Source organism: Durio zibethinus, chromosome 10, assembly GCF_047325235.1.
Source record: "Durio zibethinus cultivar Kanyao isolate XHJ-2024 chromosome 10, ASM4732523v1, whole genome shotgun sequence".
Taxonomy (NCBI): Eukaryota; Viridiplantae; Streptophyta; class Magnoliopsida; order Malvales; family Malvaceae; genus Durio; species Durio zibethinus.
This window is the reverse complement of record NC_143171.1, coordinates 26,687,156-26,823,199: the sequence shown is the minus strand read 5'-3', so window position 1 is coordinate 26,823,199 and position 136,044 is coordinate 26,687,156. Positions and strand designations below refer to the sequence as shown.

Sequence of the window (136,044 nt, the reverse complement as noted above, 5' to 3'; positions counted from 1 at the left end):
AAGTATAAATTTTCGCTGCTAACTCAAGTTCGTTGGTGAGTTAATATTTTTCATAAGATTTCAATTTCCATAAGTATGTGCTACTACCATCATATGTTGTACAATTCATAGCATAAGCACTGGTAGAAGAATTTCTATCAAAGATAAAGCCTTCAAAACTACAGAAAAACACTATGAATTGAAATATCCACCAACATTTTATTGTGTTTTGTTTTAGAGTCAAATATAATCTCTTAAATATAAAATTCTTATGAATTCTATATACTTTAAAACGATTAAAACACATACATCTTACTATAGTTATGAAATCTGTGAAATATCAAAAATCCATATCTCTATACCATTTATACAAAAGTCTATCAGTTTGCATTTAATAATGATCATAACTTTCATAATTAATGATAGTCCAAAAATTCTTAAAATTTTCACTAATTCAAGCTTTTGCTACATATTTTGATATTTCCTTCAAATAAAACTCTAAAATAATAAATTAACTTTTGTAACGTTGTTTTATAATAAAAAAAGCATATACCAACAAAATTTCGTGTAATTTGCTTCATGCTGGGTATTCATAATCACTCACAACTTTAAGGTTGAATGACAATATCAACAAATCCTTTAGTCACCAAAAAGATATCACATACTATAATTTTCTTTTCTTTTGGATAGATAATATGAAATTTTCTATCAATTAACCATTATAAAACATATGAAATTGATGCAATAGATCACATCCATAAATTTGTACTATGTAAATTCAAACATAATTTTTTGGTTACCCAAGTTGTCTTTAATTTCAAATGTTATTCTTTCTAATTTAATAGACCAATTATCATATAACAACTGATTCTGCATAATTCCTACAAATATCATAATGTCTCAAAATTTTTTTTTGCCAAATATATTGCTATTGTCTCTAAGTTAAAGTTAAAACTTATGCATCATAACTCATAAGTAAAATTCTTTGATAGGATTTAAATATTAAAAACTCTAAATACTTGAATTCAAGCTAATTGAAAGTATAGTTATGAACAATGGCCAAATGCGTTATATTATTTCATAAGTTTCTTTAAATTTCTATAAAATTGAATACATGCTCAGCAGCACCAAGTATACAAAATCATCACTAATTATTAACCTAATCATAATATGAATAATCTTTTGTATTTGTAAGATTTCAAACAGTCATTCTTATCTAAAACATATATATATTTCGATAAATCAATTACTCTTTCAAAATCAACTTCCTTACTAAATTATCTAGATAACCACAACTTTAACTGTTATCCACAAATTTAATTCTTTGCTAAATACATAGCTTTGTACCACAATAGTTAATGTTCTCCATAAATAGAAAATTTGAAGTGATCTAATATTATACTCTAATTAGAAACTATAACCACAAATTAATCAATCTAGCCATTAAAAAAAAAATTAGTGCACCCCAAATAGGAATTTAATGATCAAACTTCAAATTAACTATACAAACTCCAACTTATGTGATCAAACCTTAAATATGTGAAGACCTACACCTAACCTGTAAGGTATTGTCCGTTTTAACTAAAAAGTCTCATGGTTTTATCCCACAAAAGACACCTTATAAGTTTGGATTTAGATCTTTACATATATATTATAGTAGAACCTCAGATTATTCTGATGTGAGATTGAAGTGTTACAAACTCTCCCCATTAAACCTTGATGTCCTCGTCAAGCCCAACACGAAGCATATATATTTACCGAATCATGACAAATATTGGGTAAGTCCAACACAAAGCATACATAAATCACAGGATCAAACTAGACATTGGGATTCTAGAGGTGGCTCTACCATGTAGTAGTTAGCTCTAATTTGACTGGTGATCGCTCTGATACAATTTATGAAGACCTGCACCCAATCTGCAAGGTATTATCCACTTTGACGCAAAAGTTTCATGGTTTTATCCTACAAAAGGTGCCTTACAAGTTTAGATTTAAGTCTCTACATATATATCATAATAAAATTTTAGATTATCTTGATAAAAAATTAGGGTATTACAAAACGTATATATCATAGCAGATCCTTGAATATCTAGATATGGGATTTGAGTGTTACAAAATACTTTTTCAATAAAAATGTAAAACCAAATCAAATGAATATCCTTCTTTACATGTATAAAATTATTTACCACAATTATAATATTTTGAACTACATCCATCAAGATAAATTCTCAAACATTATAACCTATAAATAATTACTTCAAAATTTCAAAATATCATTTCATTTCAACTCCAATATTCTATAATTTTAATTCTAGCAATGTATACAGTTATTCCAATTTTAATCTATGATTATGGGTTCAATTTACACTAATCAAATAGCTTTAAAACCTTATTAAGTCAAATGTATTTTCTCAAACCCATAGGATCTCCAATGATCAAATTATTCTCTTAAATAATCTTTTAGCTCATAATTATGTCTCATTATAAGTCACATAAAAGTTTCTTTAAACTTATAAAATTACACTATATCAAAGTAATTATATTTTCTCTTAACTATAAAATCTCAAAAGTAGTATGTAATTATCAACCAAAATAATTACTTCAAGAATTATTGAATTGTAGATTTTTTAAAATTCATTGAATCATTAACTACTCCAAAATTTACCAAAAAATGAAAAAGAAAAAAATGAAAAAAAATGAAAAGAAAAAAGAAGCAAGAAAAGAAAAAGTGAATGAAAAAGGAAGACTCAAGGCAAAAATCTTAAAAGGGCGGTTTGAGTCATAGGGGATTTATCTAAGTTGAAATCCTAAAAGGCAGCTTAGATTAGGAGAATACAACATCAAATTTGAAAATTCGTTGGCATGGAGATCAGCAAATTCGGAGGAGCTCTAAGTTGTTGAATGCGTCAGATGGTTGGGTTTTTAAAACAACCTTGAGATGTGTTATCATGATTGTTCGATTGTTCATTTTTGGGCTTTGTCTCCCCATACTTATCTTTGTAATTCTTTCTTGGCCAAAGTTTGCCAACATTTTGTTAATAAAAGATATTCTCTTTCACTTTTTGTGTGCCTCTTCTGTTGATTGTTTCTCAACCATTCTTATTCTTTTCTTCTTAATACCCTACAATGGAAGAAATGTGCAAATGCATTCTTACTTTTTGAGTTTAAAATAATGATTGATAAATGAATAATGGCATGAAAGATTTTTACATTACATTGAAGAAGTCAAGAGTGATAAAAACAGAATCAAGATGTTCAGTTCTTGATAAGGACATTGAATTTGGAAAGAGATTTTCTTATAGAAAGAATGTGAGAACTAAATGGAAGAGATGGTTTAGAGTTACACTGGCTCGATCTTGGAAGAATAGCATAACTTGGTATTTGAAGAATCAAAAAGTTTGATGCCCAAGAAAAGAGCTTGAGAAACTTGAGTACCACAATTAAATAGGAATCAATTAGCCAACATTTGCATAGCATGCATTGAATTTCACACGCATTGCATAGCACATACTACATTCAAGAAAATATAGTGCATAAATTCAAGAAGCAAGGGTATTCCAAAATCTCACATAGAGAAGGCAGATGTGAAGATATTTTTAAATTTGAGAAAAAGCTTGTCAGGTAAGTTTCTAATCTTTTAGATAGGATATCTCTCAGTATCATGGTAGATTTGTAAGACCTTTGGACATAATCTCTTGAAATTCTTTCAAACACGATTTTTAACTCCTTTGGACATGATTGTCAAGGAGCAATTTATTTTCTGAAATTGTGATGCCTCTATTTAGAGGAGCAATCTATTTTTCAAAGTTGTGATGCCTCTGATTAAAGGAGCAATTTACTTTTCAAAAGTCATTGAGCCTCTATTCGGAGGAGCAATTTACTTTTCAAAAGTCATTGAGTTTCTGATTAGAGGAGCCTTTTATTTTTAAAAGTTATTAAGCCTCTGTTTATAGGAGCTTTGTTTATCTTTTCAAAAGTCGTTGAGCCTATGTTTATAAGAGCTTTATTTATTTTTTCAAAGTCATTGAGCCTCTATTTAGAGGAGCTTTCTTTATTTTTTTAAAATTGTTGAGCCTCTATTTAGAAGAGTTATTTATTTTTTCAAAGTCGTTGAGTCTCTATTTAGAAGAGCTTTGTTTATTTTTTTTGAAATTATTGAGCCTCTACTTAGAAGAGCTTTGATCAAAATTTAAAAAAAAAAAGCAAAAAAAGCAAAAAAAAGGTGTCAAGTTGAGTTTTGAATGTTTGTTTACGTCTTTACACAAATCTTGTTTCATAAAAAATGTACAAAGAGGGGCAACTGTAGACACCCAATTTGGTCCAGGCCCAGATCAATTGAACCTGGTTTAAATGGGTAAGCCCATTTCATTGTATTTTATTTTATTTTTTATTTTGTATTTTGTATTTTGTATTTTGTATTTTTATTTATTTTATTTATTTTATATTTATTTATTTATTATTACTATTTATTAATATATATTATTATTTATCTGTTAATATATATATACTTTATTATTATTTATCTATCAATATTTTTATCTATTAATATATTATCTTTATTTTTTTTTCTTTTCTTTCTTTTTTTTTTTTCTGCTTACCCAATTGAAATTGGGATTAGGAGCAACTAAATTTTTGACGTGAATTTGGGGCTGACAGAGTTGGGATTGGATTCAAAGATTAAATCCAAATCCTAGAGAAAATTGGGATTGATCAGAAACTCTTCTGATCAATCCTTATAAATAGGTGCTAGAATAGAACAGGAAGGACACTGACAGAGAAAATAAACACTAGGAGAGAGGAAGCGCAGAAGAGAAGAAAAAAGGCGTTTAGAAAGGTCAAAAGCAATTTCAAGAGTTTTTTAAAAATTTTGAATAATTTTACATGATTTTTTTCTAAAAATTTTTGAAAAATTTTTAGATTTCGGTTGAATTTTTTAGTAAAGTTTGAATTTTTCAGTGACTTTTTGGCACTGGTTGAATTTTTCGGCTAGCTACCCAGTTTTCGGTAACTATTTTAAAAAATCGATCAACTTTTCGATGAACTTCCGATAAAAAATCCAGATTCTAACGATATTTTTTAGAATTCGATGAGATTCAATCGGAGTTCTTCATTCGGGTAGAGAGAGAGAGGTGGAAAAGAAGAGAAGAGAGAGAGAGAAAAGGGGCGATTTGCTAAAAAACAGAGATTAAAGCCTTTTATACCTTGTTGAAACGATGTCATTTTGCTCTTAAGAAAACCCCATGATCCATGTGTTCCCATTCGGGTGACCCAACCCGTAGCGCACCCGATCCAGCGATCCGTTTCTCCACCTAGGTTCGAGCCAAGCCGAGCCGCTAAGTCGAGTCGTTTCAAGGTTTTGTTTTTCATTTATCTTTTTTATTTATTATTATTATTATTATTATTTTTTGATTAGATTAGAATTATTTAGTATTTATTATTTTATTTTATTTTATTTTTATTTTATTCTATTTTTATTTTTATTTTCTTTGAATAAAGTCTTCAAAAAAATATTTTTGAGAAAAAGTTGAAAGTATCAATTTTCTTTGAAAATAAGTTTTCTAAAAAAATTTTGAGGAAAAGTTGAAAGTATCAATTTTCCTTGAAGATAAGTTTTCTAAAAAATATTTTCGAGGAAACGTTGAAGGTATTAATTTTCTTTGAAAATAATTTTCTAAAAAGGGTTTTTTTTGAGGAAAAGTTGAAAGTATCAATTTTTTTCGAAATTAATGTTTCAAAAAAATATTTAAAAAAAAAATTGAAAGTATTAATTTTTCTTGTACAAAAGCAATGAATTTTTAAAGAGAAAAGGATTTATATCTAAAGCTGAATCATTTTTTTTATTTTTTTATTTTTTCTTTTGAATTTTCTTTAATGTTAAATAATCCGATGATGGAGCCTCTGCAAGTTAAATAGTAATTTTCTTGTATACTCTTGAGGTGAGAGAATTTTTTTCAATTTTCTACTAAAAGTATTAGAGTCAATTGAGAATAATTTTCAATAGTTAATTACTTGGTAAATTTTTAAGGCTTATTGGATAACAAAAAATTAAGCTGGTACTATCTTTCGATCGACGTTGTGAATGTGCTATAACCTTCCTCACACGTAACCGAACTCTCGAACCTTGTTCTGGTTAGTAGACCTGAACCTATTCTTTTAGGGACCTTTGGGCTTAGGTGTTCCTTAAAAGGATAGATTCATTAAGTGACCAATCGCACATAAATAAAAAAGATTGGTGGTGACTCCTTAAATTAATGTCTAGTGATAGATCTCCGAATCTAGACGTTATGACACTAAAACTTTAAATCGTTTCACAATGCTAGCTATAAAACTCTATTTATATTTATGAAACCTTTATTGCTTCTGGTTAGTGTCAATCTCATCTGGAAGACCAAAAAATTTTTATGCTATAATTATTGTTAAAAGTGAAACGTGATCGCTTTATCTTTCTCTGTGAATATCTGAAGTCCAAAAACTTAATACTTTGGTATTTAATTTAATTTAATTTTTTGTTTTGCTCAAATGAGATGCATTTGTTTGATATTATTTTTTACTTTGACCTTTATGTTTTTAGTATTATATTTTTTATAGCTAGATATTTTCGCTTTACTGACATACGGGAGATTTAGGATTGAACCATTCGATTTGATTACAAATGGTCTAAACTAAAGCTTCATGCCTTAACTTTCCTTGCTAGATTGCAACTAATGGTTTGATATAGTTTTGCATCATGAGTACTTTTGTGAGAACAAAGATTTGGTTAAAAATGTTTGCTTATTTTTATATTTTTGGTGTCAAAATGATATAACAAGTTAATGTTAAAGATTTGGTTTAGTCAGTTTTTATTATAACAAGTAATGAAGAATGAAATTTATGGATTTTAGATATTAAAATTTTTATTCTTACATAAAAATAAACTCATAAAGATTTGGTGTCCACATGCAAATTAATTCCAATGTAAATATGCTGAAGGGACCCACTAAACTAAAAAAAGAGAAAAAAACCAAAAGAAAAAAGGAAATAAAAAATTGAATTCCAATTCCTTTAGCGTCAAAAAACTTACAACTTTTATTGTATAGTTTACATATTTAAAATAAATAATTCATAATATTCCATAAAAAAAAAGATAATTCATAAACTTAACTTTTGTCGTAAGGATTTACTTATTTAAGTCCTAAAAGCAAATCCTTATGTTACAAAAGCTAAAGAGGTTAGTTCATTTCTCTGGTAAAGGTTTCAATTTGCATATTGTATATTAATTTTGAAATTCTTTTCATGTTTTGAACTATTTTTTTGATTTTGATACATGTTGGTTGAGGATGTCAGATGCTTTGAACCATTTAGTAATAATGGGTTAATAATATTAGAAGCATCAGTTATGTAAGTGCAAAAAGAGTAAAAACTCTTAACAAGTATACGAGTACGTGTGTCATAGGTCGAGACTTAAGCTCTAAACTCGCACGGTTTCGGGACTCGGACATTCACCCTTCTAGCGTCCCAGATCAGCCTAACCGTCACGGTTCACACCCTTGTGAGGTATTGTCTGCTCTGGTCCCCCTGACCTCATGGTTTTGTTCTACAAAAGGCGCTTCACAAGGCAGAGGTGGTGTGAACCCTTTTATACCCCAGTGACCCTCCTATTATGTTCAATGTGGGATTCAGGACTCTCCCTTAAGTCCGTGACATTCTCCTGCACCCAACCTCGTGACGCCCACGTCATGGAGGCTGGCCACCCTGCCTACCTCCCTCGAGGCGCTTGGCGTAGATCGAACGGTTTAGGGTTGGCTCTGATACCACTTGTCATAGGTCGAGACTTAAGCTCCGAATCCGCACGGCTCCGGGACCCGGGCATTCACCCTTCTGGCGTCCCAGATTAGCCTGATCGCCACGGTTCACACCCTTGTGAGGTATTGTCCGCTTTGACCCCCCTGACCTCTGACCTCACGTTTTGTCATACAAAGGCGTCTCACAAGGCAGAAGTGGTATGAACCCTTTTATACCCAAGTGACCCTCTTATTATGTTCGATGTGAGATTCAAGACTCCCCCTTAGGTCCGTGACACGTGCATATGCCTGTATATAGCCATACATATAAAGTAATAGAAGGAAATTTATTATGAGATATCACATATGTATTGATGTCTCAAACAGTGTAAGTTTAATGTTAGTTTAAGTTTGAAAATAAAATTTTATTTGGAACTTACATATTAAGAAGTTAAAAGGGACCTTAAGTAAAAGCAAGAGATTCTGAATTTACATGCATATTCTAAATTTAAACTTTATTATTTTCTTATACAACATGTTTACTAGAGTTCCCATCTGTTTTTAGCATGGGTCGTTTTCATTGATCAACTATGACAACTTGGCTCTTTTATATATTCAAGTAGCATAAGGCATATTATTCTTTTCTACATGGAAGCTTCTTGATGTAATTATAAATATTTGACATTGCTGTCAGACGATCATATAGTTCCTTCTATGATGTTAAAGTTATGATTATGAGTATTTATAAATTTAGAAGTTTTGTCTACATATGCTTTAATTGACATTTTGATTGCACACTCATGTCATACAACAATTTTTTATTTTCATTTAGGTAAGGAATTTGACGGATGTCATTAACGAATTATGCATAATGTTACATACTTTAAATTATTCATTTTACTTATTAGCATAGTTAAAAGGGATAAAAACACATGCTTTAAAAAGTTTTTGGTCAATATTAAATTTTTAACAAATTTTTTTTAAATGAGAAAAAGACACATGATTATTTTTTGTAGACTAATTAGATTACAAACATATTATATTTGTTTTTGGAGAAGTTCCAAAAAAAAAAAAAGACTTTTGGTCAGGTAATCTTTCAATTGCTTTCCATTTTTTTTCTTCCAATATGTAGTTGCTTTGAAATGGACATGAAGGAAAATGATAGATTTAATATGCTGGCTTAGATGTGGCGTATAGGAAGTTTATTTCTAACTTTTATATCAACAAATAAATTGGTCAACAGAGACAGATTTGCAATCTGTGTTTTAAAGGTTTGTTTTTATTAGATACATTTTATCCTATAGTATTGCTTTAGAATAAGTAAATATTGAAATGATAATGATATATATTTTTTAATTATTAATAATTTATGAGTGCGCTTTGCCGCGCGGGTTCGGTGCTAGTGGCATTTAAAATTGGTTGGACAATGCAACCGGCAATAATATCACCATCAACCTTTTTATTAAAAAGAAAAAAGCAAAATGATGATGTCATTCAAAGATTTGATGCCGTAAAGAAGAAACAGGAAGAGGCCTTTATCTTCTCCATTCTCCATATTTTTTATAGCCAAGAAGACAGGAGAGCTGGGAGACTTTATTACAGGTAAAGTGATATGGGAAGAAGGTATTGGTATAACGATGTCCTACCATGCACCGCCATGGTTGCAGTAGAGTGCTCCAACGTAGTCATTAACATTCTATTCAAAGCTGCTTCTTCAAAGGGGTTGAGCTACTACACCTTCCTTGCCTACTGTAACGCTTTAGCCACCATTGTTCTCCTCCCTGTAACCTTCTTCTTAATCAGGTCTTCCCTTTCCTTCTTCTGATGATCATCTGAAATCAGATGCAAATATATTTTGCTCTAAAATCTTTTTTTTTTTGTTTATTTTGTGTATGCAGCAAATCAGGGTTTCCTCCATTTAAGTTCTCTCTCATCTCTAGACTTTGCCTTCTTGGTCTTGTTGGGTATGGAAATGGAACAATACTGAACATCAAGCTGTAATTTTTGGTTTCTAAATTGGATTCACTCTTTTCATGTAGTATCAAAGAAACAAAAAATAATATACCAAGACGTGTTTATGTTTTGGAGACAGGTTTTCAAGTCAATTATGTGTATATAAAGGTTTGGAGCTAGGCACCCCAACTCTTTCCTCTGCCATCAGCAACCTTATACCAGCTTTTACCTTCATACTTGCTGTCTTCTTCAGGTTTCTTCCTTCATACTTGATTGACTAATTCATAATGGTGAAACAATACTCATGATCTGTCGTTGACTAAAATGTCTCTGATGATTACTTATGCCTTTCCTAATTTTTTCATCAAGGGTACATGATGAATTTCAGTAAAATAAAGTACGGGAAAATAAGAACCCAAAACTTAGTACAGTTGATTCATGCCGTCGTCCTTAAAAGGTGATAACTAACACACATAGAATTGAATCCAATACGACGACTCATTTCTTTTTCTCTAGATTACGCCTCCTTTATATTAAAAAAAAGTATAGAAAATACACAATGAAAAGAAAGTTTGTGTAAAATGCTTTTCTTTTAATTTCAGTAACAGGATTCAAATCTTAATAATTTTAAATACAATATATATATATATATATATTCCCATCAATGATAACACTAAAATCAGAATTTTTTTTTAAAATTCGGAAGGGGAATGGATGACCATTTGGCAAGCATATAAGAAGTGGACAAATTTATGCAACAATTTCTGTTGTTTCGTGTTTAAGGTAGTATCCTCAGTCCAGTAATTCTTTTCTCTGATCTTTGAATGCCAATGCCATGACCAGGATGGAAAAGGTAGAATTGAGAAGCTCAAGCACTCAAGCTAAAATCATTGGCACCATAGCATCAATATCTGGTGCATCTGTGGTTGTTCTTTACAAGGGTCCCAGCGTTCTTTCTTCTCCACATTGGGACTCATCATCTGTATTAATTCAACAGCCTCTGGGATCACCACAATCAAATTGGGTGATTGGTGGGCTCCTACTTGCCATGGGATATCTGTTTTCTTCATTCTGGTATATTATTCAGGTAAAACTAGTTTCCAGCCCCTGTATCCTCTAGAAAACTGTTCAATTATGTGTATTTCTTTATTTAATACCTGTGTCACGCTCCAAAAGCTAGGATTTAGAGGTAACAACGACACATACTCGGAAAGGAGTCCCATAAGTATATAAGGCTATATATATTTTATTGAACCAAAAAACAAAATCTCTAAATTATATCTTACAAAAACCTCATGTCTCTAAGAATACAAAAGATACAACTTATATCTAAAGATTCAAAATCCCAGTAACAACTTTACAAATAATACCGAAATACTCAAGTCATAAGCTGATAAAAGTCTATTTAACTCATTTGACATGGGTCGGAATTAGAGTAAAAACCACAGGTAATGGCCCTCTTGAAGTTTTGAAAACTGTACTCTTAAGAACTTTTGGAGATTTTGTTTCTGATTTGGTATGATATATGTTATCTTGCATGCTCATATGATTCATTTCATAAATATGCAGTATTGTTATATCCTAAATCATTAGATTTGGAGCGTGACAAATTATGTAATATGCTCTGCAGTCACAAATTATGAAGATATATCCAAAAGAGATGATTGTAATTTTCGTCTACAACTTGTCCTTGGTAATTTTTTTTGTACCATTATGCTTAATAGCAGAATCAAACAAGAGTTCCTGGAGACTAGGACCTAATATAGTAGCTGCTTCTATCCTGTACTCGGTAAGGGATTAGTATCAACTACAATTTTAGATCAGATGATTTCCGATATCTAAAGGTTTTCTTTTTCTTTTCCGTACTTGTTTAGGGAATTTTTGCTTTATCCTTCAGCAGTGCTGTACATACATGGGGTGTACGCTTGAAAGGGGCTGTATATGTTACAATATTCAGGCCATTGTCAATTGTCATTGCAGCAGTTATGAGTACCATATTCCTTGGTGATGCATTGTATCTTGGAAGGTAATTAAAACTATCTATTTCAGTTTTTTTCTTTTTATATTTGGAACTATCAAGACTTGAAAAATTTTTATTATGAATCCAGTACTCTATCATTTAGACCACGTGGCTGTTGGCGTCTGTTTCAGTTTTTTTAATATTATTACCAGTTATAATAAGTAGAATCATCTCAAACATGGCTGCACATCCCTAAGCTTGGGTTGGGCAATTTCCTTGTATAATCGCAATTTGACAAGTCTGATTCAATCTTAATGTTGCAGTGTCGTTGGGGCATTGATCTTATCTGCTGGGCTATATGCTGTATTATGGGGAAAAGCAAAAGAAGAAGAAATGACTTATGATGATTCAGGGTCAAGTAGGTTTGGATCCTCGTCCAATTGTAATGTCTCTTTGTTGCAAAGCCACAATGATGAAGAAATGTAGCTCAAAATTTTCATCAGAAAAACAATTGCTGACTGTTTTCTGTTTACTACATTGTTCAATGTAATTTTCCCCTCATTTGAATGCTACAACATCGAAGAATTTGTTAAAATGCATGAAGAAAAAATGGGAACCAAAAGGTTTCTTTGATCAAACAGTAGGGAATTTAGATTGTTTCTTTAGGTCCAGCCATTTCACTTTCATATATGTATTGACAATGACAGCTTGGCCCAAACAATGTCTTCTAGTTAATTAAAGACTCAGTTGCACCCGCTAATGAGAGAAGGGCCCTCCAACAATGAACGATTAGGTAGGTTAGAAGTTGTTTATTGTATATTCCCGGGATATTTGTCCTTTCTGAATTGTTTTTCTGATAAGAGTATCACATATGTCTAATTTCGTGGCTGTAATGTTCAGTACAACTTTATATTAAAGCTAAATTTATAATTTTGTCACATCATAGTGTTAGTCTTGCCTACATTAATTGCTTATTGATTTATTTTGATGATTGAAATAAAATTATAACCAAACCAAGCATTTTGAAATGCTGAGTTCAACTATATTTTGATTTGTTCATGGGAATTACAAAATGTTACAGCAAAACCACATGCAGTCCAATAACATGATTAAGTATAACCATCCTTCCTCCACTCCTTTAATAGAGGCAATTATCACCATTCACCACCAACCTTTATCGTAATACCCGTTAAAGAAAAAAAAAAAAAAGACTATTATTAAGTATTTTCGTAAATGAAGGGACTTTTTAAGAAAGAGTTAGAAAGGCAAAGAACTTAATAATAAATAATTCAACTTTTAATAAGGTTAATTGTTTATTAAAAAAAAAGAAGACAATTTCTCCTTTGTTCCCTGTATAGAGCAAATAAATTGAAAGATTTTAGTGAAAGTCAAAAAGAAATCTACACGAAGAATTATCTTTCAAAGGTGAGTAAATAACTTTCTTCAAATTTGAAAAAATAATTTTGATTGTTAAATCTTATTGTTTAACATGTAATCGAGAAACTTTAAAATTTTAAAAAATTCATTATCCTCTTCAAGATTAGTTTGGACAAATCATTTGGGCTTTAGTTAAAGTCTAACGAAGTGTTGAGAATATTTAATAATGTGATTTTATTGCTATAAAAATAGAAAATAGAAATTGGATGGGGTTAGAAAGAAGTTTTTCTATTTCGTATGAATCATGATGTTTATAGGGGTAGATTAAAATAATATTTTGTATTAAGAGATAAAATATTGCTATGATTATTATATACTGTTGGAAAGCTTGTTGAATATACTTTTCAATGAAACAAATAAAAGTCAAGAATTTTTTAGGAATAGTTATTTAATTTTTATTTAAGGATGTGTAGACTGCCTAGTAGCAACAATATGGAAGAATTATGAAAATTATTTTAATTTTTATACAATGAATTATGAATTGATGTCATAACATATAGATCCAAAAATCTATAGCTAGACTTAACAAATAGAGTCACCACCAATCTTTTTTATTTAGGTGTGATTGGTCACCTAAGGAATCTATCCTCTTAAAGAGCTCTTAAGTTTGAATAAAGGTCCCTTAAAGGTATAGGTTCGGATATACTAACCAGAACAGGGTTTGAGGGTTCGGGAATTCGGTTACATGTGGAAAATGTTATAGCACCCCCACATGCCCATCCAAAGGATGGTTTCATATTATTTTAAATTTATCCTTAGGTCTTGAGTCTAATGGTTTTAAACTTTTATGTTAAATATTAGAAATAATTTATACGATTCTTTCATCAATCTAGTAGAATTTTTTAAAAAATACTTCCTCACCTCAAGAGTATTCAAGAATCCCATTTGATATCTTGAAGAGGTTTCATCATCAAAAAAATGTTTATTTATTATTTTTGTCAAAAATATATCTAATTATTCCACCATTAGGCCAATTAAAAATATATATTTTTTTAAATTTCTAAATTTTTCACAATTTGGCCTTATTGAGAAATTCTTTTTTTTTTCTTTGGAAAGATAATATGACAATTATTTTTATTCAAATTTCATCTAAATTATTCCACCATTTTGGTCAAATTTTAAAAAAAAATTTCACATAGAGATTTCTTAAAAATTTACCATTTGAAATTTTTAAGAATCTTATCATCGGATAATTATCACATATTTTCAACCAAAAATTTATTTGGAAAAGGATACAATTACTTGTATTGAAATTTCATCTAAATTATTCCACAATTTGAGCTAAATTTAAAGAAAATTTCTCACCTAAAGATTTCTTAAAAAATTTACCATTTGAAATTTTTAAGAATATCATCATTGTATAATTTGTATTTAATTCCAAAAATTGTATATTTTTATGTTTTTTATATTTTTATTATTTTTGTTTTTTATATTTATTATTTTTGTTGGAAAATAAATATTAATTATTATTATTAAAATTTCATCTAAATTATTCCACCATTTGGGCTAAATTTAGACAAAATCTCTTACATAGAAATTTACCATTTGAAATTTTTATAAATTCCATAATTGGATAATTAATATTTATTATCAAAATTTAATTTTTATTAAATTAAATCATGCAAAAATAAAACAAAAAAATAATAAAATAAATAGAAGAATGGCCAATTGGGCTTGATACCCTAGGCCCTATTGAGCTGGGCCTAATAGGCTTGGCTCGGACCAAGTAGGGTGTCTATAGTTGCCCTTATTTGCACATTTTCTGTGAAACAAAAATTGTGCAAAGACGTAGACACCCAATCAAGACTCAACTCGACACTTCTTTGGTTTTTTTTATATATATTTTTAAAGTAAACAAAGCTCTTCTAAACAAAGGCTCAATGACTTTGAAAAAAATAAATGCTCCTCTAAATAGAGGCATCACAACTTTTAAAACATAAATTGCTCCTTTAAACAAAGGCACCACAACTTTGAAAAAAATAAATTGTTCCTCTAAATAGATGCACCACAACTTTGGAAAAATAAAAGGCTCTTTGACAATCATGCCCAACGAAATCTAGATCAAATCTGATGAAATTTGTAATGGGAACTCAAAGATTTACAATTTGAGTTCAAAATTCAAAGGTTTAGATTTGCAAGAACTTTTCAGCTTTGCAAGAATTCACTGAAATTTGATTCTCAAAATTTCAGTTTTACCAAACCTTAAGATTCGTATTTGCAAGACTGTCACTTGAATTTTGGAGATTCGGATCCAAAAGTTCAAAGCTTCTCATTTGAGTTCAAAGGTTCACATTTGACAAATTTTAGTGTTTCACACCTCAAAATTTCTAATTTGAAATTCAAAGATTCTCATTTGAGTTCAAATATTCACATTCAAAAAATTTTGGATTTCGCACCTCAAAGATTCTTATTTGAAATTTAAAAATTCTTGTTTGAAATTCAAAGATTCTCGTTTGAGTTCGAAGATTCACATTCGGCAAATTTTAGGTTTCACACCTTAAATATTCTCATTTGAAATTCAAAGATTCTCATTTGAGGATTTTTAAAAGATTCTCATTGAAAATTCAAAGACTTTCACTTGAGAACTCAAAAATTCAAAGATTCTCATTTGAAAACTCAAAGATTCTCATTTGAAGACTTTATCCAAAGATTCAAAATTTCTTTTCTAGATGACTTTCAAACTTTTACCAAAGTCAAAATGTTGTATGTAATAAATGTCATTATCAATTATGCAAATGCTTTCTTAATGATGCAAATGCAACAATCTAGATTCTCACAATGACATATTCTCAACAATACAATATAATGCAAATGCCCATGTCATGAAATTCTAATTAATTGTGGTAATATGGTTTTTAAGACTCCACCATTTCCATTTTTTTTCAACTTTCTCAGCATAAGTTTTTTTCAATTGATACTTGACCGCAATTCACAGGCCTTTCAACAGTAGCAATTTCAAAACAAATTTCATCCATTACCCCAAATCATTTAATCACAGGCTTCTCAGCATTAGCAGTCTTAGAATAAATTCTTTCAATTGATCCATATTATGTTTATCACTTGATCACTATTTATAGGCTTCTCAGCATTAACCATTCCAAAATGAATTCTATCCTCTGATCCATATTATGTTCATCCCTTAATTACCAATCATAGGTTTTTCAGCACTAACCATTTTAGAATAAGTTTCATCCTCCATCACTTGGTCACCAATCATAGGTTTCTCAGCACTAACCATTTCAAAACAAATTTCACCCACTGATCCATATTATTTTCATCATTCGATCATAACTCACAGGTTATGTCGACCAATTTATCCCTATATTCATCACTTGGTCATGTCATCTTTTCAAATTATCTTTTCAAGTTTTTGCACTCTCTTTATTTCTTCCTTATCATCTTAGATTTCTTTTCAAAAGAATGTAAGATACTTTTATGCACATTGTCATTCATTCATTATCATTTTAAATCATGACAAATATAATGCAACCATACATTTTCTTAATTTATTCTGGGGATGTAAAAATAAAAGAGCACAAGGTGAATTAAGAGAAAGGTAATCAATGAGGAGTAATTCTGGTATAAAAACAAATAGGCAAAGGAACAAATTCATGCCCTTAGGAATGGTATTGAACAAATGGAGTAACAATATCTAAACAATGAATATTCAAACAATTATAAACATTAATCCAAGATTTTTTTTCAAAAACTTATTCTATTGACTTTCGAAGTCATTTTGAGCTTAGTGAACTTTGCCCTAGCTTTGAGAAATTTTCAGATGTCTTTGCCCTTCCTCCATATGTCGAAATCTTAACTCAAAGATTTTTTTTACCCAAATCGCCTTTTCAGATTTTCAATTTGAGTCTTCTTTTTCTCTCTTTTTCATCTTTTTTATTTTTTATTTTTTTATTTTTGTATTTTTGTATTTTTTTAATTTTTTAATTTTTTCTTTCTTTCATTCTTTCACCTATTATTGATATCTCTTTCACATCAATCTCTAAAGTAACAAAGTATGATTATGTCATTCTATCACAAGCATGCCTTAGCCTAACATATGATTATTTAATTCGAGCATTCACATTTGATCTAAAATGGACTTTTGAAGGTTGTAATAAAGCCATGGTGAGAGGTCATAAAAAATGGATAAAATAGGCTCAAAATATGTGTTTAAAGGGTTCAAAACCAAATGATCATTTGATGTAACTTGGCATTTTACCCCACATCATTTCACTGCTTTTTTCTTTTTTATTCATCTCATTCCTCACAAAAAGATTCTTATTACTTTACCCCAAATCATGTGTAGCATTCATTTTTTTTCTTTTTTTTTTCTCTTCTTTCTATTTTTAAGACTTTTTATGTTTTTTTGCCTCTTTTCTTCTTCAAAAATTGTCACCCAGTGTGGATGATGATCATTGGTTGGAGTTCGTTAAAACAAGAAATTATAATTGCTCAAAGGGGTAGTAATGAATGGTTTTTTGAATGGTAAAAGAAAGATGGTCATTCTTCATCTCAAATGTGAATGCTTTCTTTAAAGATCATCTACTGAATCAAAGCAAACTCATAGATCTTTATAAAAAATTATACATCTTCAAGATATATCTATTCCATATCTACTAGTAGTTGGCTTTTTTGCTCAAATGGTCTCCTCAAAACAATGTGAATGAGTTCCCAAAATTAAATCCCAAAATTATTGTTATCATTGTCCAAATATTCACCATTTAAAATTTGAGAATGGGAATGAAAAGTTATGAAAGGTAATAAAGCATGGAATAATGGTTGAATGAAAGAGAAAATGTAATGAAATACATCAACTTATCTTTTATTAAAACGATAACAAATGAAATCCTATTGCATAAAAGAAATCCTAACATTACCCTAAAAGAAATCCTAAAATGATAAGAAACTTTCAACCAGCCTTATCATCATTCTCTAAAATTGTACCCCTATGCAATCAGGTGAAAGATCTTTATTGACATCTTACCCCGTAATTCACTGTAACTCTCTAGGCCTTTTCAAATCAACGTATTCTTGACCCTCACTCAGAGTATTAACATTGTAATTAGGCAACAAATTGCCACTAATATTAGGTGTTGTTACTTTTCATTGATCAAAACTTATCATTCCCTCCTTAATCAACCGTCACACCTTATGCTTTAGAGTAGTGTAATTTTCAGTAGAATGACCAACAATTTTATAGTGGTAGTCATAGTGGACTGTAGGATCATATCACTTGGGATAGGGTGGCTGGAGTGGCTTTACACGGTTGAAATCAATCAAGTGGTTGTTGTAGAGCTCTAGGTATAACTTCATATAAGTCATGGGGATTGGATTAAATACGAGTTTTTCTCTAGTAATTCGTTGCTCTCGTGAACCACTTGCTGGGCTAATATGATAAATTTAAGGTCTTACGGAAGGTTGAATATTAAGGCTGTATATGAAAGCTTGGGGGCTAAAAATAGATTGGTATATGGATGAGTAAGATGGTTGTGGTATGAGCTAGTATGGGTAAGATAAGGTATTATTTACAGTAGGATAGTATAGAAAGTAACCTTGTGGATATGGTTGATATCCCTTAAACTGTCTGTCAAAACTCATAGTTTGAGCTTTGATCTCTTTCTTCTTAACACCTTTTTGGTTTCTCTTCTTTTCAACTTATCATTTTTAATGGCATTCTCAATGATTTTGTCTGAGATCACCATGTCAGCAAAATTTTTTATTGCATTCCCTATCATCTTTTCATAATAAGGAGGTTTTAGGGTGCTAATGAACAACACTGTGATTTTTTTCTTAATTAGAAGAGACTGCACTTGAGAATCAATATTTCTCCACCTCTGGGTATACTCTTTAAATGATTTAGTCACTTTTTTTTCCATATTCTATAAAAAAAGATGATCTGAGACCAAGCCTATGATATATCGATACTGACTAATGAAGTCACAAGTCATATCACTCTAAGAACGAATACGAGTTCTATCCAACTGGACATACCACCTAGTAGCAGAGCTTGTAAGGCTATCTTGAAATACATGCATTAATAGTTTTTCATTATTAGTATGGACAGTCATCTTTCGGTAGTACATAGTAATGTAGGTCTTCAGATACTTTGTACTATCATATTTCTCAAATCTCTAGCACCTTAAACTTTGGAGGAATAACCATATATGGGACTAAACAAAGCCTAATCATCTTTCGACAGTACATAATAATGTGAGTTTTCAAACATTTTGTACCATCATACTTTTTAAACTTTGGTACCTTGAATTTTGAAGGAATAACCACATCTAGGACTAAACAGAGCCCAGCAACATCCACTGAACTATAAAAACCAACTCTTGCCACTACTCGTAGCCTTTCTTCCAGCATACTAATCTTTTGGTCAGTTTTTGAATCCCTCAATGACTCACCCTTTTTTGATTTTAAGTTTTCGTTCTCTTTTGGATCGTCTAAATTAGGGACCTGAACTGATTCTATTACCTTTTCTATAAAAACAAGATTTACATAACTATGATATTGTCTAAAATTTGAAGCTGATGGCATTTTAGGGTATGTGCACCTTACAAGATAAGTAAATTGCTTTGGTGGTAGACCTTGTATGGGTTGGGCTTGATGTGGCCCAAAATTAAAAAGGTACAATAACCTCTCGTGATAGATGATCTTATTGGCTAGTATTTTTTTTCTATACCTTTTCCCTTGTTTAATTTGTTTAAAGCCTCTAAAATTCTATTCAACTCCCATTCTAGCTTTTTTTGAGCTTTCTCTATCCTTTTGAGACGATTGAATTTTCTTGTTTCAATTTTTGGCTCGAGCTCTTATGTTGTACTAGTGAGTTGATTGTGTGGGATTCTTGGTTGATAGAGCTATCCTTGAATTTTGATACCACAATTATGATCAGAAATAAGATGCTATGCTTTATGTTTAGTATGTTGATACATGAATGAAATGTATATTTTTATAAATGAAATTTAATATGAAACTGATGTAGATGCACAATGTTACATATGACAATGAAAATGATGTATGATATGATAATATAGATGCATAAAATCAAATAAACAAAATGGTTATATCACAAATTATTCCTTCTTATGTCTTATTTTTGGGTTATATCTATCATTAGGTAAGAATGGCTTTATCCTAAGGTTGACCTCTTAAAAGTGGACATATGTAGGGTTAAGTGATTTTGACCACTAAAGGTTTCCAAATTGTTCCTTACATCATGGTCCATCACAGACTAGTAAGGTAATCCAATCTTCACCCATCACAAGCTACCAATGGAAAGGATGTAATTTGAGTGGGAGTATTTAGCTAGCCATTGTGGAGATTATCATCTCATGAAAGCATAGGTACTTTACTCTCTCCTGAAAGGGACGAAGCCCGAATATAAAGCTCATGTAATACAAATGCATGTGATAGTATATGTGAAGGAACATACTAGTTTCATGCTTCAAAAATCAAATAAAAAATAAAAAAAATGTTAGTAAACAAATAATTACAATTTAAAACCATTAGATCAAAGAATAGGATAAATTCAAAAGTTTATAGCTTGACTCTCTTTGGTTGTCTCCAGTGGAGTTGCCAAATTGTCATAACATATAAATCTAAAAATCTATAACTAGACTTAACAAATGGAGTCACCACCAATCTTTTTTATCTAGGTGTGATTGGCCACCTAAGGAATCTATTCTTTTAAGAAGCTCCTAAATTTGAATAAGGGTCCCTAAAAGAATAAGTTTGGATTTACTAACCAAAATATGATTCGGGAGTTTGGTTACATGTGTGAAAGGTTATAGCACCCCCCACATGTCCATCCAAAGGATGGTACCATATTATTTTAAATTTATCCTTAGGTCTTGAGTCTAATGGTTTCAAACTTTTATGTTAAATATTGGAAATAATTTATAAGATTCTTTAATCAATCTGATAGAATTCTTAAAAAAAATACTTTCTTACCTAAAGAGTATTCAAGAATCACATTTAATATCTTGAAGAGGCTTCGTCGTCAAAAAAATGTTTATTTATTATTTTTGTCAAAAATATATCTAATTATTCTACCATTTGGGTCAAATTAAAAATATTTTTTCGTTTTGAATTTTTAAAATTTTCACCATTTGGGCCTATTTAGAAAATTGTTTTCCTTAGAAAGATAATATGACAATTATTTTTATTGAAATTTCATCTAAATTATTTCACCATTTGGGTCAAATTTAGAAAAAATTTCTCACTAAGAGATTTCTTAGAAATTTACCATTTAAAATTTCTAAAAATTGTAAATTCCTAAGAAATCTCATCCTTGGATAATTATCACATATTTTCAACCAAAATTTTATTTGTAAAAGGATACAATCACTTGTATTAAAATTTCATCTAAATTATTCCACAATTTGTGCCAAATTTAGAGGAAATTTCTCACCTAGAGATTTTTAAAAAAATTTACCATTTGAAATTTCTAAGAATCTCGTTCTTGGTAATTTGTATTTAATTCTAAAAATTTTATATTTTTATGTTTTTTATATTTTTATTATTTTTTTTTATATTTATTATTTTCTTGGAAAATAAATATTAATTATTATTATTGAAATTTCATTTAAATTATTCCATAATTTGGGTCAAATTTAGACAAAATCTCTCACCTAAAAATTTATCATTTGAAATTTCTATAAATTTTATTATTGGATAATTAATATTTATTCTCAAAATTTATTTTTTATTAAATTAAATCATGCAAAAATAAAATAATAAAATAATAAAATAAATAGAAGAATGGCCAATTAGGCCTGATACCCTAGGTCCTATTGAGCTGGGCCCAATGGGCTTGGGCCCGAACTAAGTAGGGTGTCTACAATGGAGTCATATATGTTTAGAAAGGTTATTGTGCCTACTTTCCAACAAAACAAGTGAAACTGAATTCTAAATCTCTTATGAATTATTATGTAATTTTATTTAGAATGTATACATGTTATATGGCAATAGCATATGATGTGAATTATAAAAATTATTATAATTAATTTACAAGGAATTATGAGGTAGGACATTTATGGTTAGAAAATTTGTCGAGTCTAGTTTCTAGCTCATCACAAGCCTAATCATACTTATCATTCATATCATTTGTAAAGAGAAAGTAAAAATGTAATAAGCAAACCATAGCTCAATAAGTATAGGCTTACACATCTTACTGAATCAAGCATTGTTTTTATACATACCATATATATCATTCAAAAACAACCATCAAATCATAATGTCAAATATTTCAAATATTATCATTTTGTCAAACATTTCATAAACTCATAAATTCATATCAAACATATCAATTAATAAATCATTTTAAAATATGCTATCATTTCAATATCATAATCAAACCAAATAATGGATCAATCTTTGAAATCATCACAAATCATTAGTTCATCATTAGTTATGGCCACTACTATAACCGTAACATTGGTCATATTGATAATTTTATCTTTATAATTTTTGTTAATTGTTATAACCTGCTAGTCAAGATCTTACGCTAACTACTATAACTCGTTAATAGGGCTGTATAATCATGATAATGTTAACTACTATAACCCATTATCCAAGACCGTTGAACTAGTTCTAGGGTCGATAACCCCACTTCTTAAGGATATAAATACATAACTATCATAAAACCTTTCATTAAACATAAATCAATTTTTCATTACATTTACAAGCATGATCCATCATTTATATAGCAAAATGTAAAATAATAATTTGCTCGACCTTATTTTCATATATTGAAAAAAAATAAACTTTCGCTTATTTAGAAACATAAATATATGTATAGGTTAGAAAATAAATAAAGTGTATGAAATTTTACTAACCTCGTTTTAATTCCATCACTTAGTTTTTCCCCTAATATAATTATTGGCCTAGTCAAGATCATTTTAACATAATAGAAATTAATCAACCCATTTTGAGACCATTTATACTAAAAACAACTAAAGTATACAAGGGTTAACTCAACTAACTAATACTGACAATTTGAACTCCTTTCACTAAAACGGCCATATCTCAAGATATCCAATTCAGAATTAAGATATTTTTAGTGCGTTAGAAGTTAGACTTAATAAGATTTCTAACCATATATGGCCCACCTCATAATTCCTTATAAATTAATTGTAATAATGTTTTCAATTCACATCATTTGCTGTTGTCAGATAGCATGTATACCTTCTAAGAAAATAAAACATTTATTCATAAGAGACTTGAAATTCAGTTCTGCTTGTTTTGTTGAAAAGTAGACTCAATAATCTTTTCAAATCTATTGGTTCAATTTTTCATTATGTAAAAATTAAGAGGAATTTTGAAATTTCTCCCTGTTCTGCTGCTAGGCAGCCTATATATCTTTAAATAAAAATTAGACAACTCTTCATAAAAAACTCGAAATCAACTTATGTTTATTTCATTAAAAAGTAATTTCAACAAGTTTTCCAATGGTATATAATAATCATAGCAATATTTTATCTTTTAATACATAATTTTATTTTAATCCACTATTGCAAACACTATAGTTCATAAGAAACATAAATTTTCCTTTCTAACCCTATCTAAATTATGTTTTTTGTTTTTATAGCCATATAATCACGTTACTAAACCTTCTCAATACTTAATTAGACACTACTCAAAGTCTAAATGATTTGCCCAAACCAATCTTGAAGAGGAATAATGGATTTCCTAAAATTTTAGGGTTTCTCAATTACAAATTAAACTCTAAGACTTAATAATCAACATTATTTCTTTAAAATTAAAAGAAATTATTTAGTTACCTTTGAAAGACAACTCTACTTTTATATTTTGTTCTTGACTTTCAACTGAAATCTTTCAACTTATCTACTCTGTACAAGGAAGAGAGCAGAAATAAGTCTTTCTTTTCGTTTAATCAATTGTCGGCCAAACAAATAGTTTAAATTAACCCTATAAAAAATTTGGGTAACTTATTAAAAAGTCCTTTCCTTTTTAGTTTTTTATTAAAAAGTTCCTTCACTTATAAAAATACTTAAAAATAGTCTTTTTTTTTACGAGTATCACATTTTCTCCAACTTATAAAAAGTTTCATCCTTGAAACTTGATTTACTTTCATTTTTGAATAATTGAGGATATTGTTTCTTCATATCATCTTCCATTTCCAAATTTTTTTTCTTGGTATATGATTACTCCATTGAACATTTACAAACGGAATAGCTCTATGCCTTAAAACTTGCTCTTTCCGATAAACTATTCATAGAGGATATTTCATGTATGTTAAATCCTCTTAAATTTTTAAAGATTTATACTTTACCATATAGCTCATGTTAGAGACATATTTTCTCAACATAGACACATGAAACACATTATGCACTCTAGATAGCTAAGGTGGCAAGATTTTTTTTTTATTGAACTTCTTTCACATTACATAATGTGGATTTAACCTTCCTTGCTTTCCATTCCTCATAACACTTTTAATAGGTGATACATTTAGGTACACATAATTGCCTACTTGAAGCTACAAAAGATTGTCACCATAATTCCTTTGCTTACTTTAAACCATATATAGTTGTTCTTCAATCGATTGAATTTCTATTCCCAGCTTGTTATACAATTTTAAGAATTAAAAATTCACTTTTTTTAATCACATTTCAATAAGTTGATGATCATCTTTACTTTTACTTTCAATTCTCAAATTTTCACTATTAAGAGTACAAAATTCTTTTTTTTTGTACCCTTAATCATTTCACTCAAAGTAAGACTTGAAAGTTTATTGAGTAGTTACTTTACTTTTGGTTAACTGCCTTTGAATAGATTTTCTACAATTCTCAAAAATACTTTTTTTTTGTTATAGTGATCAACTTTGTTAAATCACTTATGAATTTTTTGTACTTGTAATAACAATAACAATTCTAAATGATAGTTAATAACCAAACCATAGTCTTTCACAATTCTTAACCAAATATTTTCCTCACACTTTACACTTTTTGAATAAGGATATACTTCAGTTCCAATGATCAATGTACATCTTAAAATATTTCCCCTGCAGTTAATATCTCCAAGTCTTAAAGTACAAATTTTCATTGGTAATTCAAGTTCATGGGTGGGTTAATACTTTTCATAAGATTTCAATTTCCATAGGCATGTGCTACTACCATCATATGTTGTACAATTCACAACATAAGCTTTGTTAGAAGAATTTCTATCTAAGATAAAGCTTTCAAAACTATAAAAAAAAAAAAAAAAAAACTATGAATTGGGATATCCACCAATCTTTTCTTGAGTTCTATGTATTCTAAGACAAGTAAAACACATACATCTTAAAATAGTTCTGAAATCCATGAAATATTAAAATTCCATCTCTATACCATTTATACAAAATTCCCTCAGTCTACATTTAATAATGATCATAACTTTTACAATTAGTGATAGTCTAAAAATTCTCAAAATTTTCACTAATTCAAGCTTCCATTGCATGTTCTAATATTTCTTTCTAATAAAACTCTAAAATAGTAAATTAGCTTTTGCAACATTGTTTTATAATAAGGAAAGTATATGCCCATAAAATTTCATGTAATTTGCTTCATGCTTGGCATTCATAATCACATACAACTTTAAGGTTGAATAATGATATCAACCAATTCTTTAGTCACCAAAAAGATATCACATACTATAATTTTCTTTACTTCTGCATAGACAACATGAAATTTTTTATCAATTAACCATTATAAAATATATGAAATTGATATAATAAATTATATCCATAAATAAATTTATACTATGTAAATTCATACATAAATCTTCGATTACCCAAGTTGTCTCCAATTTCGAATATTATTCTTTTTAATTTAATAGACCAATTATCATATAACAACTAATTTTGCACAATTCCCACAAATATCATAATGTCTCAAAAAAAATTTTTTGTCGAATATATTGCTGTCATCTCTTGGTCAAAGTCAAAACTAATGTATCATAACTTATAAGTAAAATTTTCTTATTGAATTTGAACAATAAGAACTCCAAATACTTGAATTCATGCTGAAAGTATAGTTATGAACAATAGTCAAATGCATCACATTATTTTAGAAGTTTTTTCAGATTTTTATAAAACTAAATACATGCTCAGTATCACTAAGTACACAAAATCATCACTAATTATTAAGACTTGATCATAAACTAAAAAATTTTTTGCATTTGTAAGATTTCAAACAATCATTCTTAACCAAAACATATATATATATATATATTATAAATTGATTACTCATTCAAACCAACTTCCTTACTAAATTATCTAGATAACCACAATTTTAATTTTTATTTGCAAATTTAATTTCTTGCTAAGTACACAACTTTGTATCACAATAGGTAATGTTCTCTATAAATATAAAATTCGAAGTGATCCAATATTATACTTCAATTAGAAACTATAACCATAAATTAATCACTTTAGCCATTAAAAAAAATTAGTACACCCCAAATAGGAATTTAATGATCAAATTTCAAATTAACTATACAAACGTCCAACTCGTGTGATCAAATCTTAAATACTTTCTCAATAAAAATATAAAACCAAATCAAGTGAATATCCTCGTTTGCGTATATAAAATTATTTATCACAATTATAATATTTCAAACTACATCCATCAAGACAAATTCTCAAATATTATAATCCATAAATAATTACTTCAAAATTTTAAAATATCATTTCATTCCATTGCCAATATTATACAATATTATATACTTTTAATTCTCGCAATGTACACTCCTGTTCCAATCTTAATCCAAGATGAAAGATTCATTTTACACTTATCAAATAACTTCAAAACCTCATTAAGTCAAAGGTATTTTCTCAAATCCATAGAATCTCCAATGATCAAATCATTCTCTTGAATAATCTTTTAGCTCATAATTATGTCTCGTTATAAGTCACATAAAAAATCTCTTCAAACTTGTAAAATGACAATAAATCAAAGTAATTAGACTTTCTCTTAACTACAAAATCTCAAAAGCAATATGTAATTATCAACCAAAAGAATTACTTCAAGAATTTATTGAATTGTAGATTCTTTAAAATTCATTGAATCATTAACTACTCCAAAATTTATTGAACCATTTACTTATACTCAATGCCATAGTCTATTGATCAGGCTTAAGCTTTTAGAAAATCATCACATAATCCAGAAGTCATCATTTAAGTTCTTAAAAATTTTTACATAGTATATGGATCATAATTATGCTCGTAGAATATTTGTTTCAACCCAAAGACCATAAGTTAAGTTCTTAGAAAATCACTGTTAATTTAATTATCATAATTTCACCTCTTAGAAAATCTTAAAAGATCATAACCCAAGTTTTTAAAAAATCTCTAAAATCATAATATAAGGTCTTAAACATTCCATATAGTTTAAAAAAAATCTCATCACAATCTAAAAATCATAATCTAAACTCTTAAAAATCCTCCAATGATCGTAACTTAAGCTCTGATATCACTTTATGTTACATCCCAAGACCAAGACGTAACACAGGCATATTATACAGCCATATTAGCTTGAAACAAAATCTCAAAGTAATAAGAAGCCTTTGTTCTTAATCGTTTTAAAATTTTTCAATAAAATAATCTGCCCAAGTAAAATTCATAATTTTAATCCAACAAGTGATACATTTTTATAGATCTAAGTGTGAACTAATAAAAAAATATAAAACATTTTCATAAGATCTCATTGGCCAACATTGTCAAAGACTAAGTAATTTTATCCGTTTTGATCTTCTAGCTTTTCACAAGACTAAGAAAACCCATCACCTTCTCATATGTCAAAAAAAAAGAAAAAAGAAAATGAGCAAAGCACAGCTCAATAAATATAACTTCACATACCTTATTAGATCAAGCATCATTTTTATACATACCATATAGATCATTCATAAACAACCATAATCATAATGTTAAAACATTTCAAAGTTTTCATTTTGTCAAACATTTCATAAACTCATAAACTCATAAATCCATATCAAACATATCAATTCATAAATCATTTCAAAAAATGCTATCATTCAATATCGTAATCAAACCAAATCATGAATCAATCTTTAAAATCATCATAAATTATTAGTTCATCATTAACTACAGTCACTGTTACAACCTGTTACATTGATTGTAATGATAATTTCGTCATCATGATCATTGCTAACTATTATAATTTGCTAGCCAAAGTCTTATGCTTACTATTATAACCCCTTAGTAGAACCATATGATCATAGCAATACTAATTATTATAACCCATTAGCTAGGGTTATAGAACTAGTTCTGATTTCAATAATCCATTTTTCAGGATGTAAATATGTAGCTATCATAAAACCGTTCATTAAACATAAATCAATATCTCATTTATTTATAAGCATGATCCATCATTTATATAGCAAAACTCAAAATAATCATATTCTTGACCCTATTTTCATATATCGAAAACAAAAAAATAAACTTTCACTTATTTAGAAACATACATATATATAGGTTTGAAAACAAGCAATGTGTGTAAGATTCTACTTACCTCTTTTTGATTTCACCATTTAGTTTTTCCCCTAAAATAATTAATAGCCTATTCAAGATCATTTCAATTTAACAGAAATTAATCAATCCATTTTAAGACCATTTATACTAAAAACAATTAAATTATACAAAAGTTAACTCAACTAACTAATACTGACAGTCTGAGCTCCTTTCACTAAAATAGCCATATCTCAAGATATTTAACTGAAAATTAAGATCATTTTTATGCATTGAAAACTAGACTCAATAAACTTTCTAAACACATATTCCCCACCTCATAATTCCTTGCAGATTAAATGTAATAATTTTTGCAATCCACATCATTTGTTGTAGCTAGATAGCATGTATACCTTCTAGTAAAAATTAAACATTTATTCATGGGAGACACAAAATTCAGTTTCACTTATTTTGTTAGAAAGCAAACTCTATAATCTTTTCAAACATGTATGGTTCAATTTGTAATTCATTGTGTAAAAATTAAGAGGAATTTTGTAATTCCTCTCTATTGCTGCTAGGTAGCTTGCATTTCTTTAAGTAAAAATTAGACAATTATTCATAAAACGCTCGAAATAGACTTCCGTTTGTTTCATTTGAAAGAAGATTCATCAAGCTTTCCAAAGGTATATAATAATCATAACAATATTTTATTCCTTAATACAGAATATTATTTTAATCCACCACTATGAACACTATGATTCATAGGAAGCAAAAATTTTCCTTTCTAAACTGCATTCAATTTATGTTTTCTATTTTTATAGCCATAAAGTAACATTACTAAATGTTCTTAACACTTCATTAGACCTTAATCAAAGTCTAAATGATTTGCCCAAACCAATCTTAAAAGGGAATAATAGATTTCTTAAAATTTTAATATTTCTCGATTACAAGTTAAATTCCAAGAGTTAACAATCAATATTATTTATCCAAAATTAAAGGAAGTTATCTACTCATCTTTGAAAGATGACTCTTCTTATAGATTTTGTTCTTGACTTTTAATTGAAATCCTTCAACTTGTCTATTGTGTATGAGGAAGAGAAGAGAAATAAACCTTTCTTTTCTTTGAATCAATTGTCGGCCAAATGAGTAGTCTAAGTTAACCTTTTTAAAAAATTGGGTTCTTTATTATTAAGTCCTTTGTCTTTCTAACTCTTTATTTAAAAAAAAAAAAAAAAAACCCTTTACTTATAAAAATACTTAAAAATAGTATTTTTTTATTGGTATTACAAAAAAACACCTCACATGAGTTTAAATTTCTATATATACATCATAGCATATTTTGACGAGGGATTAGAGTGTTTCCAAAACAAAATGAACTCAATCACGGATGAAAAATAAAAAATAACCAAGTCATTGGAACAGAGTTTAATCAATGTGTCATAATGCAATCGCTAGAAGCAGACAACTTTAGAGTAGTGAAATTCATACTTTGAAGTGGCAAGTTTCGTGCAAAGTGTCATAAAGGTAATCATCAATTTTTTCTTGTGTTGGCCTTTTGATTATGTTCTATTATAATGTATTTGATTACATATGTATAGATCTTTTATCATGGCATGGGTTACAGCAAGGTCTGCAACTCCCAACTTGCTTTTGACCAAGCATACATGTTTTGCTTTTGCTTATGGCAGGACTTCTAATTTAATCTCTCAAAAATTTATTGACTAAAGTTATTATGGGGCCTAGATTTTAAGAGAATGTTCTGCTATTTTCTTATTAATTAGATTTTTAGGATGAACCATAATGGAAGTTTTTAGCCAGTACTAGAAAAGATATATTTTAATGAATAATCAAATTGCCTAACTTATAAATCATATGGTATAGTAATACTTTGAATAGTTTCACAATGCTAGTTATAAAACTCTATTTATTTTTATGAAACTTTTATTACTTCTAATTGGTGTCACTCTCATCTGGAATACTAGAATTTACAAGTGCAATTACGTAAAATTTTTGTGCTATAATTACTGTTAAAAGTGAAACATGATTGCTCTATCTTTCTTTGTAAATATCTGAAGTGCAAAAACTAAATACTTTGGTATTTAATTTAATTTTTAGTTTTGCTCAAATGAGATGCATTTGTTCGACATTATTTTTTACTTTGACCTTTATGTTTTTAGTATTATATTTTTATGACTAGATATTTTTGCTTTACTTACATCATGGGAGATTTAGGAATGATCCATTCGTTTGATTACAAATAGTCTAAACTAAAGCTTCATGCCCTAACTTTCCTTGCTAGATTGCAGCTAACGGTTTGAAAAAGTTTTCCATCATGAGTACTTTGTGAGAACAAAGATTTGGTTAAACATGTTTGCTTATTTTTATATTTTTGGTGTCAAAATGATATAAGAAGTTAATGTTAAAGATTTGGTTTAGTCAGTTTTCATTATATGGAAGAATGAAATTTTTGGATTTTAGACATTAAAATTTTTATTATTACATAAAAATAAACTCATAAAGATTTGGTGTCCACATGCAAATTAATTCCAATGTAAATATGCTGAAGGGATCCACTAAATTAAAAAAAGAGCAAAAAAAAACCAAAATAAAAAGGAAAAAAAATTGAACTCCAATGCCTTTATTTTCATAAAAAACTTACAACTTTTATTGTATGGATTTACGTATTTAAAATAAATAATTCATAATATTCCATAGGAAAAAAAGATAATTCATGAACTTAACTTTTGTCGTAAGGATTTACTTATTTAAGATTTTGATACCTTAATTTTTTTTGTTGTGAATTTTGCAGAAGCAAATATGGAGTTGAGTTTGTAATTTTAGGTATTTTAGATTTCTTTGCTTTATTTCTTTCTTAATTTTCATGTAAATTAATAAAATAGCATTATTATTGGTCATTATGTTTTCATAAGCTAAGTTTATTTTCTATAATAATTGTTAAGTGTCCTTGCTTTTTTTTTTTTTGGGGTTCGTTTTTGCATGGCTTTTAATTCGTCACGGAGTTGATTACCTAAAATATTTGTGTCTGTTGTTTAATGTTTTTATTCTCATGTAATCTTTGAGATGGGATTTCATGGAGAGTTGACAGCATGTTTTATTTTAATTTTATTATTTGAGTCTTCTAACTTAATGATTTTTGTAATATATCTTCGAAAAATATTGTATATACAGAGGATGATTTTCAATGTCTAGCTCTTGGATTGAAGTCATCTACTTAAGTACTTTTCAAGGCCAACACAAAAAGTTGTAAAGATAAAGCAACATGTTTGCAGTCCTATTCTGTAAGATAAAATATTTACAATTGGAAAGGTCTTACTATTTGCACTCACTTTTTATTGTTATTGTAGACATCCATTTGTGTCAATTTTATTTTTACAAATTTATTATTATTATTACTAGTATTATAGGATAGTATATCCCTATTATTATTTTATATTATATAATGATACTATTTTTTTGTTGTTTTTTCCTACCTTTTTCTTCCAATTTGTAATTGAATAAGGGAATAAAAATTTCAAATTGACCGGATCAAAATAGTCAAAGGTTTTTAATCAAGGTAATTGTTGAATTCAATGGGGATTAAATCAAAGGCTTAAGATTATGCTCAGACAGAATAAAATTTAAAGATTCAAACCTAGATTAATTCTGTATGTTTCCTAAATTTTTTCTAAGGTTACCTATAAATTACACCAACATTATAGAGAATAGACACAAGGGAGTTTAAGGTGAAGAATGGTTGATTTTGGTGCTACAAATTTTTTGGGCAGTAGGGCGCTTCTGGGACTTTGATTTTGGGAATTCTGGGTTTGTTTGAAGTTTTTGGGTTTAGATTTAGGTTTCTAGAGTTGGAATTAGGATTTTGAAGAATTTCTAAAGAAATCTAGGCAAAATTTGAAAGAATTTGGAAATTCTAAGTTTTTTGGAAAAATCTAAGTTTGGTATGAATTTTTCAATGAAGGATGAATTTTTCAGTTGAATTTTTTAGTTGAATTTTTCAACAAGGTTTGAATTTTTCGATGGGATTCTGGCAACTTTTTCAAAAACCGGTAAGTTTTTTAGTTTTCGATTGAATTTTCTAACGACTTTCTCAGAAACTGGTGGATTTTTTAATTTTTGGTTGAAGTTTTCGGTGGGGTTTTTGGGGAATTTGAAAGAGAAGGTAAAGAGAATTAGGGTAGAGAAAGAGGGAACAGAGGGTGTCTGAGGAAAAAATGCTTGGACTTGGCTTATATACTAACCCAAAATGGTATCGTTTTGAAAACATAGGATTTGCGCCTTGACCCGTCGACCCACGTGCTAACCCATGCTCTAACCTGACCCTATCACAGGTTTCATTTTTTCCATTTTCATTTTATTTTTTGATTTGATTTGATTTGATTTTTATTTTCTTAGGTTTTTATTTAATTTTACTAGTTTTCAAAAACAAAATCTTTTCAAATAAAAAAGAAAAAAAATCTTTTCAAACAAGTTTCAAAAATAAAAAAAAAATCTTTTTAAATAGTTTATGGAATCCATCAAACTATTGAAAAATTTCATAAATCAATTTAAAAAAAATAAAAAAATTAAAAAACATAATTTTTATCCTCTAAAATATTGAAGGATTACTTCAAATTAAGTCTTACCAAACTATTGAGAGACTTAATGCAATTTTTAAAAGTTTTTACAAATCTTTTTACAATAAAATCTTGTCAAACTATTAGAAGATTTGTTTCAAAGTAAATCCTACCAAACTATTGAAAGACTTATTGATTTTTTTGAATAAGATACTTTAATAAATTCGATGACATATTCTCTTCAGAGTGGGACACTAGTCTCTATAAATACTCTTGAGGTGAAAGAATTATCTTAAATTACTATCAAACTATTGGGGATAATTTTAAGACTAATTTTTAATATTTAATATTTTGGTAAAAGCATAAATATTTTTTAAGGCTTGGATAATTTGAAAACTAGTACCATCTTATGGATGGGTACTGTGAGTATGCTATAACCTTTCTCATGTGTAACCATACTCCTAAACTTAAACTCTTATTTCATAGATTAGAATCTACTATTTAAAAATACCTAAGTCAATCTTGAGATTCTACTTTAAATAGGACAGATTCAATCGGATGGTTAATCATACCTAAACAAAAAAAAAAGATTGATGGTAACTCATCTAATCTATATCTAGTGATAGGTCCACAGATTTATACGTTATGACAGTTATAGTTGTTTTATTATCTTGATAATAATAATCATAAGGCACAAAAGGAAGTCATAAACTTTTATCTAAAAATTTTACAGTAAAAGTTAGTTTATTAGAAACCCATATTTTGTAGCCAATAATCAAAATGTAGATTTGGTTCCTATAATTGGTGATGATAGTGTTCTTTTATAGGCTAGCCATTTCATGCATGACTCAATTCAAGTTCTAAAAGTAAATTCTCATTCTACCCAAGCTAAAGAGGTTAGTTCATTTCTCTGGTAAAGGTTTTAATTTGCATATTGTATATCAATTTTGAAATTCTTTTCATGTTCTGGACTATTTTCTTCATTTTGATACATGTTGATTGAGAATGCTTTAAACCATTTAGTAATAAGTTTAATGTTATTAGAAGTATCAACTATGTATGTGTAAAAAAGAGTAAAAGCTTTTAACAAGTATATGATATGTGTGTATATATACATACATATAAAGTAATATAAGAAAATTTATTATGAGATATCATATATGTATCACTACATGAAAATGGAGATTTTGTGGCATTTTTTAGCAGCATTTTAAAATAAATGCTACAAAGTTTCGTGTTTTTAAAAGGTTAGCAGTTTTTTTTTTTTTTTTTTTATAAAACACCACTAAATTCTTATATAGCAGCGTTTGGATTTAAAGATGCCACTAAAAATATATTTTTGTAGCATTTGTTGACCTAAATGCTGCTATATACTTTGGCTTTTAATTGAAGGAGATTATTCAAGGCATTTTTTATCATAAATATCTTGAATAATCCCATTTAATTTTTTATAAGGGATTATTCAAGGCATTTTTTTGGCTAAAAATGCCTTGAATAACCCTATTCAATTTTTTGTAAGGGATTATTTAAGGCATTTTCTGATCAAAAACACCTTGAATAATCCCCTCAAAAAAAATGAGACGGGATTATTAAAGGTACTTTTGACAGAAAATATCATGAACAATCATCAAAAAATGGAAAAAAATTTTTTAGGGCATTTTTTTTTATAAAAAATGCCTTCAATAACCCATTCAATTTTTTGTAAGGGATTATTCAAGGTATTTTCTGATAAAAAATGCTTTGAATAATCCTAAAAAAAAATTATAAGGGATTATTGAAGGTATTTTTAGCTAGAAACGCTTTGAATAACCCCATTAAATTTTTTTGTAAGAGATTACTCAATGCGTTTTCTAGCCAAAAATGCTTTGAATAATCCTCAAAAAAATTAAAGTTATTCAAGGCATTTTTTGTTAGAAACGCCTTAAATAACCATATTCTTTTTTTTTTTTTGGATTATTGGATGCGTTTTCTAGCTAAAATGCCTTGAATAATCCTCTTTAATTTTTAATTAAGAGGATTATTAAAGGTATTTTTGATAAAAAATGCCTTCAGTAATCATACTTTTTGCTGTTAAATTTCTTTTAAATTTCAAACCTATAACACCCCATTTCTGTTTTGTTTTCCTTACTCATTTATTTCATTTTTACCCATTTTAGGTCACTTTCTTTTCATTTTTTGTCTAAATTTCCATCATTTTGTGGTCAATTTTCATCTTCTTTCCTTTTGTTTTTGCAAATTTTAAGTTAGCATTCTTGCATTTTAGGTGAAATCTTTAAACTTCATGTCTAATTTGTTAGGTCAAATTCCTAAACTTTTTGTTTGATTTGTTGCGTTTTTACCGTCGTTCAAGCTCTAGTGTCAAGCTCCATTTCAACATTGGTAATTTTTAATGTTTGGCCATTCTTTTTTTTTTTTTATCAATTTATTTCATTATTGCAGTTTTGAGTTTGGTTTTGTTTGGTTGGTGAAAAAATTCAAGATAGAACAGAAAGTGAAAGAAATAAAGTTTTTCTCAAAAAAACTTGAAATTGAACGTTGAATTTAGTTACAAACACTAAATGAAACTTTAGGTTTAGTTTTTTTTTCAACAAAATATTTTTGAAATTACTAAAAAATTATTATTTGTTAACATGAATTTGTTGATTCATTCAAGATATCCATAGGAAACCATTCTAAAATAGTCTATTATGTTTTTTTTCATCTCATATTCGCATTTGTTTTGTTTGTTTTTTCAAATTATGATATTTGATGAAACGACTTAATCTTACTTGAAAGGATTCATTGTGCATGAAAACCATCAACAACAGAAGATAGAGAACCAAAAAAAGACATCTATAGTCATTTGTGAATACTGCAAGGTAAAGTATTCGCCACATACTTAATCTTCCTTTGTTACATTATTGGTTTCTATATGTATGAATATTATATTTAAATTTGTATAATTTTTTTTATTGATGTTATCTCTATTCATTTTAGACTTTTGGTTAATGTACTAAAATAATTTAAATGTTATTGTATGTATTAAACTTTGCGCTCCATCCATATTGGAACAAATTATGTATTTATAATATTTATTTTTATGAATTTAAGTTCATTTTTATTTTTTTACTATTTTTTATTTAATGATAACAATCAATATTAAAAGTTAATTAAAAAAATAAATTTCTTAATTTAGCAGTATTTGTGCCTAAAAACACTGGTAAATGTCAAAATGTAGCAGCATTTTCTATTATAAATACTGGTAAATTTAATGACGTTTTCTACTATAAACATCGTAAAATTTAGCGATATTTTATGATAAAAACATCACTAAGTTAGTGGTGTTTTTTTAAAATTTTGCTATTTTCCTCGACATAGGTATAAACAGCACTTTTAGCAATATTTTTGACAAACGCCACTAATTTTTTAGTGGGGTTTACAAACACCGCTAAATTTGAAAAAAAAAAAAAAAGGTCACTAAAAACTTAATCCCCTGTAATGTATTGAAATATAAAATGGTGTAAATTTAATGTTAGTTTAAGTGAGAAAATAAAATTTTATTTGGAACTTACATATTAAGAAGTTGAAAGGGACCTTAAGTAAAAGCAAGATATTCTGAATTTATATGTATATTCTAAATTTAAACTTTATCATTTTCCTATACAGCATGCTTATTAGAGTTCCTTTCTGTTTTTAGCATGTTTCATTTTCATTGGTCAACAATGACAACTTGGTTCTTTTATACATTCAACTAGCATAAGGCATATAATTCTTTTCTATATGGAAGCTTCTTGATGTAATTATAAATATTTGACCTTTTTGTCAGACGATCATATAGTTCCTTCTAAGATGTTAAAGATATGATTATGAGTATTTATAAATTTAGAAATTTTGTCTCCATATGCTTTTATTGACATTTTGATTGCACACCCATGTCGTAATGACAATTTTTTATTTTCATTCAGGTAAGGTATTTCACAAATGTCATTAACGAATTATGCATAATGTTACATACTTTAAATTATTCATTTTACATACACTACAGGATATTAGGTTTTTAGTGGCCTTTTTTTTCATGTTTAGCGGCATTAATAAATGCCCCTAAAAGATTAGAGGCATTTGCTAAAAATGTTGCTAAAAATGTCACCTATATTTGCATCTGAAAAAATAATGACGTTTTTAAAAAAACGCTGTTAACTTAGCAGTGTTTTTATCATAAAACGTTGCTAAATTTAGCGATGTTTAGAGTAGAGAACACGACTAAATTTAGTGACATTTATAATAGAAAGTGCTGCTACATTTTGGCATTTAACAACGTTTTTAGCACGAATGCCGCTAAATTAAGTTTTTTTTTTTTAATTTTCTTTTAATATTGATTACTATCATTAAATAAAAATATTAAAAGAAATAAAAATGAACTTAACTTCATAAAATATTATAAATACATAATTTGTTCTAATATGGATGCAACACAAAGTTTAATACATGCAATAACATTCATATTATTTTAATATATTAACCAAAAATCTAAAAGGAACAAAGATAACATCAACAAAAAATTTATACAAATTTTAATCCAATATTCATACATCTAAAAACCTATAGTGTAATAGAGGAAGATTAAGTATGTGGCAAATACTTTACCTTGCAGTATTCATAAATGACTATAAATGTCTTTTTTTAATTCTTTATCTTCTGTTGTTAACGGTTTTCATACAAAACGAATCTTTTCAAGCAAGACATGTCGTTTCATCAAACATCATAACCTGAAAAAATAAACAAAACAAATGCCAAGATGAGAAGAAAAAAAAACATAATAGACTATTACAAAATGTTTCCTAAAAAAACATAATCCTTTATTTTTTTTTTAAGATTATTCAATGCATTTTTTTTACCAAAAAACACCTTGAATAATCCCTTATAAAAAATTAAATAGGGTTATTTAAGATATTTTTGACAAAAAATACCTTAAATAATCTCATTCAATTAAAAGTCAAAGTATATAGCGGTATTTAGGTCAATAAACACCATAAAAATATTTTTTTAATGGTGTTTTTAAATCCTAATGCTACTATTCAAGAATTTAGTGGTATTTTATAAAAAAACACTGTTAACATTATAAAAACACGAAACTTTGTGACGTTTATTTAAAAACACCGCTAAAAAACAGTCACTAAATCTCTATTTTTATGTAGTGATATTAACATAATTAAAAGAGATAAAAACACATGCTTTAAAAAGTTTTTGGTCAATATTAAATTTTTAACAAATTTTTTTTAAATGAGATAAAGACACATGGTTATTTTTTTTAGACTAATTAGATTACAAATAGATCATATTTGTTGTTGGAGAAGTTGCAAAAAAAAAAAAATCCTTTTGGTCAGGCAACTTTTAATTGCTTTCCATTTTTTTCCAATATGTAATTGCTTTGAAATGGACATGAAGGAAAATGATAAATTTAGTGTGCTAGCTTAGATATGGTGTATAGGAAGTTTATTTCTAACTTTTATATCAACAAATAAGTTGGTCAACAGAGTGAGATTTGCGAAGCTTTCAATCTCTGTTTTAAAGGTATGTTTGTATTAGATACTTTTCATCCTATAGTATTGCTTTACAATGTATTTAGTTGATTAAGCTAAGAAATAAATTATCCTGTAATTTGCTTATCTTAAGCTGCAAGTACATAGAACTAAAATTTTGAAAATTATGCAGGAGTTCTGATGATAAAGAAGCTGCATTAATCTTCTTGAAACATAATATGAGTATCTTCCACAAGTTAACTTTGTTGTTTGTGTATTATACAAAACTAAAACTGTTAAAACAATATAAATTAATTACAAATACACCAATTTTTGATCAACTGACGTTTATTTGAGATGCAAATGAATATTGGTTTTGATCGTTTCTTTTGGTTTTGGTTCTTTATCAAGATTATTAGTGTTTCTTTAAATTATTATTATAATATATAGTTTATACCTTAAATTTTGATGTAAGAGTATTGATAATCCTTAAGAATTTGTTTTCTAAGTTGATTTTTCTTGCTTTCAGATTTTAATTTTGTTTTTAATCTTTGTTCAAAAGGAATTGAGATAAGCGATTTAGCTTATTTTGACTTTTTTTACTATTTAATTTCATTTTCATCAAGTAATCAACTATCAAAATAAATAAATGTTAAAATGATATTGATTTTTTTAATTATTAATAATTTATGATCCGCGGCAATGCGCGGGTAAGATGCTAGTGGCATTTAAATTTGGTTGGACAAAGCAACCAACAATGACATCACCACCAACTTTTTTATTAAAAAATATGCAAAATGATGATGTCATTCAAAGATTTTATGTAATAAAGAAGAAAAAGAAAGAGGCCTTTGTCTTTTCCATTCTCCATAATTTTTATAGCCAAGAAGACAGGAGAGCTGGGAGACTTTATTACAGGCAAAGTGATATGGGAAGAAGGTATTGGTATAACGATGTCCTACCATGCACCGCCACGGTCGCAGTAGAGTGCTCCAACGTTGTCATTAACATTCTATTCAAAGCTGCTTCTTCAAAGGGGTTAAGCTACTACACCTTCCTTGCCTATTGTTACGCTTTAGCCACCATTGTTCTCATCCCTGTAACCTTCTTCTTAATCAGGTCTTCCCTTTCCTTCTTCTGGTGATCATCTGAAATCAGATGCATATATATTTTGCTCTAAAATGTATTTTTTATTTATTTTGTGTATGCAGCAAATCAGGGTTTCCTCCATTTAAGTTCCCTCTCATCTCTAGACTTTGCCTTCTTGGTTTTGTTGGGTATGGAAATGGAACCATACTGAACATCAACCTGTAATTTTTGGTTTCTAAATTGGATTCACTCTTTTCATATAGTGTCAAATAAAAAAAAAAGATAATATACCAAGACTGTGTTTATGTTTTGGAGACAGGTTTTCAAGTCAATTATCTGTATATAAAGGTTTGGAACTAGGCACCCCAATTCTTTCCTCTGCCATCAGCAACCTCATACCAGCTTTTACCTTCATACTTGCTGTCTTCTTCAGGTTTCTTCCTTCATACTTGATTGACTAATTCATAATGGTGAAACAATACTCATGATCTGTCGTTGACTAAAATGTTTCTGTTGATTACTTATGCCTTTCTTAATTTTTTCATCAACGGCACATGATGAATTTCGGTAAAATAAAGTAAAGGAAAATAAGAATCCAAAGCTCAACTAAATTGATTCATGCAGCCATCCATGAAAGGTTATATCTAACAATCATAGGTTGAATCCAATATGAGAACTCATTCTTTATCTCTAGACTACGCCTCACTTTTATATAAAAAAAGTGAAAAATCCACAATAAAAAGAAAGTTGGTATAAAATGTTTAACTTTTAATTTTAGTAACAAAATTCAAATCTTAACTACCATAAATACAGAAAAATATGTATATTCCCAACAATGATAACACTAAAATCAGAATTTCTTTTTTTAAATTCGAAAGGGAAATGGATGACTATTTGGCAAGCATATAAGAAGTGGAAAATTTTATGCAACAATTTCTGTTGTTTCATGTCTAAGGTAATATCCAAGATTCAAATAGCAGTTTAATAGTGGAATAGCGGCCGTAAAGTTGCAGTAGCGCCACCACCCGCCATCACTATTGGACAAAATGCGGTTGAAAAATTCATTCACAACAAAAACGAAGTGTAACGGTTGCAAAATAACGGCGTAACTGAGAATAGCAGCAATAACTGATCGTTATTGCCGCTATTTCGTTTTCCTACTCACGGATCTAATACTTCAAAAAAAAATAAAATTTCAAGTTTTCAACTCTGTAGAATAAAACAATAAGCTTGCAAAAGTAAAGTAAAAGTAAAAGCAAAAAATAAAACTCAGAAGTTCATACCTTTAGCATCAAAATTAATCTAAAAACGAGATAGAAAACAGACGAATTATTTCAAGTTTCAACCATTCAATCGGTGCTTCGACACTCAAATTCAAATCAGCCTCAAGTTTTTAATCAACATTAAAGATCAAATAAGGTAAGAAAAGAAAGTTAAATTACCTTTTTTTTTGTAAATTTTTTGTAAAATGATGTCTGTTGTGAGAGTTTGAGAGAGACAAACGAGGTATTTCATAGATACTAGGCAAGTGATAGTGATGAAGGGATGCAAGAGAAAATGAAAGATGAAAAAGAAAAGAGAAGAAGAAAATTCTAGAAAGCCAAGCTTTGGACGCACGAAGAAGATGAATAGAAGATAGCAAGCTGCGTTTCTAGATGGTTCTGCTAGAATTAAACAAATTGAGGGACATTGGGGCACGTGGGGAGAGATTGGGTGTGGTGGGAGGTTGGGGGGTTGGGGGTTGAATTTTTTATTTAATTTTGTAATTAATTTTTGAAATTTTTTTAGATAAAATTTAATTAGAGGTTTTGAAAATTTATAATTAAAAAAAATAAGAGATTAATAATTTAATATAGTATATATAGAGATTTTAGATGAAAATTTTTGATAAATTTTTTTTGTATAAGTTAGATGAAAAATAATTAAAATTAAATATTATATTTTGATTGTGTTATATATTAATTTATAATTTTGTATCAAAATTTTAATATTTTTTATCGTTTTGATATTTATATTGTTGTCAATTCTTTTTATATTAGATTAATTCTTGTTATTTTTGTGTAATTATTGAAGATTGTATTTATTATATAATTGTTGAAAGTTATTTGTGATAAAAAAAAATTTATATCAATTAGTGTATCAAAAAGATTAAGTTATTTAATAAATTTAGCATTTTATGATCTATTACTCTTACTAAGATTAAAAACTAAAAAATAAAAAATTTAGGTTTGAAAATTTTTAATTTTTGAAATTTTTTTAGATAAAATCTAATTAGAGGGATTGAAGATTTATAGTTAAAAAAATTAAGGGATTAATAATTTAATATGATATATATAGAGATTTTAGATGAAAATTTTTTATAAATTTTTTTTTTGTATAAGTTAGACGAAAATTAATTAAAATTAAATATTATATTTTGATTGTGTTATATATTAATTTATAATTTTGTATATGAAATTTAATAATTTTTTTGTTGTTTTGATATTTATATTGTTGTCAATTCTTTTGATATTAGATTAATTTTTGTTATTTTTGTGTAATTATTGAAGATTGTATTTATTATATAATTATTGAAAGTTATTTATGATAAAATAATTTATATCTATTAGTGTATCAAAAAGATTAAGTTATTTAATGATATTCTTAAGATTAAAAACTAAAAATTAAAAACTTTAGTGTAAAATCAATTTTTAATGATGTAATAAGTAATATTAATATTTTTAAATATAAGTTTATTTTGTTTTTATACAAAATAGCAAGTATACCACCACGTGAAGAGTTTCCAAATAAAGGAGTAGAGGGCACGCCAAGTGATGATATAAGTTGACATTTTGAAACACCTGTGCGAAATACAAGAGAAAATGTTTCATGTAAACTTTGTGGTAAAGTTGTAAAATGAGGAATAACACGTTTCAAAGAACACATTGTTTATAAAACTGGCAATGTTGCACCATGCCCCAACATTACTGGTATGTTATGTTTTTATAATTCTTTTGAAAATATTATTATTAATTTCTTAATAAAAATTATAAAATTACATAAGCATGTGCAACTAATTTTCTCTTTTTTTAACTATATTATTAATAGGTATAGTAAGAGAAAGTATGATGAAACTTCTTCAAGATAGCAAATTAAAAAAAGCTGACAACAAAATGAGAAAAAATGAATTTTTATCACAGTTAATAGGGAAATATGATTATGAAGGATTTATTGATGAAGACATTGCTACTAAATAAGTCATGCGAGATAGTATCTAATCACAACATAAGTGACACAGAAGACAAGAATTCAGATAAAGAATTAGTGGTTGGAGCAACATATATGAAAAGGGATGAAGCTCTCATAGCTTAATTGCTGAATATTTTGAAGACAGAACAAGGAAATCAACTCCAAATGAGTCTGAATTTTCATTAAGGGTAGCTATACCTAAATTGATTATAAGTAAAAGTTCAAGGCAACCAAAAGTAAGTGATTCATTTTTAAAAACATTAAAAAAAAAAAGGTGGGTGAATCAATATTAAAATTTTTTATATATGATCGACTCTCTTTTTAGTTAGCAGATTCTCCATGGTTGCATAATTTGATTTCTATGGCAGCAGAAGTTGGCCAATATGTAAAACTTCTCACACCTTATGAGGTATCAGATATGTATTTAAAAATTAGAGAAAAATACATTGTTTAATTAGTTACTGATAACGAGGCAGCACTTAAAGTTGTAGGAAAAAGACTAATGGAAAAGAGAAAATATTTATATTGGACAGCATGTTCAGCTCATTGTTTGGACTTGTGCCTTAAATATATTAGGAAGAAAAAAAATGTGGCAAAGGTTTTGGATGATGCAAAGAAAGTGACTTGTTTTATATACAATCACATTTGGACTGTTAATTTGATGAAGCAATATATACAAGGGAAGCAAATACTTTATCCTGCTCTTACCCGATTTGCCACTTATTTCATACAGTTAGAAGAAATAATGAGGCAAAAGCAAGTTTGAGAGAGATGTTCAATTCAAAGGTTAGTACTTAATAATTAGTACAACTATTTAAATCTAGCATCTTTTTATGATATCATTGTTTAAAATATTAATTTAAAATATATTACTCTAAAACTTTATTAATGAATACATAGGAGTTTAAAGATTCAAAATAAGGACAACAAAAATTAGGACCTACTTATGAAGCCAAAAAAATCATTTTGAGAAAAGATTTTTGGAAAAAAGTAGGCGATATAATAAAAGTTTATGAGCCTTTGGTAAAAGTGTTGCACCTTGTGGATGGTGATGAAAAACCAACAATGGGCTTTATTTACGAGGCTGTGGATAGAGCTAAACAAGTAATTCAGCAAAATTATCGTTATTCTGTTGAATATGAAAAGATTATTGATAATAGATGGAGTTTCATGCACTTTGACTTACATTTAGCTGGTAAGTAAACCAAGAATATAGATGGTATTTAAAAAATATGTTTATTTTTTATACTTAAATTGCTTATATATTTATTTTTTTATTACTTTAATATAATATTGTTATGAATTATGTTTAGGTTACTATCTAAATCCATAATTTCAATTTGGAGTGGAACATTCTACAAATGTATTTAAAGAAACATTAAAGGTATAAAAGCAGTTATCGAAAGATTAGAACCTTTGATAGATACTCAAATCAGAATAATTAATCAAGTTAGTATTTAATACTATTTTATAACTTTAACATTTATTTTATGTATTAAAAATTGAATTATTTTTTATTTATTTATTTATTATTGTATTTTCAATTGATGTAGTTATTATTATTTCGAGACAAGCATGAAACATTTGGTACTCCACAAGCACAAAGAGTTTAGAAGCAAATGAATCTAGGTAAATAGTAAATTAAATAATTATAATTTATTTATATTATTTAATTGTATAGCACATTCAAATTTAATCTAAATAATTTTATACAGCTGAGTGGTGAATGATATATGGCACTTGTGTTCCTGAATTACAAAAACTAGCAATCAAAGTGCTTAGTCAAACAACATCTGCATCAAATTGTGAACATAATTGGAGCACATTTAGCTATATTCACACCAAAGCAAGAAATAGATTGAAGTTTGAAAGACTTCAGAAACTTGTATATACCTATTATAACATGAGGCTAAGGATGAGACATCAGAAAAGAATGAGCATTGATGAGATAAATAATAGTTTTAATCCTATTAGCCTTGACCATATTTTTGAAGATGATAATCCACTAACAAAATTGCTGCAAGAGAAAGAAAATCCTTTGTTAGATGGTGAAAACTTTGATTGGTTACCCACAGATAATTCTGATAATGAAATGAATGTGGAACAATCACGCCAATCTCAAGAAAGGAATATGTCTCATTCAAGTTCAAGTCCAACACCAAGTCAGAGTGATGATGGTGGTGGTTTAAGTCCAGATGATGATGATGGTGGTGATGGATATGGTGATGGTGATGGTGATGGTGCGAATTTGGGTGATAATATGGATGTAAATCAACCTTACAGCCCATTTGGAAGAGAATTTGGGCTTGCTGCTATTGGTGAACTTTTCATTAATATAGCAGAATACGGAGTACATCCATTTGTTGAATCTAGTGAGGGTCAAAATGTATGTACAGTTCAATCAAAAGGAAAAACCAAGAAATACCACTATGATATTTCTAGACGTTCTTCATCTTCAGGTGGGAGACCAAATTCTAGTAACTTTGAGTATAGTGAATCATCTGCTAGTACTTAAGAACATTACTATCCACCAGAACAACTTAATTTTCAACCTCATCATGGTTATCCACCTCTATATGGTTATTATCCACCTTAAATGTATCCTCCACCTCAAATATATCATTTACCACAAATGTATCTCCCACCACAAATGTATCCCCCACCACAAATGTATCATCCTCAAATATATCCTCCACCCCAAATGTATCAAGAACAAAAGCCTTAGGGATAGAGATGTAGTCAACTTGGCTCTCAAAGTGAAGATAGAGAATTTGATCCTCCTCGTCATTCTACTAGGTGGTAAATTTTGAAATATATATCAATAATTGTAGTTGATGAAATTTAAAATTATTATATTTTTAAGTTTGTAATTTTATTAAATATAGATGCTTGGTATTTAACATATTATGTTTTGTTAATATTTGATTTATCTAGAATTAATATTGAATATGAATTTGGCCAAGAAAAATTTTGTGGATAAACCAAATATGAATGCTTTTTATAATCTAAATAAAATTATGAATAATTTTTTTAGAAAATAAAAAACATAGTGTCATAAACTATTCTTAAAATCATTGAATAAGAGTTTTTATAATTATAATTATAATTATTACATTTTATAATAAATTATGCAAAAAAAAATTCACGACCGCGATGACTGCAGTGACTGCAATTATCTCCGTTATATCCAAAAACGCAATAAACGCAACGCGACAGAAAACGTGACCGCGACCGCTATTTAAATCCCTGGTAGTATTCTTAGTCCAGTAATTCTTTTCTCTCATCTTTGAATGCCAATGCCATAACCAGGATGGAAAAGGTAGAATTGGGAAGCTCAAGCACTCAAGCTAAAATCATTGGCACCGTAGCATCAATATCTGGTGCATCTGTGGTTGTTCTTTACAAAGGTCCCAGAGTTCTTTCCTCTCCACGTTGGGCCTCATCATCGGTATTAATTCAACAGCCTCTGGGATCACCACAATCAAATTGGGTGATTGGTGGGCTCTTACTTGCTATGGGATATCTGTTTTCTTCATTCTGGTATATTATTCAGGTAAAACTAGTTCCCAGCCCGTGTCCTCTAGAAAACTGTTCAATTATATGTATTTCTTTATTTAATTACTGTGTCACGCTCAAAGCTAGGATTTAGAGATAATAACGTCAGGAGAGGAGTCCCATAAGTATATAAGGCTATAGATATTTTATTGAACCCAAAAAACAAAATCTCTAAAAATCTCTAAAATTATATTTTACAAAAACCTCAGGTCTCTAAGAATACATAAGATACAATTTAATCTAAAGATTCAAAATCCCAGCAACAACTTTACAAATAATACCGAAATACTCAAGTCATAATTAACTCATTTGACATGCGTCGGAATTGGAGTAAAGATCACAGTTAATGGCCCTTTTGAAGTTTTGAAAACTGTAATCTTAAAGACTTTTGGAGATTTTATTTTTAATTTGATATGATATATGTTATCTTGCATTTTTATATGATTCATTTCATAAATATGCAGTATTGTTATATCCTAAATCATAAGATTTGGGACGTGATAAATTATGTAATGCTTTGCAGTCACAAATTATGAAGATATATCCAGAAGAGATTATTGTAATTTTAATCTACAATTTGTCCTTGGTCATTTTTTTTGTACCATTATGCTTAATAGCAGAATCAAACAAGAGTTCCTGGAGACTAGGACCTAGCATAGTAGCTGCTTCTATCCTGTACTCGGTAAGGAATTAGTATCAACTACAATTTTAGATCAGATGGTTTCCGATCTCTTTAAAGGTTTTCTTTTTCTTTTCCTTACTTGTTTAGGGAATTTTTGCATTATCCTTCAGCAGTGCTGTACATTCATGGGGTGTACGCTTGAAAGGGGCTGTGTATGTTACAATATTCATGCCATTGTCAATTGTCATTGCAGCAATTATGAGTGCCATGTTCCTTGGTGATGCATTGTGTCTTGGAAGGTAATTAAAACTATCTATTTCAGTTTTTCTTTTTTTTTTTTGTATTTTATATTTGAAACTGTCAAGATTTGAGAAATTCTTATTATGAATCCAGTACTCTATCATTTAGACCACATGGCTGTTGGCATCTCTTTCAGTTTAATATTATTCCCAATTATAATAAGCAGAATCATCTCAAACATGGCCGCACATCCTATACCTAGGTTGGGCAATTTCCTTGTATAATCACAATTTGACAAGTCTGATTCAATCTTAATGTTGCAGTGTCATTGGAGCATTAATCTTATCTGCGGGGTTTTATGCTGTATTATGGGGAAAAGCAAAAGAAGAAGAAATGACTTATGATGATTCAGGCTCAAGTAGCTTTGGACCCTCGTCCAATTGTAATGTCTCTTTGTTGCAAAGCCACAATGATGAAGAAATGTAGCTCAAAATATTTATCCGAAAAACAATAGCTAGCTGTTTACTGTTTACTACGTTGTTCAACGTACTTTTCCCCTCATTTGAAGCTAAAACATCTAAGAATTGGTTAAATTAATGCATGAAGAAAAAATGGGAACCAAAAGGTTTCTTTGATCAAACAGTTGGGAATTTAGCTTGTTTCTTTAGGTCCAGCCATTTCACTTTCATATATGGATTGACAATTACAGCTTGGCCCAAACAACGCCTTCTAGTTAAAAACTCAGTCGCACCTTCTAATGATAGAAGGGCCCTCCAATAATGAAGGATTAGGTAGGTTAGAAGTTGTTTATTGTATGTTCCCGGGATACGTGTCCTTTCTTAATTGTTTTTCTTATAAAAATATCACATATGTTTAATTTCATGGCTGTCAAGTTCAGCACAACCTTTCTATTCAAGCTAATTTTATAATTGTCACATGATACTGTTTGTCTTGCCTACATCATTTGCTTTGGTTTAATTTTGATGATTGAAATAAAATTATAACCAACCAAGCATTTTGAAATGATAATGTGTTTGAGCAAAACCATGTGTAGTCCAATAACGTGATTAAATATAATCATCCGCTATTTACCACCATCCTTTATTAAAAGCAAATTGATGATTTTGTTGGTAGATTTGATTCTATAATAAAGATTCTCTTTTCCTCTCGTCCTTGAGTTTTTACAACCAAGGTAGGGGAGGAGGGGTAGTAAGTATACAGAAAAAATGAGTTTTGTTGTTTTAAACTTATTTCTTTATGTTAGGTACTTAGGCCACGTCATTACCATTTTGCCATATCAATATTTTTTTAACATTCAACAAAACCCCACTTCTTCAACTTCAATGTAAAAGCTTCACTTTTTTTCTTACCAAAAAATCGTAAAAGCTTTACTCTTTTCTTTCAACTACAAACTACAAAGAATCTCAAATCCCAGCTTTTAAGCTCTCTTCTTTTATCTCCAAGAAGCCCGATGCCAAGGAAGCAAGAATGAGCCCTCCTATATATCTCCCTTATTGGCCTCTTCTTTTGAATTGAATTAAAACCCGCTCTAACACTTTGTAGTATGAGAGTTTTTTCAGTTTCTGATGGGAGAAAATTGCGGCAACTTCAGTGCCTGGAGGTTCAAGATGGGTTGAATCAAAGGTTGTTTCAAGAGAGTTTTCTTGATAATATGAGCAATCCAGACAGTATATCGACTGGAAGTGGTAGTGATGTGTGGCACTCAGTAGGGTATGAGTCTTAGTGTGGAAGGCAAACCTTTGCTGCATAATGTACTCACAAATATATGGAAGCACCATCTATGAGGTACTTACAAAATATGAGACATGATTAGAGAAAAGCCAATATTTTTGCGTTTCGCTTATAAATTTTTATGAACTTAAACAACCCATATGCTTAAAAATACATAATCTTGTATGCGATTCGTTATTGCTCTTGTGCTAAAGGAATTTGGCAACAACTAGTTTTTTCCTTTGAAAAATAAAAAAAAAATGAAGCCACAATGATGCCAGATTGGTTAAAACAGAGTGGCCAAAGTCTAAGCTTGCCAACTTTTTCATGATAACTATTTAGACTATCTAGAAGGAACATTGCAAGACTCTTTCAGCTTCATTGGAACTATCAAACAAACTATGCCCAGGTTTAATAAAAAGCTGGTATGCAGAGAAAAACAAAAAACTGGTATGCAAGTAAAAGTAATCACATAAAAGTGGATGCCTCCTCCCTACGATTATTACAATGTTAATTTTGTTGGTGCTCTGGATACAAATAGTAAAACAAGTGGTATGAGAGATGCGATTAGGGATTATGATGGTGAAGTAATTTGGAGTTGGTGTGTTCAGACTAAACAATGTCACAGTTGGTTGATTAGTGGAATCAATAGCTGCAGGGGATGTGTAATGAAGAGGATAGGTTATGGTTAGAACTGTTAAGAATAATGATTCAAATATCATAAGAGATTTATTTGAGATTTATTTGAGATTTGTTAGATATTACTTGATAGACAAGAAGACTTGCAGAAAAAGAATTCTAAAAAAAAAAGATTCTTAATAGGCAAGTTTGTATGGTTATAAAAAGGTAAAGTCTCTGCAAAGTTATGTCTGAGAAAAAGATGTAAGAGAGTTGTAAAGTTTTATGAGATAGATATCCCATAAGACTACTATGGATTTATGTTTTATGGATGTGTATATTTTTTGTGAGTAGATTAGAGGAGATTGAGATGGTACACATAGATATGATGTATAGGTGTATATGGGTATGTGTTTGATTGTATTGAAAAGGTGCACATGGGTATATATTTGTTCAGGTTGAGAATACTTCATAGGACTAGAAAAGATTGAGAGGGTCTATGGGTATTGATTGTTAAGTGGTTGATATGTTTTGATGTATGTTTATATTTCTCTACAATTAGTGGATATTGTTTCTCATCATAGATGTAGGTCGGTTGGATCGAACCACGTTAAATTATTGTCTCTTGTGTGTCTGATTCATTGTTTGATTATGTTTTCACTAATGTGAATTAGATTGGAGTTTTTGGCTTAACAAGTGGTATCAGAGCTGTGGTGATCCCTAACAAGTGGTATTAAAGAATGGTTCAAGATATAGGAAGAGACAAGCTTAGAGGAGCTTGATTCAAGGAAGAAGTTTGAGTTTATATTTTGAGGATCGATTTATGTGAAGTGTAAAGACACACAAGAAAAGATGATTGTGAGACTTTCATTGTAGATGGAGTTAAGCATGTCTAGCATGAAGACAGATGATTGATAAAATTTGAGTTAAGGTGGAGATTGTTAGGAATAATGACTCAAATCCCATAAGATATTTATTTAGGATTTGTTAGATATTACTTGATGGACAAAAAGACTTGTAGAAAAAGAATTTTAAAAAGAAAAGGTTTCTTAATAAGCAAGTTTGTATGGTTATTAATAAGTAAAGTCTCTTTAAGGTTAGGTATGAAAAAAAGATATAAAAAAGTTGTAAGATTTTGTAGGATAGCCATCCTATAAAACTACTGAAAATTTATGTCTTATGAGTGTGTATGTTTGTTTATGAATGGACTAGAGAAAATTGAAATGGTCCACATAGGTATGATGTACAGGTGTATATGGGTATGTGTTTGATTGTGCTGAAAAGGTGCACATGGGTATATGTTTGTTCAAGTTTAGAATACTCCATAAGACTAGAGGAGATTGAGAGGGTCTATGGGTATTGATTGTTAAGTGATTGATATGTTTTGATGTATATTTGTAATTCTCTACAAATAGTTAAATTTTATTTCTCATCCGTAAACGTAGGTCGATTAGACGTTAAATTATTATCTCTCGTCTGTTTGATTTATTGTTTGATTATGTTTTCACTGATGTGAATTAGATTGAGGTTTTTGGCCTAACAAGTGATATTAAGCTGTGGTGATCCCTAACAAGAACAATGTCCTATTTTCATCTTTCATATCACTCATGCTGAGCATAACTTTGATGTTTAAATGAAATGCTATTATTTTTTTAGAAAAAAAAAACCTTATTAAGGTTTATCTTCTTGCCAACAGGATGTGGATATTTTCTAGCAAGCCAAATCCAAACCGTATTGGTTTGATTGTGACTTTGAAGAAAAAATGTAGTTGCAAAGAAGAGAGAAGAGAGAAAATTGAAGAAAGAAGATGTTGACATGGAATAGAAGGCTGACATAGATGTTATTCAAATGAAAATATCTTTATTTTGGAACAAAGCTCAAAAGTATTCTATTTCAAGAATTAAGATTAAAAAATATCTTGAGTTAAAAAAAAACTCCAAAAAATATAAGTACAGACAAACTATTTCATGATATGTTACATAGAGAAAAGGCAGATGGCAAGAAGGTATGGCTACAAGGAAGTCCTACCATGCATGGCCATGGTTGCAGTAGAGTTTTCCAATGTAGTCTCAAGCATTCTATTCAAAGTTGCTTCTTTGAAAAGGATGAACTACTTCATATTCATTACATATTGTTATGTTTTTGGGCACCCTTATTTTCTTTCTTTTAGCCTTCCTCTTCAATAGGTTTTTTGCTCATTTCATTCTTCTAATAATCATAAAATAAATGTACATTTTCTAATATTTTCATTTAAAGCTTTTTCTTTAAGAAATCTTCATTTTTTTTATCTGATGTACGTAAAAAAATAATGAAGTTCCCTCTTATCTTTAGAATTTATCTTTTTAGGCTTTTTGGGTATGGAAGTACTTCTTAATGCACATAGATTTGTGAATTTTTATTTCTTCATAAATTTATTTGAAATAATATTATTTTTCTAGTGGTCGACAAAGATTACAAAATAATTAAGAAAAAAAAAACCCAAGTATGCATATATAAAGGTTTAGAATTTGGCTTCCCAGCTCTTGCTTTAACCATTGATAACTTGATACCAACTTTTACCTTCATACTTGCTTTCTTCTTTATGATCATTCTTTCCCTAGTTTTTGTTGGGAATAATGACTTAAATCCCATAAGAGATTTGTTTAAAGATTAGTCAAATATTGCTTGATGGATAAGAAGACTTACAAAAGAAGAATTCTAAGAGAAAAAGAATTCTTAATAGGTAAGTTTAACATGCAGAAAAAAAATTTTAAGAGAAAAAGAATTCTTAATAGGCAAGTTTGTATGGTTATAAATAGGTGAAGTGTTTATAGGGTTAGGTATGAGAAAAAAAATATAAAAGAATTGTAGGGTTTTATGAGTAGATACCCCATAAGACTATTGAAGATTTACGTCTTATAGGTATATATGTTTGTTTATGAGTAGACTAGAGGAGATTGAGAGGATCTATGGGTATTGATTATTAAGTGGTTGATATGATTGGATGTATGTTTATAATTCTTTACAACTAGTAAATTTTATTTCTCATCCATAGATGTAGGTCAGTTAGACCAAACCACGTTAAATTATTGTCTCTTATATGTTTGATTCATTGTTTGATTAAGCTTCTGCTAACGTGAATAAGATTAAGGCTTTTAGCCTAACAAGTGATATCAAAGCTAAAGGTTTGAGACGTGAGAAGATCTGAAGGTTCGAGCCATGGAAAGAGGCAAGTCCAGAGGAGCTCGACTCAAGGAAAAAATTTGAGTTTGTGTTTTGAAGATCAGTTTGCATGATGTGTGAAGACACACAAGAGAAGATGATTGTGAGACTTTTATTGCAGGTAGAGCCAAGTATGTCTAGCATGAAAATAGATGATTTGATGAAATTTAAGTCAAGGTGGAGATTATTAGGAATAATGACTCAAATCCCATAAGAGATTTGTTTGAGATTAGCTAGATATTGCTTGATGGATAAGAAGACTTACAGAAGAAGAATTTTAAGAGAAAAAAGATTCTTAATAGGCAAGTTTGACATGCAGAAGAAGAATTCTAAGAGAAAAGAGATTTTTAATAGGCGAGTTTGTAAGGTTATAAATAGGTAAAGTCTCTATAGGGTTTGGTATGAGAAAAAGATATAAAAGAGTTATAGGATTTTATTGGTAGACACCCTATAAGACAACTAAATATTTACGTCTTATGGATGTATATATTTATTTGTGAGTAGACTAAAAGAGATTGAGAGGGTCTATGGGTATTGATTGTTGAGTGGTTGATATGATTAGATATATATTTGTAATTTTTTATAACTAGTTGATCTTGTTTCTCATCCGTAGACATAGGTCAGTTGGATCGAATCACGTTAAATTATTGTCTCTTATATGTTTGATTTATTATTTGATTATGCTTTCGTTGACATGAATAAGATGGGGCTTTTAGCTTAACAAGTGTTATCAGGCTAAAGGTTTGAGACATGAGAAGAGCTGAAGATTCAAACCATGAAAAGAGACAAGTCCAAAGGAGCTCAACTCAATGAAGAAGTTCAAGTTCATGTTTTGAAGATCAATTTGCATGAAGTGTGAAAACACATAAGAAAAATTGATTGTGAAACTTTCATTTGCAAGTGAAACCAAGCATGTCTAGCATGAAGATAGATGATTTGATGAAATGTGATTCAAAATAGAGATTGTTGGGAATAATGACTTAAATCCTATAAGAGATTTATTTGGGATTGGTCAGATATTGCTTGATGAACAAGAAGACTTGTAGAAGAAGAATTCTAAGTGAAAATGGATTCTTAATAGGTAAGTTTGACATACAGAAGAATAATTCTAAGAGGAAATAGATTCTTAATAGGCAAGTTTGTATGGTTATAAATAGGTAAAGTCTCTATAGGGTTAGGTATGAGAAAAAGATGTAAAAGAGTTGTAGGATTTTATAGGTAAACACCCCATAAGACTACTAAAGATTTACGTCTTATGGGTATATATATTTGTTTGTGAGTGGATTAAAAGAGATTGAAATGGTCTATAAGTACTGATTGTTGAGTGGTTGATATGATTGGATGTATGTTTGTAATTATCTACAACTAGTGAATCTTGTTTCTCATCTATGGACGTAGGTCAGTTGGATCGAACTACGTAAATTATTATCTCTTATGTGTTTAATTAATTGTTTGATTATGCTTCCACTGACATGAATAAAATTAGGGCTTTTGGCCTAATAGTTTTTTCACTATCTTTATTGTATTCCATTTTGTATCTTTACTAAAGAATAACACACTATGTCTCCTTAATTGCCCTTTAATTCCGCTACATAAGGCTCTTTAATAGAAAACAATTAACCAAGTCGTAGAGGAGAAACTATTCTTATCTGTCATACATAATCCATTGGCTAAAATGTTTCAAGTTTATGATCTTTCTATGTTGATCAGCTAGTTTCCTAAATTCTTTTCTTTTCTCTCGTCTTTGTGTATGGCATAACAAGGAAAGAAAAAGTAGCATTTTGAAGTTCAAGTACTCAAGCTAAAATCATTGGCCCCGTAACATCAATATTAGGTGCATTAGTGATTGTTTTGTATAAGGGCCCAAAGTTATTTCCTCTCCACCTTGGACATCATCATCTACTTTACTTCAAAGGTCTCTAGCATCATCTCAATCAAATTAGATCATTGGTGGCCTTTTAAAAACTATTACATTTCTTCTTATTTCATTTGGGTATATTTTTCAAGTAAAAAAGGTTTCCAAGCTCCCATTTTGAATTTTTTAAGTACTATTTTACATAAATCTAAACTTGAATTTTCTAGCACATTACAGTCCTAAATAATAAAGAAGTATCGAGAAGAGATTATTGTAAGTTTCTTTTACAACTTATCCAGGGCCATTATATCTCTACTAGTATGCTTATTAGCAGAACTAAACTCAAGTTCTTAGAGATTAAGATCTAATATAACAGTAGATGCTGTCCTATACTCAGTATGCCTAAGTTATTAGTAGCAACTGTGAAGCATACAATTTTCAATATTTTAATGTAACTTTCTTCCTCCTTGCGTGTTTAGGGACTTTTGAGATTCACCTTTTATGTGTTGTACACACTTGGGGTGTATGCTTGAAGGGGCCTGTGATACCCCAGCCTAAATAATTATTAGGCTAGACTAATACCAAAACACATCAGTTTATTAAGAGATTAATTAGTAAAAAATAAAATGGTTGAGGTATTAAATGAAAGAAAACCTAGCTATGAAGAAACAAAAAAAAATAGGAGTTCTTCTTCTTCATCTTTTTTAGGGTTAAAAAATATGAAAAATCAAGTTGATGATTCAAAATCAAAGGCTATAATCGAGTTAATCTCCTAATGGTGAATATATGCCTTTCTTTTATTTAAGAAAAAAAATCATGTTGATTACTATTATATGAAGTTAAAGTTTTGAGAGAAAAAGCAATAAAAACTATGAAATCTTTCATTAATCTTCACGATCTATTTGGGTAAATTACTGGGCTTTGTTTATTTCATGTTCTTAAGATTTATTGATGATTATTGAAAAGAGTTTAAAGGCTGAAAGTAGGGATTTGAGTTTTTAAAGATTAAAGGAGAAATTTTATTTTTGGATTAGATACTATGATCTACAATAATGAATTAAAATAGAAAATTGTATTAATGGATAGATTATTGCTATGATTATTATAAATCATTGGAAAGCATGTTGAATCTACTTTCTAATGAAATAAATGGAAGTCAAATATGAGTTTTTTATGAAGAGTTATCTAATTTTTACTTAAGGATATGCAGGCTGTAAAGTAGCAGCATCAGGGTTGAATTACGAAAATTGTCGTAATTTTTATATAAGGAATTACAAATTAAGCAATATATGTCTGGAAAACATATTGAGTCTACTTTCTAATAGAACAAGTGAAACTAAATTTGGAGTTTCCTATGAATAAATACATAATTTTTATTAAAAGGTATACAGGCTATCTGGCGGTAGTATTTGATATGGATTGCAAAATTTGTTATAATTAATCCACAAGGAATCATGAAATGGGTCATATATGGTTAGAAAACTTATCGAGTCTAGTTTCTAACACATTAAAAAAATTTTAATTGTAAGTTGCATATCTTTAGATATGATCATTTTAGTAAAAGAAGCATAGGCTACCAAAATTAGTTACTCGAGTTAATTCTTATTTAACTTAATTGTTTTGGTATAAGTGGTCTCAAATGGGTTGATTAATTACTATTATGCTGAAATTATCTTGAATAGCCATTAATTATTTGCAAAGAAAAACTTGGTGATGGAATCAGAAGGAGGTAAGTAGAATCTCACACACTTTAATTGTTTTCAAATCTATATAAATATATATGTTTTTAAATGAATAAATGTTTTATTTGTTATTTTTTATGTATGAAAATAGGATCAAACATATGATTATTTTGCTTTTCTCTATATAAACAATGGATTATGCTTATGAATGAAATGAAAAAATAATTTATGTTTAAAGAACAATTTTATGATAGCTACGTTTTTATATTCCTGGAAAGTGGGATCATCGACACCAAAAAACGATCCTAGCTAACGGATAATAGTTGTTAGCAAAAACATGATCATAAAACCCTAGCTAATGGTTAATAGTAGTTAACGTAAGGCTCTGGCTAACGGGTTATAATAGTTAGCAATGATCATGATGATGAAATTACCAATACGACCAATGTCACGGGTTATAGAAGTGACCGTAGCTAATGATAAACTAATGATAATGATGATTTATGATGATTTTAAAGATTGATCCATGATTTGTATATAAAGATGATTTACAATAATTTTTAATGATTGATCCATGATTTGATTTTGTTATGATATTTGAATGGTAGCATATTTTGCAATGATTTATGAATTGACATATTTTTATATTGATTTATGAATTTACGAAATGTTTGATAGAAAGATGATCTTTGAAATGTTTTGACATTATAATTTGACGAATGTTTTAAATGATCAATGTAGACACCCAATTTGGTCCAAGTCTGGATTAATTAGGCTTGGTTTGGTCCAAATTGATAAGCCCATTTGCATTTTTATTTTTATTTATTATTATTATTATTTTATTTATTAATTAATATATATTTATTATTTATCTATTAATATTTTTTATTATTTATCTATTAATATTATTTATTTTTTTTATTTTTTAATTATCTATTAATATTTTTTTATCTTTTTTTTGATCAATTTTTTGTTGGGATTAGGATCAGAAAAAAATTAAAATGTATTCTGCCGTGAATTTGGAGGCTAGCAGAGTTAGAATTTGATTCAAAGATTGAATCCAAATCCCAGAGGGAATTAGGATTGATCAGAAACTCTTCTAATCAATCCTTATAAATAGGTCCATAGATCACACAGAATAGACACAGAGAATAAAACACAATAAAGAGGTGAAACAAAAGCAAAAAGTGTTTAGAGGTAGTTTAGAATTTTTAGAAAAATTTTTCAATTTTTTTTAGAGTTTTTTTTTTTAGAATATTTCTGAAAATTTTCTAGAATCCGACGAAATTTTTCAGCATCGATTAATTTTTCGGCTACTTTTCTAGCACTAGTTGAATTTTCTGACAATATCCCCAGTTTTCGACCAGCTACCCAGTTTTCGGCATAACATCTATAGAAACCATTGAACTTTCTGGTGAACTTTCGGTGAAAAACCCATATTTCGACCAAATTTTTCAAAATCCAGTGAAATTCAATCGGTGCTCTTGGGGTGCCAGAGAGAGAAAGAGAGAAAAGAAAGGGAAGAAAAAGAGGGGAGATGAGGAAAAAGAACTTAACTCAGCCCTTTATACCCCTTACGAAATGACGTCGTTTTGACCTTCATATATCCAGAAGATCCGCGCGTTTTGCTATTGGGCGACTCGACTCAAGCGCGACCCGTTTTTGGCTGACCCGCGTTTTAGCCAGCCTTAACCGAGCTGAGCCGAGCCATTTTTCTCGAGCCATATTTTCAAGCCGATATTTGTGTTTGGAGCCAAGCAATGCCAACCCTTCAGTCGAGCCGTTTCGATTTTTTTTGTTTTTTTGTTTTAGTTTTTTTAGTATTTTTTATGTGTTTGTTTATTTTTTTAGAATATTTTTTGCATGAATAAACAAAAAAAGAATAGAAAAAATATAAAATAAAATTTTCAAGAATAATATTTTTGAGAAAAAGTTAAAAATATCAATTTTCTTTAAAAATAAAATTTTTTAAAAAAAATTTAGGAAAGGTTGAAAATAACCGTTTTCCTTAAAAATAAATTTTAAAAAATATATTTTTGAAAAAAAGTTGAAAGTATCAATTTTTCTTAAAAATAAATTATCTAAAAAAAATATTTTTTAGGAAAAGTTGAAAGTATTAATTTTTCTTGAAATTAAAATTTTAAGAAAAGTATTTTGAGGAAAAGTTGAAAGTATCAATTTTTCTTGAAATTAAAATTTTAAAGAAAAGTTGAAAGTATCAATTTTCTTTGTACAAAAGCAATATGTTTTTTTTTAAATGAAAAAGAAAAAGATTTATATCAAAAGGTAAATCATTATTCTTTTTTATTATTTTATTTCTTTTTTTCTTTCTTTTTTTAAAATTTTTTTATGTTAAATAATTCGACGATAGAATTTTTGTAAGTGAAACAGTAGTTTTCTTATATACTCTTGAGGTGAGGAAAATTTTCCTAATTTTCTGCCAAAAATATTGGAGTTAATTAAGAATAATTTTTAATAATTAATTACTTGATAAAATTTTTAGGGCTTATTGGATAACATGAATTTAAGTTGGTACCATCTTTCGATGGGCGTTGTAAATGTGTTATAACTTTCCTCACTCGTAACCGAACTCCCGAACCCCGTTCTAGTTGATAGACCTAAGCCTATTCTTTAGGGACCCTTAGTCAAGCTTAGGTATTCCTTGATAGGATAGATTCCTTAGGTGATCAATCACACCTAAACAAAAAAGATTAGTGGCAACTCCTAAAGTTAATATCTAGCGATAGGTCCCTGGATCTAGACATAATGACAGTTTGGCAACTCCACTGGGGATAAGGTGAGAGTCAGGCCAACAAATAAATTCATGTTATCCAAAAGCCTAATAAAATTGAACTTTTTGCATAGATTTTTTATTCATTTATATTTATTTACTTTGTTAATTATATCATTCATATGTATGTGCATAACATGAACTCTATACCCGAGTTCTGTCCCTTTATGAAGGAGTAAAGTACCTATTACTTTCGTGAGGTTTTAATGCATCCGCAGTGGTTAGCGAAATACTTTCACTCAAATTGAATCTTTTCTGTTGGTAGCCTGTGATGGGTGAGGATTGGATTGCCTTACTAGTCCATGATGGACAATGATGTAAGGAACAATTTTAGAACCTTTCGTGGGTAAAGTTACCTAACCCTACATATTGTATACACTTAAAAAGCCAGCCTTATGATAGAACCCTTCCTACCCAATTGATGGTTATAACCCAAAACTAGGACATAAGAAGGGTGCTTATCTAATCATTTTGATTGTCTGACTTTATGCATCATTTTTATTATTGTATATAACATTATGCATCTGCATCACTTTTATTTCATCCGTGAAACTAACCATGTTGTTCGTCTAATTTTGTGCATCTGCATTATTTCATTCTATGCATCATTTTCATGATTTTGTTTTAACATTATCATTTGCATCATTTTCATTTCATCCATGAAGATCCACATTCTATTCATGCATCAACATATCGTACATAAAGCATAGCATAGCATTTCTAATCATAATTGTGGTGCTAACGGTTCAAGGATAGCTCCACCAAACAACCTCACTCACTAATACAATATAAGAGCTGGAGCCAGACAAATGGAGCAGAAAAACTCTCACCGATTTGAAAAATTAGAAAAGGCACAAGAAAAGCTAGAAAATGAATTGAGTAAGATTCTCGATGCTCTGAACAAGTTAAACAAGGAAAAAGGAATAGAATAGAACATAAGTAAAAAAAACCATCCATCACAAGAGGTGGATAATCCACTATACCCTCCTGGTTTTGGGCCACATCAAGCTTAACCTGCACAAGGTCCATTGCCCCAGTAATTCATATATCCTATAGGGTACACATACCCTGAAATATCATCAATTTTAAATCCACCACAGTACCAAAGCTACATAAATCCTGTCTTTACTAAAAAAGTAGTAGAACTAATACCAGTCCCTAATTTAGATGATCTAGAAGATAAAAAAAAATTGAGGCCCAAGAAAAAGGAGACTTTAGAAGCCTTAAAAGCTTAACAGAAAATGAATTTGTTAGAGAAAAGGCTTCGAGTAGTGGAAAGAGTGGGTTTTTATGGTTCTGTCGATGCTGTTAGACTCTGTTTACTCCTGGATGTGGTTATCCCTCCGAAGTTCAAAGTACCAGAGTTTGAGAAGTATGATGGTACAAAGTGTCCGAAGATTCACATTACTATGTAATGTCAAAAAATAGCTACCCATGCTAATAATGAAAAGCTCTTGATGCACGTCTTTCAAGATAACCTCACTAGCTTTGCTGCTAGGTGATATGTCCAACTGGACAAGAATCATATTCATTCTTGAAGTGATATAGCCCATGACTTCATCAGTCAATATCGGTATATCATAGACTTAGCTCCTGATCGTCTTTTCTTACAAAATATAGAAAAGAAGGTGACTGAATCATTCAAAGAATATGCCCAAAGGTGGAGGGACATGGCTACTCAGGTGCAACCTCTTTTGACTGAAAAAAAAACCACTGTATTATTTGTTAGCATTTTGAAATCTCCCTATTATGAAAAAATGATAGGGAATGCCATAAAAAACTTCACCGATATGGTAATCTCAAGTGAAATCATTAAGAATACCATTAAAAATGGCAAATTGAAAGGAAGAGAAACCAAGAAAGCACCCAAAAAGAAAGAGACTGAAACTCAAGCTATAGGCTTTGACAGACAGTTCAGGGGATACCAACCTTATCCATAGGGTTGTTTCCCATACTATCCTACTGTGAATAATACCTCATCCTACCCATACCAGTCATATTCACAACCATCTTACCCATTGACATGCTAGTCCGTTTTCAACCCTCAAACTCTCATATACAGCCTTAATATTCAACCTTCTACAAGGCCCCAAGTTCATTCTACTAACTTAATAAGTGGTCTACGAGAGCAACGAATTACTCGAAAAAAACTCGTATTCGATTCAATCTTCATGACTTATACGAAGTTATATAAAAAGCTCTATAATAACCATTTGATTGCCCACAATCGTGTAGAGCCACTCAAGTCACCTTACCTTAAGTGGTATGATCTTACAGCCCATTACGACTATCATTATGAAATTACTGGCCATTTCACTAAAAATTATACTGCTTTAAAGCATAAGGTGCAACGATTAATCAATGATAGAATGGTAAGTTTTGATCAAGGAAGAGCAACAACACCTAATGTTAAGTAACAATCTATTGCCAAATCACAATGTCAATGCTCTAAGTAAAAATCAATAACATGTTGGTCAGAAAAGGCCCGAAGAGTCGCAATGAATCGAGGGGCAAGATGTTAATAAAGATCCTTCACCTGATTACATAGAGGCACAATTTTAGAGAATGAAGATAAGGCTGATTGGAAGTTTCTTATCATTTTAGGATTTTTTTTTGAAGTAATGTTAGGTTTCTTTTAGGCAATAGGATTTCATTTGTTATCATTTTAATAAAAGGTAATTTAATGCATTTCATTACATTTTTTTTTCATTCAACTATTGTTCCATGCTTTGTCACCTTTCATAACTTTCATTCCCATTCTTGAATTCCAAACGATGAACGTTTAGACAATGATAGCAATAATTTTGAGATTTAATTTTGAAAACTCATTCACATTAATTTAAAGAGATTATTTGAGCAAAAGAAGCTAGTTACTAGCAGAAATGAAATTAATATGACTTGAAGAAGTGCAGTCTCTTATAAAGATTTATGAGCTTATTTTTGTTCAATAGATGATATTCAAAGAAAGCATTCACATTTGAGATGAAAAATGGCCATCTTTCTTTCATTGTTATCCCTTTGAGCCTATTATAATTTATTTTTTTAAAGAACCCTGCCCAAGGATCATCCTCCATACTGAGGAGTAATTTTTGAAAAAAAATAGCCCAAAGATCACAAAAGATCTCAAAATAAAAAAAAAAAAAAAAAAAAGAGAAAAAAGGAATGCCATAACAAGTTGGGGCAAAGTAATGAAAGTTATTTTGTGAAGAATGAGATGAAAAAGGAAAAGTAGTGAAATGGGGTAAAATGACAAGTTACAAAATGATCTTTTGGTTTTGAACCCTTTAAACACATGTTTTGAGCTTATTTTATCCATTTCTTTCATGACCCCTCACCATGACCTACAATACAACTTTTAAAAATCCATTTAGACCATATGTGAGTGCTCAAATTGAATGATCATATGTTGGGTTAAGGTATGCTCGTGATGGAATGACAGAATTATGTTTCATTGCTTTAGAGATTGATGTAGAAGAGATATCCATAATGGGTGAAAAAATGAAAAAAAAATGAAAAAAAAGGAAAAAAGAAAACAAATGAAAAAAAATGAAAAAAAAAAGATGAAAGGAGAAAAAAGAATACCCAAATTGAAAATCCAAAAGGGCTATTTGGGTAGACAAATCTCTGAGTTGAAAGTTGGATGAACAGTTCAAATATATAGAAGATCTAGGCATCTAAAAAGCTAAGGCAAATTTTGATTTTGAAAACCCGAAAGGGCTATTTGGGTAGACAAATCTCTAAGCTAAAAGTTGGATAAACAGTTCAAATATAAAGAAGATCAAGGCATCTAAAAAGTTGAGGCAAAAGTTGATGAGCTCAAAATGATTACAGTAGTCAATGAAATGAGTTTTTAAAAAAGAATCTTGGATTAATGTTTAAAATTATCTGAATATACTACTCATCCCAATGACATGCATCCAATTTATTTCTTTCTCTATTTATTTTTGTACCAAACTTGTCTTCACTGATTACCTTTCTTCTAATTCACCCAATGTTTTTTTATTTTTGCATCTCCAAAATGAATCAAGAAAATGTATGATTGCATTATCTCTGTCATGATTTGAAATGATGATGAATGATTGATAATGTGCATAAAAGATTCTTACATTCTTTTGAAAGAAATCCAAGATGATAAGGCAAAAATGATGAAGAAATGGCAGAAACTTGAAAAATGACACATGGGATGGCCAAATGATGAACATGGGGATGGATTGCTTAACAAAATGAATAGAGGGTAAAAATCTAGAAAGATCTAGAAATGTATATGGAGATGGATTGACTGACATAACTTATGAGTTGTGGTCAAATAATATGAATAGTATGGGTTAATGGATAAAATTTATGCTAAAATTATTAGTACTGAAGAGCCTGTAAGTCATGATTGAATTATATTGGGCAATGGACAGAACTTGTCTTAGAATTGTTAGTGTTCAAAAGCCTATGAATGATGATAAAGTGATGAAAATGATAAGAATCAATTAACAAAACTTGTTCTAGAGTGCTAAGAAGCTAGAGTTGGAAAAGAAAGATGAGAGATGGTGGAGTCTTGAGGATCATATTACCACGTTTTGATTAGAATTTCATGACATTGACATCCACATTACATGCATTACGTTTGCATTGTTGTTTGGAGATTGTTTGAAACTTTAGTTTGGATATGCATTTGCATCAGCCAATAAGCATTTGGATTATGGCTTAGAATATGGCATTATGAGAATCTAGGTTGTTGCATTTGTATCATTGATCATGACATTCAGTACACATAAAATTTTAACTTTGGTGACAGTTTGAAGCTCATCTAAAAAAAATTTTTAAAGATCAAACAAGAATCTTTGAATCTTTGAGGTGTGAAACCCAAAATTTATCGAATGTAAATCTTCAAACTCAAATGAAAATCTTTGAGTTTCAATGAGAATCTTTGAAGTGTGAAACCCAAAATTTGTTGAATGAGAAGCTTTAAACTTTTGGATGTGAATCTCCAAAATTAAAATGAGACTTTTTGAATGTGAAAGTGAGTCTTATAATTTGCGAATGTGAATTTTAAGATCTTACAAATTTGAATTCTTGTGAAATTGAAATTTTGAGAGTCAAATTTCAGTAAATTCTTATGAAGCTGAAAGATTCTTGTGAATCTGAACCTTTGAATTTTAAACTCAAATTATGAATCTTTGAGTTCCCGTTACAAATTTCCTTTAGACATGATTGTCAAAGAGCATTTATTTTTTTCAAAAGTTGTGGATGCCTCTATTTAGAGGAGCAATTTATTTTTTCAAATTTGTGGTGCCTCTATTTAGAGAAGTAATTTACCTTTAAAAGTTGTGGTGCCTCTGTTTAGAGGAGTAATTTATTTTTTCAAAGTTGTTTACCTTTAAAAGTTGTGGTGCCTCTGTTTAGAAAAGCAATTTATTTTTTCAAAGTTGTTAAGCCTCTGTTTAGAGGAGCAATTTATTTTTTCAAAATCGTTAAGCCTCTGTTTAGAATAGCTTTATTTATTTCTCCAAAGTCATTGAACCTCTGTTTAGATGAGCTATGTTTATTTTTTTTAAGTCGTTAAGCCTCTGATTATAGGAGCTATGTTTATTTTTTTTAAGTCGTTGAGTCTCTGCTTATAGGAGCTTTGTTTATGTTTCTCAAAGGTGTTGAACCTCTGCTTAGAAGAGCTTTGATCAAAATTTTAACATAAAAAAATTAAAAAAAAGAAAAAAAATGGTCAAATGGAGTCTTGAATAGGTGTCTACGTCTTTGCACAATTCATGTTTTACAGAAAATGTGCAAAGAGGGGCAGCTGTAGACACCCAATTTGATCCAAGCCCGGATTAATTAGGTCTGGTCCAAAAGGGTAAGCCCATTTGTATTTTTATTTTTATTATTATTTATTTATTTATATATATTTTTATTATTATTTATCTATTAATATTTTTTATTATTTATCTATTAATATATTTTTTATTTTTTATTTATTAATTATCTATTAAATTATATTTATCTATTTTTTTTACTTTTTCTTTTTCTTGATCAAATTTTGGTTGGGATTAGGATCATAAAAAAATTAAAATGTATTCTACCGTGAATTTGGAGGCTGACAGAGTTGGGATTGGATTCAAAGATTGAATCTAAATCTCAAAAGAAATTGAGATTGATCAGAAACTCTTCTGATCAATCCCTATAAATAGGTCCATAAATCACACAGAACTGACATAGAGAAAAAAACACAAAAGGGAGGTGAAACAGAAGAAAAAAGTGTTTAGAGACAGTTTAGAATTTTTAGAAAATTTTTTTGATTTTTTTTTAGTTTTTTTTTTTTGAAAAATTTCTAGTTTTCAGAATCCGACGAAATTTTTTAACACCGATTGAATTTTCTGGTTACTTTTTCGGCATCAGTTGAATTTTTCGACAATATCCTTAGTTTTTGGCTCATTACCCAATTTTCGATCAGCTGCCCAGTTTCTGACATAACATCCCCAGAAACCATTGAACTTTTTGGCGAACTTTCGATGAAAAACTTAGATTTCGATCAAATTTTCCAGAATCTGATGAAATTCAACCGATGTTCTTGGGGTACCAGAGAGAGAGAGAGTGAGGATGAAGGATCTGAATCTCTCCCCGTTCTCTATCTTCCCTTTCTTTTCTCTTTCTCTTGTACCCCAAGAACACTAATTGAATTTCATCGGATTTTGAAATTTTGGCCAGAATCTGAGTTTTTCACTGGAAGTTCACCAGAAAGTTCAACGATTTTTGGAGATGTTATGCCAAAAATTGGGCAGCTGGCTAAAAACTAGGGATATCATTGAAAAATCCAACTGGTGCAAGAAAAGTAGCCGAAAAATTCAACCGATGCCAAAAAATTTTGCCGGATTCTAGAAAATTTCTAGAAATTTTTCAGAAAAAAAAACTCAAAAAAATAAATTTGAAAAAATTTTCTAAAAATTCTAAACTGCCTATAAAGACTTTTTGCTTTTGTTTCACCTCCCTCTTGTTTTTTTTTTTTCTCTATGTCTGTTTTGTGTGATCTATGGACCTATTTATAGGGATTGATCAAAATAGTTTCTGATCAATCCCAATTCCCTTTAAGATTTGGATTCAATCTTTGAATACAATATCAACTCTGCCAGCCCCCAAATTCACGACAAAATACATTTCAATTTTTTTTCTGATCCTAATCCCAGTCGAAAATTGATAAAAAAAAAGACAAAGTCAAAAAATAATAATAATAGATAAAAATATATATATTAATAGATAATTAATAAATAAAAATAAAAATATATATTAATAGATAAATAATAAAAAATATTAATTGATAAATAATAAAATATATATATTAATAAATAATAAAAATAAAAATGCAAATGGGCTTACCCATTTGGATCAAGCCCAATTAATCTAGGCCTGGACCAAATTAGGTGTCTACAATCTATATGATATGTATGAAAACAATGTTTGATCTAGTAAAGTATGTGAGCCTATACTTGCTAAGCTGTGGTTTGCTCAATCTCCTTTTACTTTTTCTTTATAGATGAGTAAGTGACAGTTTGCTTAGTTTTGTGAAAGCTAGAAGATCAAATGAGAAATATTACTTAGTCGACAGAGACAATATTGGCCAATGAGATCTTATGAAACGGTTTTGTATTTTTATATGATTTGTATTTGGATATATAGAGATGCATCATTTGTTAAATTAAAAATATGGAGTTGACTTGACAGACTATATCAGTTTATTGACAAATTTTAGAATGATTAAGAAAAAGGGCTTCATATTACTTTGGAGTTTACTTCAAGATAATATGATCGTATTGCGTCTTAGTCTCGAGGCGTGACAGGGCTTATGTTTGTTGCAATTTTTAAGCCAACATCAATTCTCGTTGCAGTTGGTATGAGTGCTATATTTCTTGGTGAAGCAGTTCATCTTGAAAGGTACTAAAGCTCTCCCTTTATATTCATAAATGCATGCATATTTCCACTTTGGTTGGTCATTCCTTTTCTATGATCACAATTGACAAGCCTGAATCAAACTTGATTTTCTAGTGTCATTGGAGCAGTGACTTATTTTCTAGTCTTTATGCCGTGTTATGAGGAAAAGCAAAGGAAGAAAAAATGACAGACAATGACTCTAGCTCAAGAACCTTTCCCTGCTTGTCTAGTAGTACAGTCCCTCTACTGCAAGGCCAAAAAGTTGAAGAAATGTAGCATAAATGTTTTACAAAAAGAAAGTCGGTTACCCTAGTTCAATGTTTCCACACTTATTGGCATGCAACATCAATGTTCAATGTCTACAGATATTTGAAAGCAAAAGGCTTAATGAATTTATGTTGGAATATTTTCAAAATAATAAATCACATGAATTGTACATGAAAGTGAAGGGTTATATATATTTAAATGATATAGTTATTTACTACGAGTTATATCTTATAAAGAGTTGTGTTTATACAAATAGGCATCTTTATGTACAATTATATCTCTAAAAAAGGATTTTTATTTATTTATAAATGGAACTCTTTTAATTTTTAGAAGATACAAGATAATAAAAAAATCACATAGAAATATTATGCATATGAAACAAAAATTAGAAAAAGTCACACATATTTTCTATAGCCAAATCATATAATTTTATTCTTATGTCGGTGAATGTTCAGTGGATTGATTTCATCAATGTAAAACACAATTAATCATTGAGCTTCATTATATCTTTGAGATTTATTGTCATTAACTCTTTTACACACCAATTAATCAAGTGGTGAGGTAAATAAAATTTTTTAAAAAATTATACTGTTACACGTGTTGAAACCTTTTTTCAATTTTTCATATTTCTCTAAACCCCAAATTCTAACAATTTTAAGGTTTTATTTTTCGCAATATGATGAGAAAGGTTGATAGATGGCGGCAATAGTAAACAATGATAGATTTGGTTCCATGATGAAATAAAATTTCAGACTTATTTTATTATAAATTCACATGAATTCTTTTGAGATATCAAAATTTTCATAACAAACAAAGGTATGTTTTCTATTAACAAATTTCATGTTATAAATTAAGTGTACAAGCACTTCAAACCACTCATATCACTGGCCATTTAAATCCTTGAGTATTGTATTGACGTTATTAAAATTCTTATCTAAACCAAACTATGGCTATTATTACACAATGACTTTTAGTCAGTTGAAGCCTAATCTTTAAAAAAAAAAATTAATAAGAGTGAATGGAAAGTGGTCATATCTATTTGCATGTTGGCATATGCTTATTCATCTTTATTTTTCTTTTAATACCTATATTGGTGGATAGATATAAAAATAATATTTGTACTATTTATGCAAAATGCATGATTTAATTTTGAATATTTGTTGTGTTGCATTGATGTTGATATTGAATATGCTTATAATGGCCTCAATTAAATCATTGCCAAGGTGTTTGAAAAAGACAATATGAATGGGATAAATTTTTTTACATATAAAAATATGACAATGAAAATAAAATGTCATTCTTCTATCATACGACTAATACATTATTGGTTAAAAATAATGAAGATTTTTTTTTATGCTAAAGAAGATGGCCTTTTTACAAGCTGTTAAAATGAAATGTATGTATACAAGTTTCCATGACTTTCTATAGTTTCATGGCAAAAATGTGTGATGTTTATGCACCATGTAGCATGTGTGGACTAGATAATGTTGTTGGCTTTTCAAAGAACTAAACCTTGGATTTTGTCACTCAATAAGTTATCTATTGTGAAGTTGCTATGAGTTTTTGCTTCAATAATGTTATCTCATAAATTTGATTGTGAAAAGATTTGAAATTAGAGTTAAGTTGCTATTAGTTTTTGTTTCAATAATGTTATCTCACAAATTTGATTGTGAAAAGATTTGAAATTAGAGTTAAAATATTAACAGACTCTAATTATACATAGGCATATTAGTCCTACGAATAAAGTTTAAATACTATAAATATCCAAAGGTGATTAGCTGTAATGTCCCAATCCCACATCGAAAAGCTTTGAGGATCTACTATGATATATATGTAAAGGCTTAAACCCAAATCTGTGAAGTGCTTTTGTGGGACAAAATCCATGAGACATTTGGGTCAAAGCGGACAATACCTCACAGATTGAGTGTGGGTCTCCACATATGGTATCAAAATAGTCACCAATCAGATGGGGAGCTAAGTGCTACATCGTGGGAGCCATCTCTAGAATCCTGTATGAGTTAAATGCCACATCGTGGGAGCTACCTCTAGAATCACAACATCTGATGTGATCTTATAATCTGTGTGTGCTTTGTGTTGAGCTTGATAGGGACGTCAAGTTTTAGTAGAAAGAGTTTATGACATCTAAATCCCATATTGGGATATTCTATGGATCTGTTATGATATATCATAATGGTGCAACGGAAGCGTGGTAGGCCCTTAACCCATAGGTGCTAGGATCGAAACCTAACTCTTATATCATTTGTAGATATTCGCATCTAACCTGTGAGGTATTGTTCATTTTTACCTGAAAATCTCACGGTTTTGTCCTACAAAAGATTTCTCACAAGTTTAGGTTTAGATCTCTACACATATATCATAGTAGAACTTAGATTATCCCTATTAGGTTTATATCTTTACATATATATCATAGCAAAACCTTAGATTATCTTGATGTATCCTAATTATGTTTAAATCTCTACATATATGTCATAGTAAAACCTCATATTATCCTAATGTAGGATTAGGGAATCACATTAGCATTGTTACTTTATATGATTGACATGGTTTTGTTCATGGTAATAAAAATAAAAAATAATGTCCATGAAAAAAAGTGTTGTTAGGGGTATTTTTGGATCCAGAGGATAAATTAGTCTTTTTTCTCATTAAAGACTGTCAGCAAATAACCAGGGTATTTTTTATCTTTGAACTGACCTGACATGTATAGTGCTACATCAACTCGACTATGTCATTATATTGCCCCACAAACCCCTCACCTTCTACTTATAAATAGAAGCCATCTAGATACTATCAATCCAATCCCACTTTTCCTTACATTCTTATTTTTCTTTCCTTTTGACCTCTATAATTCTAACCTCTAACTTGTGGGTCGAAGTGCAAACGCAGGGAATCCTCCTTACTTTTGCCCTAACTGCTCTTTTCCTTTTCTTGTAATTTTGGAGTTTTGACCCTCAACTCAGAACTCGGCACCAACAAATGTATATATATATATGATATTTTATAGTCACTTAATAAGCATATTGATGGTCTTTTAATATGAGTATATTCTAAAAGGATATGTGAAACACACTTGTGTATTTATGCAATTTGTTGATGAAAAATCATATTATTTGAGTATATATGCATAACAAGTTTCAATCTTAAATTGACTATGATGAAAAACTATAGAAAATAACAAAAACATTGTCTTCTTTCACCAAGGGATTTAAGGCCTCTTTACAATAACTTACTTGATGAAAAAGATAGAATGATATATGGTTCACACATTGGTGGAAATAGCATTAATTTCCTGGGATATCAAGAAATATATAAAATGAACAAATGTGAAACCATCATGACAAGAATAAATATAAAGTGATCACTATGAACTAAAACAATTTATAATAATTGTACAAAAGATATCTATAATAGTTGAATTACTATAGGAAAAACATTCTTTAAAAAATGGATATACATACATGATGGGGGTGTTTGTCTTATAAATCTTCAAAATACAAATTAGTATAAAAGTTTCACCATGTGGTATGGAAAATTAACATAGTTACATTGGAATTTTGGGGATGAAGTTCAAGCCTATTATATAGAATCACCCATGATGGAAACTCGAATAAACGTTTGATATAACACAAGTCTTGAGTTCAATGAGCAAAAATACACCATTTAATTTTATATTTTCATTTTAAGTAAAGTGCTCGATACCTGTAATGATAAGAGAACGATGAGGTTATACTCTTAAAATACCCATAACATAAATATGTTAGATTATAGTTACGAGAACACTCTTAATGGGAGTTACCTATATGAATGAAGTGTGGCCATTTCTTATAAGTTTAAGGGCTTGACTATAATAACACTCATAAAAATAGGATGTAAACACATGGCCAAAATAATGTACATGGATACCGAGTGTTCATTAGTTGTAGAAGTTTTTTGTTTGAGATAAATTTAGTTAACTAAACGGAATAACCAGTTTAAAACATAATCAACTATGCAATTTCAGTTAACTTTAATTTGTTTTTACTAAATGAAAGTTTAAATTGGAAAATACCTTTATTTATGGAAAAATTTTTCAAAATTATCAAAGATTTGTTTTATTTTGAAAATGGTGAAAGATTGTTAAAATATTTTCAAAATAATAAATCACATGAATTGCATGTGAAAGTGAAAGGTTATATCTATTTAAATGACATAATTATTTACTACGAGTTATATCTTATAAAAAGTTATGTCTATACAATTAGGCATCTTTATAGGTAATTATGTCTATATAAAGATACTTCTATTTAATTATAAATAGAACTATTTTGATTTTTGGAAGATACAAGAAAAAAAAATCACTTAAAAATATTCTACATATGAAACAAAAGCCAAAAAAAAGTCCCACAAATCTTTTATAGTCAAATCATATAATTCTATTTTATGCCAGTGAATACTTAATGGATTGATTTCGTCAATACAAAATACAATTAATCATCGAGTTTCTATGAAAACCCACACCCAACCTACGAGGTATTATCTACTTTAATCTGAAGGTCTCACGGTTTTGTCTTACAAAAGATGCTTCACAGATTTTTGGGTATTGATTTCATTAATACAATACGCAACTAATCATTGGCCTTCTGTGGAGATCAGCACTTAACCTGTCAAGTATTATTTGCTTTGATCTGAAAGTCTCATAGTTTTATCCTACAAAAGGTGCATCATAGATTTTTTTGTTTAAGTCTCTACATATACATCATAACATATCCCCAAAACATCTTGATATGGGATTGGGGCATTACAAACTTCTCTCGTTAAAGCTTGATGTCCCCGTCAAATCCAACACAAAGCACACAAGCACACATAGATCATAAGATCACACTAGACGTTGAGATTCTAGAGGTAACTTCCACCGTATAGCACTTAGCTCCCGCAGGCATAATACTTAGCTCTTGTTCAACTGGTGACCATTCTGATATCATTTGTGAAGACATACACCCAACATGTAAAGTATTATCTACTTTGACCTAAAGGTCTCATAGTTTTATCCCATAAAATACACCTCACAAATTTTTAAATTTAAATCTCTACATATATATCATAGCAGATTCTCAAAACATCATGATGTGAGATTAGGACATTACAATTTTATTATATCTTCAAAATTTATCGTTAATAACTTTTTTACGTACAAATTAATTAAGTGGTAGAAACGAATAAAATATTTTAAAATATAACTTTAAAGGCCTTAAAGTATTTCCTCAATTTCTCATATTTTTTTAAACCCCAATTTCTTAGAGTTGGTTATATCAAAGTTGAAAATATTATACTCGAGAGATTAATAGAATTGAACTTCCTGGATTGAGCATGGAAGTAGGCCTGTCAAACTCACTCACCAACTCCGAGGCATTGTCAAGAATATGAACTTTATAATAGCATCTAGCCAAACTATTAAAATACATTTGCCCAATGTGAAAAGCAAGAAAATGATATTAGAAATAGGTATTGTTGTAAATTTCAAGCCATTGTTGATTGCCATTGCAGATTTTGATTAGAATAATATTCCTTGGTGATGCATCAAGGGAATATTCATTCGGCCAAGAAAGTCCAACTGTATAGAATATTCCCAAATGTAAAAACAAGAGCATGACATAGGAAATATATAGGATAACCCAAACCTCTACATTGATCAACATAAGAAAAGGCAAAAATATGTTCTTATCCAAAATTTTACTGCACTAATTAAGTAGATGAAGACATGTTAGATATATTGTAGGCCAGATAAAGAGAGGATTGGATCTGCAGGAGGATCGGGAGATGGCAAGAAGTTATTGCTACAAAGATATTTTGCCATTCATAGCCATGGTTTCAGTAGAATGTGGGAACGTAGGAGTCAACATCTTGTTTAAAGCTGCAACTTCCAAGGGGATGAGCTACTACATCTTCATCACCTATTCATATGCTATTGCCAGCCTTGTTCTCCTTCCTTTATCCTTCATTTTTTACAGGTCTTTTAGCTTTCTTTATTATGATCACAATCTTCTAGTTTTGATAATCATGCTTCCTCCAATTCCATCTAAAATCTGCAGTAACCGTGTCTTCGTTTACTTTTGATGTATGCAGTAGAACAGTGCTTCCCCCATTGAAGTTCCATCTTGTCTCCAGGATTTGCCTTCTTGGCCTTATTGGGTATTGAAGTACTGATGTGTTCAGTTTTTTTGGTGATTGAAAAAGATTGGAAGATAATTATAACAAAAAACCAAGATTGATTTTTTCTTTTGGAGACAGGTTTTCAGGTCAAATATGTTCATATAAAGGTATAGAATATAGTTCCCCAACTCTTGCTTCAGCCGTCGGCAACCTCTCACCAGCTTTTATCTTCATACTTGCTGTCCTTTTCAGGTTAAATTTCTTCCTTCTTTGATCTCTTAATTGTTGATTTTTCCATGTTTGTACAGTTTTATCTAGCAGAATAATGTTCCTTTACTCCTATATAAACTTCAACTTCATACAACCTTGCAATGGAAATTATCAACTAAATTGTTCCTATTGATTCATCAAGCCACAGATGAAATTCACCATGGGAAGAAAAGGAGATTCATAAAGAAGAATATCAGAATTAAGTATGGATAAAAATAACAAAAGAAATGATCAAGTGGGAAATAATAAAAAAGCCAATTATTGCATGTCAATTTCAAACAAAAATTTTATAATTTTCTTTCAAATGATCTACATGGTTCACATGTATATTAATGTCCTAAATCTTGTTATTTTCCCTTTCTTTTGGATACCATAATAATTACCAAAGGATGGAAAAAGTAGCATTGAGAAGCTCAACTTCTCAAGCCAAAATCATGGGCACCATAGCTTCAATATCAGGTGCACTAGTTGTAGTTCTGTACAAAGGCCCCAAAGTTTTATCTTCCTCCCCCTGGACATTATCATCTGTTTTACATCAATGGCCTTTGGAGTCATCATCAGAATCAAATTGGGTTATTGGTGGGATCTTACTTGCTGTTGCCTATCTTCTTTTTTCATTCTTGTACATTATTCAGGTAAAAGGGATATTTTGAGAACCCTGTATCTTCCTCTTGAACTATAAAACTCACAAATTTAACTGAATTTGAAGTGTATATTTTACATTTTACAGACCCAAGTTATGGAGATATACCCGCACGAGCTGACTGCAGCCTTCTTTTACAACTTATGTGCTACCATTATAGCTATACCAGTATCCTTAATAGCAGAACCAAACTTGAGTTCTTGGAGATTAACACCTACTGTAGCAGTAGCTGCAGTCCTATACTCGGTAAGAATTTACTGATCATGTACAATTGGAAAGCAGGCAATACGCAATATCTGAATACAATAATCGATGTCGGTTTAGGGAGTATATTCATCCATCAGCTCTTCTGTGCGCATATGGGGTCTTCACCTGAAGGGGCCTGTCTATGTTGTAATTTTCAAGCCTCTGTCAGTTGCCATAGCTGCTTTTATGAGTGCCATATTTCTTGGTGATGCTCTGCATCTTGGAAGGTACTGAGATCTCTCTTCATATTGTTCCTATTAACAATCATCATAATCATTTCACACTTGCAGCAAATGTCAACTTTGGTTAGTCTGATTCAATCTGAATTTTGCAGTGTCATTGGAGCAGTTATCATAACCATGGGGTTTTATGCTGTAATATGGGGAAAAACAAAAGAACAAAGGATTGATGGCTTAAGTCGTTTGGGGCACTTGTCCAATGACAAGACCCCTTTGTTGCAAAGTCATAAAGAAGAAGATATATAGGCACAAACATTATCTACAAAAATAGTAGCGGTTCATTGTGTCCTCAATTATCAATTAATTTGTTCCATGCAATGGCAGTATAGATTAAAAACAGTATAGCATCTACAATTTATTTTGTTTTCGGTTGAAAGATCAAACTTAGAGTACTTCAAGCGACAGAGATGATCACCTTTTTACCATGCAATCAAGATTTTCGGGCCTTAACAATGGCTGAGAATAAAATGCTTAAAAAGTTTTTCATAATTTGGATTATATCAGAGACAATGCATTATCTGTGTTTGTTTGCTATCAATTGAAATTATCAAGTGTACACTGTAGCGTACTTAAGAGTAACAGATGATGAGATGATCACCATTTTACCAGTTAATCCAAATTTCTTGGTTTAGCAATGTGCTTATTGTGATAAAAGATCGAACTGCATGGACAAAGGTGGAATTATGGATTATTTTAGTGAGAATAAAGCATTAAAAACCTCATCTATCTAAGCAAAAGAACCTGCAAAGGAAGATGATGTATGGCATCATATAATGATGGATTGTCTTCTTGTTTGAAGCCTGCAAAGTTTAGTTCTGTTAGTTTTGTTAATCAGTGCTTGTCTTTTCACCTTTATATTCTCCATTAAAATTTCTACAAACCAAGACTTCTATCCAATCTGATCCAGCAAGAACTTTAGAATTCCTTGTTACCTTCAGGTTTTTTTGGCCAAATGTTGCCTGATTCATGCACAAATGAAAAAAAAAAAAATGTAACTAGCTTGACAATGGATAAAAACCACAAAGATGGACTCCTCCCTCGATTGGGAATTTCATTCAATATATCAACAATACAACTTTAGTCCGAAAATAGGTTTTAATGGTCCTCTTTCTTCTGTGTAGTTACGTCAGTAGAGAACAAATGTTCTGTTTAAAGTACAATTAATTGTTAGAGTGGTTCTGTTTTTCCTTTTTTGTTTGCTTCAAAATGACAGTTGATAAAATGAGGTAAAGAATACTGCAAATGAAATTACCTGACCAACTCAACTTGGCAATTTAGTAAGCTAAAAGTAAAGTAATTTGGTTTAAAGTGGGAGATTAACTGGGAGAGAAGTTAATCAGGGAAGGAAGAAACTGATCAAGGGGAGAGGTAAGAAGGAGCAGATGGCATGGAGGCATGCCAGAAGGAGGTCCTGCCATTCACAGCAATGGTTGCAGTGGAGTGCACTGGTGTAGGCTTAAACATTCTATTCAAAGCAGCCACTATGAAAGGGATGAGCTACCGTGTCTTCATCACCTACTCTAATGTTATTGTCACCCTTGTTCTCCTCCCTTCTCCCTTCATCTTTACCCGGTCTTTCGATCCTTCAGTCATTTAGAAAACATTCATAATTTGATAAACTCAAACAATTTCCATTACAAAAGAACGAGCTAACATCTTTTTCTGTCTGATAAATGCAGCACAGAAGTTCTTCCCTTATTTAAGTTCCCTCTTATCTCCAGAGTTTTCCTTCTCGGGCTTATTGGGTATATAATATTGAGGGCATTCTAAAGCTGTAAAAAGATTACAAGACAGTAAAACTTGATGACTTGAAGAGTAAAAAACAACATTAGTTATAGGGTTGTAAAATACAAATATATACAAATATGTAAATGGGTTTAAGACTCACAAGATATATCCAAAAACGAAACATATCTTATAAGTTAACTAAACAAAATATATCTTTTAACAGCCTCTCAAACTGAAAATGGTTCTAAATGAAACATTTGGAGTTTGGAAACTAAATAAAAAAAATGTGAACTTGACAGAGGCTTTGTAAAAAGATCCATCACTTGTGATTCATAAGAAATATGTAGTAGCATAATGGTGCCTTTGTGTATCTCTTGTCTAATAAAATGACAATCTATTTCAATATGTTTCATCCGATCATGAAAAATATTATTGTAAGCAATTTGAATTGCACTCTTACTATCCCAAAAGAGTGGAATAGGAGTAAGTGTGTCAACACCTAAATCCATAAGTAACCGACTCAACCACATAATTTCTGTTGTAGTGTTTGATAAAGCTCTATACTCTACTTCAATACTAAACGCACCACAACTATCTACTTTTTGCTTTTCCAAGATATCAAAGAATCACCCAGAAAAACACAATAATCAGTTGTAGAACTGTAATGCCCCCAATCTTGCATTGGAAGAATGTGTAGATAAGGAATGATATATGTAGAGGCTAAAACCTAAAACTTGTAAGGCACCTTTTGTGGGACAAAACCATGAGACCTTCAAGTCAAAGTAAATAATATCTCACAGGTTAGATCCGGGTCTCCACAAATGGTATCAAAGCAGTCACTAGTTGACAGGAACTAAGTGTTACATCATGAGAGTCACTAAATGCTACACCGTGGGGAGCCATTTCTAGAATCCTAACGTCTAATGTGATCTTGGTCTTGTGGTTGAACTCGGTTTGACAAGGATGTCAAGCTTTAAAGGTAAGGAGATTGTAACACCCACAATCCCACATTGGAAGAATGTGTAGATAAGGAATTATATATATGTAAAGGCTTAAACCTAAAACCTGTGAAGCGCCTTTTGTGAGACAAAATCATGAGACCTTCGAATCAAAGCAGACAATACCTCACAAATTGAATGAGGGTCTCCATAAGAACATTGATAATTAACATCACTAACCCAATCAGAATAAAAAAAAAAGCATGAAGTTCAAGTTTAGAAGTTGATGAGAACAGCAAACTTTTATGTAATGTTCGTAGCAAATATCTCAATATCAGGTCTTGTAACTATCAAATATATAAGACTACCAACAAACTATCAATACAAAGTAGCATCATTGAAAAGTTCTCCATCAGTAGCTTTTATTTTGACATTAGTTTCAAGAGAAGTGTCAATAGTTTTATTATCAGATAAACCAACTTTAGAAATAAGTTCAAAAGCATATTTCACTTAAGATAAGACATATCCATGAGAGGAACAATCAACTTCAATTCTCAAAAAAATTGTAATGGACTAAGATCTTTCATCTCAAAGGTTTAGCTAAGATAATTTTTTATATTATAAATACCAAGGTTATCATCTCTAGTTATCACCATATTATCAACATAGAGAAGCAAAAATACAGTACCTCTTTCAAATCAATGAATAAACAATGCTAATCATAAAGACTTTGCACAAATTCAAAGTCAAGTATAGTAGTGTTGAATTTCTCAAACTAAGCACACGATGCTTATTTAAGACCATATAAAGCTCGTCGAAGTTTGCACATTTTATTAGTTTGGCAAGACAATTCAGAAGAAGGTTTCATATAAACTTTTTTATGAAGATCTTCATTCAAGAAAGCATTTTTTATATCCATTTACGATAAAGCCCATCCTCAAATAAAAGCAATAACTATAAGAGTTTGAACAGAAGTCATTCGAGCTACAAAAGCAAAGGTTTCTTCATAGTCAATACGATACTTCTGTGTAAATTCTTTCACAACCAACCTGACTTTATATCTCTCGATAGACCCATCTAACTTAGTCTTTACCTTGTACACCCACTTACATTCCACTACAGATTTTCCAAAATGTAAATCAGCAATATCTCAAGTATGAGTTTTCTCTAAAGCATCTAATTTTTCTTTCACAGCTATTTGCTAAAGAAGATTAAAACTTACTTCACGATAAGATTTAGGTTTATAAATAGAAAGAATAACAGATAAGAAACAATAAAAATCATGATAATGTTTTGAAAGAATTCTTTTACGTGCTGAATGTCTAAGTTCTGGGACAAGCAACTCTGACGAATTGGACAATGGTGGTGAATGATTGCTTATGGCAGAGTAAGTGATAGGACAAGCTTTATTTGGATGAATCTGCTGAGGAGTTGGAGAACTTTATGACATATGAGAAGATTGATTAAAGTCATTTAAATCAACAAAAGATCAAAAAAGACAAAAGACTCATCAGGATCATTGGTAGATTTTTGAAAACGAGGCAATGATACATCAAAATATTTTTCAAAAAAGTAACATGCCAAGAAACACAAAATTTTTGTGCAATAAAATCATAGAAACAATATCCTTTTTGTCCAATACCATACTTTAAAAACACACAAATGGTAATTTTTGAGATAATTTATCACACTGAACTTTAGGAAGCAAAACAAAACAAGTAGAACAAAAAATATGAAGCTTAGAATAATTAGGAGTAGTATTATATAAGCGTTCAAAAGTGAAAATTTCACTAATGGCAAAAGAAGGAATACGATTAATAATGTAATCTAAAATAAGTCCAGCTTCCCCCTAAATTTCTTAGGAACCAATAAAGATAACAACAAAGCTCTAGTGGTTTCTATGATATGACAATGTTTTCTTTCAGTAACATCATTCTGCTGTGATGTATATGGAGACCCGTACCCAACCTATGAGGCATTATTTACTTTGACTCAAAATTTTCACAATTTTATCCCACAAAAAATACTTCATAAGTTTGAGATTAAGTCTAAACTTATATATCATAACAAATCCATAGAATCTCTTTATATGGGATTAAGGTATCATAAATTTCTCTTGTTAAAGCTTGACATCCCCGTTAAGCCTAACACAAAATACACAGATCTATTGAATCACATACCAAATGTTGGGTAAGCCTAATACAAAGTACACATATATCACAGAATCACACTAGACTTTGGGATTTTAGAGATGACTTCTACCGTGTAGCATTTAGCTCTCACAAGATTTTAGAGGTGGCTCTCACAATGTAACACCTAGCTTTCGTCTGACTGATAATCGTTCTAATACTATTTGTAGAAACCTGCACTAACCTGTGAGGTATTATCCGTTTGAACCCGAAGATCTCATGATTTTATCCCACAAAAGACATCTCACAAGTTTAGGATTAAGTCTTAACTTATATATTATAGCAAATCCACAGAATCTCTCGATATGAGATTAGGATATCACAGTGTATTAGTACAAGATGACTCAAGAAGAGTACTTTGAGAAGTAAAAAACTCTTTTAAATTACTTGATTGATATTTCCTAGCAGAATTAGCACGAAAACATTTAATTGTTTTAAAAAATTATGTTTTGATCATGACAAAAAAATCTTGATAAATTTTAAGTAAATCTGAACGATGCCAAAATGAGTAAATCCAAGTATACCTCGAATAATCATCAATAAAAAAAACATAATAACAATAACCCCCATAGTAGGTAAATGAGATGGCCCTACACATCAAAATGAACGATATTAAAAGAAGATAAAGAAACTGATTCACTTTTATTGAAAGGTAAAGCAGATTGTTTTGCTAGTTTGCAACTGATATAATTATTGGACATTTATGACTTAACATAACCTAACTTGCCACTAGATACCGAATATTGAAGTCTTGAACAAGAAACATGTCCTAACCTATGATGCCAGAGAGAAAATGATGAAAATTTTGAACACCAAAAAGTAATAAGGATTTCGCACAAAAAGATGATAAAATTGACTAAAATGATGATGTGACACATTTAAGTTTTCCAAAACAAATAATCTTCCAATTTTACTACCTGTCCCAACCACTTTTCCTGTCAAGCAATCCTTCACCACATAACTATGAGAGCGAAAAATAATATCAAAACCTTGATCACATAATTGATCAACAAATAGCAAATTCATGGAAAGTGTGGAACCAAAAAACATTATCAAAAGAAACATTTTGAGAATAGGAGATAGCCAATATGAGTAACACGCATATTTGAACCTTTAGTAATATGAATAGAAGGTGAATAAGTAATAAGACTTAAAAAGTCAAAGATAGAATTATCAAAAGTTATATGATTAAAAGCTCTAAAATCAATTATCCAATCCTTAGAATTAGTATTGGAATAGTTGACAATACATATGTAAAAGAATTATTACTCATAAAGATATTACTTATACTAGAAATAACCCGTCAAATAACCTATTAAGTTTGATTTGTAGTGGAATAAGAATTAATATTAAAAGTTTTTGTAGATGACGTCACAGCAACAACTCGCCTCATTTTACATAAGCCAAATTTCTTTTTCAATTTTGGGCAATTATGCTTTGAATGTCCTAAATCATGATACTATAAACATTCAATTTTAGAAAAATTCCTTCATTGAGATGAGCCAAATGAATTGAAGATAAAAATTTTCGAACATGCAACAACTACTAAAATAATAACATCCCCTCCTCTAGATTGATTGAGGATGCCTCTCCTAGTTTTTTCAGCCATCAATTTTGACAAAACAGCTTCAACAGAAAGAGAAAGGATACGATGTAGAATAGAAGCACAAATGCACTCAAAATCATCTTGAAGTGCCATTATGAATTATGCAAGATGACTTTCTTCTATGTATCGGTAATATAATTCTGCATCTACAATCTATTTAGGCTCCATAAAAGCTAATTAATCCTAAATAATTGACATTTCAGAATGAAAATCAAAACTCGATTGTCCTTTTCTCTGTTTCAAAGTAGTAAAATCCATCTCAAGTTTATATCTTTGAGCAAAATCAATTTGAACATAATGTTTTTCAAAAAAATCTCAAACCTCCTTAATAGTGTCAAATTTCTCAAGTTGCATACTAATTGAAGGAGCAACAGTATTAGCAATCCAAGTAATAATTTTGCTATTATTAATCTCCCATTATTAATATTTAGATACAAAATTTTTCAATTCATCAAGAGCTCTCAGATATTTTTTATCACCTGTAACATATGTCCAAAATCTTTTTCCTTTTAAAAACTTTTACATCAAATAAGATCAATGAGTGTAGTTTGTTCCATCTAATTTCATTATAATAGGCTATGATGATTCCAAGAGAGCTATGAGAGAAAAACAATTCAAAGCCAATACACTAATCAACCCATAATAAGCCAATAAATTGATTAACTTGTAAAGAGTGAAACAGACAAGCTAATTACATAGGTGAACAATCTAGAACAAAAAAAATATTTAGTCAAACATGTAGCCAATGAATAAAAGTAAGGAAAGACAAAAGCAATTCCAATTTCACCAAACCCAAGCTAAAGTCAATGGCACAAAAATCAATTACACTCAATTTCACAAAATGATAAAATAAAAAAATATATAAATGCAACAGCTGCTTATTAAGAGGAAAAAAAAGGTCAATCAATAGCAAATCAAAGTGACCTAAAACAAAAAAAAAAAAAAAGTAGCAGTTATTGAAAGTTCTGATACCATAATGACTTGAAGAGTGAAAAATAATATTATTTCTAGAGTTGTAAAATACAAATATATATAAATGTATAAAGTAATTTAAAGTGCACGAGATATAATCAAAAATAAAATTTAATCTTATAAGTTAACTAAACTTAATATACATTTTAACAAAATTAAAGATTGTTTGCAACAAGTTCTTGGCTCAAATATGTGGATATAAAGGTATATAGAATATACCTCACCAACACTTGCTTTGGCTATCAGCAGCCTCACCCCAGCGTTTACTTTATCCTTGCCATCATTTGCAGGTTTCTTTCTTCTTCCACTTATTGTTAATTGCTTCACTGTTTTCATGGGGAAATTATTATAATCCATATTCCATTGTTTAAACTATTCATGACTTGTTTGCTTATGAGTTAGACTCACTTAATCTAAGAACTTATGCAATTCCTTCAGCTGATTCTTCAAGTAATGAGTGCATGGTGACTGATGAGTGCTCCAGCATTGGGGAAAAATAAAAGATTATCAAAATAAAGTACAGATAAATAAACATAAAAAAATAATCAAATGGGGAATAAGAAAATCAGAGTGCAAGTCAACATCATGCTCTAATATTATTAGTTTTGTTCTATAATTATATACATATTTTATTTTGCCTACTGGAATCAATTGGCATATAAAAACAAAGTAAATCAAATTATTTAGGGTCCCTTTGGTTGCGTTACATCGTGGAAGTCCAGTCATAAAACGCAGCTATGGTGTGCAGTGAGAGTTATCCCACAACGCATCCATTGGTGGTGCTGCATTCAAGCCAGAGGGGGCCATGGCCCCAACATTTTTGAAATATTGTATTTGGATATAATTTTAATTTACAAGATTTCTCAACTATAAAGATGGCCGCCTCAAAATAAATTTTTGTGATTAAAAAAGCTTAAATTTTAAGAAAAAAAAAATTCAAGTCTCAAATCCTAATCAATTTGTAAAATGGATTAATATATAATAGTTTAATCCTCTTTTAAAAACTAAAAAATAAATAACTTTATTATTTTATATAATGAAATAAATTATTCAACTTTAATTTTCTTTAAATTATTTTATATATGTTATTGGTTTAAATTTTTGCATTAGATAATGTTAAAATACCTACTTAAACATGTATTTGATTATTGCAGTCTTATAAAAATATTATAACTTCACTTTATTGTTGTCTCTTTTTTCTTAAATAAATATTGTTGTACAAAATATTACTTAAAATTTAAAATAAATAAGCAATTAATAAAGTTCAAGTTTTGTTTATTATTTTAGATTAACTTGTGAAGAAAGATTAAATTAGGGTTTTTTTTTTTATGTTGATTGATCTTTTGCGCCTCTTTTGATTTTTACTACACCATTTAAAAAATATTTTTTAGTGATAAAAATTGTTAAAACAAAACTTTATAACAAATTTGAGAAGAGTTTCTTGAAGATAATCTTGTACTATAATTAAAAAAAATTAATGAAACTTTCGACTCAAATGATTTTTTCATGAAATATCATCACGCATAATTTTAAATAAAAGAATTTAACTTTGCTTCATTTTTAGTAGTTATAAAATTTTTTAATCTAAGTTGTAACTAGTTTTGCTGTAAATCCATTGCCATAATCATTGAGATAATTTCCCAGTCCTTTTTTCACTTATTTGGGTGATGGAAAATCTAGAATTGAGAAGCTCAAGCACTCAAGCTAAAATCATTGGCACCATAGCATCAATATCAGGTGCATTAGTGATTGTTTTGTACAAGGGCCCCAAAGTGTTTTCCTCTCCCACTTTGACACTATCATCTGTTTCACACTGGCCTCCTGGTGTGGAGGGTTCCTCAGAATCAAATTGGGCCGTTGGTGGCCTCCAAGTTGCTGTTCAGTGTCTGCTGTCTCCCATCTGGTACATTATTTAGCTAACCAATGCTATGCAAAATTTTCAATTTGATTATGAGCCATTTTAAAACACTAAACTTGAATCGATTGGCCATCTGCAGACAGAAGTTACGAACATGTACCTGGCAGAGCTGATCGTAGTCTTGCTTTACAACTTATGTGGAACCATTATCTCTGCACCTGTATGCTTATTAGCAGAATTCAACTTGAGTTCTTGGAGACTAAGTTCTAACATAGCAATAGTTGCAGTTGTATACTCCGTAAGAATTTAATATCCAATGAAAAAAAAATCAATTGAAAGCAGGCAATTGGCAGCGTCTAAATGAGATTTCAATACTGTTTTATAGGGATTTACTGGGACATCCCTTACCACTCTTGTGCACACATGGGGCCTCCACATTAAGGGTCTTGTGTATGTAGCACTTTTCAAGCCATTGTCCATCGCCATTGCAGCTGTTCCGAGCACCATATTCCTTGGGGATGCTCTCCATCTTGGGAGGTACTAAAGTTCTCTCCTTATCTCAGTAGAACAATTTAAGTAGTCATTCATTTTATGATAAGTTGAGACTAAACTGAACTTAAATTTTGCAGTGCCATTGGATCAGTGATATTATCTGTCGGGTTTTATGGTGTTATATGGGGAAAAGCAAAAGAAAAAATGGGTGATGACTGCAACTCCGAGTCCCCATTGTTGCCACGTCAAAAAATCGAAGATGTGTAGTACAAAGCTATACTCATCAACAAGTTAAATGTTAATGCTCTTTACCCAGACATTAATCCATTCAAAGCAAGTCTAAGCTCATGAGTAATCCAAGTTGTTTCCCAATAAAGCTGAAGAACTGAAGCAGTGTCTGGATTATGAGTCAAAAAAATAAGTCATTCCTTGATACTGCAACTCATTGTTATTTCAGAGCAAGCAGAACGAAGAATTTGCCTTCAAACTTAAATCCTCCAAATGCAATTGCATGTCATTTCTAGATTATCAAATAATTTGTGACATTTAATATTCCAACAATGACAACATGGGTCAGATTGCTTGATCATTGCAACCTCGTATGTTTCAAGGACAAGGGTGAGGCTAGCAAGTAACCTGGTCGGCCATTGGACTGTTGGACTTGTAATTTTGGGTTCGGGCATTGAAGTCTTTGCAAAAGAACATCAGCTTCAACTCATATTGTCCAACTTCTCCACCCACCAGAGGCCCGTAGCTGACTGGGCTCACAGGGGTTTGGATGATCTTTCAGAGTTGACTTGGATTAGGCTGTTTTGCTTGGCTGTGGTTTGGGCAATGGCTTGGTAACACTTGGGTTCCTTGAGCCTTTGTAATTTTTTAGCCCATTGATATGTTGAAAAATTCTACAAATAAATTCCACATCTTTACGATGTCCTCAAGATGAGTAAAGAATCAAATGTGTTGAATTTTTTTTTTTTCCAAATTTTCATGTCATCTATTTGACTAATTCTTTTATTAAAAAATGTATAATAACACAAAATATTAACAAAGCAATTTTTTTTTTGGTATAAAGATAAAGTATTATACAAAAAAAAAATTACAAATGTTAAAATTTAAAATTTTAATCTTTAAATGTCATTGAATAATAATATTAATCTAATTTGGTTAAGAAAATTATTTTAAGCGTCCCAAGGAATGAAGTGAAGTCTTTTAAAAAAAAAAAAAGAAAAAGAAGTGTGGATTCATGAAATGTCTTATTCAAAGGGAGTGTGTGGAAAGCACGTTCCTCTCTTAAAAATAGCAGCCGGTGGAAATGGAGATTCGAAAACCGATTCCCCTTTAAATGATGTCGTCCCGACTACCTTTTGCTTTGGCTTTTGGCTCCCGCCAGCAGGCTGCCCCCGTTGAATTGCCCATTTTCTTTATCTAAAACTTATAAGCGATGAGATTTATTTTAATAAAATTAAAAATAATAATAATAATAATTATTATAATTATGATTAAAAAATTAATAAAAATTTATGTTAAATTAATCTTGTTAGAATTAATATTTAAATTCAACTAATAATAATTAAAATTTAATTATACTTCCTTAAAAGTATAATTGTATCCAAACGTCCACATAATCTATATTATAAATTATTATATCCACGGTGGTTTCAGTTAGAGGTCATGATAATAAAAAAAAATTATAAATTATAAATTTTATATTTAAAAGTTATTTTTAAAAATAATTATATAAATGAATTAAACTATATTTTAAATTTAATGTTTTTATTTTTAAATGTCAATATATCTCTAACAAAGACTAATCTTTGGACATTATAATATAAATATTTATAATAAATTATGGTAAGTCCAATGATGAAAAATGATATCCTAAATTATTTGATGAAAGAAAAGAAACATTCACACCATAAACCCCATTTATTATTCTTATAACACCAATAACAATAACAACATCAATTTTTTTTTGTAAAAAAAAAAAATTAAGAGTAAACTCATAAAAGAACTTATAAAATTTTTTTAAATATTTTTTTTAAATTTACAAATCTCTTATCAATATCATCAATTGCACCTCCACAATGCAAACAAAAATAGAAAAAATTGTCTCATGCTAAGTCTTTCCTTTGCTTGTCAAATGAGAAAACGAAAGGGATCAATAATTAAAGCACATGGGAAATCACATGTTATAAAGTAACCAATCAGCAATTCCTATTAAAACTATTGGTCTAGTCACCCCTCACCAATAACAGTTCCTTACAAGTTTGACAAAAAACCATTTTAAGTTTACAGGTTTTGATTTCTGTTTGTTTTGAGAGAAACTGAGAGAAAAGAAAAGATGGAGTGGAGATGGAGATGGAATTACTGTTACAAGGATGTTCTGCCATTCACAGCTATGGTGACAATGGAGTGTGTAAACGTGGGGCTAAACACACTTTTCAAAGCAGCTACTATGAAGGGCATGAGCTACCATGTTTTTATTGTCTATGCTTATGCCATAGCTGCTCTTGTTCTCCTTCCTGCTCCTTTCTTCTCCTACAGGTTCTTCCTTTCTCAACTTGTCTGTCAGTTCTAGTGGCCATGCAAACCGAAAAAGTTTCATTTCTGATTGTTTTACTTTAGTTTCTTGCAGATCAAGAGTGCTTCCTCCACTCAGCTTCCCTGTACTATGCAAGATTGGACTTCTAGGACTTATAGGGTAACTTTGTTTGATTCATACAGTTCTGATGATTTCAAGAACAAGAGAAATGATTTTAGCAGATTTATCCTTAATACTTTTGCTTCATTTCAAGAAAATTTTTTGTTAATTTCTCTTGATTAGAGTTCTTTTCTTAATTGTTTTGAAACTGGATCAGGGGTTCATCTCAGATCGTGGGGTATACAGGCATCAATTATAGCTCTCCAACTCTTGCTTCTGCAATCAGCAGCCTCACACCAGCTTTTACCTTCATCCTAGCTATCATTTTCAGGTAATTTTTTTGTTCCCCCTTCAATTACCAAAGCACCCTTTATTGGACAAAATTCAATAGATTTGCTTTCAGATAAAGTTGGAGTGGCAGTTACATTCCTTTTGGTCAGAGTTTAGAACCGATTATCATCAGTTAATTCTGTCCATTGGATTATGTCTTTAGGTTGTAACTTGTAAGATGCTTTTCTTTTTGCTTTTGGGTGGTAATTGGGGTTCCCTTTGGCAGTGTTTTCTAAGGAAATTCTGTACTTTGGGGTAAGATTGAGCAAGCACATATGAGACTCTGGGCCCAACACAATGTGAGTGCATGGACATTTGCTTAATTTGATGAATTTTAGGCATAAACCCCACCATTTCACAGCCAAAAAAGAAGAATAACGAGGCAAGTATTTTATCAGTGTAGTTGAGTGGCTAACAACGTCTTTATGGTTCTAGTGGGCAAGTCCTTTTCTTCCGAGGACCACAGTTCTTCTTGTATTATTCCCTGATCTTAGACTGTACTTTCATTAATTCTGATATATATATTTTCCATTTCTTTTCTTGCATCTTGAAAGAATGGAGAAGCTATATTGGAAAAGAACAAGCAGTCAGGCTAAAGTCATGGGCACCATAATAGCAATTATTGGTGCATTTGTGGTGACTCTTTATAGGGGCCCGGCAATAGTCATAGTCTCGTCGCGTTCCATGTCACTTCAACAGCCTCTAAACTCGTCAAAAACAAATTTGGTTTCTGGCGGACTTCACTCAGCAAGCCCGAATTGGGTTATCGGTGGTGCTTTTCTCACTGCTGAGTATATCCTGGTTCCACTCTGGTACATTGTTCAGGTTAGACTCTCGTTACAAATTACAAACATTTCCCATATTTACTTGAATGGTGCCATTGCCGGAAATTCGAAGAAACAAATCGATTCTGTATTGTTTTGCAGACACAAATCATGAAGGAGTATCCGGCAGAACTAACTGTTGTCTTCTTTTACAATTTAAGTGTTAGCTTCATAGCTGCAATTGTTGGTTTAGCTACAGAGAGGAATGCAAGTGCCTGGAGAATAAGGCCAGATATAGCATTAGCCTCGGTTGTTTGCTCTGTAAGAAACTAGTGCCACTGCCAACCACAGAAGTAAATTGTAGTCTTTGAATTTCACATCTCAATGTTTTGCCTATATTCTCTGTTTAGGGACTCTTTGGTTCTTGCTTGATCAATGTCATCCATACATGGGCTCTGCGCTTGAAGGGACCTGTTTTCGTGGCAATGTTTAAGCCATTGTCGATTGCTATTGCTGTTGCCATGGGTGTCATGTTCCTAGGTGTTGCTCTCCATCTTGGGAGGTATAAATGATGCAGTGCTTTTGTTGTGGCATTATGGTTAATTTTACCTGTTTGTGGTTTAGCTAATGGACTGGTTTCCTTTTATCCTTTTGCAGTCTCGTTGGAGCAACAATAATATCGATCGGATTTTATACAGTGATGTGGGGAAAAGCAAAAGAAGAAATGGCTGACGACTGTGGCAATGGCACCACCATGGATTCACCATCTTCCTACCAGGTCCCCCTGCTTCAAAGCTATAAAAATGAAGAGGTGTAGAAACAAACACATACATATGAATGCAAAATCAAATTCACATATGGAAAATATCAGCAGTCAGAACATTTGAGACTGATAACATTCCCAGTGCTGAAGGTTTACGAAGTTTTCTTGAGAGCTTAGCCTCACCCATTTCAGCCCATGTCAACTCCATCTACACCTGCAAAAGGGTTTCTGATATGCAGATATTGAGGCTCAAGTAAATTGTTAACAGAAAACAGATGATACAACCCGAGAAGGATTTATACGAGGGCAGCGCCCACTAAATTTAAGAATAGTTTTAATTTTGCTCTCACAAATATAATTGAAGTCTTTAATTTAAATTTGATTTGTGTTAATTTTATATAACTAACAAACTTTTTTTTTTAAGAAAATTTTCCGGAGCAGGTCTAGTGAAAATGACCTTCATCTCTCTACTTCCTTCCGATATAAACTCAAACCATCTTACAGCTACCCAGACATAACTACGCCCTGCAAAATGAACAGGCAAAACTTAACAATATGCCCTCCCACTTGTATTGGCAAATGTAACTCAATTATGTTTGTACCACATTCATAAGGAGACATGCAAAATTAGGATCACATGGATTATCTTCTGGCGTTTCCCCTCAACCTTCTCTCAAGTCTTGAGATCGTCAGACATTGCAGAAGATATACAATGTGTGGTTAGGATATCTAAAGTTGCAGCCTTTGCAGCCTTGGTTTGTAGCACTACTATCTACATGACAAAGTTGAGAATCAGCTAAACCAAAAATATACGTATTTTGTGTAAGTGCATGAGATAGATAGAGAGAACCTGCTGATATTCCAGGTCAAATCTTAAATATTCATCATTGCAGTTATCGACCATATTGGCTAAGCTCTTTAGATTCTTCACGGGTTTGCCATTGAAAGCAAGAACCTAGATAAAAGAAATTAAAAGAAAATTGTTAACATGTGTTCTTTAAAGTTTTGAGATACTTTACATCATCAGCAATGTCATGAAACACTCCCAGACCTGAGTATTGACGATTTCCTCATATCCAATATTTATGTCAGCCACAAGCACCTGAGAATACAGAAAAAGATTGTAAGCAATAAGGTCTAAAATGCATGAATAAGAAGAAAATCAAATCATGGTGTTGCACGAGATTGCAAATTCATCATGTAATTATGCATAAACAATATCTTGGAATGAAAAACATGAGAACGACAGATACCTGTGAAACAACAAGAAGCTGTTCATCTATAGACTCTGCCATTGCATGTAGATGCTTATCCAATAGTTTGACTGGCGCATCAAATTCATAATCCTTCCCATACTTTAGAGAGAGAAACTGGGAAGTTAGAAATAAGCAAAGACCACTCAAAAAGCAAATCATAAAAGACTTAACCAGTCTTCAGCATACACTCATGAAGAAAGCCTCACGGTATTTGCAACAGTGGATGATGATGAACAAATGAAATATGTTTTAGACCCCAAAAATGGGAATCTATAGCTATGAGACAATAAACAAAGTTGATACAGGACAAGCAACTTCACAACTCAATTTCCATAAAATCTGTATAATTATATAACCAAAAGCCTCCTAAAACAATTACAACTTAGGTATTTATAACTAAACATAAACCATAAAAACGTAAAGTACCAATTAAACCCTATAGCCTTAATTTGTAAAATACTAATAAATATAAAATGACCTAAATAATCTAAAATAGACTAACTAAACATAAAGATTATAAGCAAGGCAGACCTCAAAGTAGAACAATTCTACATTTAATTGCTCTTGAATTTTTCAGAAGGAATGGATAACCACCCACTAAGGCAGACCTCAAACTTCACTAATGGGGCCCTTTTTTCTAGTAATCAAGTTTCTCAATAATGCAAAAAAGACAAGAAACAATAAAACTAAAACAAAGAGTAACTAAAGAGTTTGTTATGCATTTAAACAATTACCAATAATTGCCGTAACAAGTTTGAGAAAGGAAACACACACATACAGAGAGAGACAGAGAGAGAGATCACTACACACCTCCGATCGCAAGTATGGAACAGTTACAGCTGTAAAAACAAATCCAGCAATAATGTAATAAGAAGGAGTTTTCCCACTGGTGTGTGCTGGGATGAGCCTCTTGTGAGTCGCTAGTTTTATGTCAAATGCAAGTATCTTCGAATCACGGAGAACTTTAACGGATGCGGTATCCCCAGTATACTTCTGAGAAACAAGATAGCTGAAACCTATGCGCTCCCCATGCCTGAATGGAACTGTTTTTTTCCCCACGTCATTGAAAAATGAAAAAGTCAAAAAGAGAAAGAATAGGTCAGGAGAATGTTCCCCCACATAAATTAGAACAGTACTGCCACAAAACTTGAATGAACTAAAAGTTAACAGACAACTGGAGTCAAACATGTGAGAGTCATCTAGTAGACTTTAGACTTTGTAGTCAAAAGTGAGTTGGCCAAGTATTATACAACAACCATCACTCAGCCACAGCCACAGATGATGAAAAAGTAACTAAATCCCCAACTGAAAAAACTTTCATATGTACAGAAAACAGCAAAACTCCAGACTACCTAACAAAATTGAGCAACGAATTGAATACCAAAAGAGACAGAATGAATAATTCATTTTTTTTCTTTTGCATTGGAGGCTCTATTCTGGTTCTATTTTTTAAACTCTTCTGGGCCAAAATCATATGGGCCATGATTGCTAAGGAAATCTCTCCTGTTCAAGGTTAAAAAAACTTTTAAGCACTAAGTCATTATAAGACACCATATCTATTATACATTAACACTACCACCACTATAAATGAACACTGCATTTAAAATCTAGTTCCCATAAATGAACCCCTGATTAAACTAAACACCATCTCCTTAGCACATTTTCATGTAAGCTAAGCAACCACAGCTAAATCATCATTCTCAGCTCAAAAGGACATCCTATGGAAACATCTGCATCTAATCTTCACCAAATATAAAAACAATACTTCACATTTTCAATTGTTAGCTCAAGAAAGAAGCAAAAATAGACTCCAAGAATAGTCTAGTGATGAAGCAAAATATGCATATGTGCATAATCATGTCATGCATACATACATTCATAGGTGAAAGTTTTAATGAAGAATATAACGGTATGAGATGAATCCTACTAATATAAAGGGGGAAGAGGGGAGTAGCTTACCTGTCCCATCATTAGCAACTTTTACCCCATCAAAACTAAGTATAATATCAGATGGCTTCAGAAGATGAGATTCTGGAGCTGTGGGCTCGATTCTCCTAATACGGACCCCCTTCTGATCTGATTTCATCCCCATTGCCAAGCGCAAATCAGGATTTTCCATCTTTTGCCACTCAACACCAAGGATTGGGAAGCCTGAAACAGAAATGATGAGCAGGACAGAAGTAAGAATTCAAGCACAATTCCAGAAATATAATTAAAGTCAAACCACTTTCTAATTCCAAAACCAACCAGGCAGAAAAAGAGCCAAGAATGATAACTGGACTGAACTTAATAAAATAGTACTGCCTTGGAAAAATACCTGTATACATCCCATTTTTTTCATAATCCTGAATGAAGTGCATTATAACTGGTGTAGGTATGACATACCCAATATTTTCCACATCTTCATGTTTCAAAGATTGGAATGCAATACCAACACATTTTTCCTTGTCATTGAAGGCAGGCCCACCAGAATTTCCGGAGTTTATAGCTGCATCTATCTGCAAAACAATATCAATTGCAAGAGGTCGATAAACATATGAAGCAAACATGTTGAACTGCCAGAAGCTGGAACTAATTCCACAACCTGTAGTCCCAGAAGCTCAGTTGACCCATGAACATAAGAGAGTATCTCAATACGTGATACAACACCACTAGTAACAGAGATTGTGTCACCTCCAATTGGATAGCCCACAACAGTTACAGCATCTTGGAGTGCAGGAAAATCTCCAAACTCAACAGGTGAAACACCTTCCCAGAACTCATCATCACTAACTGTTAACATTGCTGTAGCATCCCAAAACAAGAGAAATTTATTAATCAATCAACTCAAACATTTCTCTTCGTTAATCAATAGCCATTTTCATACAATCAAATCGCATTAATCATGTTTCTATTAGAAAGACAAGTAGCCCTCTGTTCATAACAAAGCAGCATCATAAATTCAGAAAACAAGTTAGCATAAGCTATTTCCCCATTTACCTGTTTCAATGCCAAAGATCACTGCAATTTACTCTAAACATAGAAATATTAACCCATGGTCTAAAACAAGCAAAATCAATCATTTATGCTCTGCCCATTTCAATCAACTGGCGGTGATTGGAGCTTAACAGCACCTCACTGGAGGTGCAGTTGCATCCAAACGCCCACTCAATCAGCCATCTCTCATCTTTTCCTCGATTCAAACTACCCCTAATTTTCCTCGAATCTCTTCATTTCTGATTTTGTCTCTTTTAGTCTTATATCTAAGCATCATCAACACGAATTTGCACCAAAAAAAAAACCCTCCAACTTTCATACCCTTACCCTGTCTCTCAACACAAATAGCCCTTACCGTTTTCTACCCGTTTCAGTTATCTTAGAATCAAACCACTTAACTTCCTCCAAACCCAAAGACAATCCCAAAAATTGAAAATTCCCACATAACTACTTCAGAAAACACTGAATAAAAAATCAAAACTTTAGCTTACCAATATCACATTCAGTCCCAATAGCCAATACAGTAGCCAAGTACTTTGTATCAGACCCCCTTTTCTTCAACTTCACTTGAGTATAATGTTCCACTGAATGAGCATTTGTTAACACTCTTTTCCCACCAATTATAAACCCACTGCTACTTGAAGAATACTGCCTTTTCCTTTGCCATGGCAGCGAATAATTCGGCTCCGTGTGAACGCAAAACACTTTCACTACGGCATCCATCGCTGGCACCACCCTCGCCGCCACGCTCTCCCACTTCGTCACCGGCTGCGGAGGCGGCTCCAATACCACCGCCCCATTTTGATAAGGTCTCCGCTCCGGGGACGCTGCCACATGCGGGTCCGTGTCCTCCGTGTGCCCCGCACCAGACTTCCTCGGCCGCCCTCTAACTCGTCGTGCCAGTGGTGGGTTGTTGGCGTCATTGTTGGCGGTGGCGTTCGAGACAGCTTCATTTGCAGCAACAAAGACGTCGTTTTGGGGGGCAACGGCGTCGTTTTGGGGAGCAACGGCGTCGTTTTGGGCGGCGGCCGTGTATTGGAAGTCCATGGTTTCGGTGGTTGATGCTTGGGTTTTCGCTGTCCTGCCTCGTTTCCTTGTTTCCCCCATTAGGCTTTTTCTTTTAGGGGTTTTAGGGTTTTTCAAATTAGGGTTTTTGATTTGAAGATTGTTAACTTCGGGTATGAGGAATGGGGATTCTTTGCTTTCTTGCTTTCTTGCTTTCTTGCTTTCGGCCTCTTTCTATGAAACAGAGGCAAATCGGTAGGGAAATGAAAATTCCGAATGGTTGGTACAGAAGGAGAATTTGGGCTTTCAATAGACTGAAATACCCCTTTCAGCCCAATAATATATACTTGTTCAAATTGGGCCAATTGGTCTTTTAATGGACTAAAACATGGGCCTTTAGCCCAAATAAAACCTAAGTGAAATTCTATTCACACCCCCTCACTTTTTTTTTTTAATTTTTTGTAAATAAAATTATTTAAATATCTTTCTCTTTCAAATATTTATTTTCAAAAAATTATTATAAGAAAATTATTTAAATAATTTAACTTAAAATTTTTTTTTAAAAAAATGAAATGTAAAAGGAAATAATCTAAAGTGCATTTAGTCCCTCACTTTACCTAATTTCAATAGCAATATATATTTCTTGAAATTTTATTCCAAAAATATTAAAAATGATTATAATATAAACGTAAATTTTGAATAGTATATGAGAACATATTAGTACTATTAATTGTGTGTAATTTGTAGCTTTTATATGTAATATGCTACTAATATTATATAATGTATTTTATTATAAATGCTATATATTCATAATTATATTATATATTTTGATATTACTTAATTATTTATCAACAACACTTAAAGAAATAACTATGTTATTCAAATTTTAAGTGAGTATTATTTATCAAGAAAAATTATTAATAGAATTTTTAAGGTGACATATATGGTTAGAGTATAATACAAAAAATAAAACATGTGAAAATTTTTTAATTTTTTAATTTAATTTCATTTATAAAATTAAAAAATTATAAACCTTTTTTAGTAATTAAAATTGGTTTTTTATTTTAAAATAACATGTAATGATAAAATTGAAATTAAAAAATTCATAAAAAAATTCCACTGTAAAGTCAAAGTAAAATTTATTACTACTACTAAAATAAACTAAAATGGAAGCTCCAAGGTTCAGCAGGAACTTCTTGACTTGACTGATACAGTGACACTTTCCAGTTCGGAATTTTGTAAGAAAAGCTACCAACTTATAACTTATAATTAAAAGTGTTTGGTATAACCCCAAAAAGGAAAAAAAAATTTAAAATTTGTTGTCAAAAAAGAGTAATGGAAAATCGTTACCATCTTTTTTGTTTCCTTTTCCTTTAAATTTCTCTTTAATTTTCACTGTGAAATTGCCAAAGAAAATCAGATTCCACTCTCCAAAAGCCAAAATCCCCATACAAATTGCCAAGTTCCTCTGTTTATTATCTGGCTCTTTGAGAGAACCGAAAAAAATCCTTTTTTTTCTCTCAATTTCTCTTCTTCTTTGGCCTTTGCAACACCAAATCTAATATGGCTATCTTTCATTTCCCATGTTCTTTCTAGGGCTTTGAATTTTTCCCTTTTGTGGTCACTTCCAGTTCTTCTTCAAGTTCCAATTTTCATCATCTGGGTACTCTTAGATCTCCCTTTTAAAGTTTGGGTTCCTTTTGTTTTCTTCGAAGCTTCAATGTCACAAGGTTTTTCAATTGAGCTTTACTTTGATCCAGCTCTTGAAAACCAAGTTTTGAAAGCTTGGAATGTTTTGGCTCGTCGTCAAATCAGCACCCATTTAATTGAAATTGAGTCAAGGCCTCACGTTACTCTCTTTTCAAGCCCTTTTCTTGACCCTTCCAGGCTTGAACCTGTTTTAAAGAACTTTGCTTCAAAGCAAGGACCTTTAGCTCTATCTTTTTCTTCAATTGGGACTTTTCCGAATGAAAAAAATTTTCTTTTTCTTGCACCAGCTCCAACAATGGCCCTCCTACAGTTCCAGGCTCAGTTATGTGAGGCTGTTAAAAAGGAAGGGATTGAAATTGGAGAAGAGTTTAAAGCTGACGCTTGGATTCCTTATTGTCCTGTAGCTCAGGAAGTGCCAAAAACAAGAATGGCTGAGGCTTTTTCTGTGTTGAGAGAGTTGAAGTTGCCTGTCTCTGGATATGCAATTGATATTGGGTTGGTGGAGTTTTCACCTGTTCGTGAACATTTCTCATTTGAACTTGGGAATACCGTAGAGGCATGAGATTTGGAGGGGTCGTTATGACAGTGTTAGTTTTTGCTTTTTGTTACAATTCCAAAATGTGTTTTACATGATGTGTTGCTAATGTAGGTTTTATAATTAGCAGTGGATGATGGATTCTTAGTTGCAACTTAATATGTTGTTTCACAGGTCAATTTGAAGTTTACTTTTTTATCATATCTTTTTCTTGCCTGCATTTTTTGTTGAGAGTATGTTTTTAACATTACATAACCAGATTCTCTATTGAATGAGGTTAAATATTGGATTGACTCAAACCTTTTATCAATTGAATTGTGGAAATTGTAAAGAATCTCACTAATGTAATGAGTTTTTAGTTGTTACTTTTGCATGTAATCTCTTGTATGTTAGTCTGACTTTGAACATTTATGAGGATATGTTTTACCATGATATGACCAGATTCAATATTGAATGGGGAGAAAATATGTTGGATTGGTTCAAACCTTTTTTCAATCTGCTACCTTAGTTTGGATGTCTGGAAAGATGTTATTGGTATATATATTGAGTTCACCATACATTATGATTTGGATTTTGGAAGTTCTAAAGAGCAGATTGCCAAGTTTTCTGTCCGTGTAATGAGATTTTAGTTGCTACGACTGCTGCTAATCTCTTGTATGTTAGTTTTGACTTCCTTAATAAGCAAATGGAATTTGATTAAGTTACTTACCATTTGATAATCATAATAAAATGGCAGTTTTACTGCTGCAACTAAATGCTAAAGTATTTAACCAAATCTTTAAAAATAATCCTGTGTTCTACTTAGCAGTATTCTTGTTTTACATACCTTCTTATGTTGTTTATTTCTGCTAGTGTATTAATGAGATTTTGTTCAGGGTCACCGTTTTCTATACTTTTTGCCTTGACCTATTTGGTCTTTGCATTATATATCTTGGAAGTGGTTAATTTGACTAGTGTTTGTTAATATAATCTTCTTGATTAGGTTCATGCTAAGCGAATTTGATGACCCTTCCTACTCATGCAGTCAAAATAGGAATCCACTGTAATTGGCTTGGGTTGCTTAAGAGTTTTCCAGCCTGATATTTAGCATTATGAATTGGTGATTTGACCAGATTGCATCCGGTCTACTGCTTTTTGCAGCTTAGATTAGAATTCTGACCTTTAGAATATTGACCATGTCTATATTACTTCTCTACCAATTCAGTAATCAGTTTTTATCATTCATACATGTTAGTAGTTGAATAGTCTATGTCATCACTATGTCTTTTGTCAACAGTGGTCCCATGTTGATAAAGCCTTTTATTTGGCCAAGCAAAGAAGATAAAGCCTAATTGACGATAATAACTAGGATATGCAATGGTAGGATCTTTTCTTACGAGATTTGATGCAGGGCTTTTTAACCTTGTTCAATATTTATTAAATTTAGTTTTGAATGGAGTTTAATTTCTGGGGTAGAGTAGTGATGGTATGACTAGTTGGCTACATCCACTCTCACTATGTGTTTAAAACACTCTTTTATTGAATGCATGAGCTGAATTTACTCTTTTGTCAAAAACATTAGTCTTACAAATTATTTGCTGTATTTGATTGGATTGTTATGATTGTATTTGTCATATGCAAGCAATTTACTACGTTACTTGCTGTTTCTGGATACCATTTTTAGAACCAGACTGTCTGATTTACAGAGATTGTAGTTCCACTCCATCGTGAAGTGTTCATGGGGTAGAGATTCAAGCCTTTCACAATAGCATTTAGCAAGGATACCCTTCTTTCATTGCAAGATTTCGGTATTGTTTTGGTATGTCTTGCATTTCCATGATTGATTAAAGAAAGAGTTGAGTGTTCCTTACTCTTTAGTTCTCCCTTGTCCTTGAATGTTTTTGTAATTCGATTCTTTTCCCACAGCATCTTGGATGAGGACCACCTTGACTTTCTTTCTTTTGTTTTTGGGGGTTTCTGTTATCATCATTTTCAAGTTCCTTGCCTGTCTTGTCTTTATGAAACTGGAATAATGCCCCACCATGTTTGCACATGAGTTGCCATTGGTTTTGTCATTGGACTATCATTTCCAGGTTCCATCCAGCTAGTTGGAGATTTTAACAAGAAATCCACTTTGTGATCAATGACCATACGTTTTCTTGGCCAGCATTTCAAATTCCACATATTCGTTTCCCTCTTCTTAGGGGGCCCCAGCACAATGGAGAACCAAGAAAAAAAAAAAAAAAAAAACTCTTTAGTTTGGTATGCCTGCGGAACGTGAAATTTCATCAAGTGGGAAAAGTTCCACCATCGTTTGAAGTTTATAGTTTTCTCTCTCAGGGTTGGATATTGCTTCTTCCGTTATCATAGAACACGAAAGTATGAGTTTGCAACAATCTCTTCTTCTGTGTTGACCATCATTAGTGTTAATATTAAGCAATGGAGGATCAATGATATTTGATATTACATTACAACGAAAATTTATGTTAATTTATTGTGTTAACAATCAAAAAAAAAAAAAATTGCATCTGTTGGCCATAAAAAATATATATGCCCAGGGGAAGAAAAAATGAGGACAATTATTAAGATGTAAATATGTATGGTATATGATTCTAACTAATTCAACCTGGCCATTTACTAAGAAACTAATGCAGCTTCTCTTCTCAGAACAGCCATCAGAAAATCATTCCATACGTCGATCGGACCCGGCAGGCACCAGTGAACACAGTCATTATAACCCTTCATCCATTTGTTTCCCCAGAATTCACCAGGGTGCCCATCAGGTCTCATGAGCATGGCCCTGGTGACATCCAAAACTCCAAACCTCTTCCCTTTCTTTTCTCCTTGAATTCTTGCCTTTTCGATTTCTTCCATTTGCAAGCTCCTCAGTTCCCATTCATTACTACTTACGTTAATCTCTCTTTCGCTTAAAGGACTTTTCCTGTTGCATCTTCCTCCAGTGTTCCAAGTCCCATTCTCAAAATGAGCTGGTGAAAATGTCCTGATGAGGGTAACCCTCACCTTGCATTTCTTGCATCGATTAATATGATTTAATGCGGATCGAAAAGCCATCTTGAGGGCGAAGCCAACACCATAATCTGTCACATTGGGATTATTGCAATACACGCATCCAACAACGCCAGTGCCATCATGTAGGTAAATTGGTCGGAAGAACCAATGTGCATCTGAGATTATAACATAGTCTAGAGCAGGAAGATCTTTGCTCCATTCTTCATCAATTTTGTCAAGGTGCAAGTCAAAAATGCCAGATGATGAACCATTGACCACTCTTTCTTCACCAGCTACAAGGAATTTCGTCCAAAGGATCATGAGAGTGAAGTCATGATCGGGAAAGTACCATATCCGTTTCCGGTCTTCTGAATCTTTGTACTCATCTTTGGGAGTTTCAACCTACAAAAAGTTTGCAGTTCACGCAATTCAGACTTTAAAATCTCAAGCTGTTTGAATCAATTATTTTTAGTTGTCAACTATCATACAAATTGGAAAACGGGCAGAGTGAAATCAGTAAAAGGGTGCCGTAGAAACTGGACAAAACTACTGTTCGTTTGTTGTCCAGGGAGGAAGAATTTGAAAGAAATAAATTAACAAAGAATAACAATAAAAAAGCCACTAACTAATTTTGACCTTCATATAATCTAAACATTTCCAAGTCAACATTTATTATTTAAAAGAATATTAAATAAATCAACCTTGCTCAATCTATTTGGTCCTAGATTAATTTACAATTAAGACTTTAATTCTGGAGTCGGCAATTAAATTTTCTTTACAAAGAATGTCATTATATAAGACAAAAACAATATTATAAATGTTTAAATTTGAATTTAAAATTTATTAAATAATATCTCGTGATTATATAATTAATTAAGTTAAATTTAAGATCAAGAATACCGACGAATCAGGCAATCATTCCCAGCATCTGTACGGACCAGTTGAATGTGAAAATAGTATTTTCTAATTGCAAAACTATTGATAAACTAGATTGACGGTGTTTGTTCACTGACTTTGTCTGCTGAAACACAGCAATTTCAGCCATTTGAGAGGGACCCGCTCTTTATAATTCTGACTTCAAATGCACAAAATGCTCTGGATGGCCGTGAAGTTTGCCAGCTTCATTGCCTCAGATAAATTCATCAAAACCACATAAAATTTTCCCTGTTATTTTTTCTTTCATACTTTGCACAGCAGAAAATTACATCTAATTCAATTCAATGTAGTGAAAAGTTTCTCTTGGTGAGTCAAATAAATGGGAACTTTTAAACCCAGTAATCTATCAGAAACTAGAGAATCAAGCCAGGTTTTTACTACAATTACTGCTAAGAAAAACTCAAAAATCAATTTGCAATTTTAGACTGCAAAATTGACGGAAACTAGGTAACTGATTAATTCTGAATCCTCAGGGAACATTTTCAGCCTTCTGATATGATTTTAAATTCCGTGGATATGAATTTATTACTCTTCCAAAGATAGCAAAACAATAAATGTTATTGCCAACTCCAGAATATTATTCCCAACAATGCCTTGAGCATCTTTGGTATTTGCATTTATACTTGTAAAGGAATCAGAACTCAATCAGGGCACGCAAAGGATAAAGGAATCAGGATGAAATTCGAGGGGAATTATCACCAGAATAATGTGAAATTATGGTGCCTAAACAGTGCCTGAGAACGGAAAGTTCTGAAAACTGACCTTTGACAGGAGACAAAGAAGGGACTCCATGTGGTTCCTGGCGACTGAGTCACCAATGAATGCAAGTTTTTTTCCCTGAACAAATTCCAGGAATGTCTTAGGATCAAACCTGGGAAGATCACATTGGTCAGGTTTCCATCTCCAATTCAGAAAATCTGTGTCTTTTCTTCCATGGTGGAAACAATTCTTTGAAGTAGGAATTGTGGTGCAACTTGAGTTTGTATATTGAGACCCTTGGAGGTCAGGTATCCAATGGCCCTTAAACAAGTCACAGTTCAAAATCTCACCATGATCATCACCTAAAATACCAAAAAAAAAGAAACAAAAGTCAGAATCACACCCAAAATTTTATATAGTGAAAAGAGAAGGAGAATTGAGTTTACCTTGATCAGAGGTCGTATTATTAGGAGGTTTGATCAAGGCAAGTCTTTGATCAAGGTCATGTTTGGATATGTCATTTAAAGGGTTTGGAGAATAGAGGATGAAGAGTATGAATATGACAGTTACAACAAGAGAAGACAAGAAAAATGGAGGGAGCATCCCCATGTTTAGGCATCTCTCTTTTTTGTTATAGTGACGTATTTTATCTGGGAAAAAAGATGATGTAGAAGAAGGTTTCATGTTCTTTTATTTCTCGATGTACCACCAAACTAATAAAAGCGAGGGAATGAAATGACAGAGATCAGAAGGGTTTTTCGTGATTTTATGAGTTCAATATCTGGAGAAAAAAAAAAAAAAAAACCCTCCCCCATTAACTAGTTGTAATCTGGTGATAGGAGGGTCAAAAAGAACCTGCCTTTGGTGGAAAGGAAAAATACTAGCCATCCGATCTTAGACGTGGCACCATTGATGAAGGGGGACAGTGCATGTGAATTTTATGTAGTAGGGCCCCCATGTTTAACCTGATTTCACGGCGCAAATCCCTTTTGAAGATTTTGGAGACTCTCCATTTTCTCTTATTTCCGCCCTCCATCTTTTAACCCCAACACGATCAAGGACCAAGAAAAGTTTCATGTCCAATTTGAACATGGAAAGTCCAAAAAGGTCTGTATTCATCATGTGCAAAGCTTGTTTTTAGATGCAAAGGCCCCATAAAAGAATGTGACAAGTGCACTTTCATGATAGGGTTTTCTCAGCCAATCGTGCTTCCAACCACATTAAAATTGGTGAAGACAAAAGTGACCAATTCAAAAATTTTATCATTATTTTCACCAATGAGCCACTAAATCCAATGAAAATCAGCATAAAATTTGGAAAATTTTCATTTACTTGGAATTTCCAATGTATGATTATGTATAATCCATTCCATAAATTACATTCTGTTTATGTCAATATCGAATTTGTGGTTTTTAAAATAAAATCTTAAATTCTTGTTGATGGAAAAAAAGTTAATGAAATGATTTTAAGAGTCATTATTTTTTTGTACTTCAATGCGCTTTTTATACATTGGTGAAAAAGGAACTGATCAAGGGTCCCGACAATGGAGCCCAATGAACAGGTACAAAGAGAAGAACCAAAACTATCAGTCATTCAAGAGTCACGTCTTTACCGACATTCTTTTATTAAGGCAAAGGTCATTTGCAAGATCAAAGTGAATTTTTTTTTTTTAAGAAGAGGAGGGATAAGAAGAAAAAAAAAAAAAAGAGTTGAACGAAAAATATTATATAGATAACATTCATCTTTTAGTTTCAATCATCAGCTTTAATCTTTAATAACTTTAAATATAAAAAAATATATATTAATCAAGATAAGTTCAAAATGCATATGCATATGAAAATTGTAATTATTTAAAAAAAATTTGACAACTTCAAATATAAAAAAATTATTAATCAAGATAAGTTTAAATTATATATATAATAGTTGTAATTATTTTTTAAAAAAATTGGATAAATAGCTTAATGGGAAAAACCACAAATGCTTAAACCTATGATTGTTATTTATATCATTATTTATTCAAAAAAAATTATAATAAATTTTATGCCATTTTTTTATGTCGAGTTTAGTGTTGATAGTCGAGATCTTGAAATCACATAAAAAAAATTATTAAAAGTAAAAATAAAAAATATTTTTTATATTTGTATTTTGATATTCAAATAAAAAATTAAAATAAGAAAAATAAAAAAAAATTAAATCTTTTATATAAAATCTGAATAATTTTATTTATAAAAAAAATAAAAAATTTATAAAATAAAATAATGACGTGTTATTAAATATGTTAAGTTGACTTAACGTGTTAAATTACTTTAAAAATTAAAAACATCCCTAATTATATTATAATAATTTTTAATAAAAAAAATAAATTTACCCTCTTGACAAAAAAAGCCCCCAACACCACCAAAAGTGAATTGCAGGGAAAAATAGTGTGATAGCTGCTGTTCATCCCGACCTCCAAAAAGTGGCGGCTAGCTAAAGTTAAATCTTGAACATTATTGGTACGGCCTGAACCAGTTGCCCTTGTCTGCCTTGGCGGTTGACGTTCAAAATTATCATTGTTCTGACACGATGAAAATCACTTTCGCCATGCATTTAAAGGAAATTTTAGTAAAAAATTATCATTTTTTTATATCTCAACCTTGATAAAAAAAAAAAAATTGTTCTAGAATTAAACAGAGATTTTGATTTCTTCTCCATGAGGAAAGTTTGGGACCAGAATACAAGTTTTACAGAATGGCATGTGAGTTTCTGTTTCATGTCTGAACAAAACAAAGGCCAAAATGCTTATTTGGGAATCTCAGTTCTATCTCATTAATTGTCCATAAGTCAACCAACCAGACAGCTGTTTTGTTGTACAATACAATGAGCACATGAATTCGCATATGAAACAAATTATCTAGGCTATATGGGACAAACTATAAAGTCATCATAGATTTTTCTCCTCCAATACCCAAAAGAAAAGTGTCAAAGAAACACCTTTCCTGACAGCACCTCCCACCCTTTTAAAAAAATTTTCTGGGTAAAACCCATTTTCAGAAAAAGAAAAGCATATCTATTGCTGTTACAGTTGAGCTCATGGGTAACTGAAGTATAAAAAATGAGAATTTGCGAGAATTTTTGGGATATTGATAATTTTCAAGGCTATTCACATAAGGAACCTGGAGAGAATTTACTGAATTGCGTCTAACATAGGCAAAAGCATTAAACAAGGGTATAATTACTTCTATTCTGGTAGCAACAGCTTTGCCCTCACCAAATGGCGACTCATAAGAAGTCAAACCCTGCTGGTTGTTAGCAAGAAGCTCAGCAGCAGGTGAGCCTTTGGTACCAGTAAGGCAGTATATGGCATCAACAGGCCAAGGTTCATAAAGAATGGCACTGAGTACATGGACATACTCTTCTGTTGGAATCAAGTCCAATTTTGTTCCCTTTGATACATTCCATTGAGTTTCAATCTTTCAATCTCCATACCATTAAGTCCTGTTGCTTACTGGTAACCATGTAATATAACAGAGCAATCCATTAATCACTTGCAATTTGTGCTAGTTCGGACAATATGCAATCCAAATCAGATAAGAAAGCCATGGCTAACATTCTGACATAATTCCTCAGACCCTTATAGCCCTTGAAGCGCAGTTCCAGAAACTTGGGTTTGATGTTCTTTTCATTTTCCGCATTAAAAGACGACCAGTAATGGTTCAGTAGGAAAGAAGTAACTTTTATCTCCGGGTGAAGATAATCCCTGTAGATTGACAATTCCAATGATCAAGACGTACTAGAATTTGCACACAGGCTTGAAATGTACAAGACATGCTGCAGGGATTCTTAATAGGATGTCAAATTGAACATCTGGATTGACTAATGGTCAGTTCTGTTGACAAATCTTAGGCTTTTTCTTCAAAATCTTGATGTTCAACACTTCAACCTCTTCTTTGTAATAGTAGCTGATATGGGGTTTTCTTGGCCCGATGTTTCTGTTTCTGTCAGACTTGCTGTCCCATCAACTCCCATTAATTTCTTAACGATCGTTCTCTTGTACTTCCAAAGAGTTAAGGCATTGCCTATTCCCTTTCGAAATTGGAGAACCAGAAAGGCTTTGCTCAATTTTTTTCAAGCATTATTTGTTTTAAGACTCTGATGAAGACTGTTATTGTTGCCTTGGTGCCAATAAACAAGAGTAATCACATGAAGAACCTGGGGGAAATTGCAAAACTATTTTCTGCAATAGACAAAAGTTGCATGCCAAGGACTAAAGCCTTTGATCTTAGCAGTAGTTGACTTGATCTTCACCAATTGCAACTTGTAGGTAACCAACCCCTCATGATAAAAAACAATCAACTCAATAGCCTGTAAGCTACTGGTAGTTAGTGGCAGCAACAGCCAACAGGCCAAGTAGTCACATAGAAAAAGAACATGGAACAGATAGGGATACTAATATTCCGAAATCAAGTCTAGTTATGCGATGCTTTCTGTTGCAACCCGTCAATCCAAGTCCTCTTGCTTGTTAATAAGCATGTAATATAGCATTAATTGGAGTTATGCCATTTTCTATATATTTTTTTGGATAAACTGAAATTTCGTTTACCCAATACTAGCAGGAATCTGCTGCAAAACAACTGTTCTACAACTTAACAATCAAAGAAAGACAATTAATAGGCAGTCTATTCTAAAAAATCAACATTCAGGTTCCAATCTTCACTACTAAGTTGTTTGTTTACTATATCTCCTGCAATATGATCCAATCCACGCAACCTATATCTTACAATTTCCTTGACTCTGTCAACCATTTGTGCTGCTGTCATCTCCCCTTGCCTGATAATCCTCTGGCTCCTTTCCCTCCATGTGAGATAGATACATGCATTCCAGGCAATTCTCAATAAGGTTGAGATCAATTGCTTTCCCTTTTAACCTGTTCTCTACCCAGCTCAGCTCTGTGTGCCAACTTCCTACCCTTCTATCAATCCTGCATAGCTGGAGGATCTTCTGCCAAACTTCTTTTGTATAGACCCACTCAAAGTAAACATGGTCCCTTGTCTCATCTTCATTGTGGCATAAGTTGCATCTACTATCAATTTCCATTCCCCATGATCACAACTGCCCTTATTGGAAGCCTATTCAGAATAGCCATCCAAGTTATCAGCGAATGTTTTGGGAAGTGGTACTTGAACCATATTAATTTCTGCCATTTCACTTTCCCTTGTTGTGGTCTTATGCTCTGATCTCATTCCATACCATGGCAGTTTCATAACGTCCCTTAGGAAATGGCCATACCAACACATCATTTTCCTTTTTGATGAATTTCTGCGCAATCTGCCTTATTTGAAGCAATTTCCTCCAGTTCCAACTACTAGTTTGCTGGGCTGCTGCTTGCCATTTTCTATATTGGATTAGTGGACTTGGCGTTTTTTCAAATTTCTCAGATTCATTACTCAGTGGAGTCAAAGCTTGATTCACATGTGCTACACCCTTCAGAAACTCGTTTGTGTTTAGCACTAGCAAGCCAATGCAACTTTTTGTTCGCACAAATGCATTCTTCTGATATCTTCTCATGCTTTTATGATGTATGCATCTTCCTCCATGATGGATAGTTGACTAATTTAACAGCATAACATTCATCACAGCTACTATTTTTGCTTATATAGTGAACCATTGCATGAGGCTAAGATTCGGATAAATGTAGTCAGACCCTTGTAAACTTTGAAATGCAGCTCAAGATATTTGGCTTTTCTGTTCGTCTTTCTCCATACCAATAGACCCGTAATGCAAAACTGCAGGGGGATATGTGGAAGGCATTGTCTTGGTGAAGATGCTCACTGGAGGTTGAGACTTCAAATGGTCGGAGATCATGTTGTGTACCAGCATTTATAGACACACTTGAAAGGTATAAGATGCTGCTTGGGGATTCTTAATAGTATCTCCAAAAGAATATCTCAAATGAATATTCTGTTGATAAAATTCCTACTTCTTTTGAATCTTCACCATCATCTTTATAATTGTTTTCACATGTGGAACTTGCCTGATCCCTATTATAACTGAACTTCATCATATCAAATTACATATTCAGGATAGACAAGCCATTTAGTGATTCAATAGAGAATTGAGAACAAGGCTGCAAGAACCATCAAGATCAGATACGAATTTGCTCGGTTGCTTTCAGCTAGGTTCCTATATGATGTAGTGCAACTAGTTAAGGAGGAAGAGGGGATTGCTTTCTTTAGATGCCAGTAGAACTGAAGCAGTTTTATTTGAGGATATCACTTATGCTACAGGACCCGAAGTATTCTCCGATTGGGCCTTCTGTTACTACTTTCAATAGCTTGTGCCTCTACATATTTTTGGTTGCTTGCAGCCTCCTGTGCTGTGTATAAGAATTTGCAGTTTAAATATATTTCTTACACATTCCAAAAAAAAAAAAAAAGAAAAACTTAAGGCACATAAAAAAATAAGGCCTGACACTTAGACAAAAGTTAGAATTTACTTTTCAGATTAGATAGCAGCACCAGAAACCAAGTATATTTCATACAATAATACCTCCATTGTCTTTTGTCCATAACAATTACATTTTCAATAAATGTGTTTCCATCTTCAAATCACAACACATAAATATACTTTGAACCAAAAGTTCATATCACATCCTCTTACCCTTTAGGCTGGAGCCTGCATATGTTCAACTGCCAAGCTAAAAAAAGGAAGAAACATGAAATCAAAGAAACTGACTGACTACAAACAAAACTATGATGGATTGGTGAAAGTTATAGTGAAGTTGTCAATTTATATTCAAACTACTTTAAAACCTAGTAGTGACTGTGCTGTGATTGATGATTGCTTGTTTAATATGTTTAAGGAGAAAATCCAGGGAGAAGAAGCGTATAGTATATTTTAGTCAATTTTAACACTCCCTTAATCTTTTCTTCTATTTTTTGGTATTTAAGGCTGTCAGAATTTGAAGCTTGGTCACTGAAACTAAGAGTTTAATACTCTATTAACAGACCGCATGGCATTTGGCATCTCTTATTCTTCTTCTATAATATATATTAGTCAATTTCAACACCTACCGTACCATAAAATATTATATCAAAATATCTGTTCCTACCTCTATCTTTTATATGGCTACATACACCTAGATATGGGATGAGAAAGGAAACAAAGAAAAAAAAAGGGAGAAAAAAAGATAAAGATAAAGATAAGTCTTCCAGGGTACAACTTCATGCCCCTTGATAACATAAGTTGTCAATGGAATTGCATGCAACATAATGTGTAGCTGGGATCAGGAATCTTCAAGCTGTTTCATAGTTTCAAACTTCAATCCATTTTTTGAATGAAATGTTTGGACCTTGTGGACAAGGCCCACTGTAATGGGTTAGCATCCGTTTGAGAGAAGGAATAACATACTAGAAGCAAAGTGAACTGTGAACCATACATACATATAGTACTTCTTTTCGTTTTTCTTTCTAATTTTCATGGAAGGCTATATACATTCCAAACATTGACCCATAATCTTATGTTATTGCTACTACAGATCAACTTGTACTGCACCGGATTGCCTGCAGAAGTCATTTTCATATTTTTTTGTCTTCTTCCAATGGTTTTGATGATTAAAAAAAAAAAAAAAGAAACAGACCCAACTACCAAGGTTCTTATCTCGTTACCCACCTTGGAGCAAAAATTTTTGAATTTAAAATCTTATATTTGGAAAGAAAAAGATACTACAACCAAGTTGGATGATAATAGACTTAGTAATGTAGAAGTAGCAGTAATTTTTCTTTCATTGAAATTCATCTAATGATCATTTGAATTTCAAGTAATCAATGCAACCAAAACAGATTTATAAAGAAAAGAAAGTTCGTATAAGTTTATTAATAGTACAGGACTCACCAAACCACACGTGTCGAAGAGAATTGTTTGGTTAACATGGATCACCAGCTTTTATTTGTAAAACTAGACATGTGTAACATGAATCTACAGGCTAATGATCTTATGGCAAATTTTGTACGAGAACTTTGACAGAATAGGTAATGAGGAATCGGTCAAGTGATAAAAGGCCGCGGTGCGACTCTTTGAGGTCTTAAGTTTAAATCTCCTTCGGTTTTGGTTTTTCCTTGGTTGATGTTAACCGACCACTTTCAATATGCATCAGATCCTCTCTGAGCAAAGGAGAAAAATAACCAGTAGCTGTACAATGTGCATTAGCAGCTAGCTAATTATAAACTTTTGGCTGGAAGGATAACATTTCATGTACAGCAAATATTTGTTCAATCAATTGGAGTTGTCATTAGTGTGATTTTCAGGATGTTTAAGGTTACTATTGAGCAAGTCAAAAGACACAGGTAAGATGAATAATAGAACCTGAAATAATTGGAATGCTTCACTCAAACATAAATATTGCCTGATTTTGCATTTGCTTGATATCTTTTTAACCACATTTTTCAAGTAGTCCTACTCTGCTAAAGAAATGGGACATCTCACCAAACAGACAACTGACTAGAATCTCGACAAAAAGTTGAGGCAATCTCTCATTATTCTTATCTTAGCCATCCCCTTCCCATTCCTGTATCTACCAACTGCAACCTTTTTGTGACCTTTGAGGCTGTTTGTCTTCTCCTGATGATCTTTTTTCATTTTTTCATTTTTCCATTTTCTATTTCTTTTACCACAATAAACCTATTAACCCTTATTCTGAACAGTTTAGTATTGATTATAAGCCTTGGCAGTGAAAGTAGATTTTGGGGCAGCCATGAAGAGGGTTGTCTGTAGGTCAGGACACATTGATATTAATGCTGGTTTTGTCACTGCCATAATTCATCACTGTCATGGACAAATAGCAAATGTTCTCTGTCGGCATACAGCGATGCAGATGTAAATAGCTCTCTTGTTCATGTAGGTGCCATATGCAGTTTGTTTGTAATTAAAGACTAGGAATTTGTTGGTCCCCCATTGTTAACCATATGTAGCTTTGATCTTCTTTAATGTCAATTTTGGTTAATTAATTGGCTTTCCATTTAAGTCCACTGGAAGCACACATTGAACCCGAAATAAGGCAAAAATCCCATAAAAACAATGATCCTATCTCATGATTTCAATTGTTATTTTGCAAAGACAAAATAGATCACATCTTGATTTTGCTGACTGCTGAGTATCAAAACTTAGCAGTTTAGAGCTTGCTTTGAGTCTGGTTCTTGACTGCATTTGCTTCATGATTAATGAATCATATCTATATATACTCAGATTTTATATAATGATCTTACTGGCATGGAATGATGGAAATTTCATTTCTCTAGATTCATTGTTACAAAATATATTTGTGAATATAAAAAAAATCAGTCAATTAAATAACTTGGAAAACTTGAAATCACACTAAATTGCTTGGTACAGCCATGGCCACGGTAGCTAATCACATGGGAGTTGTAGCAGGAGACGGCATTCTCACATGTGACCATGCCAAAGCCAAATAGCCAAGGAGATCAACTCTTTTGAGACTCAAATATCTTACCTGCTACTTGTGGGCTTTCCTGGATGAGGCTTTGAGTTGCAAATGCTTGGTTGCTAGGACACACTACCATCTAAGATCATAAAATTGCAAACCTCATTTGTTTTCCTTTGTATTTAATGAAAATTACAAATTTTATCCATATTTTGAAATTTTTTCTCATTTTTATTGTTACCTCACGAGTTTCATTTATTATTATCGAAACGTATTCTTCTAATCTGCCTAACAATCTGCCTAACACATTCAAAATTGTACTAAATGACTAATAAATATGATTAATTCATTTTTTTTTCTTAATACTCTTTACACGTGTGGTAAAACACTAACTGTAATAACTAACAAACTTTTAACATATGGGATGATAAAATTAATAGAACAATGTCCCCACAAAAGGGTTGTCTTAGTTAGGCTTCACATGGAGTACCCTAAACTTTTAAGTTCTTCATACCCCACTCCACTATTGTCACTACTTGTATTGTTTACTTTATTTTTGAAAGTGACAAAAAGAGAAAAAGAAAATTAAATCAAGGTTTCAATTTGGACGAGGAGAAAATCAAGCCATGTGAGCTTCTACATATGCTTCCATTTCAATTTGTCTTGTTTTCAATCTCATATATATTCACTGTTTGTTAACAATGAAATACACAATTTGTTGTTATTCAAATACTAGCATAGATGTTTGGTTAAATCGAAAAGGTGTACGTATTATAATTTTTATTTTGAATTTTTAAATATCGTACAATTTGTTTTTAAATTTCTAAATTATGTATTATATTAATTTAAATTTTAATTATGTTAATTATATCAACTTATATATATAACGTTATATATATATTATCAAGTTATTTATTCACTATACGTATTATTAATATCTTGTTTAATATAAATTAAAAAAATATATTTTTACCTAAATCTTAAAAATTCTTTAGAATTGATAAATATTTTTTGTCTTATAGTATTTATATGAAGATTTTTACAAAATGTTTAACATTTTTATGTGAAAAATAACATGCATATAATAAAATTAATTTGGTTAGATATCATATAAACGAATTAAATTAATAATGTTAGAATTTAGAATTAAAATATTATATTATTTAAAAGTTTATGATAAAAATTATATATTTTATTTTTTAGGTACCAATTTATTCATTTTATCAAAATTCATATACTAAAATTGTAATTAACTCTATTATAATCTATACATTAGTAGAAAATAATGTTGCTTCATTTGATTCCCTACAATCATGCGGCCATAATATTTTATTCTAATTTTCTCTCTCATATTTTATTAATTAATTTGTAATATTAAAGAGAATAGGAATCTTTTAATAGATTTGGATATTCCTCTTAAAGAAACCATAATAAAAACTTGAAATTTTATAAAAGAATATGCGTATAAGCTAAAATGGTACCATTCTAGCATATGATTCAAACATTTGGCTTGATAATTTCAAATACAACACAGTAATATAATATGAAAATGATATGAATAAAAAATACTAAAATAACACGATTTTAAAATTTTAATTAAAATCATAAATAAATTTAACAAAACCAAAAATATATATTTTATATTTTCGTACTAACACGAACTTGAACACGTAAATTTTATATAAAATTTAATATGAATAAACGAATTTTTAATATTTTATATGACATGAATATACAAATTGTCAGATTTACATTTGGAGAAACCCATAATTTAAATTTTCTTCTAATTTTTTTTATTTTTTATATTTAAAAATGTTTGTGGACACCCTGCAACATTATTTGCATCAGTTACTATTAGATAATAAATAGATGTAAATGTAGTCACGAGATATTATATATGGCACAAATTTATGTCATGCACAATCCATGTTTTCGATGAGCAATTATGGTGTTCATGTACATGAGCAAAGTAGACCAACATGAACATGGCATTTCATGGACCACTGTTGTAGTGTTGTATCATCTTCATTATTATTTGTCACTCAAATTTTTTGCATCAAAAAGTTTGAATGATTTCATCACACATTTAATACCGATTTTTTTCTTATTTCATTTTTCAATGTCGAAAATCCTACTTGTGTGAATAAATTTGATGAAGTGAGAAGCGTAACCACTTATAAACTTGACCTAAGAAAAAATTTTCCTTGATTTCTCCATGTCTTTGTGCATTTTAAATTTGATTTTGGGTGTTATTGATGATTGAATTAGTGAAAACATTGAATGTAGCATTTGTAGCATCCCAATTTTATATTCGGATATCGTAAGAATCTATTATAATATATATGTAAAAATATAAATTTATGTAAAATATTTTTAATAAGATAAAATTGTAAAATCTTAAAATAAAATCGAATAATATTTTTTAAATTTGATGTAAATCTCTATAATTGGAATGAAAATCAAGTTTCGATTTTGAGATTTATGAATTTTTTCACAATATCCCAATATGAGATTGAGGCCATGACAACATTTATTATGGACAGAAATGCAATGGAGCAACAAAAAACATAGATTTTGTTGTTCGGTCACTGTTAATGCTAGTGGTTTCCGCTAATGAAATGCACAATCTAAACAAAAGGAAGGGGAAACAGATTGCAGAAAAGCAATACTATCGTTTGGGTCTGTATCCAATGCTGCCTTGGCTTGGTTTTGAGCAGTTAAGGTTCCCACAGGCCATAACCTGCGGCTTAGAATCGGGGAAACATAGCAGCCAGGGAATTTCCAAATGACAAAATAATAATAATAATAGCATTTCTGACCAAAATTTATATGTACCAAAAATGGTGAGATTTATTTGACTTTGCACATTTAATGCAGGAACTAGGCTGTCAATAACTTAATTTTCAGGTGTCTGTCAGTTCATATCTAGCTACGGAAGTTGAATATTTCAATACATGGTAAGTATTTAAGGACTTTCCTGTCTGATAGAAACAAAAAAAATTGGTTAACAAATAATATCGAGAGAAATATTTGATAAATTTTAGCAATTTTGTGTTTAACACGTATAAAATATAAAAATTATTATATAACAATTTACATTTATATTCCAAATATAAAATATAATTTTTTTTATTTTTTTCAAATTTATATATAATTTTTATTAAAATTTTAATTTATTATTTAAATATTTGTTTTATCGTATCACTATATCATATTCAAAATTATTCAATCTAATATTTGGTGCGGGAAACAATAGAAGTTTGAAATTAACCTTATTTTGGTAATTGTAGAATTGAAAGCTTAGTGAGCAGTTATGGTAACTTTGATAAGATACAGCTAGGCTTGGATTTATTTATACATTGTCTGGACAACTCATTGATACCGCGTAAACTTGATTAAATATGTCAACAAAAAAGAATCTATTCATATTGCCAAGACAGGAAAACGAAACTTCTTACTAATTGGTTAAACGAGCAGACAAGTTTGAATAAACCTGGAACACTTTTTTCCTGTGATCTGCAGTTTGCTTGTACGGCTGTACCTAGTTGTCATGAATCATAATTTGGTTTTAGCTTTACTAATTCTATCGTCGCAATTTCACCAATTTCGTATCCGATAGTATAAGGAGTCATATATATGTAAAAATTTAAACTTGTAAGAAAAGATCGTGAGATTTTGGATACTATTCATCAAATTTGGTTATTGTGAACATTGGTCAGATGTCAAAGGTGGATTGGTCCAGTAAAGCTTTTTGAAAGATCTTTCCATGTTGACTAGGCTTGGTTGTATCTAATCACTAATTACTTGTTTAAGAAACTTATATTTAATTTGATTTTGGATCTTCAAATTCTAATCGCAGAAAAAAGTAACAGGAAGAACTCTCTTCTCCTTTATTAGTAAGTTCACTGAAAGCATATGAGTGTTACTTCCTTTTCTCTCTCTATCTCTCTGTCTCTCTCTGTTTGCCAGCAAAACATACATTAGCATCATGGTTTTGACTTGAAAATCTCATCTGTCAAACCTTGAAGCATCCTTGCATCAGAATATCTGGATTCTGTTTCCGCTCTGTTTTCAGGAACCCAGCTTTCAGTAGAAAAGTATTGAAAACATATAAAAGCTGACGTATTTTTGTTTTCTTTGCTTTCCTTTCACATCTATGCTGCTTCCCAAATCTCAGAACTGAAAACCCAGTTCAAGTTTTTGCTTCTTTTCAAAACTTTTGATCTGTGGTGTTGAATCTATTGATTTTTTTCTGCTTTTGCTCAGGAAATGGCTCCAAGTTCAGTTGTTGTCACAATTGAGAAGCCTAATAACTTCTCTTTAGTAGAGATCAATGGCTCAGATTCATCATTACTTCTTGAGAAACAAAAAGCAGTTAGTCCCAAACAGTTTACTTGGTTTCTCCTTCTGAAAGCTCATAGAGTTGTTGCTGGTGTTTCATGGATGGCTATGGCTTTTAAAACCATGGTTTTATCAGTCAAGAAACGCATTGCATTATCTGATGTGAGTGAAGAAGAGGCCAAAGGCAGAAGATTGTATAGATTTATCAAAGCCTTTCTTGTTTTCTCTATAGTAGCTTTGGTAATAGAAATTGTGGCCCATTTGAAGAAATGGAATTTGAACCTGATACAGCCATGGGAGGTTCAAGGTCTTGTGCAGTGGTCCTACATGGCCTGGCTGTCATTTAGAGTTGATTATATTGCTCCTTTGGTGTTAACCATGTCAAAATTCTGCACTGTGCTATTCTTGATTCAATCTCTCGATCGGCTTATTCTTTGTCTGGGGTGTTTCTGGATTAAATACAAGAAGCTGAAGCCCAGAATCGAAGGAGAGGCTTATGACATTGAGGATGGCTCAACTTTCCCCATGGTTCTTGTTCAAATTCCTATGTGCAATGAGAGAGAGGTTAGAATAACACTTAACTTGCTCAAATTGGTTCATTTTTCCCTCTATATCTCTTTCTTTTCTGTTGCCAATCTGCTTGGGTTTATTTCTTCATTAATCCGAGTACAGAAGTTGCAGAAGGTTTTGAATTGAAACTCCTTAAAATCCACTAGATTTAAAAAGTTATTGTTTGTTTGATTCTGAATCTGCAGTAGCTTTTGGTCACTTTAGTTACTTGTAACTTTAAAGCTGCCAATTTTGTTTTTACTATTTGTTTAACATGTTTGAACATTCTTTTCTTGCTTTTTGGAACAAAAATCAAAGCCGTCAGTTTCATCATTCACTGTTAAAATTTTATTCAATTTGTTTCTGGATCTATTCTGAAGCAATTCTTGGAACAGGTATTTGCACAATCAATTGCCGCTGCCTGTCAGCTTGATTGGCCAAAAGACCGGATTCTTATACAAGTTCTAGACGACTCAGATGATGGAAATTTGCAGCTTCTAATTAAAGATGAAGTCTCCTCGTGGCGTGAGAAAGGAGTAAACGTAATCTACAGGCATCGGTTAATCCGAACTGGATACAAAGCTGGCAATCTTAAATCAGCTATGGCCTGTGACTATGTCAAGGACTACGAATTTGTTGCTATGTTTGATGCAGACTTCCAACCAAACCCTGATTTCCTTAAACAAACTATTCCTCACTTCAAGGTATCATATAAAATCCAATGGAAAGATAGAAACACTTGGGTTCTGCTGTGGTATATATGCACAGACTTTAACGCATACTTATGAGATACTTTTTGTGAGATAAAACTATAAGATCTTCAGTTAAAGTAGACAATACCTTACAGGTTAAGTACAGGGTCTTCACAGATTCAATTTAATGTCAGTAGTCACTTAAACAATCTTTTTGTTTATTGCAGGGAGATCCTGAGCTTGGTCTTGTTCAGGCTCGTTGGTCCTTTGTGAATAAGGATGAGAATTTGCTTACAAGGCTCCAAAACATCAATCTGTGCTTCCATTTTGAAGTGGAGCAGCAAGTGAATGGTGTTTTCCTCAATTTCTTCGGATTCAATGGGACTGCAGGTGTGTGGAGAATCGAGGCACTGGAGGCATCAGGAGGCTGGCTTGAGAGGACAACAGTTGAGGACATGGACATTGCAGTTCGAGCACACTTAAATGGATGGAAATTCATCTTCCTCAATGACGTAAAAGTGCTATGTGAGTTACCTGAGTCTTATGAAGCCTACAAGAAACAGCAGCACCGATGGCATTCGGGTCCAATGCAGTTATTTCGTTTATGTCTTCCTGCCATCATGACATCCAAGGTTCAGCTAGTTATTCTTTCTAGTATCTTCAATCCATTAGAATCTGTTGAAAGTACATGTAATTGACTAAATTATTTGTGATGGTGCAGATATCAATGTTGAAGAAGGCCAACTTGATATTTCTTTTCTTCCTTTTGAGGAAACTTATACTTCCATTTTACTCCTTCACATTGTTCTGCATTATACTTCCATTGACCATGTTTATTCCTGAGGCTGAACTACCCCTTTGGGTAATCTGTTATGTTCCCATTTTCATGTCTTTTCTAAATATTCTTCCTGCCCCAAAATCTTTCCCTTTCCTGGTTCCTTATCTGCTCTTTGAAAACACAATGTCTGTCACAAAATTCAATGCCATGATATCAGGACTATTTCAGCTTGGAAGTGCTTATGAATGGGTAGTAACCAAGAAGACAGGAAGATCATCTGAATCTGATTTATTGGCCTTGGCCGAGAGGGAAACAAAATCTTCAAATGAAGAGAAAATCCATAGGAGGTATTCTGAGTCTGGTTTGGAAATGTTGAATAAACTCAAGCAACAAGAAGTTCCCTCTGTAAAGAAGAGAAACAGGCTATATAGGAAAGAATTAGCACTAGCTTTCCTTCTACTCACTGCAGCTGCAAGAAGTCTATTATCTGCCCATGGAGTTCATTTCTACTTCTTGTTGTTTCAAGGCTTGACTTTTCTAGCAGTTGGCTTGGATTTGATTGGTGAGCAGATAAGTTAATAAGAGAAATATGTTTTATAGTGCATATACAGAGTTTGGACTGATTTCCAGCTCTATGACAATTTGGCTTGGATTGGAGCTGGATGTCAACACAGATAGAAAACACTGCTAGCTGAATTATTAGGCAAGGACTAAGAGATAAAGGTTGAATTTTATTGTATACTCCTATAAGTAATCTGTGTATGAATAACGATAATTCAATATGAAGTTTTCATTTCAATTTTCTTCATACAACTTTGAAATGGAGACACAATGATGTGCATTTATCACTTGGAGCATGTCGTTTCACCTTGAAGGAATGCAGCAAGAAATGGAATCAAAGAGATACAAGCTTCTTTGAGATATATGCTTCAGATGCCTAGCTGCCAATATCTATTGATAATTAAGATGGATTAAACTCAATTTAAATGACTCTTGTTTTCTGCAATTTTGCCATGGCCATTGCTACCTAGCAAAACGAACGTGCATGCATCCTTGTTAAACAATATAAAAGAGCTTCAAGAATTTGGAGTTTATGTGGTTCTTATAGTACTATATGCATAAAAAAAAAAAAAAAAGACTAGTCAGGTAATAGAAAATTGGATTCTAATGAAAATGGTTTTCAAGTTTACGATTAAGCTTTATCATTTTCTTTTATGGGAGTAACATGGTGATTAACTATGATGTAAATTCTTGTTGTGACATTGCAATACGTCAATTGCTCCGTCCTTTCAGCCCTGATTTTAGTACTTTTCTTGACGTGTCAATGTGAAATGGCAAATTTCCTCTCACTAACTACAAACTTAATGCAAAATTTCCAACAGCTGATCGAACTATTTGTTTCGGCAAGCCGCTTGTTTTTTTCCACTCCACCTTTCTTTGAAATGTTTAAAGATTTACGAAACCAAAGAGCGCGAAGAAAAACGCGTTCCATTGATTTTAGATGCCCTTGGAAGTCAACCACCTTGTCTCTTTTTGAGCTATATCAATTGAACACTTTCATTTGGTGTACTCTTCCTTTTCCATGGTAGAGAGATGGGAAAGCTAGGTAATGATCTACACATCCAGCACTTTAGCCATCCCCATCTGCTAGAGCTAACCAACCCTCAGACTCTTAACATCACTCCATGTTCAGGCTGCAAGCTCCAATCCTCCGGATGGATGTACACTTGCAAACCCTGTAACTTCACCCTACATACATCCTGCAGTCAACTGCCTCAACTCATCACCCATCCAGCCCATCCTGGCCACTCTCTGAGCCTCCTCCCAACCCCTGCCTACCCCATCGGCTATTTCAGCTGTGATGCCTGTGGTCAACACGGCCATGGCTTCAACTACCATTGCGATCAGTGTGATTTTGACATCCACACCATCTGTGCTTCCAAGCCACTTTTTCTACACCACCAAACTCATCCTTGCCAGCTTCAACTCTTCTTTTACCCTCCTTACCAAACCAAAGGCTTCTCTTGTGATGTCTGCCATCAGGTTGGGTCAAACCATTGGCTATATCGATGTAGTATATGTGAATTTGATGTCCATTTGACTTGTGCAAATATTGCAACTTTTACAAGCACGCCTAGACAAGCAAATATCCAGTTTCAGCCATGGACTTCATTTCCAGGACCAGCTCAAAACAATTTGCAGTATAGAAACGCGCCTGTACAAATGAATAATCAATCTTACATGCAGCCTCAGAGCCAAAACAATGGAACAACCATGTCAAGAAACACTTTGATGAATGTTGTTCTTGGGAGCTTTGTAGAAGGCGCAGCACAACAAGTTGGCCAGAATTTTGTGCAAAGTTTGCTGGGTGATGATTCCAGTAATGGTGGCAATTAAATGGTGATTGGTGACAATGGAGGCAACAATTCTTCTTCATCTACACTTGGTATTGGATTTTCTCTTCGGAATGTTGTATTCGGTACCTCCTGACCATTGTCTGAAAATTGGATGATCATCAAGAATTCAAAACGGGCAATCAACCGGTGCAATTGGTGTACTGGGGTAAAACAGGAGAAAAATAATAATAATAAAGTTGAATTGCCTTTTTTTTTTCTTGTATAAACTTTTGTTGTGCCATAAGGCCATATCTTAAAAGGTTGAAGTCTTTTGTTTAATGTGAAAAACAACTTCCTTTAGTTTGCAACTGCCAATGGTTTTTCTAATTTCTTCCTAAATCAAACTTCTTGTTGCTACTTGCCAAGCCATAAAGTCAAGTTGAACTTCTTCACTTTTACATGAAAAAAAAAAGGTGAAGTAGTAAAAGCTGTGATAAAGAATTAAAAGGCAAAGCTGGGACTGGGATTCAAAACTCAATGGGTGGGTGAATTGTTGGAGCCTTCAAAAAATCTTGATTTCAAACACATGCATGCACTTATTTAGGCAGGAATGGGGACTCAAATATTAACTAAGATAACAGGTTTTTTCTATTAATAGATCTGTTATCTTTAAATCTCTTAAAAATAATTGAGCGAACTAAATTCTTAAATATTTATGCCAAGAGCATTAGAAGAATCTTTTATGTATGGATTTTTATTTTCATTTTATAATTTTAATAATATAACCAACATAATGCATTTTCATTATATTTCCTTTATTTCTCCCCTAAATTTGCTTTTTCATTTGTATCCTTTTGTTATCCTCTCATTACACCCATTTTTAGGTAATTGATTGGAAGCCATGTCCTAGCTCAAAAAATTTTTTAATTTATATCAATAAATTCACTAAACTTTGTTAATTATATAAAAATAATCATCTAATAAATTTCATCCAAAATTTTTTTTTAAAAAAAATGACTTGGCTGCCAAAAGTAGGCATAGCCAAGCCAAGTCTAATTGTGCTTAGCATTTCAAGTTTCTAGCTCACACAATTAAAATAGGAAAGAATAGACAGGATGAATGACCCATATCCATTGCATACCAAATGTTTGGTCCAAACACGCACAACAGTAAACCCCTTACCCATGGAGACTGGGAGAGACAAAAGGCCCAACAAAAACGTAATCAGAACACCCTCTTCTTCGGAATTCTGCTTCAGATAACGCAACAAAGAAAAACTGTTCCACTGCTCAGTTGAGTTCTCAACCCAAAACCACAAATAAGAAAGACCAACTAGAAAAATGGCAACACTACCGGCATTTTCAACTCCTCTATGTTTAATCTCCAAAACCCATTTCAACACTCCTGAAAGACTCTCCTTTTATCTGAACTCTATCCATTTTCAGACCAAAGTCTGCAGCTTTTCTTTCAACAACTTATCTTTATCCTTCAAGAAGGACAAAAATCTGTATGGGATTTGGAAACTGAAGTCTGCTGAAGAAGAAGCAGCTGTTCCTAAACAAGAACAACAAGAAGAAGATAAAACAGCTTCGTCTGAAGAACAAGAGTCAGTTTCTGTCCCTGTCTCTCCTTCAGACGCTCTCAGAATGTATTTCCAGGTCTGGGTTTTTTATACTGTTTCTGTTAGTTAGTCAGAGCCGGCTTCTTTTATATGTGTTAACTATCAAAGACCCTCTTTTGATGTAACAAAGTTTTGTTGATTGAGTGACATAAGTTTGGGTTTTGAGTTTTATTTTGTTACTCTTGTAAAGTTTCATTCTTTTGATAGTTATTAGATAAAAGCCTTCTTTGTAGAAGTTGATAAAGAATGAGGAATTGTTGTTACATTTCTCATATGGTTGCTTTGGAGATTGACTGCGTTTTGAAATTGAGCAATATCTGCTTAAATGTTTCTTTCTGGATAAGTTTCTATCTGCTACTGAATTCTGGAGAAGTAAAAAATTTTTGCTAGTTACTTGAAGAATCTCTCCTACGTTTACATCTTTCTAGTACTTAGTGCATAGAGTTCGAATTTTTTGAAATTGAGCAAGAATTGGTTCCTTTTGACTAGTTTGGCTTGAATTTTTATCTGTATGGTTGACCTGTTTATTAATAGGTCACTGATAATCAATCTTGATTGCTTGAAGGCAGATGGAACCTTGAATGAAGCTGAAATTACAAAAGTGACTAAAGCATTAGAGGTACTTTTAACCTTCTGATTATTGTTTTATTCGTGTATTTGGGATACTGAGGCATGTTTTCCCCAAGCTTATTTTCTCACTTCCTTCTTTTCCCTTATTAGCATAAATTATGTATGGCATGTTGATGCCAAAAGACCCCTTCCTTTCCTTCTTTCTTATCTAAGGAATTGATGAGACCATTCACTGCTTTAGTTTTCCATTGTTTTGTGCTAGCTTACTGAATTTTTTGCTAAGAGATGTAGTAAGTGTATGGAGACTTGCATTCAACCTACGAAGTATTGTCCGTTCTAACCCGAAGATGAAAGATGGGAGGGAACTGAGTTGAATGTTTTATGTTTAGCTGATTTTGAGGTTAAACTGTTTAGGCATGCCACAAATATAAGTCTGAGCCTATAGGATATCTTGCTCTTAGCTCTGAATTCAAATGTTAATTTGGTCTAGATATAAAGAAAATTATAGCAACATGAAACTTTAGGTTTTACCTTTTGCAGACCATATGATCATTTGTGATAGGCAGGTTGATGGATTTATCTTCAAATTGATACTGATCTCTACTTCCATGACGAAGGGGAAGAATCTAATGTCTTGTTTCAGCTAATTCTATATCTGGAGTGCAGAGCTTGGGCTAGTGTTTCACTCAATCCCTTAGAGAATGGCTTCCTGTGGGGCTAGATTTCACATTTTACTTTCCTGCTCCTGCTTCCCTCCCATAAGTGTTGTCAACCAAAAACAAACAAGAAAAGCTAATTTTATCTGTTTATTTGTACAACTATATTTCCTTCGATATTCTTAATGGCAGGTCCTTTAATTTTGTTTGAGTATAAATCATGGAAATTGGATGATTTATTTGCTCCTTTTAGGAAATTGAAGGCATTTCCAACTTGAAGGTTCAAATCCTTGAGGGTATTGGTATGGTTGAGGTTAGTATTAATTAGTTGTTGCTTGATTCGTCTTCATCAGTGTTAGTTAGTTGTTGCTTGATATGTCTTCAAATTCAAGATTTCCCATGAGCAAATTCTTTGATCTGTGTGGACATAAAGCTTAATTTCATGGTCAAACAAACAATAATGATACATTCTGATATATGTGATGGAATGTGGGCTTTTCCTTTCTTCCTGATTCTTAATCAAACTTTTCATGCAACATTAGATTTTCTATGAGACCCTTAGGTAAAAACTGACTACTAATATCCAGGGTTTTCATGCATATTCCTGTACCAGCCCATGTTTTATTCACAGAGTTATCCACATTTGACTCATTCCAATTTATGTGTAACTTTAGCAAGAGATTTCAGTACTTGCAACATCGGCAATGACCCTTTTATTCTCCTTCTCAGTTAACAAAACAGACAACAGTTCAAGCTACAGGAGTGGCTTCCAATTTGGTTGAGATCATACAAGGTGCAGGATTCAAGTTACAAACATTGAATTTGAGTTTCGATGATGAAGAGGATGTTCTTGCCTAGATCATGTATTTAGATTGCAAAAACTACAAAAGAGAAGAATTTGTATCTTTGAAGTCCTCAGCTCCTTTTTGTTATCTCTCTCTCTTTTCTTTTTTTTTTCCCCCCTTTTAATCACAAATTATAGTTAACATGAAAACATCATATTCTTGATATCGAATTTTTTTTCAAAATTATCTGTAAGCCTTTGCATAAACGCCTTGAGCTGTCACATTATTAATGTAATAGAGAAATAAGCAGAGGCATTTGTGGTTTTGTTCTCCATTAATGCCAATTAAGAAAAGCTGATCTGAAGCTCTTTTCGGTTCCATTTCATCTGTCAAGCAATGGCTTGGGGAGCTATGTTATTCATTCTAGAGCCAAGATTCATTAACTTGCATAATGTCCTTGCTGGTCCTAACGCTGCAAATATCCTGCAGGAAGCATTACTGCATGGTTGCAGGCATTCATTTATGGAAGATGTTATAAACTTGTAATCACTAATCCTTTTATCACAACCCTTAGTATTTTAAATGTACCACAAAAGAAAATAAGCTTGCCTCTGAAATGTTCTGAGTCGCCAATTTCCTTAGTTATGCTCAAGTTATCAAGTCAACCATAGAATTTGTTCGTCTTGTCATACTCGTTAGAACTAACTCATGTCCAATAAAGGCCCCTAATCTGATCATGCCATAGACCTTGTCCCCGAAGAAAGCTCCAGGCCCCAGCCCATGTCCCACTCCAACTCATCACCTGGTCCACTGTAATTGCTCTCATCACTCAAACACATCTCAAATACATACATACATACATATATGCATAGTTTTATGTATGCATATACGAAATTGAGGCTATGTAGCAACTTGATTCTGCATTACATTCACGAGTGTCAATACAAATAGCTTCATAGAGTCAAATGGAGCTGTGCAGATATTTCTTTGGTGGAAGGATTTTAAGTGTCTGGTCTTCCTGTGAATACTATACTACTCGTAAATGAAGTTTTATTTGTTCAATGTAAAGAATTCATCAAGATACAAGAGTCAAGTCAACCTTGTTAACAGCATGCAAATATGAAGTTCGCCCCTTGCATCATCCTGGGATTTACATATACCACCCATTTCTCGGGTCACTGTTTACCTCTAGGACCCACTACCTTGCATTACCTACTGGATTAAACATCTCTGACACAACAAAGTAGAGGAAGTACATTGACTTTGCAATTGTTAATTGTCTGATTCTAGGGTTTGAATATTTGGAAAAAAAAATTTTCTAGGAAATATAAACAAAACAAAGCAACTTGATTTAGAGATTATCAAAACTAAATCAGGTCATTCAAATTTAAAAACGGTTGACAGTGGTTAAATATTAAATAGCATGAAGAGTGGCGGACCAAATGCCTTGTACTAACTCCTTTTTTAATTTTGTACGGCAAATAAAAAAAAAGTTTGACAAGGAAAATAATTGAACCTACTCTAATGGAAGTGAATGAAGATCTTGACAACAACACGAAAGCAGCACAGCAAAGTTCTAGCTGGCAGCTACTAGCCCAGTAATGATGACCCTGGAGTTTTCTGAAAATAAGAGCCTGCTGCAGTACTACTATGCTGTACCTTTTAGCTTTGTCCTTCGACCTTTATATGCCGTGTGAAAATATCGCATCAACCTCTTCAATTCTGAAGTAACAAATGCCAAGGTTGTTACTTTTTATCTGCTTTGTACCTCAACAAATCATATGTGCAAACCTTGAGTTACTTGCAAGAAATCCATGTCATGCTCTTTCATTTTTCGGGGAGTGCATGTCCTTTTCCTTTTCTTGTGATATGAATAATAACTTTTAACTTAAAAAATCTTACAATATCAAGCTGTTCAACTGTTTAACTGGGACCTAAAAAACCAGCTCATACTTCAGATGCAGGTACATTGATTTGGGTAAAACCTGGAAAAACTGGTAGATTCGATCTCAATCTGGGCCATGGGCATGTATAATGATGTTTTCGGTACTCGTTTGTCTTATGTCTTGTCAATAAGTGGCCAAAGCATGGTCTAAATACATACCCTACCACTGTTTCAGATAATATATTTTTTCTTTGTAGAGAGGAGTCACCCCCAGAGTCTTGTTTTGATATATTGCATGAGAAAAACTAGTATGATAGCTTCTTATCCAATTCCAACAATGGCTGCAACTTAAGGGCAAGTATTGCTTTCATGTAATTTATCCTTTACAGGAAGCCAATATTAGGATTAAAACTGGTTTTTTTAGTATTCCAAATCATCAGAATTTGATATCTAATTACTAAAATTAAAATTTTCATATTTTATCAATAAATCACATTTAATTTAATATTTTATCAATAGATTACATAATTATTGCTAGATTAAAATTGATGCTTTGACTCAGAATCTCAATTTTACTGGAAGTAAGATAACAGTGATGAAGATGAACTTAAAATTTTATTAGTCTGATTTTCATGCCTTAAAGTAACCATTGTTGAGTTTGAGATTCAATTTGTTTAACTCAACATTCCATATAATTGCTTGGAAGTCAATTTTTATGGCAATAAGCCTGATGCCATTAACAAGGCAGATAAGATAGGCCTCACAGCAACTTCATGGTAGATGTTTTGAGCCCACACAAAGAAATGCATAAATGCATAAATACTTGACTGCTTTAGTGATATTAAAATTATGCAGCCAATCATTCAGAACTTTGTCATTACATTTTTTGACTCAACATCAACTTAGGATCCACATGCAACTTCTCAGAAAAGGGCCCTAAACCATGAAGATTTGATAGATTTTTGTCTCATAACCAAACAAGTTTCATTGATATTTCTTTGATCCCTTTAGAGTTTAAGGGTCAGCCTCTGAAAAAAGAAGCATTGGATGCCATCACCATCCTAAAGTAAAACATATATTGTCGCATCTCATGCAGCTGCAGCAGCAAATGTCTACTCCATAACAAAGAGGAGATGTCCTTTTCTAGAAGAATTTCATCAAATTGCAGTACAACATGACCATTCCATACAAATTCCAAAATTATTGGATTTTGGATCAAAGAGAAATATGCTATGAAAATTTTCTGTTTATTTATCATTTTTTTGTTTCTGTTTCTCTTTCCTTTTTGGAGAAGGATGGGATGAATGATCTTCCTAGGTCATGCCCATCTGATGAATCTAATCAAACTTATCCATTCTGACCATTTTTTCATGACATGTGATGTCACATGTAAAGAAGAAAATAAATAATCCCACTTGCATTGCACTATTTGTCAATTTTAAATTGGCCTGATGAGGGAAGATTCAGTCCAGTTGTAATGACAGGCTTTCAAGCTTGGACTGGTTGGAAACTCTGAAAATCTGAAACAGTTTAAAACATTTGATAGTGAAAGTAAACAACTGCTTAATTGGATTGTAATGCAAAAAACATGCTTCATTTCATGTAAAAGACAGCATCCACGATCCATCAAGACAAGGGTACAATGATTACGATAAGTCACTTTTTGAAGCTTTTCAGCTCATAAAGTGTCCTCAAGTCCAACATAAGAAAAACCAAAAACAGTAACTTGCTAGATTTACAAAGTCTAATACATTAACCTCGATTTCTTCTTTCTACAACACGTAGGATTAGCAGCATGAAGTGTGAAAAAATTTCATACACCTAGGCTATGCTAAAAAATTCCAGCTTTTTAAGGGACAACATGGGCTCTGTACACGTATAAAATATGAGAAAAATATCCTAATCAAATTGAATTGTTATCACACTTCATCCAAAATGTTATTTTGAAGTCAAAGGGTACTCCAATTTGTTTCATATTTTACAGCAACCAAATCAACCAAACCAGGATGGTTAGATTTCTTTCCATATTTTAAGTCATGGAGGCTGGCTGCTTATGACCCAAGTCTCAAAAAGACAGACCTCGTTTGCTGGTTAATAAAGTACATATAGATAACAGACTCCTATGAGGAAATTAGAAAAACCACTTTGTGAGACAGAGTCCTTGGGGAGTGTGGGGTTTAACCCTTAAGAATTTTTGGACAGTAAGCCTTAACTAATGCCATCAGTGATATGGTGAAGCTGGCAAGCAACATTTATGAACCAAGTAAATATAGCTTTTTCTTCACCGCCCCAAACTCTATTTAAACCACAAGTCAGTTTCCAAGTGAGGCATCAAGAGTGGTGTGAGTACTGAGTAGTACCTAGCAAAGTTTCTCCCACTTTTTCTGACCCTTCTTGTTTCCCACACTCACCATGGCTTCCAAAGCTCTGCTGTTTCTATTGGTCACTCTTCTGCTAGTTTCCACAAGTGTATATGGCCACTTACCTTCTCTTTACACCCAAGCCCAAGCTTGTTAGTTGTTAATGTCATCTAACTCAAAGATATCTTCTTGTTTTTGTAGGTTGCATCCATTAATGAGGAAGAAGAGAAGCTTGAGGTGATTTTTTTAAACATTTTTGTATTTGTCTTGTCAAGTTTACATTAACTGGATAATATTCATTAACACCCTTCTTTCTTTATTTTAAAAACTGCATTTGCATTCACCAAAAGTTGTACATTGTACAATCTTTTGCTAATGGACTAATGGGCAGTATCAAGCAAAAGAAAAAAAGAAATCATATTAAGAAAGGAACTTGTGTAGTTCATCATATATCTGCTGAACATACCGGAGTTTTGCTTTAGTAGTAACCTTGGCTAGGATTCTGTTCTGCAAACAAGAACTTCTAGATGAGGTATTCAGCTTTCATAGTTAAACTAAAATTGTTGCATATTACTCTGCAGATTAAATATGTTGTTGCAGTACCAGCACCAACTCCTGTCCCAGTGAAGGAACCCACCGCTGCACCCCCATCCAAAGCTCCAACTCCTGTACCCGCAGTCACGGCCCCCACTCCCCCCTATAAACCCCCAACTCCTGCACCTCCGGTTAAGCCTTCCACTCCCCCCTATAAACCCCCGACTCCTGCACCTCCGGTCAAGCCTCCCTCTCCCCCCTATAAGCCCCCAACTCCTGCACCTCCGGTCAAGCCTCCCTCTCCCCCCTATAAGCCCCCAACTCCTGCACCTCCGGTCAAGCCTCCCTCTCCCCCCTATAAGCCCCCAACTCCTGCACCTCCGGTCAAGCCTCCCACTCCCCCCTATAAACCGCCAACTCCTGCACCCCCAGTCAAGCCTCCTACTCCCCCATATAAACCCCCAACTCCTGCACCACCAATCCAGGCCCCTACTCCCCCATATAAACCCCCAACTCCCTCACCGCCATACAAGCCACCAACAACTCCAGTGCCTCCAACCAAGCCACCAACAGCTCCAGCACCCCCTTACAAGCCTCCACCAGCTCCTACACCCCCTTACAAGCCACCAAGTCCACCATTGCCACCTGTTAGGACAAGAAAGGGTAAAAACTATCTTTTCCCCTTACCATAGTAAAAGCTAATATCTGCTTCCCATAACTTCGGGAAATTCATTTATTTTCTAACGTGTTGGGCAGATTGCATCCCTTTATGTGGGCAAAGGTGCAAACTGCATTCAAGGACTAACATATGCTTGAGAGCATGCATCACATGCTGTGATAGATGCAAATGTGTTCCACCTGGGACATATGGCAACAGAGAAATGTGTGGCAAGTGTTACACTGATATGAAAACTCACCGTAACAAGCCCAAGTGTCCTTGAAAAACAAATCCAAACGACAATTCCTGATGTTTCTATATGCTTTATCTAGAAGAATGCAGTAATAAGTTTTTAGAGATGGGAGAAAATTAATGGTTTTCCTGTGATGTTTTCGTTTCTACTCCTAGAGGCTATTAATTATGTTAATTAAAGATAATAATATATAGTGAATTCCCCTTTGTTGTTGCTAACGGAAATTTCAGTTCCAAGTAAATATAATTTGCTATAAATTGATATTTTTCAAGCACCTCAGAATCCCCATAAGGCACAATTGCAAATAAAGAGGGAATCATCATATGCTCCCGGAATCAAATGAGCCACATTCATTTCAAATCGTGGTAGTGAAAAATAGGCCAAGTTTTTGGCGTCAATGGCTGTTCTGTGCCAATTTACCGGAAACTGGAATCAAAGAGGAGAAAAACAAGGAACTGGCACCTGTTTAACCATTAGAAAGCAACAAAGCAAGCTGCTATGCTTTTCTTGTTATTGTTACCCATACGGAAACGCTAAAAAAACCATGGTCACAAGTTTTTCTTTTTTTTTTTCTGTTGGTTTCATGCCTTCTGGCTTACTTGTGCTTGACCTCATGGCTTAAAGACAAGAAAATATTCATTGGTTTCACCTAATTGTCAGATGCTGAATGTCTTCTATGCAACGAGGATAGGTTAGTTTGCTGCTATTAATACAGAAATCAATGTATATAAATAGGTATAGTACCACAGAACATTTAACACGATGATAGTCAGTAGCATTATAAAAAATATTACAGCTCCATTGAGAAGGCAGCAAAGCTCACGGATTTCAACGAGGCTGCTGTACATTTCACTCTATGGTTTGCCTCCTCAATGTTAACCATGAATTCTGCAGCAGCAGAAGCCTCTAGCTGGGCACCTGCTCCGACCCCTAGGGCTGCACCAAGCCCTTGAATCATTTCCAGCATTGCTGGCTGAAGCCATTAGTGTTGCTATTTCTTTCTTTGTCCTGAAAGTGGTGATTTGAGTGTCCTATCGTAGTATTTTTTCCTATTCTAGAGTGATTTACGTTGCAGTATTTCAGCTAATAAAACCTGTTTAGTGTCATGTTTGCAATTTGCCCTTCATGTATTAACACTCTTCTTATTTAATATAAATCATATAATTTACAGTAAAATATTATATTAAACACGAAAGAGAAACTCCATACAACGAGATTAGCATGTTGACACATTTTTAGGGTATGTTCAAAAAATAAAAACACGTATTAGTCTTTTAATTTCGTTTATGAAATTAAAAAACTTCACTAAAATTGTATTAAAAACAAACTCTAACAATAAGAAATTAAAGTACTGAAGAAAAATAATGAGAATTATCAAATTAAACAAGGTATTTTTTTTTCCATCATTAAACAAGTTATATTAAACCAATATTTAAATAGAAAAAATGTAGGTTTTTTTTTTTTTTTAAGCGCACAATAACAAGGCTATTATGCAACAATCTTTTGAACTTGTTGCCCAAAAACTAGTGATGTGAGGCATATGTCTTAGCCCTATTTCTTTTAAAACTAACTATGTGAGGCCCAAACATAGAATCCAAGCCAACCCAATCAACTCTATAGCTTAGGCCTTTTTTTCTTTTTAACATAAAAAGCTCAAGCTTTTTTTTTCTGTCTTTTCTGGTCGGATAATTTTTAGATTAAACAAAGAATCAAAACAAACTGAAAAAAAAAATGACATACATTTGAAATGTAGGAAGTATTAGATTCAAAAAGAAATGTAGTTATGGTTTGTTTTTTTTCTTGTGGACTTGAGGGAGGGCTGCGATCAACTAGCTTTGGCTAAAACTGAGAAACCAAATCAAATCAGAGAAAAGAATATTATAGAAGAATGATTGAGCCACTTGATATAGCTGATTACTACAGGATTGGCCAAAAGAACTATGTAATCATTACATCAAGCCGGAGCAGTGGCTGAAGGAAGTTGAAAAAAAAAAAAGTGGCTTTACTATGAAAATCAAGAAGAAAAAAAATGTGGATGTTACTCTTAACAGATGATTCTTGCTTTTGGGCACATGTAGAAGAGGCTAGGATATGCTGCAAATCACTGGAAAATTCAGGTGCTTGTGTCATCACAGAAAAAGAGTCGTCGAGACAGAACCTAATGAATTTTGAGATCTATGCTATGGAACAAATCAAGAAGTCTTCAGCATCTTCAGAAATTTTCTCGAAAGACAGCAGCTTTATGCAATGGCGAAAAGAGTATGAGAAGATTATAGAACCTTTACCACAATTCACCATTGACTGATTTCATAGAAAATTGTAAATATCACCTGTATACAGTTTTCACAGCTTTGTTTCTCTTGGGTATTCTTGTTTCAGGATTAGTCAGGATCCAAAGGCATATTGACCTTTATTCCACCTCTTTTTTTCTTTTGTTGGTTTTCTATCCATCTTAATCTAATCTATGGATTTTGTTGATGGTGTATTAGGTGTTGATAAAATGAGCAGTGATCTGGAGCTTGCGCAAAGAATGGTTTGAACCTGCAGTAGAAAAGCATGTCAAGAGGCATTGAAGTTGGTTTTTCATAACGTACTTTAACGCTTAAATCAGTCAAATATTTAAGGTATTGGTGAGGGAGAAGGGAAATTGCAAAGAATATGCAATTAGTTTAAGGGAAAAGGATTCTTAGTTCATATTATATTTATATAGATTTGATAATTCGTGTATCTTTAAAAATATTGATAATTCGAATAATCATGTTATGTTTTATATAAAAATAATATCACATTGATTGTGTCGACGCGAAAACATAAAATATATATTTTTTATTTTATTAAATTAATTTATAATTTTTGTTAAAATTTTAAACTATGTCATTTTTGTATCTTTTATTTTAATAATTTTGATATCATATCACCATGTTATATTTGAGATTATTAGATCTATATTTAAGCCTCCTTTATATCTTATATATAAGGTAAGGATGATGATGTGACAAGCACAATTAATAGTTGATAATAATTTTCCATGAAGCTCCAAAAAATCATATAAGTGAATGTAAATTGCATTTAATAATCTTAAATAATTAAAAATCAATTGATTTGTTGTAAAGTGATGTCTCGATGAGATGTTAATAAAATTAGTTAGATGATTTTTCTTTGACAAGAGCGAACCCACTTTCGTATCGAAGAATTTAGATGTTGATCTCCTCTTATGGTGATGTGATGATCAAGAATGTATTAACTTGTCGATCGTGAAAATTAATCTTATTGATTGAATAAATAAATATAACAAATTTAAAAAAAAAAAATAGATTAAAAAATCTTTAAACTTTGTTTAAAAAGAAATGATTGAAAGCTGTTATATAATCCTTCACATCAACACATCTATTATTATTACCTAAACTTGGAAACAACAAAAAAATCTTATCATCTCATCACTAGCTTTACCTGATGAAGATGCCAACAGAATCAATGGTGATACATTGTAACAGGTGGGGTCATCCTCTTGGCAATAAATAGCTGTGTTTGAATGGCAGAATGCCAATGAGCTTTCATTGGGACCAACAAGCACATGCAATAGAAAACAACCCTTACAAAAAAAATGTTACCTAATCTTTGTTGATTTTATGGTCAAAATGACAATGGAATTTTTGGAATTTTGATCTTTATTTTCTCCCTCCTAAGACCCATGCATATTTTTAATTTTTCAACTTGATGGTACAATCTGGCATTGAATTAGTTGAAAAGGAAAAATGTAGGTGAAGATATTGAGAATTTGAGAGACAGCTTTTCTTGGAGATGGGAATTTATTTTCCAGGAAATGGAAATTTCCTTTGTATCTTTCACAAGACCAGGGAAGCAATCAGCAAAGAACACAGGAAGGACAGTACATGATTTTTTCAAAATTTAAATTGAGTTTTGATTTGAATTTTGTTCCAATCATTTCGAATTTAAAATTTTTAAGTTCAACTTGTCTTTAATTCAAGTTTTTAATTTTTTTTCTATCAAATCGAATTCAAATAAGTCTGAATCTAAACTTTTTTTAACGAATTTTCTACTTCAAAGTTCATTTTAACATCTTTAGCTATTCTCCAAGTAATCACATATGTAACTCAAGTTCATGGCAAGGAACCTACTCTAGGTGTTATGCATCTTAATTATTTGAAGAAATGTATATATACTCATTTAATCAAATTCAAATTAATTTTGAGTTTCATATAAAATTTAGCTTCGTTCTTAAAACGTTTGTTAATATTAATAAAATTTATACATATTTTTAAATTTAATTGATAAACAAAGATAAAACTTAATTTATATTTGATATCGACTCATCATTCGGATCGAATTCAAATAATTTAATTTATTTTGATCTATAATTAAAAATCAAAAAATATGATTGTGAAGGATAATTAAAAACTTGGGTTTTTCTTTTCATTTTTTTTTATATGAGAAAAGATGATGAATCCTCCTGAGACACTAAACAAAGAACTCTTGACTCGAAGGAAACAAAAACAACAAATTGCTGGTGGCCAAACCATGATCCTTCATGTGATCGACCAAAGATACACCGTTGCTTTGCTGCCTCCTTTCACCTCTTTTCCCACACTTTCTTTTGGTTTCTTCATTTCTTTTATGGAGAATCAAAATGATTTTGTTTCCTTAATTTCTTTCAATCCAAAATCACAAAAATCTATACAAAATCCAGTTGAATGATAACCGTTTGATGGTCACTGCTGGCCCACAACCCCACCATACTCCAATTCCATAACACTATTTCATTTTCATATCCCCTAAAGCTATAAGATCAATCTACCCTAACCACATAAATAAAACAATTTGATTTTCCTCTTTCAAAGTATATGGTGCAAGTAAATTTTAACATCAAAGTCTTGATTTTTCATTCATACGAGACATAAGTACAATTCAATGAACGTGGTACAAGTTTTGGTTATCATACTTCAATTTCTTCCCGAAATATTATAAAATTTTATTATAATATATAAATAAAAATTTAAATTTAAATTTATAAAATATTTTTTATAATATAAAATTATATAAATTTTAAATCAAAATAGATAATATTTTTAAAATCGGATACAAATTTTTATCAACTAATAACTCAAATACAAGCTAAATTCCGAAGATTTGTCTTAAGTCGATGATGATTATTATTCATGTTTAACAAAGTTAAATTCAAATAGCTCAATTAATTTAATTTTTTTAAATTTTTAATAAAAGTGAATTTAAGCTTAATTAATTTATTATATCATAATTATAAGTAAATCTACTCTTTCTTTTGATCTCATAAATTATGTCTTATTTGCATATTTTTATTTTTCTAAAAAAAAAACTTTTTTTAATTACCCTTTAACTATAATACCCATTTATCAACGGCTGAGATTTCATCACACGCATAAAACTAAGTGGACCCCTTCCCGCCCGGCGTACATCCAATTCTAAGTGGACCCCTTCCCCCCCCCCCCCCCCCTCCGGCATACATCCCGTGATTAGTGGATTACTTAATTCAGTAAAACAGTAAAACAGCAAAAATAACAGCAGTTAAAATATCTTGTCCGATATTTTCTTATCTACCCAAGTTTCCTTTTGCCCTGTTTCCAGCTCAAAGCTAAAAGCAGCTCCTTGCTTCTCTCTCTCTTCCTCAAAGCTCGGCTCCGCCTAACTAAGGTCAGCCAATGGCACCGTCATTACCACCGCTGTCGCCGCCGTCGCTGCTGGTTGTCCTCATCTTACTAACCTCCACCGCATTGCTTTGTGAATCAAGGTTAAGCTTAGATTACTACTCCAAAACCTGTCCAAGTTTCAACAAAATCATGCAAGAAACCATAACCAACAAGCAAATCACCAGTCCCACAACAGCTGCAGGAACACTTCGCCTCTTCTTCCATGATTGTCTCTCTAACGGATGTGACGGTTCCATTCTCATCACCTCTACGGCATTCAACAAAGCTGAACGCGACGCCGACATCAACCTTTCTCTCCCTGGAGATCCCTTTGACCTCATTGTACGTGCCAAGACAGCCCTGGAACTCTCCTGTCCTAACACAGTCTCTTGCGCTGATATCATTGCTGTCGCTGCCCGTGACCTTGTGACTATGGTTGGTGGCCCGTATTATAATGTCTATCTCGGACGTAAAGATTCAAGATTTTCTCAAGCTTCTACAATAGAAGGGCAACTGCCTAAACCCAATATGGATATGTCACAAATTATCGATCTTTTTGCTGCAAGAGGGTTCAGTATTCAAGAAATGGTGGCCTTAAGTGGTGCACACACAATTGGGTTTTCTCATTGCAAAGAGTTTAGCTCAAATGTTGGCAATGATACCCAATACAATCCAAGGTTTGCTCAAGCATTGAAACAAGCGTGTTCAGATTATCCAAATAACCCAACTTTATCTGTTTTTAATGATATTATGACTCCCAACAAGTTTGATAACTTGTATTTTCAGAATTTACCAAAGGGTTTGGGGGTTTTGAAATCAGATCATGGGTTGTATAATGATCCTAGAACAAAGCCTTTTGTGGAATTGTATGCAAAGGATCAGAACAAGTTCTTTCAAGATTTTGCTAGAGCTTTGCAGAAGCTCAGTGTTTACGGGATCAAGATTGGGAGGAAAGGAGAGATTAGGCGCAGGTGTGATGCTGTTAACTGAGTTTTTGAGCTGTTATTATTATCTGAGGTGGTTAACTTTGGTTTCTTTTTACTGAATTCTTTCTGGGGTTCTGAAGATCTTTTGAAAAGATGTATACTTGTCTTGTATCAATTGTCACTTCAGGTTAAATTTATACATATTTATTCTTATTCTGTGTTCTGGGTTTCAAAGTTCCAATCCTTTTTTCTCGTTCTTCAGTGTTGGTGGTCCAGGATTTACCTGATTCTGTTTTACTTTTGTCAATGAGGAGCCGATCTTCAAGTTTTTGTATAGTTTAATAAGAAACTTAATTTAGGTGATTGTGAACCTGGAAACATGGGGAGATGTTGATGAATTGAAGGAGGGGGATATACGTATAATAATCATGAAACTAGCTAGAAAGATGCCTTTTTTTGAGGGTTTTGGAAATGAAATGTTAATGGTGAGTCTTATTTTATATCAGATGATGCCTTTATCCATGCACTTAATCTAGTTCTCAACCTGAGTAATCACACTGTTTCCACCTGCTTCCATGTGGGGTTATTGGCTTTTGAAATGCAGAGTTGAAAATTTTGCTATACTTCCCTGTATTTCCCAGAATTTAACAGCCAAAGAA

General features: G+C 31.5%; 12 protein-coding genes and 3 pseudogenes across 17 annotated transcripts; 13 read left to right on the top strand and 2 right to left on the bottom strand.

The window, feature by feature from the left end:
* The first annotated feature begins 9,316 nt into the window (after positions 1–9,316).
* On the top strand, positions 9,317–12,569 carry LOC111292670 (WAT1-related protein At5g40240-like). The gene is made up of 9 exons (XM_089766304.1): positions 9,317–9,542; positions 9,638–9,703; positions 9,832–9,945; positions 10,536–10,788; positions 10,869–10,917; positions 11,141–11,208; positions 11,323–11,481; positions 11,567–11,718; positions 11,976–12,569. The coding sequence occupies exons 1-9, from the start codon at positions 9,352–9,354 to the stop codon at positions 12,136–12,138; spliced, it is 1,215 nt and encodes a 404-aa protein (XP_089622430.1). The 5' UTR covers positions 9,317–9,351; the 3' UTR covers positions 12,139–12,569.
* Positions 12,570–39,468: 26,899 nt separating this feature from the next.
* LOC111292961 (WAT1-related protein At5g40240-like) lies at positions 39,469–48,135 on the top strand. Its single transcript, XM_022885624.2, has 8 exons — positions 39,469–39,740; positions 39,833–39,898; positions 40,030–40,143; positions 46,248–46,491; positions 47,017–47,175; positions 47,263–47,414; positions 47,679–47,837; positions 48,024–48,135. Exons 1-8 carry the CDS (start codon positions 39,550–39,552, stop codon positions 48,133–48,135), a joined length of 1,197 nt encoding a protein of 398 aa, XP_022741359.2. The 5' UTR covers positions 39,469–39,549.
* A 4,517-nt stretch (positions 48,136–52,652) lies between these two features.
* On the top strand, positions 52,653–67,417 carry LOC149516628 (WAT1-related protein At5g40240-like; annotated as a pseudogene).
* A 5,668-nt stretch (positions 67,418–73,085) lies between these two features.
* Positions 73,086–75,442, top strand: LOC111292040 (WAT1-related protein At5g40240-like). The gene is made up of 7 exons (XM_022884219.2): positions 73,086–73,413; positions 73,529–73,594; positions 73,694–73,807; positions 74,214–74,460; positions 74,556–74,714; positions 74,793–74,941; positions 75,049–75,442. Exons 1-7 carry the CDS (start codon positions 73,223–73,225, stop codon positions 75,197–75,199), a joined length of 1,077 nt encoding a protein of 358 aa, XP_022739954.1. The 5' UTR covers positions 73,086–73,222; the 3' UTR covers positions 75,200–75,442.
* Positions 75,443–76,047: 605 nt separating this feature from the next.
* On the top strand, positions 76,048–85,088 carry LOC149516627 (WAT1-related protein At5g40230-like; annotated as a pseudogene).
* Positions 85,089–86,962: 1,874 nt separating this feature from the next.
* LOC149516626 (WAT1-related protein At3g28050-like) lies at positions 86,963–89,611 on the top strand. The gene is made up of 7 exons (XM_089767041.1): positions 86,963–87,280; positions 87,372–87,437; positions 87,595–87,708; positions 88,262–88,532; positions 88,634–88,792; positions 88,882–89,033; positions 89,129–89,611. The coding sequence occupies exons 1-7, from the start codon at positions 87,078–87,080 to the stop codon at positions 89,286–89,288; spliced, it is 1,125 nt and encodes a 374-aa protein (XP_089623167.1). The 5' UTR covers positions 86,963–87,077; the 3' UTR covers positions 89,289–89,611.
* LOC149516625 (protease Do-like 9) lies at positions 88,255–94,753 on the bottom strand. Of its 4 annotated transcripts, none has more exons than XR_016345886.1 (10): positions 93,958–94,753; positions 93,075–93,274; positions 92,808–92,988; positions 92,450–92,641; positions 91,301–91,533; positions 90,488–90,589; positions 90,286–90,336; positions 90,085–90,189; positions 89,837–90,006; positions 88,255–89,759 (listed from the first exon to the last, which is right to left on the bottom strand). XR_016345886.1 is itself a non-coding variant. In XM_089767039.1 (9 exons), the coding sequence occupies exons 1-9, from the start codon at positions 94,571–94,573 to the stop codon at positions 89,908–89,910; spliced, it is 1,794 nt and encodes a 597-aa protein (XP_089623165.1). In that variant the 5' UTR covers positions 94,574–94,753; the 3' UTR covers positions 89,477–89,907. The 4 variants fall into 4 exon arrangements, 2 of the variants coding, with proteins under 2 accessions (XP_089623165.1, XP_089623166.1); XR_016345885.1 differs by having other exon boundaries at positions 89,477–89,759; positions 90,488–90,604; XM_089767039.1 differs by having other exon boundaries at positions 89,477–90,006; positions 90,488–90,604.
* Positions 94,754–95,836: 1,083 nt separating this feature from the next.
* On the top strand, positions 95,837–96,917 carry LOC111292743 (uncharacterized). The gene has a single exon (XM_022885273.2). It carries the CDS (start codon positions 96,192–96,194, stop codon positions 96,741–96,743), a length of 552 nt encoding a protein of 183 aa, XP_022741008.1. The 5' UTR covers positions 95,837–96,191; the 3' UTR covers positions 96,744–96,917.
* Positions 96,918–99,163: 2,246 nt separating this feature from the next.
* Positions 99,164–102,102, bottom strand: LOC111292742 (xyloglucan O-acetyltransferase 4). The gene is made up of 3 exons (XM_022885272.2): positions 101,786–102,102; positions 101,403–101,701; positions 99,164–100,106 (listed from the first exon to the last, which is right to left on the bottom strand). Exons 1-3 carry the CDS (start codon positions 102,021–102,023, stop codon positions 99,333–99,335), a joined length of 1,311 nt encoding a protein of 436 aa, XP_022741007.1. The 5' UTR covers positions 102,024–102,102; the 3' UTR covers positions 99,164–99,332.
* Positions 102,103–114,293: 12,191 nt separating this feature from the next.
* LOC111291944 (xyloglucan glycosyltransferase 4-like) lies at positions 114,294–117,930 on the top strand. 2 transcript variants are annotated; one of them, XM_089767038.1, is made up of 5 exons: positions 114,294–114,653; positions 115,024–115,662; positions 116,043–116,351; positions 116,567–116,971; positions 117,061–117,930. In XM_089767038.1, exons 2-5 carry the CDS (start codon positions 115,027–115,029, stop codon positions 117,694–117,696), a joined length of 1,986 nt encoding a protein of 661 aa, XP_089623164.1. In that variant the 5' UTR covers positions 114,294–114,653; positions 115,024–115,026; the 3' UTR covers positions 117,697–117,930. The 2 variants fall into 2 exon arrangements, with proteins under 2 accessions (XP_089623164.1, XP_022739817.1); XM_022884082.2 differs by having other exon boundaries at positions 114,618–114,854.
* Positions 117,931–118,638: 708 nt separating this feature from the next.
* Positions 118,639–119,821, top strand: LOC111291945 (protein VACUOLELESS GAMETOPHYTES-like; annotated as a pseudogene).
* A 736-nt stretch (positions 119,822–120,557) lies between these two features.
* Positions 120,558–123,465, top strand: LOC111292618 (uncharacterized). Its single transcript, XM_022885075.2, has 4 exons — positions 120,558–121,111; positions 121,640–121,693; positions 122,554–122,613; positions 123,030–123,465. The coding sequence occupies exons 1-4, from the start codon at positions 120,794–120,796 to the stop codon at positions 123,156–123,158; spliced, it is 561 nt and encodes a 186-aa protein (XP_022740810.1). The 5' UTR covers positions 120,558–120,793; the 3' UTR covers positions 123,159–123,465.
* A 3,816-nt stretch (positions 123,466–127,281) lies between these two features.
* LOC111292750 (uncharacterized) lies at positions 127,282–128,993 on the top strand. Its single transcript, XM_022885285.2, has 4 exons — positions 127,282–127,439; positions 127,532–127,567; positions 127,912–128,527; positions 128,621–128,993. Exons 1-4 carry the CDS (start codon positions 127,383–127,385, stop codon positions 128,803–128,805), a joined length of 894 nt encoding a protein of 297 aa, XP_022741020.1. The 5' UTR covers positions 127,282–127,382; the 3' UTR covers positions 128,806–128,993.
* Positions 128,994–130,501: 1,508 nt separating this feature from the next.
* Positions 130,502–131,445, top strand: LOC149516624 (senescence-associated carboxylesterase 101-like). Of its 2 annotated transcripts, none has more exons than XR_016345987.1 (2): positions 130,502–131,094; positions 131,265–131,445. XR_016345987.1 is itself a non-coding variant. In XM_089767334.1 (2 exons), the coding sequence occupies exons 1-2, from the start codon at positions 130,805–130,807 to the stop codon at positions 131,269–131,271; spliced, it is 237 nt and encodes a 78-aa protein (XP_089623460.1). In that variant the 5' UTR covers positions 130,502–130,804; the 3' UTR covers positions 131,272–131,445. The 2 variants fall into 2 exon arrangements, 1 of the variants encoding a protein (XP_089623460.1); XM_089767334.1 differs by having other exon boundaries at positions 130,502–131,034.
* Positions 131,446–134,384: 2,939 nt separating this feature from the next.
* On the top strand, positions 134,385–135,608 carry LOC111292679 (peroxidase 63-like). The gene has a single exon (XM_022885176.2). The coding sequence runs from the start codon at positions 134,472–134,474 to the stop codon at positions 135,447–135,449; it is 978 nt and encodes a 325-aa protein (XP_022740911.1). The 5' UTR covers positions 134,385–134,471; the 3' UTR covers positions 135,450–135,608.
* The last annotated feature ends 436 nt before the right edge of the window (positions 135,609–136,044 follow it).

Coding starts and splice junctions, on each gene's coding strand:
- LOC111292670 (XM_089766304.1), top strand. CDS start 9,352: ATGGGAAGAAGGTATTGGTATAACGATGTCCTACCATGCACCGCCATG. Junction 9,543..9,637: donor GTAACCTTCTTCTTAATCAG/GTCTTCCCTTTC, acceptor TTGTGTATGCAG/CAAATCAGGGTTTCCTCCAT. Junction 11,482..11,566: donor CTGCTTCTATCCTGTACTCG/GTAAGGGATTAG, acceptor GTACTTGTTTAG/GGAATTTTTGCTTTATCCTT.
- LOC111292961 (XM_022885624.2), top strand. CDS start 39,550: ATGGGAAGAAGGTATTGGTATAACGATGTCCTACCATGCACCGCCACG. Junction 47,415..47,678: donor GATGCATTGTGTCTTGGAAG/GTAATTAAAACT, acceptor TTAATGTTGCAG/TGTCATTGGAGCATTAATCT. Junction 47,838..48,023: donor AGCCACAATGATGAAGAAAT/GTAGCTCAAAAT, acceptor TTGTTTCTTTAG/GTCCAGCCATTTCACTTTCA.
- LOC111292040 (XM_022884219.2), top strand. CDS start 73,223: ATGGCAAGAAGTTATTGCTACAAAGATATTTTGCCATTCATAGCCATG. Junction 73,595..73,693: donor TGCCTTCTTGGCCTTATTGG/GTATTGAAGTAC, acceptor TTTTGGAGACAG/GTTTTCAGGTCAAATATGTT. Junction 74,942..75,048: donor GATGCTCTGCATCTTGGAAG/GTACTGAGATCT, acceptor TGAATTTTGCAG/TGTCATTGGAGCAGTTATCA.
- LOC149516626 (XM_089767041.1), top strand. CDS start 87,078: ATGGAGTGGAGATGGAGATGGAATTACTGTTACAAGGATGTTCTGCCA. Junction 88,793..88,881: donor TAGCCTCGGTTGTTTGCTCT/GTAAGAAACTAG, acceptor TTCTCTGTTTAG/GGACTCTTTGGTTCTTGCTT. Junction 89,034..89,128: donor GTTGCTCTCCATCTTGGGAG/GTATAAATGATG, acceptor ATCCTTTTGCAG/TCTCGTTGGAGCAACAATAA.
- LOC149516625 (XM_089767039.1), bottom strand. CDS start 94,573: ATGGGGGAAACAAGGAAACGAGGCAGGACAGCGAAAACCCAAGCATCA. Junction 90,605..91,300: donor TTCCATACTTGCGATCGGAG/GTGTGTAGTGAT, acceptor CTAACTTCCCAG/TTTCTCTCTCTAAAGTATGG. Junction 90,337..90,487: donor AGCTTCTTGTTGTTTCACAG/GTATCTGTCGTT, acceptor CTGTATTCTCAG/GTGCTTGTGGCTGACATAAA.
- LOC111292743 (XM_022885273.2), top strand. CDS start 96,192: ATGTCACAAGGTTTTTCAATTGAGCTTTACTTTGATCCAGCTCTTGAA.
- LOC111292742 (XM_022885272.2), bottom strand. CDS start 102,023: ATGAAACCTTCTTCTACATCATCTTTTTTCCCAGATAAAATACGTCAC. Junction 101,702..101,785: donor TAATACGACCTCTGATCAAG/GTAAACTCAATT, acceptor TTGGTATTTTAG/GTGATGATCATGGTGAGATT. Junction 100,107..101,402: donor TTCTTTGTCTCCTGTCAAAG/GTCAGTTTTCAG, acceptor AACTTTTTGTAG/GTTGAAACTCCCAAAGATGA.
- LOC111291944 (XM_089767038.1), top strand. CDS start 115,027: ATGGCTCCAAGTTCAGTTGTTGTCACAATTGAGAAGCCTAATAACTTC. Junction 115,663..116,042: donor CTATGTGCAATGAGAGAGAG/GTTAGAATAACA, acceptor TTCTTGGAACAG/GTATTTGCACAATCAATTGC. Junction 116,352..116,566: donor AAACTATTCCTCACTTCAAG/GTATCATATAAA, acceptor TGTTTATTGCAG/GGAGATCCTGAGCTTGGTCT.
- LOC111292618 (XM_022885075.2), top strand. CDS start 120,794: ATGGCAACACTACCGGCATTTTCAACTCCTCTATGTTTAATCTCCAAA. Junction 121,112..121,639: donor CTCTCAGAATGTATTTCCAG/GTCTGGGTTTTT, acceptor GATTGCTTGAAG/GCAGATGGAACCTTGAATGA. Junction 122,614..123,029: donor AGGGTATTGGTATGGTTGAG/GTTAGTATTAAT, acceptor TCTCCTTCTCAG/TTAACAAAACAGACAACAGT.
- LOC111292750 (XM_022885285.2), top strand. CDS start 127,383: ATGGCTTCCAAAGCTCTGCTGTTTCTATTGGTCACTCTTCTGCTAGTT. Junction 127,440..127,531: donor TTCTGCTAGTTTCCACAAGT/GTATATGGCCAC, acceptor TTGTTTTTGTAG/GTTGCATCCATTAATGAGGA. Junction 128,528..128,620: donor ACCTGTTAGGACAAGAAAGG/GTAAAAACTATC, acceptor CGTGTTGGGCAG/ATTGCATCCCTTTATGTGGG.
- LOC149516624 (XM_089767334.1), top strand. CDS start 130,805: ATGTGGATGTTACTCTTAACAGATGATTCTTGCTTTTGGGCACATGTA.
- LOC111292679 (XM_022885176.2), top strand. CDS start 134,472: ATGGCACCGTCATTACCACCGCTGTCGCCGCCGTCGCTGCTGGTTGTC.